The 144,179-nt window shown below is 37.8% G+C and overlaps 1 protein-coding gene across 3 annotated transcripts; it reads right to left on the bottom strand.

Annotated features, from left to right (window-relative positions):
* Positions 1-59,699: 59,699 nt before the first annotated feature.
* FUT8 (fucosyltransferase 8) lies at positions 59,700-128,506 on the bottom strand. Of its 3 annotated transcripts, XM_086462789.1 has the most exons (10): positions 128,304-128,506; positions 120,186-120,301; positions 119,871-120,033; positions 119,060-119,140; positions 111,553-111,691; positions 95,452-95,689; positions 75,261-75,507; positions 73,867-74,043; positions 66,646-66,796; positions 59,700-60,017 (listed from the first exon to the last, which is right to left on the bottom strand). In XM_086462789.1, the coding sequence occupies exons 1-10, from the start codon at positions 128,504-128,506 to the stop codon at positions 59,700-59,702; spliced, it is 1,833 nt and encodes a 610-aa protein (XP_086318915.1). The 3 variants fall into 3 exon arrangements, with proteins under 3 accessions (XP_086318915.1, XP_086318916.1, XP_086318917.1); XM_086462790.1 differs by lacking the exon at positions 119,060-119,140 and having other exon boundaries at positions 111,553-111,667; positions 119,871-120,036; XM_086462791.1 differs by lacking the exon at positions 119,060-119,140 and having other exon boundaries at positions 111,553-111,667.
* Between the last annotated feature and the right edge of the window lie 15,673 nt (positions 128,507-144,179).

The raw sequence follows: 144,179 nt of genomic DNA, 5'->3' as shown, positions 1-144,179 counted from the left end.
AGACTGAAGAGATGCAGAATAGCATGGGTTTAGAGTTGGGTATTGAATTTACAAGTTAGGGATGGGCAGATGAGAGGTTGAAGAGTTCCTGCAGACAGGATGAAAGGAATTGCAGTAAATACTGGTGATCTTCAGGTATGCTAATCTCTTTCACTCGCTAAGGGTAAAGTGTGGGGTGGCCACCCCAAATCATGTCTTTTAGGGATGGACACATATTTCAATATTCACAGTCATCAGCTGGATCTTCCTTGCTATTCAGCTTTGCTTTCTGTTCCTATTTGACACGCTATCTCTTTCCATTTTCTTTCAGTTTTCTTTTCTCTCTGTATGCAAAGGAAATTGAAGTATGGGAAACAGCAGTAACCGTTCTTCTTCACTGCTTCCCTGATAGTCCATGTGGGGAAGGAAAAAGTAGAAACCGGTTCTCTCTGTCACTCTTAATGTTGTGCCAGCCGTCACACATCTACAGAATTTCTGGTCTCTGTCTTTCTAAAAAGGGACTGGAGTCCTCACTGCATACACAGGCAGAAGATGTGGATAACGACCCCTGCCTCACAAGCCCTTGTGATCATCTCTGAAGTGATGGTTTCCAAATAAGCATGTGGATCACTACTGATTTTTAAAATGTTTAAAGTGCTGTGCAGAACACCCTCAAAAGTGCCTAAAAACTATTTTAAACCATGCTATCTTCTTTTCCTTTTGGCTATGACAGCCACATGCCAGCTTCTGCACTGATGCCTGGCACAGTGTTGAGAGCTTCTGCTGTCACCATGATAAAGCCATTGTGAATTCACTATTTGGTTTAGAATAGATCGCTCTTTAGAATAGATCGCTCTTTTTCCATTTTAGAAGAAAGAAGTCTGACAGCAATGTACAGTTGGTACTAATAAAGGCAGAATAATCATATAATCAACCCCATATATTAGGGTGTGACCTAAAAGCCATGATAAAGGTACTACCATCAGCATCATACTGTGTGCTAGAGGTGGGAGTGCTCCTTGGCACACAGAAAACAGGTTCCAAAGGTTGTATCTATATCACCCACTTACATATGGGCACTGTAAATCTCCCTACACACCCACCAGTGCAGCATGATCTGCTGATCCTCTCTTCTATTAGTGAAAAGATGCAACCCTTTCGTTTAACAGCCTTTGTACTGCTGTATGTTCCTAGGTCAAGGTGAATCAGTAATCGAGCCCTGCATTACTAAAAATGTTGTTTTGTTTGGGTCTTGTTGGTTTGTTTGTTTTAAAAATATGGTACTTTTAACAGGCAGCAACCACATGCACATCCTTAGTTGTCCCTGGATCACCCACACTGTAATCTCCACAGCTCTTATTTTAGAATAGAAGCATTTTCTCCATTCCTGTCTCCCAAATGAAACCCTTTCTTGTAACAGCATATGGCAAGATGCTGCCTGGGTACAGACTCTACCAATCATGAGAAATTTTAATGTCCAGAAGCATAACTAAGCATAGGCAGAGCTTCCAATAGTACCCTGAATATAAATATCAAACTTTCTCCTGCCTCAGACTTCCTTACACCTTCTGCTGAGAATTAATACAAGCCAGCTTCATGCCTTTCCAGAAACCCTAAAGCCTCTAGCACCATGTTTGGCTTTCAAAACCATTGTGCAGCTTCCTCAGTGCAACATGCTGTTAGTGCCACATGTTAGCTCCACACCAATCTCATTTTCTATCATGGCTAACTTAGCTCAGAGAGAATGGTTTCTGGCCTAAGAGAACATTCAAGCACCTATGGATCATAACAGCAGAAAGACAGAGAAAGAGGCTGGATCTCTGTTGACTGTACAGTTCTGCCCCAAATGTACTTTCACCTTCTCAAATAAAAAAGAAATAGTCTGAAATTGTATGGAGCCAGTAGTATATGCCTTCAAAGTATAGTCTTACTACTTCTAAAAAAAAAAAAATAAAAAAAATCATATAGTTATTATTCCAGGAACTGGCTAAATTCCATCACATTCTACTACAATAACCCTGTATTTTCATTTAAAGAGTTGTTTCTCCTTCATTTCCAATCTCCATTTTTGAAGCATCTGCAGTAAGACACAGGAGCAATGGATGCCCATCTTTAAGGATGGGGAGTGAAGTGAGTTTAGTGAAAAACTAAACCCCTGTGGGATGAATGTTACCACAGAATTGGAAGACACAAAGATATTTTTAACAACTTCTGTTTTGTAATTAGGGAGAAGGATTTTTTATTTTCCTTTACTTTATTTTCATCTTCCCCTGTAGCTTTTGTTCCTGGAACTGCATCATCACACAAGCCCAGCAGGACAAACTGTTCTTGTGAAAAAATGATTTATTCTCTCATCTCTGACAATCTAAAATGGAAGGATTAAGTGATGATCCTCTGATCTTCCTTTTCCCTTGTCTCCATGCATACACTTTGCTCTTGCTAGCTTGCTGACCAGTCTTCAAATATATTGCTTGAATGGCCCCATTCCATTAGGGAACTGACATCTCTCACTTTAGAATGTTATTAATATCAGTCCTTGAAAGCATTTAACCAATGACAATCTAACATTAGCTCACAATGGGATTTAAAGACATTATGGTTCATTAGTTTATGGTTTAATGCTGGCTTCTTCCAATCTGTTGTCCTTTCTCATTACAAATGGCAAAAAAACTTCCAAGCTATAAAGTCCACAATATCCTTCATAAAATGCTGCATAAGGGCTCCATTTATTTATTTATTGGTATGATTTAAACACACAAATCCTGTCCCTGTTTTGCAAGTCAGTTGTCAAAGAATAACTGCTGGACTTCTGGCAGATAGTATTTTTGCTTCACTTTTCCTCTTCTTATCATTTTTCTTCCTGCACAGGCAATTTACTTATCACATTTCCTCTCCCATAAAATCTCAGTAAAATATGAGAAACATAACACACATTTCAATCAAGCTGAACTGAATAAATGGAGTAATATTATTTAAACCTTTTGAGAGATATTCCTGAGAAGGAGGATAGTTACAAGTGATTTAAGAAATGCAGACAGAATGATGTCCAGTTCTGTCATAACCCTAGTTCTTTGCAAAATTAGATCAATGTAACTGAGTTTTAATTGTTCAAAGAAAACAGAAGGAATAAAAATACATCAAAATGTCTTGTTTGGAAATTGGAATAAAATATTTCATGTCTTCATTTCATGATCTGAACTTTACAGCGTGCTTCCTGGCAAGCAGGAAAGTGGCTGTGCTGAAAAGGTTCTGGGAGCCTTGATGGACACCACACTCAACAGTGTGCTCTGTCAGCAAAGCAAGCCAACATCACCCTGAGCTGCATTAGCAGCAGCACAGACAGCAGATCAAGGGATCACCTGCCTCTGCCATGCACATGTTAGACCACATTTACAGTGCTGCATCCATTTTTTGTTTGCCAGGAAAGATGAGGGAGTTCAGCGGAGGGTGACCAATATGACCAGGTTGCTTGTCCTGTGAGGAAAGGCTGAGGGAGCTGGGCTTGTTCAGCTGGAGAAGAGGTGGCTTCAGGGCACCTAGCAGCAGCCTGCCTGCAACCTTCCTGAGGCTACAGGAAAGACAGCCAGGCTCTTCACAGTGCTGCATGCTGGGACAACAATGGGCATAAGCTGGAACAAGAGCAGTTCAGATTGGATGTAAGGACTCCATGAGGGCAGCCAAGCAGCAGAGCAGGCTGCCCAGACAGGCTGTGCTACTTCCATCCTTTGAGGTTTTCATGACTCAGCGGAGCGTCCTGCTCCAAGCCCATAGCTGACCCTGACCTGAGAAGGAGGTGGAACTGGAGACCTCCCGTACTCCCTTCCAGTCTAAATCATCCTGTCACACTACAAACATAACTGACTTCTGTTCCCAAATCCTATTACATACATTTCTCTGATAAGACTCTGGGGAAGCCAGGCTTGGCACTAAGAATAAATTCCTCTGATAAATCAGTAAGATACTATGGTGTTCCAAGATCAGAAAAAGGATGGATCTACCCTTGACTACAAAGTGTCCTTTCCTCCCTTAATTTTTTCATTAAGTTCTGTGTATAATTGCCATATTAAAGCTTTGGGGATCAAAACTCTCTACTGTAATGGGTTTACGTGGCAAGGTTTTGGTAGCGGGGGGGTTACAGGGGTGGCTTCTGAGAAGCTGCTAGAAGTTTCTCCTATGTCAGATATAGCCAATGACAGCTGGCTTTAAGACAGACCCGCTGCTGGCCAAGACCAAGCCAATCAGCAACAGTGGTAGCACCTCTGTGATAACATATTTAAGAGAGGAAAAAAACTTATTGCACAGCAGTAATTGCAGTGAGAGAGAGGAGTGAGAATATGCGAGAGAAACATTCTGTGGACACCAAGGTCAGTGAAGAAGGAGGGGGAGGAGATGCTACAGGCACCGGAGCAGCGATTCCCCTGCGGCCTGTGGTGAAGACCATGGTGAGGCAGGCTGTCCCCCTGCAGCCCATGGGCGGTGGAGCAGATGACTGCCTACACCCCGTGGAGGACCCCACGCCAGAGTAGGTGGATACCTGAAGGAAGCTGTGACCCCGTGGGAAGCCTGCACCAGAGCAGGCTCCTGACAGGACCTGTGGCCCGTGGAGAGAAGCCCACGCTGGAGCAGGTTTGCTGCTAGTGACCCCGTGAGGGGGACTCACACTGGAGCAGTCGGTTCCTGAAGGACTGCACACCATGAAGGAGACCCACGTTGGAGCAGTTCATGAAGAATTGCAGCCTGTGGGAAGGACTCATGCTGGAGAAGTCATGGAGGACTTTCTCCCGTGAGAGGGACCCCACATTGGAGCAGGGGAAACGTGTGAGGAATCCTCCCCCTGAGGAGGAAGGAGTGGCAGAAAACAACAGTGTGATGAACTGACCACAACCCCCATTCCCTGTCCCCCTGCACCGCCCAGGGGGAGAAGGGAGAGAAATCGGGAACAAAGTTAAGCCTGGGAAACAAGGGAGGGGTGGGGGGGAAGGTGTTTTAAGATTTAGTTTCATTTCTCATTACTCCTCTCTCAGTTAATTGGTAATAAATTACATTTTCCCCACATTGAGTCTGTTTTGCCCGTGACGGTAAATGTTGAGTGATCTCCCTGTCCTTATCGCAACCCCACAAGCCTGTTATATTTTTTCTCTCCTCTGTCCAGCTGAGGAGGGGGAGAGTGATAGAGCGACTTTGGTGGGCACCTGGCATCCAGACAAGGTTGAACTGCCACATCTACTTTTCTCAATTTTGCTGTGTTTGAATTCTAAGGTTAGCATTCTTATATCATAAAAGGTAAAAAGGAACATCAGAGATTATTTTATGGCCTGACTTTAACCCCATACCAGCTAGGATATTAGTATGTTAATAAAAGCATTAGTGATGACAGCCATAGGCTCAGAGACAGAACACAATCCCTGAATTAAGATGCTTACTTAAACATAGCCAAGGGGTTTTTTACCTGGTATTAAAGTATAAACCAAAAATATTCAGTGTTACTTATAAATAAATTTTAAGCATATTTTGTATTTAAATAAGCCCCTAAACTGATGTAAATCACTTGCGCTGAAACTAAATAAAGATAACATTTTGATTGGGGGAATGAGTTTATTCAGCAAGATTTAGATGTGAAAAAAATTATGAATGGTGACATGGAACATTTATGTAACTCTGTACCATTCATACACTGTCAACTCTGCTCAAACCTTAAGTTTCTCCACAGGAGATCAATAACATGCATTGCTTAATGGAAATGCTTTTTTCTAATAAAAAAAAAGCAGAATATGTTTGTGGGCAACTTGAGACAATCTCTTTGGTCTGCCAGTACCTTAGCAAGAATGGACTCTAATACAGGTTTTATTACCTTTATTACTGTTTTCCTTGCTGTTTATTGTCTCCTGTTCTGATAGAAATACACAGGTGTAATGAATAATGTATAGCATTACACATTTACTCTTCCAGAAAATGCAAATCATAACTGTGTCTATATCAGTGATAAAATAGGTAAGCAGATACACTAAAAGAGATATATAGCAATGGCTTACAGAGCTTCACCAAAATTGCTAGCCATCCATCCTTCATAAGTGTTCTGTACTGCTCATCACAGACCACTAATGCTTTAAGAGCCACAGAGCTATTCAGATCCATCACTGTAGATGCTGTGACCAAGCCAATCTCCTTTAAAGTCAATGAACATAGCAAAGATGAGACTGTAAAGGGGATTATTTTTTCAGTAAAGGCCTGCCTGTACAGAAAAGCCTGAGGAGAGACTGCACCTAAGGTACTAAGTAACAGGCTATCTTCCCTTCTCCCTTAACAACTATAAAACATACGGATTTGTTTCTTTGTGGATGACTCTGAAGGCTGTTTTCTATGGAAAAGGAATGGTCATAGAAGAATAAGAAGGGAAAAAAAGAAGTCTAATGTGTTTTTTTTTAGAGAGAGAAGCATTTTTTTAACTTGAAACTAATTACTGATTAAACAGCAAATAGGAAAATGCTCCAGTAAATTAATCATTTTTAATCAGACTCAGGCTAGAGAAATATGGAATATTCAAGCTTAGTTGATGTTTATATTGAAAATAAAATGCAAGGTTTGTTACACGCCCAGAGTCAAAAAGGTTCATGACTGAAAAAACGTTGGTAATTGTAATATTAACAGGGCTTGTTCAATGAACATTCTATCAATTTGTCCCTGTAAAAGCCAATCCAGAGTACTGGAAAGAGGAAATTAAAGCTTACTTACTTATCTTCCTGACTCAGATCTGATCAGTTGGTACTGATTCAGCCAATCTAATTTTGTGCACATAAAACTTCAACAAAAAAGAAATACTAACTTTGTCATTTATTTTTAAAAGTGCCAAAGAATTAATATTTTGCATTTTTATAGTACCTCCTATTCAAGAAGTATTTAGTGTTGGCAAAACAAATATATTAAAACTTATCTTTTCTCCGTGGGTTAGCTATCATGCAAGGAGGAACACTAGAGAAAACTCATGGACTTGTTGAAGGTTATATTTAAGGTGTCTGTAGCAAAGTAAGGAACAGCACTCACACATTCTGATTCCCTACCCTATGCTTTTCCTACCAGGTTATCCTGACTGAAAATTTGTTATGTTTGCTTCTGTGCAATCTGGCAAACATGCAACACAGAAATTCTCTGCTTCACAGAAAGGAGAAATTCTCTGCTTCACCAAAAAATGGACCCTGGGATGTTCCAGTAGAAAAGCCAACATAGATTAGCCATCTGCCTCCATGTTCCCAACTGCTATAAGAGCGAGCAGCAAGGTCTACGACCTTTCTGCTGGCTTCCCACAATGAGAAGTTCAGATTGCCCCTGCTCTCAAATGCAGTGAATTACTGGCAACATATTCCCTAATGTCCCATACGTTATTTGAATGAATGATTAAAGGAGAAAAATGTAGTCACTCCTTCCTGATGTTATTTAAGTGACTGGACAAATGAAAGTAAAAAAAAAAAAAAAAATTCAGATGAGAAAGTAAATAGCGAATAAAGGGAGTATGAAGAGGATTTAGGAATTCAAGTTTCTTTTCATCTGGGATTCCTGCACTACCAACATTGACTTAAATGCTCTTAGATCCATTTTTGTTAACAAATCTACATGCAAGATGCAACAGAGCTAAAGATAGAAATTTTTTTCCAACCTTGGGATCATGCTAATACTGACTTGCTATCCACACAGTAGTCCATGATTTCTTCATTCCCCTGGGATGGAACATTCGGCTTGAAATGTCCAGTACCACTTTCAAGACTATAATACTTCTGAAGCCATTTTTATAAGAGGAAATGTAAACAGTTTGCCACCCAGGACAACCAGTACCACAGCAAAACGCAGAACTGCAGGGCCCGGTGCAGATGAAAATCTTGAAGAAAATACCTTAAGGAATACACAAAAGGAAGCTCATTTTAAAAGCGATGTTGATCTTTATGCTCCATTTATACATCTGGGAAAATACACAGTGTGATAGCAAAATATATTTATGATCATTAAAAGTCTTCCATAAAGTAAACTGCAGTAACTTCTTAAAAAGATACTGCATTCATGCAACAAATAAAGCAAGAAAATCTGCAAGCTCTTCTGCTTCACAGAAAATAAGTTCACACAAAACACACAAAGGAGGAAAAGAGACAGAAAATTTAAAAAAAAAAAAAAAAGATGGGGAAAGAAAAGGCATTAAAAGAAGAAAAAAGTGGAAGTCGAAAAGAACCTCAAAGAAGAGGAATAGTAACTTTTGGAATGAACCTTATCCACAGATAATTTATTTCAGAGCAAGCTGCTGTGAAGCAGCTTAGCGAGGACACTCAATGAACGGCTGGGAGCTACTCTGGTTTTAGGGAGCAGTGGGGGAATCGGAGCAAGGAAAATCATTCAAACTTTTTGATCCTCAAGGGCAGGCCTGAGTCAAGATTTTAATGACCTGTTGAGCCCCAAATAGAATATCTCAAAATTTTCTGCTAGAAAGTACTAGTCCATAAGAGCTCCCTAGACTTTTTAATTTAAAATTAAGCTACAGCAATTACCATTCCATTTCCCTCTTATGAGTTAGAATAACAATTACGAATCACCAGGTTGAATATGATTTAGTCAACCGGTATTATCAATGAGGATCACAGAATCACAGACTGTTAGGGGCTGGAAGGGACATCGAAAGACCATCTAGTCCAACCCCCCTGCCAGAGCAGGACCACCTAGAGTAGGTCACACAGGAACACGGCCAGGCGGGTTTTGAATGTCTCCAGAGAATAACCACATAGGAAACATAACACTACTTTCAAAAACCAGTTTATATGTATAAAAATCAATTAAAATATGAAAATATAAAAATAAAATTACAAAGATTAATTATTTAATATTTCTGGAACACTGGATGATTGTTTGCCCTTTTTTTGTGATTTAGAAAGAATCTAAATTTCAGACTGTCCCTCCTGATTGCTCACTTCTTTAATAATTATTTTTGTATAATTTCTAGGTATGAAATTCCCATCATTTGTTTGGTAATGAAATGTGATTTCATTACATGCACCATAGGGCTGCGTGAGATTTTCTAGACTATCAGCTCATGTGGCATCTTGTACAAAGGCAGATATGCAGTTTGCCTCTTTTTCTTACATGTTCTTAAACACAGAAAGAGGCTTTGCTTACTTTCTTGGATAGCTATAATAGATCTTCACACTCATATTAGTGAGAAACTTTGACACAAAGTTGTGGTCTGATAATCAATGGCAAAAATGAAAAAAAAAAATTAAGTATCCATGAAGTATGCTTTCTGAAATATTTGGGACTTAGTCCATTAATGCTGATTAGTGAATCCTCGCATACTGCTTATGAGAAAAATAGGGTCATAAAGAGGTTCAGTAACTTGCCTGTGCCTTCATGAACACTTATCTTCAAAGTGGGTCTGCCTGGCTCTGGGTCCCCAGGTGTATCAGCTGGGAAGCATCTCATCTCTTGTATCCTTTTAATCATTTAAATATAATTAACACTGAAAAACTTTATCAAAATCTGAATTTGTAAGGAAACAACAATGTCAGTGAAGAAAACTGAGTATCTTCAAGCTGATTGAAATGTGCTGTGTATATAGGTCATTGGTTGACCTGTAGAAGACAGTGACAGCAATTTAATATACATGATGGATACTCAATTTTAAAAACATAGTCTTTCTGGAATCCTTGATATAGCAAATGCATCGCACTGAGCTAGCTCTTGTCATAATTTCTGAAAGAAGCCAATGCAATGTTATTATCAAACATGCAAACGCGACTATCATCAAGGCTAGAAGACAAGGTAAGTTTCACCTCTGGTAGTGAATAGTTTCTGTACAACTTTGAGTTTATTTATTCATTCATTATCAGACATATTAGCTCTGATAAGCTAGGAATACACAGCTAAAGTCAGAGACACTTAATTCATATCTGTGGATAGTGTCCTAATTTATGTTGCTTACTTGACAGAAGTAGGCAATGAAAATAAAAGAATTCAAAATGACTACACATAAACCAGTTTTTTCACTCTTTTTCTACTTTCGTCATACAATAGTACATTATTAATAAAAATAGTAATGGTTAATACTAATCTCATTCTACATTAAGTGTTCTCAAAGCTTTTTACAGATATGACCATTTGTTAATTCATAAGCAGCAAACACCTTTAGTTGACCTGCTCGGTGGAATAAAGGGCAAACCCTGACCAGGTCATGACAATAGAGATGACTATGTGATAAGCTATGTAGGATACTAGAAATACTCATTTAATAGATGTGGGTGCTGTGGGGGTGCCTGCATCACTCACCCTTGGCAAATGGCCTGGATAAAAACACCTGTAAAAATATGAATGTAAATAGGGTATGTGTCTGGGTATGTATTGAAAACACAAAACCATCTGGAGGCCATTGGCCCAAAACTGGTCATGCTAAAGAAGATGAGGACCATCAAAGCTGGTCACATTAAAGAGGAAGACAAACATCAACCAGATCAAACAGTAACGGGAATTACAAAGAGACTTTTGAAACAAATGAGGAACCAGGCTGAAAAGAAGCATAAAAGGAGCAGGAAAATTTTCAGAAAACAAGACATACACTGGAAGGAAGAGAGCAGCAGTCCAACCTTGTCTGTCACTGCCAGAAGTGGCCCTGCTGGCATTGCAGGCCCTGCCTGTGCTTGCCAGAGCAGCCCCCAGATGCCATGGGGTGCCTGCACACAACTTGTGGGCTAGCGGTATGGGGTACAACAAGGAAGGACCCGAATGTGGGGTGTGCACACATGAACTCATGGGGTGTTTTCTGAACAGCGTGTGCATCAGCGGATTGCAGCAAGTGACCCAGGTCCACACAGAGGAGAGCAGCCACATCTCCAAGAGGAGGGGTGAGTAGGGAGGAAAACCCGCACGCCTCAAAGAGGGACATGTGCCTGCAACCCACACAGCCAACGTGCACTCAGCCATTCCGGTGGATGGGCAGGGAGCACTGGAACTTTTAGGATTAAAGAAGAGTATTTAGGCATTTGCAGATGTTCATTAACATTTTTTAAGTGTCTGAATATTGTATTGTATTGCTGATATAGCTTCTGAGTGTGTGGTTAAATAATTGCCTTTTTATTACATATCATTAATAAGTCAAGAAACCACTTCCATCTTACTTGGTTTAAACTACATGAAATGAGCAGTTCTTCCCTTTAACAAACACATATAGCATCATGCCACTGCAATACTGCATCCCTTCAAATCTCATTTTATGCTGAAGGCAGGAACAGCTTTTTCACTGAATTTTCTGTTCACTATAATGTTTCTAGTAATTTTTTTTACAATGTATGAAATAAAATGATGAAATAAGCATGTGGAACTTTATGACGTAATAACTTGATCAAAACGTAAATTAAAACAAAGGCTTGATGACAACATTTTGGCATAAGTGTAATTCTTATCTAAAAGCACTCATCAAAAGGGAATAAAACGTCAAAAGGATTTCATTCACCAGTGTGCATTTGGCTTGAAACACTTTGCATTTATTCAGTGAATAAAATCGCAGAACTTTGTTTGGCTACTGGTGGTTTTATGATACGGCTGAGGCAATCAAATTTAGTGTTACTGCTAAGAGGAACAGTGTCTCCTTCACTCTCAGTCATGTTCTCCTTTCCCCCCCACTTGCCAGCACTGATCATCTGATCCTCCGTTTGTAAAATAGATATATTCTGAAGAGGAAACCTGAACTCTTCGATTTGTTTCTAATGAGTTTAACTCCCCGAAGCAGCTCATTGTGGCATACTGAGAGACTCAATAATGAGACTGAATGTTCCTCAAGAGGCTTGTAGGAACTAAGCCAGTTCAACCTCCAATTCTTAATTGTCTCTATCTCTTAAAAGTTTGGGAAACTTACTCAGTCCATTCCTACCTCAAATGTAGCACCTGAAATAATACTTTTCTTGTTCCAACAGATCTGGGCAGACCGCAGAGACTTGCTAAGCGACGATTTTGTTGAGGCCGAGTTTCAGATTACACGTCACTGCAATTGTACATACAAAGACTTTAATGAATTGACATAAAATGTATTAAAATGCGTTAATATAATTTAAACAGTGAATTCAAACTTACAATAACTGGATTGAAACTTAGGAATATTTAAGGGAAAATATGTGACTTGTTTAAATTAATGTTGCTTCCAATGATAACTCTTAAATTAAATCTTTGTCCCTGAGTTTTCATTTTGTTGCTCATTCTTTCCATTTCAGAAGATGACAATCTTATTCCACAGATGCGACGTGCCCTCTCTCCTAGTTCCACATGATAGCCACACTCAAAGTCTCTATTCTTACCTGTAAGGTGCTCAGTGAACATGTCCAGGGCCAACAATCCACACACACCAGAAGAGCCCACTACCAACTGGAAATTTCACCTGTGCAGAAGTCAGAGGGTTTTTAGCTATCATCATAGGACTGTGCAACCCTGCACAAAGAATGGAGGACTTCTCACAGAATTATCATTTTCTGCTCAAACTGCCAGGCACAGATATGTAGCCTTCCTTCTCTCAGGAAAACATATTCTAGGATATACATTTAAAGAAACAGGGGAACAGGTCAGCTTTTCCCTACATGCCCTATGAGAATAGAAACAAATCACATGCATAACTTCCACCTCCCCCAGAAAGGATTAGAGAGAAGCATTTGTGCCTGACAGTCCTGTTACATGACTTAGTACAAAGGAATGTTAGCTTTGACTGTATTAACATCATGCCTAGAGCAAAACTGGTTACCATCCCTGTGAATTTTAGCTCTGGTCAAGTAAACATGCATGAGAACTGGCTGAAGGACAGAGCTCAGAGGGTTGTGATCAGGGATACTGAGTCCAGCTGGAGGCCTGTAACTAGAGGTGTTCCCCAGGGGTCAGTATTAGGGTCTGTCCTATTCAATATATTCATCAACGACCTAGAAGAAGGGACAGAGTGTATCCTCAGCAAATTTGCTGATGATACAAAGCTGGGATGAGTGGCAGGTACAGTGGAAGGCTCTGCTGCCATGCAGTGAGATCTGGACAGGCTGGAGAGCTGGGCGGAGAGGAACCAAATGAAGTTTAACAGGGGCAAGTGTAGGGTCCTGCCCCTGCGGAGGAATAACCCCATACACCAGTACAGGTTGGGGGTTGACCTGCTTGAGAGTAGCTCTGCAGAGAGGGACCTGGGAGTTTTGGTGTATAAGGGGATGACCATGATCCAGCAATGTGCCCTTGTGGCCAAGGCAGCCAACAGCATCCTGGGGTGCATTAAGAGTGTGGCCACCAGGTCAAGGGAGGTCATCCTCCCCCTCTACTCTTCCCTGATGAGGCCACACCTGGAGTGCTGTGTCCAGTTCTGGGCCACCCAATCCAAGAGTGACAGGGAGCTACTGGAGACTGTCCAGCAGAGGGCTACTGAGATGATTAGGGGGCTGAAGCATCTCTCATGCAGAAAGGCTGAGAGACCTGCAGCTCTTTAGCCTGGAGAAGAGAAGAGAGAGAGAGGACCTTATCAACACTTATAAATATCTAAAGGGCGGGTGTCAGGAGGATGGAGCCCGGCTCTTCTTGGTGATGTCCAATGACAGGACAAGAGGCAATGGGTGCAAGCTGGAGCACAGGAGGTTCCACGTAAACATAAGGAAAAACTTTTTCACTGTGAGGGTGACAGAGCACTGGAACAGGCTGCCCAGAGAGGTTGTGGAGTCTCCTTCTCTGGAGATATTCAAAACCCATCTTGATGTGTTCCTGTGTGGTCTGCTCTAGGCTAACCTGCTTTGGCAGGGATGTTGGACTAGATGATCTCCAAAGATCCCTTCCAACTCCTACCATTCTGTGATTCTGTGATTCTGTGAATGATTCACCATGCTTTTGGGAAGTCACTGTGCTGCAAAAAACTAAATCTAAACAGTTAACTGGGTGTGTAAGTCTCACACTAACTGGACATTTAGGACACAATTTCACCCTCATGAACAGTTTTCACTCATCTGATTAAAGGAGTATCTGGTTTTAGCTGCACCTAAGCTGCACTTTAGAAGTAGGTTTAGTCAGTTACTTGGTAACATAGAGGATTTTTCTCAGTTAAGGGACATACTCATAAAAAATCTAGTACATAACAAAGCCTGACTTAAGTTGTCTGTATGGAAGGCTATAGGATTAAATTCAAACTTTAATCAGAGGATATAAAAATATCTTGCAAGAGCAGCTGAGAATTATTATCCACTGCCAGTATTTGGAGAAGCTAAGGTGTAGAGTCTGTAATTTTTTCAGTGTCATGTTTCAAGTCAGTGGAAAAGCAGAGACTAAATGACAGTGTCCTGAAATTCAGGAGCTTTATATCAGCTATTGTATTATATTGCTTCACTGTGTGGTACACACCTTAGAGCAGAATAAGGAATATACAGTCACGTTGCTGTGCTCTAAAAGGTTACCACAAATCAGTTGAACCACACTGTGTGTTTTTACCCTTATTTTGTTCTCAATATGAGGAAATTTGATTCAGTTTAAGATTCCTTCATTGCTGGCTAAACTAAATCAAATTTGTTTTATGTTTGCCCTGGGCTAAGAGTGAACTCATAAACAACATTGCAAGTAAAGCACCAGCGGTAGCTTGGTAAATCATAAAAAATACTGCAAGTCAGGCACCATGCAGTAACTTAGTAAACCACAATAACTTGGTTACTAGGATAAACCCTTATTTTGATGAGATAAATCTCACTTTGCTCAAGACCCAAAAAACCTTACCTAACCACTGCCATTATTTATATTGACTGATTACTGACTTATCTATCAGTGATCACTATTTTGATCACTGATCTGTTGTCTTTCCAATGTATGTATAATATGCATATATAGTGTACATATTATATGTACATAATGTACATACAAATATAATGTGCAATGTACCCGTCACCACATCATTGGAATTGCAGTCACAGATTTTTTATGCCTCTGCATCGTGCAGCCTTACAGAATAAGGAGACATTCCTGCAGAGGGTTAATATCAAGGGGGACATACAACATAGAGATCTGAATCTTCAAAACATTTATGTAGCAGACAAGGCATAAAAGCAGATTTTAGCTCTTCCCCTCCTGCCTCCCTAATTCACTCAATTTCGCCTTCTGGAACCTATTTTACCCATTGCACTAAAGAACATCAAGAGCTATTTTCTAACTGGTCCATTTTCATCTGTAATAAAAAATGCCTGTTACCCATGGTGTCAGTTTGTAGAGGACTCTCCACAGGGAAGCAGTAGAAATCCTGGTTTCTGAGCTACAGACTGGACAAGGAACTTGTCCAGCACATATTACAGGCTAAAGAAGACAGATTGAATAGGATGTAGGCCTCTCTGTCCTCATATTTATGACAGGATGAATTGGATTTTTTCAGTTACATGATGCTTTCTGTGAGCAAACATAAACACAAACAGATGTCAAAAGAAAACACATTTCTGTTTTGTTCGTTCAATAACAGCAGATGGAGAATCGCCACAGAGCCTGAAAGGTAGGGCATTGTCCTAGGTTAAGATGTGCCCCAAAAAAGTATTCTATCACCTTCTTCAGGAGCTGTTGAGACCAGGTGGGGCGGTGCTCCCTGCCTCCCCCCTCTGGACTATCTTCTGTTAACGGGCACAACAATGCCTTATCGCCTGACCCATCGATAACTCGCTCCTGGACTATCTCCTGTTAACGGCCCATCAAGGAACTGCCTCACGACTCCCCATCCCATTGTGAAATGCTCCGCCCGGGGGGAAGGAGCCAAGCAGTCCATGCTAAATAAAAACTGAGATCTCGAACACCCTAGCAGCCTTCTTCCACCGGATTCCCAGAGGAGTTTTTTCCCCCACTGGAGTTCCAGAGGACAAGAGCTACCTACCTACCACTGGACCTTCCGAGGAAGACCAGACTCTTTTACAAGATCGCTGCTTCAACAGCACTACATCCATCGCTTCAGGAGGACTGCAGCCAGCATCTTATCGGACTGCTACTGCCACCCTAACAGGGTGTCAGGTTGTATTTCTGACTCTGTCAGTGTAAACCAGTGGGTTGTTTTTTTTTTCCCTGCCTTGTGATATATAGATATATATATAGATATATATATTAGTAAAGAACTGTTATTCCTATTCCCCATATCTTTGCCTGAAGGCCCGTTAATTTCAAAATTATAATAATTTGGAGGGAAGGGGTTTGCATTTTTCCATTTCAAGGGAGGCTCCTGCCTTCCTCAGCAGACACTTGTCTTTCAAACCAAGACAGGCATTCATTTAATAGCGGCTCATACTTTCTGATCGTGCTCATGCTTACTTCACACATCTCATCCAGTGTTTCTCTTACACGATTTTTTTGCTTGGAATCATAAAGAGTGAATATTTTAATGTGCTAACCTTCCAGAGACAAGCTGCAGACAGAATAGTTTCCTATCACTTTAATTAATGGATACCACACTGGCTGGAGTTCCCAACAGTCACAGTTTCTATTTATTGGGAAACCTTTAACTCTCAGTGAGGAGGATCATTATCTGATACTCTACAAGTGAAGTGTCTGATGAGAAGAGCATGATTAATCAGAAAGTATTCTGAACAGCTAGGTTCTTGGTGACAAGCCCATAATCAGAGGCAATAAGAGTGTGCACTAAAGCAATTTTGTGATTAACATATACGTGATTCTGGCCACTGCTGCATTCAAAGCAAAGTGTTCAGGACAAGTGGACAAAAAGTGAACAAAATTTCTTATCTCCATAATTTTTCAAATGAAACCTGAACTGAGCAGGAATAAAGCTGCAATCACCTTCTGCCTTCAGCCTATGAGAACAGTAGATGCGCAACCTAGTAAGTAATAAATTTCCTTTTCCTAATTCCAAACCTACTGACACTCCTTGTGCATTCACTCATAGCCTAGAATATGTCATAGTAAGATTTCCAAAGAAGTTTTATATTTAGGTGCAAGAAAAGCTGGGCTAGGCAAGGCAAACAGGCATTGATTAGCGTCAGTATGCCAAAAAGAGTCTGCAAAGATCTTCTTGCCAAATGACAAAAAAATTGCATCTTCTCACTGTGCTAACCTGATGATTTTTCTGTTACCTGTTTTCTTTGTTCATTTCCATCAATTAATTAAGATGGCAGTTTGTCTTGCTGTCTTCCAAGCAGCCTAACAGAGAATCATGGCGGAGTAGTGATTCTATTCATCTGTCAGGGACACCTGGAAGATCTCCAGAAGGGTATGCTCACATCCAAAGGCTTCTCTCATAAAGAGAAGAAAGCAAGTAAAGGACCAAACCCCAAAAGTTCTGACTTCTTTTGGATCATTAAACTCCTGTGTTCCACATTATCCCTAAAAAACTTGCTACAATAGTGCAGCAAGAGATGTAAAAATATGTGATCACTAAGCTTATAAAAATATCTGAAGGTATGGAGTTATCACAAAGTTAAGCTAGAGTATTAACTTTTACACTTTCACAGTAAATAAAATACACTTTAATCCTTTTTCACTGGTAATAAACTACCTTAGGATGTGAGAACATGAACACAAGTAGTTTGCTGTGAAGCAGTGTCCTGCAAGTAGTGTCCTGCAAGTTTGTATCGTAGCTAACACAACAGTAACTTTTTTGTGTGCCATATTTTAAGAAGGGGAACTGTGGATATATCTATTATAGGTGCTTTCACTCTTGAATTAGTAGGTCTATGCCTACAGGTATCTTGAAAATTTCCTGAGAAAGATTCTGCATTGCTGTAATCCTCCTATCGCTCTTCACACTGGCAGAGTGGATATGAAATACAGCAGCACTTCTCAGCCACTTTGTCTTCATTTTACAAATGTAAATGACTGCAAAGGTGCAGAGGAACAGAGAATCTGGCACTTTATAAATATTAATTAGCAAAGAATTACACTGCCCCTTTGTGGTGCTAAGCATTATCATTCCCACTTTATAAATGGTGCTGCAGTCACAGAACAAGGTTACTTCACCAGTTCACAACAGCACGAGACAATGACAGACCCAGGAAAAGGATACAGGCACCTCACAGCTACTTGTTAATCCTGTGAGCCCCACAGTTCCACTTTTTTTTCTTTGCCTTTCTTACCGTGTCTGTTCCCCAAAAAGCTAAAATGACATCACATTGCTGTCTCTTTACCTGGGGAAAATATGTGAAGATTCCCTGCAGCAAAAAGCTGTCAGTGTCACAGCACAACACAATCAACCAGGGATGGTTTCCCCTGGGACAAGAGACATGACAGCCAACAAGCAAAACTAGGAGCTCTAAGGGGTTTTTTGTTGACAAAAGGTTGGTTTAAAAATAAGTATTGTCATGTTACTTGTGGTATTTCCATTGATTCTCTGGCATTAAAAGGCTTAACAACACACCCTGCACAATCTAATGACCAAGATATATTATAAATTGTAGACAAATCTCAAAAGATTCAAAGGGTTGATGGTGCACCCAGAAACCTTGATATTTTGATGTATCTTGGATTTTTGCAACTGGCAATGCAAAGCAAGCTTTTCTGTGCTCTGGCCAGAAATACCAGGGGTGGGAAGGAAATAAATAAAAATAAAAGTAACTTCTTAGAAAAAAAGGTGCTCTCTCAGTATTTCACAATACCTGTCACATCAAGGCATTTATCTACAAAAAGGACACTGAAAACGAAAGGGTTAGAAACAAAACAAAATTACACAACTGTTCTTTAATCTCCTCCAAAGACCAAATCACATTCCTATTTTAGAGGCGGCTTGTGTCATTTTTTTCTTCGCTTGAGCAGACTGAAAATTAACCTACTAGAATTCCATCATCAGAAGTCTCTGTTAATTTGAAAAGCAGAAGTACAGGACATTGGCAGTTCCAGATTTTTTTCAGCACAGACACACTTCTGTATTACAAGATAGCTCATGTTATCTAATTTCATCCTGATGCAGAAACCTGAAAGTTCAGATGAAAGGACACCACAATTCACCAACAAGTATGGGAGCTAGACCAATACTTCTGGAATAAGCAAGAGGACGCTACTCTGAATGCAACTTATTACTGAAGAGAATTGTCTTCTGGTAACTTCTAAATGACCAAATTTCAATGATTTGGGGACCTCTCAAAATATCCAGTTGTCCATACCTAGTATGAACTGCTAGAGAAGCCAAGAACAGAACAAGTAGCAGAAACTTACCTTCTCATCTCTACAGGTGGTAACGATAGTATCAGCATGACTGTCTACAAGTACTTCCCCTATTACTGCAGCAAACAGAAAAGATAACTAGATCTAACACTACCCAGTAGCAAAGTAGTCAGGTGAAGAAAGAAAATAAAATATAAAGCAACAGTATTTTATAAGCAGCCAGCAGTTATCTAAAAGAAAACTCTTACAGGAGTTTACACAAAGGGACAAAGTGACAGATCTGAACATTCATTTGCATTACCTAAGCACTATAAGTCTAAAATTAAATATATTAAGACCAGACTGTTACTCTTGATATATGATTGCTTCAGCTGCACTTAGATTTGACTGATAAACCACACTCAGCATGAAGACAATCTGGAGCAAACTGAGGTGAAGGAAAACTGAGGTGGATTCAAAACAGGCTGAATGGCAGGGCCCAGAGGGTGATGATCAAAGTTGAGTTTGAGGCCAATAACTAGCAGTGCACCCCAGGGGTCAATACTGGGTCCAAAACTGTTTAACATCTTCATTAATGATCTGGATGATGGGGCAGAGTGTACCCTCAGCAAGTCTGCTGATGACACACAACTGGTGGACACCAAGTTGAATATGAGCCAGCAATGTGCCCCTGCAGCAAAGACAACTAATGGTATCTTGAGCTGCATTAGAAAAAGTACTGCCAGCAGGTCAAGACAAGACAGGTGATCCTTCCCTTCCACTCGGCACTGGTGTGGCCACACCTGGAGTACTGTGTGCAGTTCTGGGCTCCACAATACAAGAGAGACACGGACAGACTGGAGAGAGGAAGGGCCACAAAGATGATTAAGGAACTGGAGCATCTCTCCTATGAGGACATGCTGAGACATCTGGGGCTGTTTAGCTTAGAGAAGACAAGGCTCAGGGCACGTCTTATCAATCTATATAAATACCTCAGGGGAGGGTGCAATGGAGACAGAGCCAGGCTCTTTTCAATGGTGCCCAGTGACAGGAAAGCAGGCAATGGGCACAAACTGAAACACAGGAGGTTGTATCTGAACATCAGGAAACACTTTTTTACTGTGAGGGTGACTGAGCACGGGCACAGGTTACCCAGAGAGGTTGTGGAAGTCACCATCCTTGGAGACACTCAAAAGTCTTCTGGACTTGTTCCTGAGCAACTGATTCTAGGTGGCCCTGCTTGAGCAGGGGGGTGTGGATCACATGATCTCCAGAGGTCCCTTCCAACCTCAACCATTCTGTGATTCTGTGAAATATAAAAACATAAGTCTTACCATTACTATTACTGCCATCAGAAGTTCTTGGCAGCCATATGGCCATAAGATGATACAAATAGCATAAAAATGTAGCAAAGTGTGAAAAGCCACCAACTGACTCTTCAGGAACATCAAGTAAGAATATGCAACAGAGGCTTATTTTTTTTTTCCTCCTGTTTTTGAGAGGAATATGGTGCAACATAGAGATGTTTCAAGTACCAGTGACTTGTAACAGTCTCTCTGATGGTCCTCCACTTCCTGGCGATTGCTGAGACTTGGCAGACAAACAAGAACCCAACTTTTGCACAAGAAGAAACCCCAGCTGCTCTAACTTAAGTTAGGAACAGCCCTGCTTTCCAGCCACTCACAAAACTGGGACATACTGATCTTTAGTATTCTGTGCTGCATTCATTTTAAACAGAATTTCTGTTGGCACAAAAGGCATGATGCAGCTCTGTCTGATACCACTGAAAAATCTTTCTCTTGACCTCAGCTAGCAATGATCAGGTACTAAATTTCTGAAAGCAACGTCTGGAAGACAGTAAAAGTAGTCACATTTGGTGGACTCTTGGTTCTACAGTTATGCATGTTGTTTAAACTACTCAGTTTTATCTGTCTAAACAAATAAGAAGACTACACAGAATAATGTATTTCATCCCTGGCGTTATTTATCTGGGATTCCCAGACAAGTCATTAGAATAAACGTTTGGTTGTTTCATGACAACATTCAAAAGCTAAATGTCAGCTGAACTATTAAAATTTCTTCGTTTATCATTTAAGCAGTTTTAGAACATGATGGAAAACAGTGAATAATGCCCAACATTGCTTTTACTTGTAAAATTCCTGTAATGAGTCAGTAAACATTCATCTGAAAAGGAGTAGGGGACGCATTAAAACTTCAGCTAGGCAGTTCTTAAAATAAACAGAAACTGCAGTAGGAAAGATTAGGTTAATACTGAGGCTGCAACTCACAATAACACTCAAAGAAAAATACACTTCCATGTTTTTTGTCCCAGGCATCCAGCATTTGTTTCATTCAGGTGACTGAACACTGGATCTGCTATGTACCTTATTCAGCTCTCACCTCAAGCAACCTCTGTGATATATCTCCTGGGTCTCCATTTGCTTCTTGGACGTGACAGTATAAAAATACAGCAATGCTATTCTGTGAAAGATCTTTCATACAAAATGTATCTCAAAGCAGTGCTCAGACTTAAATTAAACACTCCGTTACAATACGGAAGAAAGAGGTTATGCTGCCAATTTAATCTGAAAAGCAGTAAGCAAAACTGTATGAGGGACCTGCATGTTTACTGTGTCTCGCTATCTGTATTAAAACTGCTCAGTTTACCAATGAAAGTGCACATTATTCCCTGATAACCCTAGTCCTGGCTAAATGCATCTGAAACCTAGCTTGAACAATGCACTGAACTATCTTTTCTTATACATGAAACACGCCTGCACTACCAAATGAAAAAACAGCAGTAATGGGCATCTAGTGTGGCTCTTTACACATCTACTAGCTAGGATCCTCTGTTAAAAAAAAAAAAAAAAAAAAGAAAAAAGAAAAAAAAAAGCTATTTTGATTAAAAATAAAGACCATGGTTTGATTCCTGTTAGCTGTCAGAGTGGTGCTGTACGGTGACAAGGCACAGACAGAAAAGCAAAGTAGCACACTTTATGGATCCTAGTTCCAGAGCAAATCAGTGTCAGTTCTCTACCCCACAGAGTCTAAAGAGGCAATAAATCGATCTCTGTCTATGCTCTCAAATGCAGGTAAAAAAGCCAGGGTATGCATTGGTACTTTGGCCATTCTCCTTTTACTAAGAACTTGTGGCCATATTCCATGGCACCTGAAAATTACTTCCCAGCTATCTTATCCCTAATACCAGCCATAACTCTATTAATGACTCTTACTTATCATCAGTTATTCATTATTAAAAGATTAACATCTACTTAATGACAACAATTATCTTTTATACTTTCATGTTTCCTCTAATACTTGAGGAGCCTTTTTTTTTAAATGTCTGCAAAATCTGCCCTGAAAATTTTTTCTTTTTTTGTTATAACACAGAAATCTTCACTTGAATTTAGCTACTAATTCTTACTCAGTCTACTACATCCCTTTCATCTCCTGAACTTCCCTCCCTTCAACACCCATGTTTTTTCTTATACTTAGAATGGCCCTTGTAATAGGGAACATGTTTCTGTTCTCAGTTTTTCCCCATCAGTAATATGATGGATGACAAACATCAAAAAGAAAATAAGAAACTGCAGATTTCACAGGAAGCAGATGATTCAAACTTCACTAAGATTTTTAATATAGAAAACTAGCAGCTGCTTAAAAAAAAATTAGTGAAACTTCTAAACTGAATGTAACACAATTTCATATCAGAGGGTTAAGTAACATCATTGCTACAAACACATTGCAACAACAAAACAGAATGTAGTTTGTTTAATCATACTGGTTTGTGCTGTGAGGTACAATTTTGTTAATTCCTCCCTGGAAAAAGTGGCAGGACTGTCCAGCATTTCATTCTGCAAGTTCCATGTTAATATCCATTTCAAGAATGTTTGGTCCTGGATCGAATCAAATGCTAACGATACTTTAGTGGAGACTGCATGTCTCTCCAAGCTGGTGACAGTCACTGACATTTTGACTTAAACAAGCTCAGTCTCAATTGCTCTGCATCTTTTATGGTTAGTGTTCCTGCACAGACAAGATGCAACATTAGAAAATAAAAATGGTTATGTTTTAAACCTCTGCAAGGAGAGTGCAAATGACCATATAGAGAAGACTTAGACATATTACATCAGAAAGCAGTATTATGCCCTGTGTTGTGGGAGATACTATGTGAGTGCCAGTGACTAATAATTTGAGGGCAACACTTTTCTGTGTAAACCCACATCAGCACATTCACAGAGCTGTAATATAGAGGAAGAGTTCGGGCTGTCACCTTTTCAAATGCTACAAACTCCCACTATTGGCTTCAGGATTGCACAGTCTGACAGCTTTTTCTCTATCACTAATGGGCACGAAGTCTCTAGGATAATTATTCATTTGATGCAGGCTCTTTCTCTCCCTTTTACTAAAGATATTAAAAAACAAACATTGGCTGCAGACCCACTTAATGGGAAAAAAAGAGAGTCCTTGCCTTCACCCAGAAGCAGAAATAAGCAGATGGTGACCTCAGTATTAATGGCTCATAGCAGGCAAAATTCCCCTTGGTACAGAGGGGTCTGTGACATTGCAAAGAGAACATGGCATTTCATAAAGCCAGCACTGAACACAACAGTGTCCTTCCCACTGTGCTTAGGGGAAATTCATCAGCCTAGGACAGTGGTCTAGATGTAACGTCTTTGTGTTTCCCAGTTCATGATCCCATTCTCTCTTTCTTGTTTCAATGTGTGAATGAGGGCACGTCTCCTTTTCTGCACAGAAATAACACACACTTAGAGCCCCAACAAATGCTTAGCAGTGAGACCATTCTAAGCCTGTGGCTGAACAGAACTACTTTACACCAGTATTTGACCCAAAAGCAAACTGAGAACTGTGGATTTGACACCACAGTCTAATACTATGTTCAAACGGAGAAATACAGCAAACAATAAGAATTAAATGCTACACAAACAATGCATCTAACCATAAACAATGCACTTCTGGAAATGTAGCATTGCTTCTCCACAAAAATGAATTTCATCAATTGTAATTGCTGTTAATAAAAGCAGTCACCTCTCAACAGAATATATATATTTAATATTGAATTAATAGTGACGGATCTCCTTACCTACTACTGACATGCCATGGAAAGGAAGAACAACGCTGTTCTCCTGCTTCTTCATTCTTAAGCTTTGAATCACACTTACTCAATATTCAAATATTATGAGCCTCTTCTCCTGCCTCCTCTAAATGTCATAGTACCACTGTTACGAACACAATACAAAAATGGTTATGTGTTTCTGAACTTCACTTATGGTGCTGGCATTGCACAAGTATTGTGACTCAGTGAGAGACCATAAAGGAAGGAAAGGAAATTTTATTTCAGTCAAAACTAACGTCACTCACTCACAGTCCTTCTCTCATGGATTTATCTCATTCATTCTTTCATATCCATATATTCATAAGCACTAAGTACTCTGGCTGTGATGGACAAAGACAGTAGTTGCCAAGTCCTCATAATACCTTCCAGGTCCTTCTTACAAGAGGGATTATGGTCTAATGTTTGGATGTGCCTTTTATACCCTTGGCTTAAGGCTTTTCAACCTTAAGAGTGACAATGACTGTGAAGCACTATCTCTTCACATTGTCCTACCTGTCTGAATCAACAGGCAACACCAATGACTTACTCAGTCTTTTGTCTCCTATTTCTGGGTGGTTTATAGCTCTATTTCTTTATCTTCCTGCCATATGCCATATGTTCTTTAGATGAGAAAAGCCCAGCAAGAATATACTTAGAGATGAGGCAGAGCCTCTTTTGAAAGGTCCTGTGAAGGGAGCTTTGCAGAGAACAACAAACATCAACTGGCTAATTACACATTGCTACAGCTCAGGATAGCACATGACTCGAAAGAAGTCAGGACTTGAAGGATCCTCCCGCTGCACTTTCTGATTTGTTAGTAATTAGAAATAGCAGCCTTTATGCTGATGCAGTCCCCAAGCACTAGCATCAGATACGCTGAGCACTTGTAGTTCTGAGACCACCTGCCAGCAAAAGAATATAAGTATCATCTGGTGAACACGGCAAGGGCACCTGCTGATAAGATGCACTTCTGCATAACAAGTAACTATACCACATTCCCTACAGCCCTAGATAATGTCATGATCTAAAAAACTATTATTAATTTTTCATGTAGATTGTCTCACTTGTGTGCGATTGTGCAAGTCTGTGAATGTTATGAGTGGGTGTGAGAAAACCCAGAGCTGAGCAGCAAGAACTGGAAAGAGCTGGGAAAAAAAATCCATCTGTCTTAAGTGACAATATAAGTACTTCTCTAGTCCCACATAGGGCTGAGAAATCTACCCACTAGACTCCATTTCCTCTCACAATCCATGCATCCTAGCAGATTTTGTGAAGCACAGGAAGAACCCTGCTGCCCACAATCGTTCAAAGTCAACTATATTGCTTAGGTCTCTTCCTACCTGCACCATAAAGAGAAGAACTGCATAGTTCAAACAAGTTGAATCATCAAATGCTTTACAGACTTAAGCACATAAGCAAAAGAGCAGCTAAGGAAAACACAGAGGCCAGAAAAGGAAAAAACATGTATTTTCTGTAAGAGTCATTGAAACCAGACATTGTGTCAGTGTAGAAGGAAGCACTAAGCAGAAGCTGCAGAACAAAGGTTTCACTTTCAGGAAGTTACTGTTAGTTCCATCATCAAGCCAAAACTTGCAGAAAGCCACACCAAAAATCAGCTGAGGGTGTCCTTTACAGACAGGAACTATAAAAATAATAAATGCCCAGAAATGACTGATTTGTAGGAAGTTAGTACTGGTTAGAGATTTGATCTGGATCTGCCTTAACCTTCTTCTATAGAAAGAAGACAAAAGACTTTTAAACTGAAGAAGGGGCAGGTTATATAAAAAACCCCCCACAACCCTGCTTTTAAAGTGTAAAAAGTTCAAAGTGACCACACTGGACAGAATGAAAATTAAACAGCTTCATAAACAGCTCTCCCCTCTGCTCATTGTGTTCTTGGAGACAGATCCTTGCCTGTAGGCATAGCTTTGGATAGCTCAGTGGCTTTCTGAACTGCATCGAACTTTGCCAGTCTCCTCTGATCCCAAGGAAGTTGACTCAGTTCTCTCTGGGTCCTGCTGACTGCTCCTCTGAGCAGTCTCTGTCCCTGTGGGCTGCAGCCTCTCAGGCTGCACTGGAACTCTCCTCCTGCCAGCCCTGGAACCTTCTCTCAAAACAGGCCGTGTAGCTCCCCAGAGCTGCGCCCATCCCCTGCTGTCCTTTCCAAGGGCTCTCCTTTTCCAGCTGCTTCTTGGAGGGACACAGCGTGCAACTGAGAACACAACACGCACACAAAACAAATACCATCTGTCACATTTGGGAATTTTAATTTGTGTATGCATTGACCTGAGACAAGCTCTGTAGGCAAGAACTGAACTACATGCAATCTCTCTGGCTAAGCTGAGAGGAACTTTAATAAATTTGCTTCTTCTAAGCCACTTCCTTCAGATCTCCTAGTAAATACAAGAAGAAAACAGTTTCTGCAGACCTAATATTCTACAATAGGGTGAATTATTTTTGAAGCAAGCAAGCCACATAGGCTTTGATGGAAGCACTTGGGGCCAGATCTCTCCATCCACCACCTCTTCACCTCTTCCATAGGTGAAGTTACACCACAATTATACTGCATATTCCACATTGATCACATGATGGAGAATATGCTATGTAACAGGCACCTAATGGTGCACTGAGAGTGTCCCTGCATCATGGCTTGACAACCAAGCAGTCTTCTCACATAGCCAAATCTGCACCCATCACCTAAAGTGCAGTTGTAGGATGGCTGTCATGCCACCCATCAGTTGTGTGATGGGGATGGGAAGAGTAGAGAGAGCAAGTTTACTGAGGAACAGAATGACAAGCAATACACTGCCAAAGCAAGTTCTTCTGCCTATAGCCCATTGACTTTTGTCTTCTGTGGGGCCCTTGAGAAGAAGACTGGCAGGAGCAAGCCAGATTAATTTTCTGGTATGACAGATTTGGTCTGCATGACGGAAGCTTCTCACCCTGCCCTATGGTGAGAATGAATGTGCTATAATTCAGTTTGAGTTCCCTACACTGTTATACAATCACAACTGTTCCCCATTAAGTGACGAATTCAATAGAGGTAGTAGAGTGAGGAAAAACCCCAGTGCACCAAACCACAGACAATCCTGAAAAGAAAGTAAAAAAATCCTCCAGATTCAGAAGTCAGACTCTTATAGCCCTGAGAGGAAACCTATTAGGAATTTCATGTGCCCAAGGAATGAAAGATGCCAACTTTTCTGGAGAGCTGGGATTAGGAAGCCAGTTATTTTTTGGAAGTTGTAGCTGGGTGTATCCCTAAATAGTTCTTAAATTAGAAGACTAAACATTTGGCAGTCTACTCCAGCCTGTGGGCAACGATGACCTCCTTGAGTTTAAATGCTTTCAAATTCAGGTTGACCAAAATCGATGATCATTGTAGGTCCCTTCCAACTGAAATATTCTAGTCTAGTCTAGTCTACTGTGGTCTACAAGTCTGCATGATTTTGAATCTGTTTCCAGCCAGAATCTCCTCCTTTTGTAGGGAGCCATACCCTGATTTCATACTGTAGTACTGAATTACAAAGCGATGGTAACTTCTATTATGTGTCTGATTTCTGGCCACTGAGATGTCTTTAGCAAACAATCCAGGTATTTTCACCTCAGTCAAACCTTTTTCAACAACTGTGCGCATCGGGATCTTCTTCCACTCTAAAAAAATGGTAGCAGTAGTAAAATAAAAAGTGGATGAGAAGAATCACGCAGGAAAACTCCACAGAGAGGATCACTCACACAAAAATGGAACCCCAGCAAGGTAATTGAAAAATGTCGGTGAAGTAATTGTTCCAGCAAATGATCTGCAAGTCTGGAGTATGAGGAAATTGCTGACAGTGTTGACTTCGTCCTTTAAAATGAAATGTAGAGGCAAAGGGGAACTGCGGCTGGAATCAAGAAGGGATCTTAGCCTTCGTTTCCTCCTAGAGTCTCTACTGAGAACTGTCTACCACATCATGCTGTTCCAATTACCATTTTTCTTGCAATATGATCACTTGTGTAGCAGGACACAGGTTATAACTCTCCTCAGATCATTCTGTATAGAATATTCAACAAGCCATCACATCTGTAATCAGAGGAAATCAGGACCAGATCTCTAACCTGTGGATTAGAGTTTTGTATTATGCTTTAATAAAGCCTTTCAAGACGTATTGAATACCTAAGTAATTTTTCACTGAAGGACATCTGTGTGACAGTCCCTAGATGTGGGCTAATTATTTTTCCTTGAGTATTTTTTAAAGACTATTTCTCTTGTTTGTCATTCTCAGTACTTTAAACTGCCATAAGATATGAGGAGTCTCATTAACTATGCAGCAGAGAGGTTTCATCAGCTCTCCCCAAATATTTCTATGTTAAAGTCTGATAATCACCACATAAATTAAACTGAGACCTGGATAGCTACTGCCATTCCTGTTACAGTAACAACCCTGTGAACACTAAGAAGTAGTAGACGGACATCAGCTGCCAGTTTGTCAAAACACTTCCAAGACCCGTTACCAGAAACGAAGCTTCTGCCTCAGATAAAGCTTTTACCATGAGACAGTCAGATGATGCTGAGACTGCCTACACCTTGCACCAGGACTGAAGACGGCTGATTTTGATAGCCTGACAAGCAGCACCAGAGGTATCTTTCTTTACTAATGATTGCGAGCAGTTAGCTTTATTCAGTAACTAGGAGAGATTGTGAAAGGACCCTCCCATCAACAACAGAATGAAGAAGAGCTGAGTAAATGCAAGAAAGGAACACAGTGCTTCTCTGGGAGGGAAAGTAACATTTTCATAGCCTTTTACCAGAGACACCTCTGAAATTTGAGAAATAAGCATCATTGAAACCTACAACACTTTTAGTCTATTTTTTTTCTTTGAAATTGAATATGATACAACCAACCACAGCAGCGGAAGCATTTTAGTGTTCTCTTCAAACCAGCATACCTTTATTATTTATTTAAGAGCTCAGAAAACTCGTGAGAGATATATCAGTTTTGAGAGATATGCTATGTGTCAATTTCGTAATTAATTGCAATTTTCTATAATAATCTTCCTGACTCTAGCTAAGTAGCTGTGAACATGGAGCCACAATACTCTACAGTAAACCAAGTGCCTCCTCTTTGAGATACACATAACTGCCACACACATCTGGTGACAGATCTGACAGCTATGTTGATATTGCAGCCAGAAGTGGTACAAGTGTCCCTGCAGCTAAGACTGCTTTTCTCTTGTTACCCTTTATATTGAACAGGAAGTCAAGGAAAGCCTAAGACTCTGTACTTCTGGCAATGAAAAATCACAGACTCATTCAGCAATTTCTTAAAACTCCAGCAAATTGTCAGTACAGAAATCAGGCAGGTGGCTTGGCTATCCAGTTCTCATTAATCTGCCCTCTGGCATGTGTCAGTGCTCTGAGAGAGTTTTGTATTATGCTTTAATAAAGCCTTTCAAGACGTATTGAAAACCAAAGTAATTTTTCACTGAAGGACATCTGTGTGACAGTCCCTAGATGTGGGCTAATTATTTTTTCCTTGAGTACTTTTTAAAGACTATCTGGCTTCAACAATGCAAGAGTAATATTTTGTCATCACTCAGACTCATGTTATTAGATTTGTTTGGTCTTTAGAAGATGGTAAACAACAAACACATACAACCCCATTTAGAAATTTAAATTAACCATCTCCTCTAAGTTATTATGCCTACGTTCATTCATTTACAAATTCCAAAGTATTATCGAATAAGAAACAGGGTTAAATTAGATAGAAAAAGATGCTAGCTCCCTCAACTGAAACTCCAAAGAACATATTCAGGGTAATGTTATTTTTTATTTCCACAGCTGCTTCTTTATAAACAGTTATATCAGTATCTCAAAACAGTAAAATATTGCTGAGAGGGAGGAGATGTGAAGGAGATGCACTCCATGTGGGTGCGTACACTATTTTTCGTCCAGCTTTGGACTTTCCCAAGTCTAATGTAACATCTATTTTTGTCCTCTTTCCATATCATTAACTGGGCCCTGTTAGAAGAACCCTAATGGTATTTTTTAGAACTGTTCCACTCCCTTGATCTTCCTTATTAGAACCATTGCCCTCTGTAGAATTATTGGTGTGATTCTAATTAGCTTGCAGGGCTTCCATTAGAGAATCTACAGTTGCCCCAGTTAAAAAAAACCTTGGATCTCACCACTTTAAAGATTAATAAAGCCTCAGTATTAATTCTCACTGTCTGCTCATTTCCAACATAAATTATATTTGATGTAGAGAAAGGAGAAGTGTGAAGTCACAAAAACTGTGCCAATTCAAATGTCTATGGTACACACAAATGAACTGCCAGTTAAGCAACTCTGATAAATTCCAGTGTTTCAGAAAGGTCATCTATTTTGTTTCTGCTAGTGCATGGGCAGTTTGCCCAGCTTATGTAGTAGAGGAAAAAAGTAGGTCATATTCTACAGTGTGAGAACCATCTGAAGAACGGAACAACCATTTAGCACATCTGCCAAGAAGAAACATCAGAAGGAAACATTTCCATGACCTATTTCATATACTTCTCTGCAATTGTATTTTCTTTAACAGGTGCACTGCAGGACAAAAATGTTCTGTCAGTTCACTGTAGATTAAAATCAATAAATCAAGTACACCGCAAATTCTCTTCTGCTTGCTTTGTACATTTTAGGGAACTATAGAGCTACATTTGAGTCTTTGTTGCCTCTCTCCTAGACATGTTTTGTCATTCTTCATAAATGAAACTGTGAACAAATTCTGTGCTTACTCAGCAGAAGCATGTCAGGCTAGACCAAGACTGTCAAGTTTATGGTGCAGAACTGTGTCCTTTTAACTTCACAAGAGCTAAATGAAACACTACAGACACCCCATCCTGATGGCCCTCCAGGACCTTGGGCAGAAGTGTCCTAGAGACTACAACAATGGATACTACTTCTGTCTTTCTTCTCCGTAATCTTTATAATGAAATCTTTGAAGAATGAATTTTTGGATTAACATCTTGTCTTGGTTTGAAAGACAGGTGTCTGTGGAGGAAGGCAGGAGCCTCCCTTGAAATGGAAAAATGCAAACCCCTTCCCTCCAAATTATTATAATTTTGAAATTAACGGGCCTTCAGGCAAAGATATGGGGAACAGGAATAACAGTTCTTTACTAATATATATATATATATAACACAAGGCAGGGAAAAAACAAAACAACCCACTGGTTTACACTGACAGAGTCAGAAATACAACCTGACACCCTGTTAGGGTGGCAGTAGCAGTCCGATAAGATGCTGGCTGCAGTCCTCCTGAAGCGATGGATGTAGTGCTGTGGAAGCAGCAATCAGGTAAAAGAGTCTGGTCTTCCTCGGAAGGTCCAGTGGTAGGTAGGTAGCTCTTGTCCTCTGGAACTCCAGTGGGGGGAAAAGCTCCTCTGGGAATCCAGTGGAAGAAGGCTGCTAGGGTGTTCAAAATCTCAGTTTTTATTTGGCATGGACTGCTTGGCTCCTTCCCCCCCCGCCCGCCCCCCCCCCCCCCCCCCCCCCCCCCCCCGGGCGGAGCATCTCACAATGGGATGGGGAGTCGTGAGGCAGTTCCTTGATGGGCCATTAACAGGAGATAGTCCAGGAGCGAGTTATCGGTGGGTCAGGCGATAAGGCATTGTTGTGCCCGTTAACAGGAGATAGTCCAGAGGGGGGAGGCAGAGAGCACCGCCCCACCTGGTCTCAACAGCTCCTGAAGAAGGTGATAGAATTTTTTTTTTTTTTTTTTTTTCCTTTTGGCACATTTTACGCTGTAACCCAGGACATATCTAGATTACTTTCTAGATTTTTCTTCTTTTTCCTCTACTAGAGCTTTAAGGCGGGGGGGAGAGAGGGAGGGGGAAATCAATGAATTTTTTTTTCTTTTGTTTTTAATATATGACCTAAACATTGAATCGGACGAATACTTCTCTGTCTTCCAGGCTCTTCCTTGTTAGCTTTTCTCCTTGGTACAGGGAATATTTATCCTATCTGAACTTTCTTGAAAAAAACATGGCCAAGTATTATCTTTTATGTACAACCTGACAGTAGGCCCTGAAAACTCCATAGAAAAAGAGTTCTGAAAAAATTTACACATTCCCCTGCTTTTAGATGACTTGAAAAATTCTCATCTACTTATCTTGTAATTGTTGATTTGACATAAAATGAAACTTTAGTTGTACATGTGACTTATAAATATTAATGTTCTCCTACTCTCATACCAAGAGCACTAAAAGCCCCAAAGAATAGCTCCATTCAGTATGACTCTGGTAACAGTAGCCAGATGTACTTGATCTCTGTCCTGTCAATTGATGTCCTACTGGACATATTTTATTATGCAGTTCTGTGAACCACACCGAGGGCTGAAATTTACAACAGAATTGGAATAAAGAGGTCTGAAGGGTTTATGGTGGATTTGGGAAGGGGGGGTGTCTTTCAACTTTAACTGTTTCCTTTAAACAATAAACTGCACATCTTGCCTTCTTAATGGGGTTGGCACAGACATTGTTTATAAATAAGGTGCTCTGCTGGACCTTTTTTACAAGGGAATGTGAAGATTGAAGGCTGCCTTGCCTGCAGTGACCCTGAGATGGTGGAGTTCAGGATACTGAGAGGAGTGTGCGTGGCAAAAAGTGTGCTCCTGGACTGCAGGAGAACAGATTTTGGCCTATCTGCTTAACAGAGCCCCATTCGATAAGGCCCTGGAGGGAAGGGTGTTCAAGAAAGCTGGTTGGTATTCAAGGATAAAGAAGCTCAAAAGCAGTCCGTCCCAAATGAGCAGGAAGCCAAGCAAAAATTTCATGAGGCCTGCATAGATGAACAAGGAGCTTCCGGCAAAACTCAGGACTAAAAAGAAGTATATACAAGGTGGAAACAGGGATGGGTAACTTGGCAGGAATATAGAGACACTGTCCCGAGCATGCAGAGGCAGTTAGGAAAGCCAAAGCCCACCTGACATTGAACCTGGTGAAGTCTTTTACAAGTGCGTAAGTAGCAAAAGGAAGACTAGGAATATACCCCTGCTGAATGGGGCATAAGCCCTGGTGACACAGGACATGGAAAAGACTGAGGCACTGAATGCCTTCTTTGTCTCAGTCTATACTAGTAAGACCAGCTTTCAGACCCAGAAACCAGAGGAAAAATCTGGAGCAAGGAATATTTACCCTTGGTGGAAGAGGATCAAGTTAGACAATAGTTAAGCAAACTGGTCATATGCAAGTTCATGGGCCCACATGGGATGCACTCAAAATTGCTGAAGGACCTGGCTGATGTCATTGTGACGCCACTCTCAATTATCTTCAAACAATCATGGTGACTGGGAGAGGTGCCCAAGGACTGGAGGAAAGCAAATGTCACTCCTATCTTCAAGAAGGGCAAGAAGGAGGACACAGAGAACTACAGGTCAGTCAGCCTCACCTTGATCCCAGGGAAGGTGACAGAACAACTAATCCTGGAAACCATTTCATAGAATCATAGAATCATTAGGTTGGAATAGACCACTGAGATCATCAAGTCCGACCATTAACCCAATACCACCATGCCCACTAAACCATGTTCAAAAGTGTCACATCTACAAGTTTTTTTGAACACCTCCAGAGACAGTGACTCCACCGCTTCCGTGGGCAGCCTGTTCCAATGTTTGACCACTCTTTCAGTAAAGAAATTTTTCCTAATGTCCAACCTAAACCTCCCCTGGCGCCACTTGAGGCCATTTCCTCTTGTCCTATTGCTTGTTACTTGGGAGAAGAGACCAACCCCACCTCACTACAACCTCCTTTCAGGTAGTTGTAGAGAGCGATAAGGTCACAAAGGACAAGAAGGTGATCAGGAATGGTCAGCATAGATTCACCATGTTTGACCAATCTGATGAGTTTCTATGATGAAATGACTGCTTTGATAAGCAATAAGCGAAAGCAGAGGACATTGTCTATCTACACTTCAGTAAGGCTTTTGACACTCTCTTGTAAGATCCTTATAAAGAAACTGATGAAGTATGGGCTGGATGAGCAGATAGGGAGGTAGACTGAAAACTGCCTGAATGGCCAGGCACAGAGCATTGTCATCAGTGTTACCAAGTCTAGTTGGAGGCCAGTAACTAGTGGTGCACCCCAGGGGTCAATACTGGGTCCAGACTGTTTAACATCTTCATTAATGATGTGGATGATGGGGCAGAGTGTACCGTCAGCAAGTCTGCTGATGACACACAACTGGGAGAAGTGGCTGGTAAGCCAGAGGGTTGTGCTGCTATTCAGAGGGACCTTGACAGGCTGGAGGAATTGGCTGACAGGAATCTCATGGAGTTCAACAAGGAGAAGTGCCAAGCCCTGCACCTGGGGAGGAACAACCTCAGGCACCAATACATGGTGGGAGCCACCCAGCTGGAAAAAAACTTTGCAGAAAACGACCTGAGCTTCCTGGTGGACAGACAGTTAACTATGAGCCAGTAATGTGCCCTTAAAACAAAGACTGACAGTATCCTGGGCTGCATTAAATCTAGTTTTCCATACTCTCCCACATTTTAAGATACATCTGTTTACCATTGCCTTAGTTATCACCTTATTCCTCAACATCACTTTCTCCAAGTAGAACAGTCCACTACTTTCATTTTTAAGAAGAGAGATATAATCATAAAAGAGACCAGTCAGAGGAAAAGAAAAGTAACCAGGTATTACCTAATCATTCCTTTGCTTCACATCAAGGTCCTTTCTATATGATCACATTGTGCAATCTCTAATTTTTCAAGCCATGTGACTCAGAAACCATTCACAATATGAACACTGGAAGGGGAAAGATTTACTAACAAAAACAGAATAGCAGTGACTTTTAAGACAATCAACTTGAAAAGGTCAGAAATCTTTTGGCACTACCACACTACTGTGGGTACTTACCAGAGCCCTTGTCTAAAATCCAGGCTGTTGGAAAGTAGCAAACACATTGCTACTTTCTGACTTTTCTTCAACTCACTCACCAAGTTTACTTCAGAAAAAATCTGAACAGTTTTGTAACAAGAACAGAGAAGATGCACCAGGTGTAGGTAGGTAATGATGTCTATATTACTGCTGTTCTTTCAACACTATATTACATTTTCACATTTATAGTGTCTCAGATGGAAGAGGATCAAGTCAGATACGGACAGAACAACCTGGCTCCTGTTTTACAGCTACTACAGATGCTTTACAGCCTCTAAAGACTAAAACCAAAGCTGTTGCAGTCTAAATAACCTAGATGAAAGTGACATTTGCTCAGAGGGCAGCTATTTACTATGTTATGGATATAAAAATCAGGGGGATTAAAAGACCAAAAGTTAATATCATAACGCCCAATCTCAAAAATGGCACATTAACAGGTATCTAAGAACAACTAAAATCAGAAGATTAAAAAAGCTTTCTTCTCATATCAGTCTGATGCATGAAGCATTCCCATTCTTAAGATTAGGGCTGGAAAAGGGACTGTTCACAAAGATGAAAAGTACTGCTGGGACTGACCTATATACACAGACTAAGAGAAGAACTGTATTTAATCAGCATTTTATTTCCCATGAAGGCATAAGATGCCTAATCTTATGTGTTATCTTTGACTATGAGATTCTTAGCAAAGAAAAGTAAATTATGTTTATTTTTACTTAGAGGTATTTACCTGGAAAGGTTTATCCTCATTTCACATCAGAAGCAACCTTGCAAGCATCTTTACACTTTAACTGGAATATGCAACAGAAAAATACCTATTATTATACCAAACAATACAATTGAAAGGACATCCAGAAGAAGAACTTAAGTGAAAATCTGGCTTCACTGAACATATTCCTGTTGATATTAATGAAGCCAGAATTTCATTGATACATCCGAAAACATAGTACCTGCATATGACAGAGCTCAGGATTATCTTGTTTGTTATATGAGAGAATATAGAAGGGAATAACATGAAATCTTGTGGACAGAATATGGGATTTTCAGATATAAATTAAAAATCCTGCAGAATTTAACCAGTCTATTTTCATTTAACATTTGTAGGTCTCTGATATCTTCAAGTACAAGAAATAAAGAAACACAGAGCATAATACTATTTACAAAGTGTATATATTTGTTGATTATATATGTATTGTGCATGATATTGTTATGATATATGCTAATTAATAAAATTGGATTAAATTTTAATCCAGTGAGGATGACCAAGGGGCAGAATATTAAGAGAATCATATTAAAAATGTTATTTCTTCAAAATCTGTGGATTATATTAGAATTGCTGGGATTTTTTTCTATTTATCTTTTATTCCTTCCAGAGAAAGTGAGTCTGGGCATTCTTACCATATCACTAGTACCCTGCTGTGACAATTACACTGACTTGATGGGTCTGAAGAGCCGAAAAAGAAATTACCCTAAACTGGGTTTAGTTTGAAATATGCAAGTCATTGCAGTACCAGCAGCAGTTTATAAAACTAACGTCAGGGAGGCTACCTAACATTTGTTTATTTTTAAACAACCTCACATATTCAATTATTATGTCTTCTAAGGCCAGTGCTCATGCCAAGCATTTTTGCATAGAAATATATACATGTAGATATGTACCTTTGATATAATGTAGAAAGTAAATATAATATATTTAAAATTAGCAGGGTTTTTTTTGTTTGAATCACAGAATCACAGAATGTTAGGGGTTGGAAAGGACCTCGAAAGATCATCTAGTCCAACCCCCCTGCCACAGCAGGACCACCTAGAGGAGGTCACACAGGAACGCGTCCAGGGGGTTTTGAATGTCTCCAGAGAAGGAGACGCCACAACCTCTCTGGGCAGCCTGTTCCAGTGCTCTGTCACCCTCACAGTGAAAAAATTTTTCCTTATGTTAATGTGGAACCTCCTGTGCTCCAGCTTGCACCCGTTGCCCCTTGTGCTGTCACTGGACATCACCGAGAAGAGCCTGGCTCCATCTGCCTGACACTCGCCCTTTACGTATTTATAAACATTAATGAGGTCACCCCTCAGTCTCCTCTTCTCCAAGCTCAAGAGACCAGCTCCCTCAGCCTTTCGTCAGAAGGGAGATGTTCCACCCCCTTCATCATCTTTGTGGCTCTGTGCTGGACTCTTTCAAGCAGTTCCCTGTCCTTCTTGAACTGAGGGGCCCAGAACTGGACATACTACTCCAGATGCGGTCTCACCAGAGCAGAGGAGAGGGGGAGGAGAACCTCTCTCCACCTACTGACCACATCCCTTCTAACACACCCCAGGATGCCATTGGCCTTCTTGGCCATGAGGGCACATTGCTGGCTCATAGTCATCCTGCTGCCCACCAGGACCCCCAGGTCCCTTTCCCCTATGCTACTCTCTAACAGCTCAGTCCCCAACCTACACTGGTACATGGGGTTGTTCTTTCCCAGATGCAAGACTCTACACTTGCCCTTGTTGTATTTCATTCAATTTCTCCCCGCCCAGCTCTCCAGCCTGGCTGGGTCCCACTGAATGGCAGCACAGCCTTCTGGTGTGTCAGCCACTCCTCCCGGTTTTGTGTCATCAGCAAACCTGCTGACAGTGCACTCTGTTCCCTCATCCAGGTCACTGATGAATATATTGAACAGCACTGGTCCCAGTACCGACCCCTGAGGGACTCCACTAGATACAGGCCTCCAGCTAGACTCTGTCCCATTGACCACAAATTGAGTTTGGTTTTTTACATGAACAGTACCAATAGGTTATTTTTCTGACAAGAACAGGCTTAGAAAACATAATGTGCTATCTAGAATCACGCACAGGCCGAGCCTATAGAAATTTTGCATCACATAAATACATGTTGGGCTACTGAGCTACTATATTCTATGTTTTTATTCCTCTCGAACTTCAAACCACAGCTTTATGCAGATGTGGTAACGCATATACTTGTGTTCTGACTTCAATTTATAGATCATCTTCACAGAGAATCTGCAAATGAACCTCAAGAATGTCATATATATCCTCCACTCTTCCAACTGAAAACTATACACACAGCTTTGCCCCATGACACACTAATATCCAAGTCCTAGGACTATTCCAGAACATGCAAGTCAGTGGTAACAAATGACATGATGGTCCTCACAGGCAGACAGTTAATCATCAACAGCTCTGTATTAATACCAGTGTACTGGTAAACAATAAAGAACAAAACTCTGAAACAACAGGCCCTTGCTATTGCTGAGGACAAAACAAATTCCATTATAAAATGTATGGCTAAAATCCCATTAAGGAGCTGTACAAATACTTGGGCCATTAGTGTGCCCTGCATTCTTTGCTTCTGTAGCCCCTCTCTTCTCCAGTTTCTTTCCTATTTAGCTTAGTGTTGCTTCAGTTACACCAGACCAAGCTGTAGAGACAGTATAGTAGATATAACTAAAATAAGCAGAGCTGCATATCAGCATATGCAAGTGTTAATTGCATGTTTGATTGACTAGCCATACATATTTCTTCCTTCACATTACTAACTGTTAGTAATGTGTCCAGGTAGTGTTTTCATTCCATTTACCTACTTGCAAATTTGACCTCTATCATGTCACAGAATCACATATCTTCTACATATTTCAGAATAAACATGAAAAACATACAGTCCCCAGAAAAGGAGAAAAGAGTGCTTCATAGGTACTTATGCAGTTTGTGGTTTTGTTTCTCACCAAAGTGCATTCCAAATTATGACCTAATCAGCATACATTTTTTATAATTTGCCATTATTTACAGTACGCATTATTAACCAAATAAGGAAAAAAAAAATTTGTCCTCTCAAACATTGCCCATTTTTAGGACTATACTTCCTCCAAAGCTCACGATAGAGACTGAAGGCTCAATAAGACAATGTTGTGATGTAGTTTCAGGTCATTCTTGGAAATGCTTTACCATTCACATTCTGAGCAGCACAACAGAAAGAAAAAAGAATGTATGCATCAATTATTCAACCTTCACAGCATCTGTCTTAAAATTTGCCTCAATTAGTGCAAACAGCGTATTACACCAAGCCTCTCCATATGTATGTTTTCTCTGCTCACAGTCCATCAGGCATTTCACAGGTATCTTTCATTACTAGTAGGTCAAATATGATCAAATAAGTAAATATGGGAATCATGAGTGTTTATCCACAGCTTTCCTTGCATTTTCTGTTTCATAAACACTAACACCAACAACTGAACTTGAAAATTAAAGTGCCAGACACGGTCATGCACTGGTCTCCCCAGTAACCACACCTACCTTCTGAGGAGTCTCCAGCCTTACCAGTCTTGGTCTCAGTCTTCTATGCTTTGTAGCTGTGGGTTATTAGAAATAAAATATATTTGAATATGCTCCTGCAAGTATTTCACTGAACACATTTAAAAATAAATAGCATAAAAGCATTGCCATATATATGACTGTGTTTAATTATTCTGTACATTTCTATAATTCTTAACTACCTGCACTTATTATTTATGTTCATTAAAAATTTAGGATCCTGATATTTATTTTATCTAATGTCCAATTACTTGCAAATGTCTATAATTACAACTTACCCTATTATGACACCCCTCTTTCTTTAAATGCTCACTAACTTCTATTTCTTTTATCTTAATGCTCAATATTTCCTTGCCTCCAACTTCTTCTATAAACCCAACAGGTTTCCCTTAGACAGTCTACTTCTTCCTACATTTTCACACCACTTTGTGAAAATATTCTGCACAGTTATAAAACTGAAAAAGTAGCAAGTTACGCAGAATGATATCCCTACCAGCTCAGGTCACCACATCCCAGACTCTTTTCCTTTTGGAAAGGAGTAAACCTTCGAACTGAACAGTGATTATTTTTCTTAGAAAAATATTACAGTTGTTATTTTCCTCATGCTGCCTCTTCCTTTAGAATCGGCATTTTAAACACAGAGTAATATTGCATTTACATTATTGCTCCTTCTTTACTTTATGTTAAATGTTGCACTGAAAATAAAACTTTACAGAAAAAGTTCCTCATCAAGCTTTACTCTTTTCCCTTATGTAAAAATCTCATGTATTAAATGATGCGAAACTCTTATATAACAATAACATGATCATGTAATTAACAACTGTCTTACAATACAGATTTAAAGGAAAAGAATAAAATTCACATGACCAACCACAAAGGTAGTATGAGAACATGACTTCAGAATCAAAACAACATTTGCTTTTGAACAAAAGTTTTCATACAGGAGTGGGAGATGGGATAGTATCTCCTGTGCTCTGTCTCATAGAACAGAAGTACATACTTTTTCTCCCCTCCTCTTTTATCCTTTAAGAAGCCTCAGGAAAAATGGATGTATTGTTGGGTCAGGTGATCAGTCATGAATCAATCACACTGCTTTCAGCATCACTCCTTTCTGCTGTGGGTGCTCCTGCAGGTCCTGAATGTTCCCAATACACATTGTTCCATCACAGCAGCAGCATGGACTTTATATTCAGGCATTTTTGGCAGCCTACAAAAATCTCTTTCAGAAATGCAAATGAAAGAAGGGAAATAGTAATTTGTAACATTCTATAATTCAATGAGAATTTCAAAAGATTTACAAAAGACCTGTCTCTAGCTGCAGGTCTTTGACCCTGACAAACTTCAAAAGTCTGTGAAAACACTAAGGTATTAAAGGAATTTGAGGAAAAAAACCCCAATGTATTATAAAAATCTTACATAATGGAAAATGTTAGGCAATCTCAAGCAAGGGTTCACTATCAGCTCTCATAATAATGATTCTGCATTTCTTATTTTGCTTCTTTCATAACTAAATTAGGAGTTCAGTGTTCATTTTACTTTCTGGCTCATGAGGTCTATTCTTCCTTAGCAGTTAAAAAAATTGAGAGTCCTTTAGAGGCCTTATTAGAACATGTAATTTTTCAATTCCAAGAATATGCTTACAGTACAGACAGAAAGAACTCGGGCTTTTTGATCTGACACTTAAACATGCATCTGGTGTAACAAATATGCCTTTGGTCATTATAACCACCCAACATAAGTCACGCTATTCTGAAACTGTTATTTTATACATATTGATGGGGTTTATTTGAGGTTTTGTTGAATGAGCTAAAAGCTTTTCAAAGCATTGATATATTTTTGTTGCATGCATACACAGCTTCCAAAACTCTGAAGGTAAGCTGCCAGGTGTTCTTACAACAGTAAAAAAAAATTTAAAAAGCCTATACTCAATGAGCTCTATGAACACACACAGATATCACACAAAGCCTCTTCTATTTCCCTTCAAAAACCTCACAAACACCATTATCACCATTTATTAATATGTTGTTACTTCAGTTATCCACTGAAAATATCATTCTGCATTTTCTACTTATACTTTCTGACAATTGCTCTGGCTTCTATTACAGGAAAAAACTAGTATATTTGAAGTTCTTCAAATCAAATCCCAAGTCGTATGTTTAAGGGAAAATGACTTAAACACTAAAACACATGCTAAAGAGCTCTCTATTTCTTTTGCATGATCAGTTTAAGTTTTAGCTGAAAGCAGACAGGGAGAAGGGAGTTAGTGCTGGAACATTTACTCTGACTAAAACAGCGAGATAAGTGCATGTGTTAATAACATTGAAGAAGCAAAATTTGTGAAGTGGAAGGAAAGAAGCAGTTCCACGAGTCTATGTAGAAGCTCTAGCTTTAGATAATGATTTAAGAGCTTAGGATTTCTGGCTCAGAGAGGCAAAAAAATACACTACAAGAAATGTCAGAACTGCTTACATCTCTTCTCTCAGTCACACTATGTTCAGTACACAAGGAAATTTAGGGCAATACTCCTGTGGTCAGGAGTATCAGTAAGCCTAAAAACCACTGCAGATCCACAGAATAAGCTGCATCATTCAGCTAAACTCAGAAGCAACCTAAAGTGGAACTATGTACAGATAATGTGTGATTAAGCTACACAAATTATCAAACCAATCTGGCTAAATACAATTTTTTTTTGGTTGCCTGATGTCTTTTCATGACCATGGATAGAGACTCTTAATTTTTACTACCTGACTATCTTTCAGGACTATACTGGGGTCTGTATTATGCAAGTCTTCATCAGTAACAATTTCTTCTAGGCTGGCTGGCATCAAAAAGAGAATTGACAGCAAGGTAAATCTCCTAAGTGACCTTTTCTGAAACACAAGGGCTTACAAGAAGCTGCTATGCTTACACAGCAGGAACAAGCCACCACTAACACTGGTCTCAACAACTGTCCTATGATGATTCAGCAACTTTTCCAGGCTGTTTTTGACAATCTTCCAGTTTGTTAAGATCTTTCTTATACCCGCACAGACAGGCCTCAATGTGTGTCTACTGGTTAGGGAAGATATTCTTTTTGCTTTAAAAAATCTGTGCTAATCTTTTTCCTTTATACTCAAAACACTAAGTAGGCTGTTTTCCTTAAGCTTAACTTACAGTTTTATCTGCAGTTTTATTTATGAAGAGTCACTATATAGAAAAACAGTCCTTTCCTCTAATTCCCAGTGTATAAAAAGCTTCATGTACCAGTCTCAATGATTAAAGTAATATCATAATGTTTTTTACTATTATCAGTTTTGCAGAGCCAATCCAATTTTAAGAGAAAAATCCTACTCTATATTGACCTATAAACATCATTGGAACATTTAAAAATCCTTTTCAAATTATGCTACTTGAAGTGTCATTAACATCAACTGAGTTAGCACATAGATGTAAAGCAAGTTTTTAAGAAATATGGTGTTGCACAGGATAATTCAGGGTGGCATTTTGGCTACCAGATTCTTTTTACTGAAACTAATTCATCAGACAGAAGCAACTTTAATTCTTACCTCCAAAATGTTTCTTATTTATTCACAAATTGACCCAACTTAACATGGACACGTTGGAAAATGAACTTTGAATTCTGTATTGATATTTCAAAATATAAGATGATAAAGGCCACGGTATTTAGATTAGTAGACAGAATCAGAGTAGCTGAAGTTAGAAGAGACCTCTCAAGGTCATCTAGTCCAATCCCTTTGCTCAAAGCAGTGTCAGCTTGAGCAGGTTGCTCACAAACATGTCCAGACAGGCTATTACTATCTCCAAGGATGAAGACTCCACAGCCTCTCTGAGAAACCTGTTCCAGTTTGACCACTCTCACAGTAAACAAGCTGCTTCTTATGTTCAAACGCAATTTCCTGTGTTTCAATTTCTGTCCATTGCCTCTCATCCTATCACTGGGCACCACTGAGTGAAGCCTCCTTTTCTCTGCCCCATCACCTATTTATGCACATTGATAAGATCCCTGCTGAGTCTTCTCCAGGATGAACAATCCCAGCTCATTCACCATTGCAGATTTTTCAATCCCGTAATGATCTTTGTGGCCCTTACCTGGACTTGCTCCAAGTCCATATTTTTCTTGCATTAGTGAGCCCAGAACTGAGCACAGCACTCCACATGTGCCCTCACCAGTGCTGAGTAGAGGGGAATAATCACCTTTCTTGACCTGCAGGGATTGCTTTTCCTAATGCAGCTCAGGATGCTGTTGACGTTTGTTGCTGCATGACTGACTCCTATTCAGCTTGTTGTCCACCAGGAACCCCTAGTCCCTTTCTGCCAAGCTCTTTTCCAGCTAGTTGGTCCCCAGCCCTGCTCTGGTGCATGGGGTTGTTCCTCCCCAGGTGCAGGGCTTGGCACTGCCCTTTGTTGAACTCTGTGAGATTCCTGTCAGCCCATTTCTCCAGTCTGTTGAGGTACCTTTGAATTGCTGCACAATTACCCAGTGTGTCAGCTCCTCCTCTCAATTTTGTATCACTTGCAAACTTGAGGGTGCGCTCTGCCCCCATCATCCAAGTCATCAATGACGATGCTAAACAGTATTAGTCCTAGCATCAGCCCTTGGGTACACCACCAGGGACTGGCCTCCAGCTGGACTTCGTGCTGCTGGTGAAAAACCTTTGAGACCAGCAGTTCAGCTAATTTTTAGTCCACCCCACTGTGCACTTCTCTAGTCATAACTTACTTCCTAAGTTTGTCTAGAGGATGGAATTTGGAGACTATGTCAAAAGCTTGACTAAGATCAAGATAAACAACACTCATAGCTCTCCTCTCATCTATTGAGCTAGTCAACCTTTCACAGAAGGCTGTCAAGTTGGTCGAGCATGACATTCCTTTCATAAATGCACGCCAACTACTCCAAATCACCTTCTGTCTTTAATATGTTTAGAAATGGTTTCCCTCATTATTTGCTCCATGGCTTCCCAGGGACTGACATAAGGCTGACCAGTTTGTAGCTCCCAAGATCCTCTTTCTTGAAGATAAGAATGACATTTGCTTTCTTCTAATCCTTAGGAACCTCCTCCAAACATAATGACCATTCAAAAACAATTAAGAGTGACCTTGCAATGACATCAGCCAACTCCATCAGCACTTGCTGAGTCAGGTCCACTCACGGACTCATGTACACTCAGTTTGTTTAAATCTTCCCTAACCTAACTCTCTTCCACCAAGAGTACGTCTTCCTTGTCCCAAACAGGAGCCGGTGAGAGAGACCAGTCTTGGAGAACATATTTCCATTTTAAATTCAAGAAGGTATGACTTTGTTGATCCTGCCAAAGATGACTGAAGATACCAGTACTCACAGTGCTGTCGGAATTAACCTTGATAGGGACTTTGCTAATCCTGTCTTGTTTATGCCAGATTCATCTGAACGATGAATACCATGATCAGAAACTGAAGCACAGTCTCAGTGACCCTTCTGGAATATGTTCATTGCAATACCATTTGAGTGGATGAGAACACAGAAGGAAAATTGATTAACACTTTTGTTTCTTCTGGACTGAGGAGATTATGATCAGGAATTCAACCCCCAGTGTTTAATAGTGCAGAAAGCATTATCATGCTCAAATTACGTTACCTCAGTGGGCTCCCCACTTACAATATGGAAAGGAATATAAGAAGAATCTTGTCCTTGTTAGGAGAGTAATTTAGCAGTACGTTGCAGGAAAGTTGTATGGCTTAGATAAAAATTAAGTAAGTATTTAAAAACTTGAGAAAAATAAAGAGCATGTCAGAAGTCAGATCCTTTCTGTATTGGCAAAGTGGAAAATAGCCTTTGCCAAAAAAAAAAAAAAAGGAAGAAAAAAAAGAAAAAAAAAAAAGATTACTTCTATAGGTTTTTATGTTCTGCAGCAGAAACAGTTTTCATTTTCTCAGAACAATCATAACTAACATTATTCAGCTAGCGAGTGTCCAAGCAATTAGAATCAGGGATAATGGAGCAAGCTGAAAAGTTTTATGTTACAAGGAATCCACCATCAAGGTACAACAGGTCAAAAACAACAGGTAGTAAACAAAAAGAAAACATACTATTCTATCACCCTTTATCCTTGTAAGAGTCACAGATGAATGAAGTACAAACATGGAGAAAGTTTCTACTCAATCCAAAATAAAACATCCATTAAAAACCCTTAACTCCTCCCTTAGAATTCATTTTCTAGAGAGACAGTTGTCACAAGTAAACAGACTTGAGAAACTTGCTGGTTTTCAGAGAGAATGGTGACTTAGGATCTCTTCACAGGACACAATGCTGCTTGCCAAGTTCATGTGCTAAGATGTTATTTTTCTTTCCAGGACAAAAAAGCAAACAGAAATCTCCTCTATGGTTATGATCTGTTAATTAACCTATCATTTCTAGAATATAATAGCTTGGCAACAGCAAAGGCTAAAATTGTGAACTGACTTCAATAAGGTTCCCCATTCCAGATGATAAGTATCTTTAATTAGCATTTAAGCACTATTATGTAGCCATATTTGGATGGTTCAAAGAGGTCTCATTAGGCTAGAAAGCCGTTGGGAGTTTAAAAAGAAAAAGTGTCTTACACTAATCTTAGTCTTCAAGACATATTCTCAAAAGAACAACTAGCATGCTCTTGAATGCAAAGTCAGCTTAACAATAATTTTTTTTCAAGAGCACCTACAATTAGGACTTCAGTGTTAGGTAGGTACATTTAATCTAGGGTTAAATTGAATGAAAGTTTAATTAGGCTATGATGAGTTCCACTTTAGTATGGTTAAATTGCTGCCATTACCCTCACTGGTGTATTAAAACTATCTGACCTATGCCTGACTATATTTCACTGGAGCACAGGCAGCAGTCCATTGAAATATGGACATACATGATGATCTGGACTTTTCCTACAGCTTTACCATCTTCTAGCGCTTATGGACTAAGGCACAACTAAAGCAAAACTCAATTAATTTATAACTACCCAGCAATAATGATTATGTTTTCTTTTCCTCTGAACATCTGTCACTAAATGTTTTCATCTTCACTGAACATTAGTCAAACACCTGCTTCTCTGAGCTGTGATGCTGTGGGGAATCATTCTCCAATAGGGATTTAATATGTGCTGAAATGGGAATAAGTATCTGTGCCTTTAACAAGGAAAAATGTAATAACACAAAAAAAACAGCTAACACCTCTTGGAAGGTGAAATGTAAGCATAAGTTCTCTTTCAAACTAAACGAGATGAGCCACTTCAAGACATTTCAAAATAAGGATCGAGAACCAAGGGCAAGGTTTTTTTCTCTGAAAGAAAGTGCACTGCCATTAATCTTCAGGTTCCAGAATTCTTCCTCCACTTTTTTTTTTGTTTGACACGTTTCATTTTCTATAAAATAGGGTACAAATACATCAGAGTAGTTTAAACACTTTCTGCTTTTTCTTGGCCATTGATTGAGATACGCAATTCAGCCTAGATTTCCTATTCTCATTTCTAATATATACGCTACCTCGTTTTTACAAGAAATTGTCAATTATTTCAATTGAAAATAGATTAAATGTACATGACTAAACCCAGAAAATGTTACTATTTTGTTTAATAAAAAACTTGCAAAACTATTGATATCAATAAATGGTGACACACTATGAACTCAAACATGGGTTTCTTGTGTTACACACTGGCAGGTTGGAAGCTGAGAACTAGTCCTGCCACTGCTCTAATCTAAACGATGTCAGGGCAAAGGCAGAGATCACTACCTGATGACATTTTTATTAGTAACACTTAGGTCAATTAGTATTAGCCTCTGTTCAGAATATATATGCTCAAATTAGGCTCATTTCCCAGCTGTTACAGCCTTATCAGTGTCAATTTCTAGAGACCAACGTGGTCCCTGCAAATAAAGAAAGAGAGAACCACAGTATCCATAAATGATAATACACTTGAATAAATGATACTGGAAAAGCGTTGAATCAATCTGAATATGAGAGAGACTGGAATAAATTCAGTAAAGAAATGAACAAGCTGCAGTACATTGTTAATACCCTACCTACAGGAACAGCTCAGCATACATAGAGGTTATACATACTTTACGACACAAATCACAATTTACTTTAGATGTTTATTCACTAAAAATTAACAGCTTGCTTCAGCCATATTTACTCTCAGTCACAAGAGTGCTATGCACACTGTCTTTGTGCTTAAAGGTAGGGATGGTTAACTGCCTGACCCCTCTGTCTCCCTTCTGTTCCTTCAAGAGACTGTAATTCTAGGATCATGTACACACAGGCTACAGATCCAACGATATGGAAAACAAATACCTGGGATTTCTTCTCTAACCACAAGAATATATGGATCTGCACTGGATGTGAGGGCTTTATTGTACAACAAAGCAAACTGCTAGCTGAGTTGAATTCAGTACATCTCCCCAAACTTGGCTTAAGATTAAACTAACTTTTACCTCCAAGCAGTTAAATTCTCAAAGAGATAACTGTTGAGTCTCACTACATGCATTGTTGAATCCTGCCAAGCCAGAGAATGAATTCTGTAACTTCCCTCAGTGAAATGACTACACTGCAATAATAGCTACAGCTAGTATCTAGCTGATGCTGTTGTAGACTAGATTCTGCAGTAGTGCTAGAATCGCTTCAATTATGCTAAGTAACAACTGAAGTTAAACTTTATATCTTATCCAAAATCTTGAGGCCTGCAGCTCAGGTCTCCTTAGGACCTCATGACAGTGTTATTTCTAATTTAATGAAGAAGGAAAACTAATATTGCTTTCAAGAAAATAATTGAGCAGGCTCCAAGTTCTGGCAAGATCAAAATATAAAGCTATGGGGATCTTGGAACCAAAAGGATCAGGGCTAAATGGTAACAAACATCCATCACTTACATTGCCATCTGCATACATAGAGTGGCCACCATTGTTTGTGAATACCTGGACAATAAGGGAACAAATCCTAAAATGCATGACTTAAGGTTTCTCATAAACCAACTCAGTCTGCTCTAACAACATCCTCTCAAAATAAAAAGCCTAAAAATAAACCAGAATGATATATAGACACATTCTAGGATATGGGCAAATAATCCTAGTTCAGTGATGGACAAAAAAAGAAAAATGTCACTATGAATTCAGGAACTATATATTTGGGGAAAAGCATTGCTAGGTATTCCATATCTTAACTACCACTGTGAGGGAAAGGACAGAGGATGGGTCTGCTCTTCTTGCCCTAAACCCTCAAAAACAGCAGCCATAAGAGCTATTACAGTCCAAGAGTGAAGTGGCTGATAACTAAAACATCCGTAACATCATATACTGAAGAGCAGAATAAATACATAAGACAACTATTGAGAGAAGAGCAGATGCACAACTCTCAATATTAAACCCTTAATAACTGAAAAATACATACCCTTATGGTAGTTACGTTTTCCAGATGTATTGCTGCTGTGTGTATTCCACTGGGACTGGGCATGCATTCTCCTAAGGTCAGAAAATTGACACCCTTCAGTTTGTAAGTACACTTCAGCCATCTATGCACAGGGTAAAGGAAACATGCTACTCTTATTTCTTTTCCATTACAGACTTCATGAGGTATAAAGAAATCTGAAGCAAAGGGGAAAGCTGAAAAAAGTGGAATACATATGGGAACAGCACGTTACAAAGGTACATCTGTTAGACACAAGGAATTAACTTTTCTCTTCTTCTGTTTGTTCCTATTCAGTTGTCATTTTCTCCCAAAGAATAAATGAATAAGGTAAATCAGTCCTTCTTCAGTGCTGATGGAAGGAATGACTAGCTAGAAAACACACCCAGAGCAATACTTGTTCCAAATGCTTTGCAAAAGGTCTATAGAGAAGTCTGTGCTATTTTCTTCTACTTGCCAATGAGCAAAGCTGGTAAAAATTTTTCAACATGCTGGGATTACCCTGAGCATTAGTGTCTTTGACCACTAACAGTATTGCACTCCACTGCATATCTAGTTCAAAAATTTCTGGTACAAACTAGAGAACTTGTCAGTCTCTCAAAGGGACAAATTTTGAACAGTTTAATTCAAAACCAAGTAAAGATCTGGGCCATTATGCCACCTGAGCTGTGTATATTTATACTCTCATAAGCAAGAGTATTGTAAGGAATGCATCATCAGCACATCTGACTTTAGAATCAAAAAGGTATCCTCAGGAAAACACAGATTCCAACCATCTTGGAAAAAATGCTTCTTTCCTTTCATTGCAGGTACATAGCTAAATGATACCACCACTGAAAATAAGGATCGCTCATCTAAGGAATTTCCACTTGTGACTCCTGGAAAAAAGTTTTCTGCCGTTGCAAGCATGCTAGAAATACTTCAGTATTGACATGGCAATCTGATGGTGCATGCATGCATCAATTCCAGAGCACTAATAATAACATATACAGAAGGAAAATGCATGTGGAAATCTGGAAAACTGTTTTACTTATGTAGCACACTGTTGTGAAATTGTTGTATACAAATACAATCTTGATAAATGTTAGGAATTCTGAAAAAGCATAAGATCAGAGTAACATAAAATGAACAGATCCTCAAACAGTAATAATGAGAAAACAGGGGTACAGTGTACTGTTCTGATGCACACTTTGAAAACTAAATCTTTCCTAGAGAGAAAGTTTGAAGACTCCAGAGCAGAGACTTTTCTCTGAACTCAATATGGGCATCTTTATCTAATAACTTACTCTTTTCTTCATTTAAGTGATTTGAGGAGTTTCCCCCAAGCAATTTGTTTGGCTGCTGGGTGGGACTCAACTATCCTTTGAATCTGTCTGCAACAGTAAAATGTAGTTTACATTCTTTATTACTCAGTCACTGAGTGTGCGCTGTGATAAACAAGTGACAGATGTCAAACCAAAACAATATGGAAACCTGTTGTTACGCATAGCTACTGCTCTTTAATAAAAACATCCCAGTTAAAACGGACAGTGATTTCACAAGCCAGACTGCTGTGCAGTAAACAGTGACACACTTTGCCCATCCTGTAACTGAAATTAAAATGATTAATTAACATGACATATCAATGTATTGCCTTATGCATAGACAGCTGCTCCTACTCTTTCCAGATGGATATACTCAAAATTCTCTCATTCATGTTATATACCACCCACTAGTGGTTATTCAAAAATCTCAAGATGCAAAAATACTAAAAGCTGTAACAGAAGATCAGGGCAATTTTGTATTAAGATTAAAATATGTCTTGAGATAAAGTTTCATATAGTTGTTCTGACAGGCAGTCTGTACATTGAAGAGCCTGTCCAGTCCAGCAAATACTAATTAATGCTGATTCCTCACAGAGAAGCAGCAATTTAGATGAGCTAGTTAAACCAATGGGGAAAACCAGGGGGAAATAAAATCATAATCCTGTCTATTTCTTACCCTGGCATTCAAAGTAATCTTTCATGCAGTTCTACCTTTAGGAATTTAATGGGATTTCTATTTTTTATTATGTTTGTACTAGGCCTAAATGATCTACTGCTTTTGAAAAAGCTTTAATCCTTCTAGTAACCATTTTGTCTATTATTTATTGTTTTAGGATTAAGAAGTATGAACAATAACAAAATAAATTTTTTGCTTCTGAGAACTTAAAATTCAAAAACATGATATATAGGAGATGATAAAATTTGATGAAAAAGCAGATGAGTTGATAATTTAATTGCATTTAATTTTCTGTTTTCATTTTTTGTACATATGCAGGTTTTTCAGAGATCTGAATGAACAGAGTAGAAGACCATCCTATGTACAAGACAGAGACAGGGAGGAAATCAATTGGAAACAAGGAAATTAAGTTGGCACCACTGGAAGAGAAGTTGCTGGAGAAGATCTTGCATAAATGAAGAGAATAATTAATCAATGGACATTTCTGTGCCTTGTACTAGCAGCATGCTTAGAAAACTCATTTACAACTGCCTTTCAAGCACAGAGTTGTGCTTGCCCTGTACCCCTGCAATGGCAAGATAAATTCTAAACCAAAGTAAAGCTGGATAAAACAGCCTTCAGCAAAAGAGCAGTAATGTTGGTAGGAAAAAGTGTATCACATAAAATTAGCCCAAACCAGTTTTTGTGGACACAATACATCTACTGTCAGGGGGATCACCACTCTTTCTCGGACAGCAATAAGAGCCAGAAATACTTGCTGAGGCTTAAAACTTATTTTTAGCACCAAATTGTTGGCTAGAGCAAACTGTAGGAAGCTGCTTGCTGCAGAAAAGTTAAAATCTACCTTGTGGTTTTGTAGGTCAGCAAGGCAAATTACAGGTATCTCAGAAATAAAACATCAGACTCAAATAATCAAAAAATGGTATTATTTTCTTTTTTTCAGTGATTGTGTATGGCTTTACCAAAAGGAAATGCTTTAAGGGAAACTCTGAAGAGAGACTAACATAACTGAACACTGCACTGAGAATATTCGGACCATTTTACTCCAGAGGGAGTACAGCAGAGCACTTGCATTAACAGGATGCATCTCATTAGAAAGGAACAGCATGTTCTGGAACCAATATCCATCCAGCATGCAGTCATGACGACATAACGTATGTTTGTTAAATGAATCCTGAAGGGGCAGCCCAAGAAGAGAAAAACAAGACCTCCAGTCAATCACATCAGCAGATAACACAAAGACTGGAACACCTTCACATCAAGGCAACCATTACCTTGGTCACACCCTCCTCTTCTAGAGGTTTCTTCATGCTCTTCAACAGATTTTATCCCTTCCTATTAGATACATAACTATCTATGGTGTATGCATCTGTCTCTTCATAGCATAATCCTCCAATATATTATTTTGAGAATGAAAAAGGGCATGAGTAAGCTCTAGACAGTTTAAGAAAATGTGACAAAAGCCTATTATTCCAATGGTTCTTTCACTTACTCTCCTACATCCAATTTTAAAAGCACATAAATGAAGGATATACATTCATGTTTACTTCCAAAATTCTCATTGACTAAAATATACCAACCCAATCAGCAGTGGCACAGATATGAACCTGTTTCAATTCACATTGAAATAGATTTAGCATACACGTGGTCAGTTACTATGTCCCAAGAAAAGGAAGAGAGAAAACACAGTACACAAGGTAATTTTGTAAATCACTGTGCTGTTCCAGAATCAAACATATAAACATACTATCATCTGCATGTAGAAAGGAACTAGAAATACTTCCTGAATCCAACTTCTGATATCTGGGCTTAGGTTTGTTTTTTTCAGTAATTTCATTTCATACACACATGATGGCAAATAAGCAATATATATAACTAAACAAAATATGAATGCAACAAATAAAAGCAAAGACTACCAAAATCATATTGAATTTAGCATTATAGATCAAATGTTTAACCCATTTTATGACTACAATTACTGTACTGTCTAGGGATCCTACTGAATGACAAGAATCGCACTGTGACAAGAGTGGTGGAAACAAAAAAAAAAAGGAGTCTTGGATCATAAATCTTATAATCGAAACATTGGACAAAATAAGCTAATATGAATTAGTGTAATAAAGAGTAGTCATAACACATCAGCAGCCCTAGAGAAATACATTTTGAGCAAGCAGATACATCCTAACTATCATTTTTTAGTATTTAGAAAACATTTTTCCTGTTGTATATAAACAAAAGAAAACGTAAGCAAACAAATCCATCAATCATATATCTATGATGTGAAAAGGTTCATTAGTGCTGGCTTCTGTAATCTCTAGTGATGCAAAGGTTAAAAAAATGGTCAAGACAGCCAAACAAGATTTGTCTATCTTTGCTGAATAACTGTGGATTAATCATAAACAAAAATAATTTTAAGAAACACTAGTGTGCAAGGAACTCCATCCGAGGCAAGAAGAAACACTACCAGTGTAATCCCATAAATCTGAAATTATTCTTTGTGTATAATAATTTTATTCTCAAGTAAAACCAAGTAAAATTCTATAGATGTTACAAAGTGACCACAGATTCAAAATTATAAACTCATCACAGTTCATTCAGCAGCAATAAGCTGAAGTTGTGAAGGAGACTCCCACCAACTAGTCAATTGCTTTCCAGCGTCTCAGCTGGACATAACGGAACCCAATTCCTTCTCATTCAGAAAGAAGGAAGTAGTATGTCCTGGGTTTTGGTCTCTCTCTTCCATTCTTCCAGGTTGCTACTGTTCAGAAAGATATCAGCAAACACACTTGGCTTCTTTAAGAGACACATCTTTTGTAGACAGCTGAACTGGACAACAATCCCTACGTTCAGTGTCTCTCACAGCTGAGATGTAATATTCTTGTGGCTGTACTTACAGTGTACTTAAGTGTAATTGAGAATTGTGCAGCTGTATTATACCAAAAACATTGCCAAAGAGGGCAGGAACACTAAAAAGAAGCTAAAATAAAGGTTTCTAAGACTGAAGAGAAGAAAATGACCTGTTTCTTATAGTCCTGTAAAAAGACTGCATTCAGACTGTGTCCCTGTTGCTTGCATATTAAGCTGCAGGCATTATAAGTGCTAGTCAAAAATGCTCAGGGAATGCTATGAGAATACATCTTTCATTTGGTCAAGAAACCTGCCATGGTCTAAGTTGTAAATCTTATCAGATAAGGAACATCTATGCCTTGTAAGCCTCCTAAGCACTTACTAGGCACATCTGATTATGGTGTTTTCTCCTTGACTATACCAGTTAGAAAAAACAAGAAAATGCATTTTGGAAAAAAACAACCTGCAAGAAATATAATTTCAGATGTTATTATGAAAAATTAAATACAGACACTTGCTGTCCCTTGGATTCCTGGTCAAGTAATGACCACTAGCCACTAGACAAGGCAATCGAAACACACTAAGCAGAAAGGTTTGAAGAAGGTTCAAACAGCCATGGCAGATCAGACTCAGATCCAAGTTGGCAGTGGGGCTAATGGAAGAGAATAAAAATGCCATAGTTTTCAAGAAACATTAATCTAGATGATTCTATTAAAATGGTGCAACTGGAGGATGTCTTTAAGACAATTAGAGGAAATGGGGTGAGGTCCGATATACTTCTCAAAGAAAGTGTACAATAGTTGGGACTTTGTCTCACCACGCTCAAGAAAACCCCTCATAAATATACTAAAATAAAACCTTGAGTCTGTATAAAGCTGAAAAATCATGTAAAATTGAAAGTAAAACCAGTACATATGTGTCAGCAGTTAACGTGTACAGTATAGTCCCGTGGAGACAGCTCCCTCCCTCACCAGCATCTCCTTAGAAGTCAGCCTAAGAGCGTGAAGTTAATTTTGAGCAATGGTAAGGACATTTTTGACGCAAACAATTGGGATGCCTTTGCATTAATCCAAACTTGCTTGAATTGCAGTGGCAACAGGATTCTGTTGACTGTAAGTAAGCTGAGTCAAAGGAAACAAGCATACGAAATAGAGGAAGGTTCCACTGAATGGGAAACATCATCAGCATTGTTAGGTATTTGTACATGGTACCAAAAGGGGTAAAGACCAGCAAACACATCAATGGAAGGGACTCTCAGATACCTGTAGTAATGCCAGAAGACGTCTGCCTTATGTGCTTTGATTCTGAAATAACCTTGCACCCAGTGAATGCAACCAGTGACACAGGCAAACAGTGACACAGACTAGCAACTTTTTTTGAAGGCTTGGAAATTTTATACTATCCTCTTATTTGAATCATGCAGTGCCACATTTCATGCTTTTTAGAAATGAACAGGATACTACGAAGTCTAACCTACCCTGTTTGCAGTTGGTATTTATGCATAACTAACTTTGCTTCAGTCTTGCTCCCGATAAGCTTGCAGGTACATAACAGAGAACCTTGACAAAAGCCTGTAGACTACAATTAGAATTCTAGTGGTGCCTTAGGAAATGGAATTTTTGTGCATTTTAAACGCAATTTTAATTCAACACAATAAGAATACCAAACAAAGTTTGTGCACTTTGACAGCCTGCTTCCAAGCCACCCCAATATGAATAAAACTGCAATACAGAAACAATCAATGATCAGGACGTGACCAGCATAACGTTTATACATGTCTTGGCCTGGTATTGGGCAAAATGAAATGAGGGGTTGCAAATTTTACACATTTCTGGCAAAAAGCAGAACGATTTTGCTGGCAGAGGTCCTTAACTCAGCATTGAAAGGTTTATTTGTGGCTTTATAAACTGATATAGCAACTTAATTTTAAAGTAAAATGTTGCGTCTTCTTATTAGACTCTCTCCTTCTCACCTCTCAAACTAAACAAATTATTTTTACCTGGATTCTTCAGACATTTGAGAGATTACATTACAAAGAGGCTTATGACCTGGAAAAACAGAAGTTCAATTCACTGTTTTGAAAAAGTTCCAAATGGGGAACTACTAAATAGGGGCTAATCTCCCTCCTCTTATCAAGAACTTGTAATGAAAATTTTCTGTTTTATAGTCTATTATGTTTCTAGCTCAGAAGACCCTCACTTTACAATTACATACCAAAGAAATATAAAACTCATTAAGGAGGAAATTTTCACATTGTGACTATCTCTCCACAAGAAAGGTATTGCCAGTTCTCTTTTCTGAAAAACTGGTAAAGGAGAGAAATCTTTCTGGTAATTGCGTTTACTTAAAAGTCAGTGGTAGAAGGGGCAGACAAAAGGCTTCTCTGAAGGTAAATATTTAAAAAGTTTGAAATAAAACATCATCCTTCGTGAACAAATCCATAATACTTGGCAGTTCACAGGGACAGGATGTTGGTAGAGCAGACTTGGGAATCCCATGCATCTGACACTAGGCTGGACGGAAAACCAAGGACAGAACTCAGGTTAGTGTAATTGTGGTGGCAGAAGCAAATTGCTGATGATGACCTCAGACTCCAGGTGCACCAGTATCACAGAAGACTAGTTAACTGTGAACTGTACTACTCAGAATAAATTTCTCAGCCCAGCTGGTAAGAAGGAAATAGAATATTCAGTTTCCAGAAACTACATTTACCTGTCAAATAAGTTATTATAGAGAACATAACAATGATAAGGTAAAATAGCGAAGAAGGAAATGTCCTTTTTTATGAACACAACACGTGCACGCGCACACACATACACAACTGCTTCTTAAAGAGGACAAATTTAATTAAACATTAGCTTGTTAAAGAGAGTATGAGGGCTGTCTTTGTTTTATGGATGTCAGACATGGTTTGGTATGAGGCAAAAATTACACGACTGGATTGTTGCAGAGCTACAAGGTGAACAGAAGAAAGAAGATGAATACTTGGCTGCTTGCAAGAATTGTGGCTACCATCTTAACAAGTTCACAACTTTCAAAAGATTCAGCTTTTTTTCGGGTATTTACGACAAAATCTTTATTTCCTGTTGTTTCACTTTTCTGTGAGCTACAATAAAAATCTGGGGATCTCATTTTCATTTACCCATGGATCCTTCCACACTACCTGGACTCCACCATAACTGAGAATAAAGTCTCTCATATTAATTTTGGTTAATATAAAACAAATTCAGTTTTAATGTCCCAAGATCTCAGGATTCCAAGACGTTACTAACTGGTGGTCTTAAAGGAAATAAATCTTTAGAAACAGATGCATCTAGCAAGCAGCCTAATGCTAGGTTTCTTCCTCTGAGAGGAAGTACTGCATTATAAGCACTAGAGGATCATACGGCCCAGGGGAATAAGGGCATCTACATTAGTACATTTCTTAATTATTAACAATAATTTTATAATTTCATACCATTTCATGATCGTTTTCTCAAAGATGATGAGCTAATTATTCATTAGATACTTAGAATATGTAAGGACACACATGTACCTTGCCAATACTTCGTCAGATACAGTCTGTTGAGGAATTGCCACATTATATACGTATGTCTTCTATAACATCAGTGTTTTCAGTTCTCTCATTACTACATCAGAAGATCTGCTCTTGCATTTGTGCTCATCTTAGATGTTCTGTTATTTACCTTCTTCACTGAAATTTTCAATTGAGTTACCTGACTATGGAGGAATTTTCATATGTTAATTCATTTATAAATACTACTGCTGCATCACACTCTAAGAAATGAGCTGGAAATGATGAGCTCTGAAATTGTAAGTAAATAGCTTCAAAAATGAAAGCTTTTCAAAATCTATAAATATCAAATAGATAATATAGTATTTGTGGAGAAATAATTAAAGTAGTTTTCCCAAGATAAAATGCATTGATCTAATTGCTGTGGAAGAAATGTTTGTGGGTTTGGATTTTTTTTTCAAACTGAAAAGGAAAGCAGCAATAGCCTTGTGTGTACCATTCAAATTTAAGTAAAAGAGAGTTATAATTTAGCCTACATTAGCCTACATAGCTGAAACAGCATGAGTTTGGCTATTTATCAGAATCACTTAGACAGTAAACTAACATCGAACAGCTTCCTTAGTAGTTCAACATACAGAAACATGAGTTAACTCTAGCCATCTTTAGTCACAGAAATACATGATCTTTAGCATTTCCCGGTCATTCTTACTCATTTGCTGTTATCCTTCAATCCATCTTTAAATCCCATTTGGTATCTATGCTCATTTTTACTAATATGTCTATTTAGTATCACTAACAGGCAATTTACCTTTTTTTTCCACAGCAGTTTTCAACTTTGATATTGTTATTCTTTTTCAAGTCACAAAATAGTTTTTCAATTGAGGAGCACATAACTGGAAGAGATCTACAGGATCAGTCCTGCAAGTGGTATCAGAGAGAACTACTTTGTTAATTCCTTTATACCAATCAAATTCCATCTTACTCACCACTATTTCAATGGGAACAGTGTTGCTGAACCAGAGATTTCCTTTTACTTTTCAGCCTAAAATTTATTCATGTTCAAGTGCATCCATTCATTATGTCGACACTGTCCTTGGTCTATTCATAAATATAATTAAATATCCTTTTAACTTATGCTTTGTTAACATCAACTAGCCATGCTTTTTTAATCTTTACTCACGTGGCATTTTCTCAGTGTCTGAATAGTAAACGTCTTCTGCACTTCCAGTATTCCAGACTGGATTGCACTAGACTTGTATAATGCTATCAATATTCTTTCTATTTGGAAATAATCTCTTAATATGTGTACATTTTAAAAATACATATTTATATACATACAATCCCCAAATCTACAAATTTGTTTGTAAAATTATTTTGTAAATTATCTCTTTTCTTAATAGAGAGCAGACCAGCAACAGATTTCAAAATACTAAGAATTACTAACCATTTTATGTCATGCATAAAAACGCTTCCTTTCTTGGAACCTACTGTTTTTTGGGTAAATAGATTTTTTTTAGAGCACTCTAGATTGACGGGTTCTATAAGTGGGATAACCTGAAGTATTTTACTTAAAAGTAACTACATTCAATGCCAGAATGATAAATGGCCATCTATAATAACCTAAAAAACTATTTTCTGAAGAGAAACACAGAAGGTAGAAGAAGAGTGCTAGAGAGTAAATGTAAGAAATTGAGACACTGAAGTCATCCTACTGAAACCCACTGTCCCCAGAACTGAGCAACACTGTGCCACTAAGCCGCTGCTATACTGCAAAATGAGCGTTTAAAAACTCAATGAAACTCCAGCTAATTTTTCCTTTGAGGGCTTTGTGGTTTGTTTGGGGTTTCCTTCTTTTTCAATCAAAGGCAATGTCCAGAAACATTATCAGTACTAAATAATCTGTTCACAGCATTGTTTCACAAAAGTTCCTAACAGACAGTGACTATTTTGTTGTTGGATGTATCCTTTATTTTATTAATGTCGAGAAGTAATCAATGGTATGCTAAAAATAAACTTGTAAAGAAATCTAATCTGAAATCTGAATCTGTTTGAAGCAGGTTCAGTGGTCATGGTAACACCAGTTGAAGATTGACTCTTGCCCACTGTGAAATGGGCATGGCTCTTCTAAAAAGGTCACAAATTTTTCAAATATAGGCACCATGTTTTAAATTTTGCACATACAAAATATGTTCATGTCACTCAAATTACACAATGTGGCAGTGTTATAAGTCTGAACATTATTGTCAATTAATGGCAGAGAAAAGAGCCCAAAGCTCAAGTAAGACTAATGACTGGGACAAATCCTGAAAAGAGACAAAAAGTATAAAACAACAGTTTTCCTGTTATATGTGGGTTTGTGTGTGCATGTGTGAGAGTGCATATAACAAAAACCGTTTAAGAGTAAGTTCAGATAACAGCTCATCCATTTGTTCTCAGCTTCTTATCCAGTTTCATTGCTAAAGGCTTTGATTTTAACTGCATGTTAAAATGCAAATTCATATCCCATATAAACCATTAGTTAGTGTGTTGATTGGTTCAAACCAATCAAAACTGAGAATTACTGCTGAACGTCTTCCTTTTAATTTACTTGTCAGCCTCTGGGTATGTAGGATACTTGACTGTCTCAATTTTCTCCTTAACTTTGTAGGATGGGTACAGGCCTGTTCTTCCTAATTTCCTATTGATGCCTTTTGAATAGCCATCCCAGTGGTTTCCAGCTACTCCAATTATATCTCCAGGTTCCATAGGAATTTCATCAGCAGTTCGTGGATGATGAGCATAAATAGCAATCTGGTTGTGGGCATTCTGTCCCCCAAAGTAGTAGATATCATCCAAAGAATGGAAATATGCTGAAGCATCTGGATGCAATGTCTGCATAATTTCATAGGCAACTCGACAAACCTCAGAAATAAAAACAGAAGAGAAGTCATAAATATTGTGCGTGCCTGCAATACACCACAGAAGTCAGCAACCAATGTGTAACAATTAAATTTCACAAAAGGATCAAGTTTTGGAATGTCCAGGTCAAAAATAAAACAAAAACAAACAAAAAAACCCCACAAAACCAAAAAACCTGCACTTTATTAACAAGAAGCATACGATTTTCAGCGTTTTAGGTAGTACTCTGGTGATCAGATTTGGTAAATATATAAATGAATAGAACAGTCTACTTTTCGGTAAAAACTGAAAACATCTATATGAACACTAGCCATCCTGCTTTTCAAAATGAATAGTATGTAGCCAATCAAATGTAAAAACAAATTCATTCTCCTTTTCTACTACTAATAAAAACTGTATTTTACTTCCCTTTGAACCTTTAGAACTTACATTTTCAAAATTTATTATTCAATAATGAGGCTTTACATTTACTTTTCTAAAGGAAGCTCCAATTTTCACAATCAAGCAGTTCTAGAAGTCCAAGGCTTTAAAACGCTGTTAGTAATAGATAGAATTACAACTGTGATAAAATTATGACTGTTGGCAACTTGGAAGACAACTAAATCAAACTGAATTCTAGCAAGACAATAATTACATTGGTAAGGAGAAAGATGCATTTTGAAGTTTTATTGTACCACATGTTACGAAGGGAATTTTCTTCAGACTGAAAACAGGTCTCCACATGAGAATCATGTTGTATCTCCCAGAGTTGCCAGGAACACGTGGCTGCCACTATATTAAACAAAGCTCTTTCCAACAATGGACTAGAAAGCTCTTCTTTGTCAGGTGTCTGATTTGGCCACTGTGACCTTTCTGACTTCGACATTTCTCTAGTCTTCTCTCACTTTGTGTGAGCTTGATAAACTAACTACAGAAGACTTCTTCAATATGAAGAAGCATTTGAGCTTTTTCATTATTTTCAGTCTAGGTAAATATGGTAAAGCTTGATTTTATTTCTCTTTTCTCCCTCTGAAGACATGGTGAATAGAACTTTGATCAGTCAAACTAGACATATTTGTACTTTTCTAGCTTCTTTGAGAGAGGCATTTGCTTTAAAAATGTAATAGATTTCGTTTCATCCCTCTCCATCTCATCTTTGAAACAACTTTTCAGAAGTAGCTTTCAGAAGATCAGGCTGGAGTTCATTGTTTCGAAGTAGTTGTTATACCCCATAACACAGAAACAAATGTGATGACCAATACACTGGTAAGAGGTCATTTATTTTATAGCTCCTGTGACTGTTCTTGATGTTTTGTTCTCCGCATGTGTGTGCAGCCCAGGAGGAGGATACACACACATCCACACTCATTTCAGTAGAAATCTTTTTCAGTGACTGTGTCCTGCATACCTGACATAAAACATACATCACCTTCTCTCAGCGATTGTTTCCTTCGTAGCGCTAAACCTGGGTAACTAAACTGTAAGTTGTGGAGGGCAGTAGGCAAAGAATTCACATGCAGAATTATAGTTAAAGCCAGCCTCCCATTTTTTATTCATAGATCCACTTGTTTTGCAGTCTGTATACTTACATGTACAATGCAAAATACAAAGACTAGTAAGATCTGGAAGGAAATGAGATTGTGAAGAAAAATACATCAGGCAGAGGGAGCTATGATTTCATCTAAATGAAGACTGAAGAGACAAATAAGCTCTTTGTTTTAACATGCAATTTTAATTCTGCTACTGTGTTATGATTTGTGTAACTACCTACCACGTGGCTTTTCTACACATCTCAATTAATGCAATGTTGCTGAAATACAAAGCCAAGGTAGATTGTTTCCCTTGACTCCACATCACTTAATGGGCTTAATTTCTTTAACAACAGTTAATTAATGAAATATCAGTAATCATTTAGTTGTGGTAGCATAAATAAGAATTAACATAGGGGACTTCCTAAAGTGCCTGATTCTATTCACACATAGGTAATTTTTTTCTTAATACCTCTGTAATGAAGTTTTGACTCTTTTTGGCAAGGAAAACAAAGTGGAAGAAACTCAGCATCAATTGATTAAGGTGAAAGTCCAAAACCACACTGGACATAAATAAGACCACATTCTTATACGTAATTTCTCTTCAGACAGATTGGACTTCTCTTCAGATTCTCTTCAGATTGAACAAAAGATGGTCATTAGCAGCCTGCTTTTGTTTATTTCATTGATGAAAGGACAAGGATAGTAGTTCACATCTTAGAGATCAGAGGATCAAATTTCAAACCCAAAAAAGAGAAATCTTTCTGACCAGTGGGAAAACTTGCAACAAACCTTAGAAAAGCCTAATATATGAAAATACTGCAGAGCTCCACATTGTTGTATGACCAGCAAAACTGGTGCTAAATGATTTTTGAGGAGTTTGAACTATTAAAGCACAAGAAATTGCCAAGAATGAGTTAACTAAACGGTTGGACCAAATTCATAGTCCCAGCTAATGAGAGTAACAGTGGAATACAGGATTTCCAAGACTTCAGTAGAACTTTCTGCAACTCTGCAAAATTAAATACATCATCCAGCAAAAATATCTACTGTTAAATACAGGGAGATGCAGAATGAGATTGAAGCTCAAAGATACCATTTACCTCTAAAAGTACCCTCAAAGAGGGTTCTACCAGACGACCTCCAGAGGTCCCCATCAACCTCTCTCACACTCTCTACATCAATGTATTTTAACATATATTCTCTTGAAATGACTTCAACACCTACAATTCAATTACAATATATTCTCTCCAAGTCTACATTTAAACATGTTTCTTTTATGTTTATACCCAGTGTTTTATTTAAGGTAAACATTTACCACTTTTAACACAGCTATTCGAATATAGTAATAGCAGAAAATGTTACAGATTTCTTAAGTTTTTACCAAAGACCACATAATTCTTCCTTGAGAATATGAAGTGTCTCTACACCAACGCATGTGTGGCATTTAAGATACACAGCTCCAGCTCTTAGCTGATGATCATCTCTTTCACTGTGATACACATTCAGTGGACATACTTCAGCTGAATCAAACTTTATTACAGAAGTGGATGGCTCCTCACAAGCTTTTCTTAGTAAATAAACTTTGGAGTTTATTCATGTCTTGGTCTGAAGTTGCCTGTATTAATAATCTTCTAATGATGCTATAAAATGTCGTTTTCTTCACAGAGCTTGGTTAGCAGTGAAAAAAATTTATCCATAAGCATGATTGAGGGGTAAGGGGCTTTTCTATACTTTTTCTGGTTTTGCTGTCTTCTTGCCATGATAATGTTATCAAGAATTCATAGAAACATAGAATCATAGAATCATTTTGGTTGGAAAAGACCTCTAAGATCATGAGGTCCAATCATTATCCTAACACCATGTCCCTAAGAACCACATCTATAAGTCTTTTGAACACCTCCAGGGATGGTGACTCCACCACCTCCCTGGGCAGCCTGTTCCAACACCTAACCACTCTTTCAGTAAAGAAATTTTTCCTAATATCCAATCTAAATCTCCCCTGGTGCAGCTTGAGGCCATTACCTCTTGTCCTGTCATTAGTTACTCGGGAGAAGAGACCAACACCGGCCTCACTACAACTTCCTTTTAGGTAATTGTAAAGAGCAATAAGGTCTCCTCTCAGCCTCCTCTTCACTAGGCTAAACAATCCCAGTTCACTCAGCCGCTCCTCATAAGACCTGTTCTCCAGATCCCTCACCAGCTTTGTTGCCCTTCTCTGGACCCACTCCAGGACCTCAATGTCTTTCCTATACTGTGGTGCCCAAAACTGGACACAACACTCAAGGTGTGGTCTCACCAGTGCCGAGTACAGGGGCACAATCACTTCTCTACTCTTGCTGGTCACACTATGTCTGATACAGGCTAGGATGCTGTTGCCCTTCTTGGCCACCTGGGCACACTGCTGGGTCATGTTCAGCCGGCTGTCAACAAGTACCCCCAGGTCCTTTTCAGCCAGGCAGCTTTCCAGCCACACTTCCCCAAGCCTGTAGCTCTGCATGGGGGTTGTTGTGACCGAAGTGCAGGACCCAGCACTTGGACTTCTTAAACTTCATACAATTGACCTCAGCCCATCGATCCAGCCTGTCCAGATCCCTCTGCAGAGCCTCTCTACCCTCAAGCAGATCAACACTCCCACTTAATCTCGTGTCATCTGCAAACTTGCTGAGGGTGCATTTGATCATCCCATCCAGGTTGTTGATAAAGATGTTAAACAAGGCCATCCTCAACCCTAAGCCCTGGGGAACACCACTTGTGACTGGTCGTCAACTGTATTTAACTCCATTTACCACCACTCTCTGGGCTTGGCCATCCAGCTTATTTCTGACCCAGCAAAGAGCACACCTGTCTAAGCCATGAGCCGCCAGCTTGTCCAAGAGGATGCTGTGGGAAACTGTGTCAAATGCCTTACTGAAGTCCAGGTAGACAACATGCACAGCTATTAACTCATCCACTAGGTGGGTCATTTGATCACAGAAGGAGATCAGGCTGGTCAAACAGGACCTGCCTTTCATGAACCCATGCTGGCTGGGCCTGATTCCCTGGATGTCCTGCACTTGCCATGTGAGTGCACCCAAGATGAACTGCTCCATAACCTTGCCCAGTACCGAGGTCAGGCTGACAGGCCTGTAGTTCCCCGGATCCTCCTTCCAGCCCTTCTTGTAGATGGGTGTCACATTGCCAAGACTCCAGTCTTCCATGACCTCTCCCGTTAACCAGGATTGCTGATAAATGGTGGAGAGTGGCTTGGCAAGTTCCTCCACCAGCTCCCTCAGCACTCTCAGGTGGATTTCATCTGGCACCACAAACTTGTGAGTGTCCAATTGGCACAGCAGGTCATTAACTACTACTTCCTGGATTATCCTTCTAGTCTCTATCCTTGTCCTCCAGCGCAGGGGGCTGATTACCTTGAGGGTAACTAGTTTGACTACTAAAGACTGAGGCAAAGAAGGCATTCAGCACCTCAACCTTTTCCTCATCCTCAGTGACAATGTTCCCCCTCACATCCAATAAAGGATGGAGATTCTCCCTGGCTATTTTTTTATTGTTAATGTATTTGTAAAAACACTTATTATCTCTTGCAACAGTGGCCAGACTGAGTTCTAACTGGGCTTTTGCCTTCCTAATGTTCATTCTACATGACCTAACTAAATCCCTGTACTCTTCTTAAGTAGCCTGACCCTTCTTCCAAAGGAGGTAGACTCTCCTCTTTCTCCTAAGTCCCAGCAAAAGCTCCCTGTTCAGCCAGGCTGGTCATTTCCCCCACCAGTTCATCTTACGGCACATGGGGACGGCCTGCTCCTGTGCTTTTAAGACTTCCTTCTTGAAAAATGTCCAGCTTTCCTGGACCCCTTTGCCCTTTAGGACAGACTCCGAAGGGACTTTCTCAACCAGTGACCTGAACAGGTCAAAGCCTGCCCTTCGGAAGTCCATGGGAGTGGTTTTGCTGCCCTTCCTCCTTCCTTTGCCAAAAATTGAAAATTCTATCATTTCATTGTCGCTAAGCCTAAGGCACCAATTCTGACTGTCAAGGTCAAGATATCACTGTATTGATCATATATTAGTATTTATATTATGCTTGTTAACTATCTAATTGTCATTACAGTGCAGAAGACAATTTACATTTGAGGCTGTGGAAAACATTTATTTTTGAAGTGAATTCTAATTTTCAGTTTTGTGTCCACTTCCACGTAACAGCACAATCATGTGTGATCATAATCCATGGCCATCCATAGTTGAATGAACCAGGAGTGTCACCTAAGAGCATAGATAACAATAGTAGTTAAAAAACATTCACTCCGTGTAATTTCAACCACGTTTTGCCATACTTGAATTAGGTGGGTCAGTGTATCAGTCACAAAATACTGCTTTCTGATATTTTTTTAATCTTAAAGCAGTTTTTTGAAACAGCTTTTTCCAATTATATATTAAATTAATATACAATATGACATAATAAAGAAGAAAATGCCAACAATGACAATTATACAATTCTGTTTTCTAATGGACTTTAACTTGCTTCACCAGATGATTCAAGAAAGGAAGCTTGTAGCATATAATTATCTGCAAAAGAAGTCTCTACATACTATAGTGGTCAGAATTCACATGTATTGCGCTGCCGCTGGATTGCTAGCAATGTAATAGACTGAAGAGTAATTAAATGTCTGCTTTCTTCATTCTCTTCCATTCCCACAATCACCTAAGGCAACAGCAGACATGTTCGAACCATAGTAGAGTGCAACGATACGTAGAAATGGATGGACACAAGTTATATATTAACTTTATGCAAAATTAAGAGGTGTTAAACATATTTAAAATTATTTCAAATGCCTTAACTAAGCTGCATAGAAATGAATGGATACAAGTTATACATTAACTTTACGCAAAACAAGGAACTTTTAAACATGCTTTCTTGCTTATTTCAAATGTCTTAATTAAGCCAGCCGCTTCAAAAGGGAAGTAATCAACCAGTGCTTACAGTTCAATAAATGTACACATAGCATACTGAGCCTTTAATTCTTCCCTGAAATTTTCATCAGAGTGCACTGATGATAACAGGAGCATGAAGAAAACTAAGACTTAGAACTGGTACGTATAGTCTATACTGTATTTGTATTGCAGTTTACCTGGGATGAAAATGTACAGACCAGGAAGTCTGCCTGAGACAAAAAGTGAATATCCAGAATAACACCTCTTAGGGAGTTTTCAGTGTATCGGTTGTGAAGTCCTGCTGACCAGGATATGGAGTTATCACTGATAAATTCGTAATTTGGATACCTGTGAAAATACAATAATACACTGTTAACAGGAAAGTCCTATTCTATTTTTTTAATTTTTTTTTTTTTTTTTTTTAAGGAGCATCATCTTTGCTGCAAGGTAAGGTTGTTAATTTGTTTTAAGTGAGTCTGTGCTTTACACAGAATGAATTACAATTTTGTTGGACACTCTAGAACATCACTGCTGCCTCCAAGCATGCCCTCTCTTTATCCAGAAAAAAAGGAAATTAAGTAAAAGATGCTGTAAGTCTGTCTGAGATCTGACATTGTAAAAGAAGTGAAAAAATATCAGGAAGCATGTGCCACATTCTGCTACTTCTACTGATTTTACTGATTTTAGATGAAATATACTCAGATCACTTCACTTTCTCTACTCCTAAATAGAGTATGTGATCTTGTCTTTACTACACACTACATTTTGTTTATTACCATACTCTCTATTAGGTACTGATTATAACACTGTGCAACAAAGTCAGTCACCTGTAAAAGGCAGGTATTAAATAAATAAATCTAAACTAACAAAAAAAAGTCTTTCATAGTTATTAAGGCTGTGTGGAGAACAAATTTTGAAATTTACTGGTCAAAAGGAAATAAAAGAAATGTAAAATTTCATGTCAATACACTTTTCTTGAAATATCATAAAATAGTAGTAATTTAAGTCAGCATATTTTTATTTGAACTATAAAAACTTAGTTTATATTATTTTAAAAATAAGATTAAAAGTTTTTAACATGTAACAATGATTTTGAAATAAAAAAATTATTTTTAAAAATGTTGAAAAATAATACTCTTTCTCAAAACATTTGTACCTCTTTACTGGGGAACTGAAATCTGAAGAAAACTGTGAAAAGTAGCATAAATTAATTAAATTTTCAGTCAGCCTCCTACAAAAAGAAGTTTTATATGAAAAATTCCATGTAGTTGTAACTAAGCTGATAATTACACTGCTGTTACACAATAATTATACTTCAGTCATGAAGTGCAACTCATGTGACTAACCTGCCAACTACAAAATTGCAACTACAGGGCTCATTATGAAATAATTTACATAAAATCTATTTTTCAAATTTACAATTTCACAGCAATTATAAAGCAACATAGTACATAAGATAGTAAGGCAGCTAATATTACATTTGTAAGAATTAATCATTCTTACACTGTTTAATGAGAATACAGAGCAGGCCATAACGCTCCAGCAACAACCACTTAGACCTAGAACTTGCTGCTTCAAAGCCTGCCAGGCCTGTGCTGACCAGTGCTCACAGTCAGGTTTACACTCAGGCAGTCTTGGGAAGTGATGGAGTCAGCATGCATTCGCGTACAAGAAAGCAGCAAGTGCATACACTCTGGCCACATGGTAGAGAGGATTATGACAACCTCTTGTAAGAACATGCCTAATTTATTCCATTTAAATGTTAAAACTATGAAAAACTGTTTTCAAAAGTGAAATATGCAAATAGAGCAGGCTTCTCCATCTAACATTCACTAGCCATGACTACTAAATCAGGAAGTTTATCTCAACAGCGAATCAAAAAGCCATATACAAAACTTCCACATTTGAGGAAGAATTTTAATTTATCTTCATAGTGATTTCCATAGAATTTTATGTTCCCAAGAGGAACACTTGCTCTAACAAAAAATAATATATGTACGGTGAATTTCCCAGAGACAGCATGACAACTTTAAAGGGTGTATCTGATCAGGAATGTCAGGGGAAGTTCACGTTACATTAAAAACAAGACAAAACAAAACAAACCAACCAAGGGAATGGAAAAAAAAAAAAAGAAGGGAGAGAAGATGGGAACATTATTCATTTGGCATATCTGATATGATCTCTTCTGAGAAATTACAGAAGTATATGGATCAAGCTATAGTCTCTTCAACATGAACTCTACCACAATGATAATCTTCTTTCTCATCTTCTCATGTCTAACATTTTTCGTCAATATTTAACCAGCTCTCAAAATTCCACAGATGACAACACAATATGTACGATACATTCTATTTATGTTTCCATTGTGTGAATCATATTAGTATTTTTTTAAACAAATAAAAAGCACAGACCAAATGGAAATATGTCACTGTGAAAACTACCTGAGGAATAGAGATGAGCATCAGTCTTATTTCAGTGACACAACTCAGAGGGGAGCAACATAAAGATGTCATTTCTAGGGACAGTGAATATAGTAAAGATATTTGCACACCCCTTTGCAAGTTCTTCGCATCAGCAATACTGCTAAAATTAATTACTTCCTTCAGACTTCAAAGATCAGAACCTACAGGTTGAGTAGAGACTAAAGAATCTTTCTTGAAGAATCTGATTTCTTACTAGCAAAAGATCAGTTTAATAACAAATGAAGCACACCAAAAATGTGTCATATTGGATCTGGTTAAAAAAACAAACCAAACCAGAATTATTTACACATCTTCTTACACATGCATTTAAAATTTTCTCCTTCCTCCCTTTATTCTGGAAACAGTTCTTGAGATGCTTTCAAATCTGGTCTTCAGTTACACTTTGTAAAGCTGATCTAAGTTCACCTAACCAACAGTTTCAGAACTCGTTTCCTCAAACCAGTGATTCAAGCTAAGTATTTATCTACTCAGATGGTTAAGTTTTAAAAAAAGCACTTTTATGCTGTGTTCCCCCAACAATGCTTGGAAAAGGATGTTTCTTTTAAATACCCTAAAATGTGAGTATAATAGCAGCCATACTCAGCATAAGCAAAGAATCATCTAGTTGACCATCCTGTCTCCAGCGCAGGCTGAAAGCAGAGCATAAAGTATAGTAAAAGGCCAAGCCTAGACTCCTCTCGAGCTTAGCCATATGTGGTCCACTGACTTCCTGCATCAGGTGAGGTTTAATTCTCCTTCCCACTCACTATAGTGCTTTAAATTCTATTTAAAGCTATTCTCATCTCAACTACAAAGAATAAAGGAAATTAAACTTCTAAAGCTCTATAGTTAGCTCTTGTTTCCTTCTATTCCCTTTTCCCTCTGTATTTATATTATGATTAATGTAATACTTGCATTGTAAGCTTTTGGGGAATTTTTTTTTCTTTTTAAGCAGAACTCAGGCACGATCCTATTACTAGGATTCCTGAATGTGTGGTAAATGAGTAATAAATAATAAGATGTCATACTCTTACTGACAGAATCACCTAAACACAGTATTTTGTAGGATCCCTCCTAGCATTCCAAAGAAATTACCCACACATTCTCTTCTCTGTTACAGGAAAGGACCAGACTGTGAAGATAAAACCAAGGAATGGAAACTGGCATGATACTCTTTTCTTTGTATCAGACTACATATATCTAGTATATCTCCTCCACACATCTAAAAATATTATCTAATTCTTCTAAAGCTACCTAATAGATTCTTGAAACCTATATAGAAGTCGGGAAAGATTCTTCCCCCCGTAGGAAAAGGGGAAAAGAAGGAGTCAGAGGAAGGTGGGGAAGAGATAGTTTAAAATTGTTCCTTCCTGCAGCTACTAGCCTCAGATAAGGATACAAACCAAGCACAGTTATGAGACTATTTCAAGCTGGTTTCAGAAGCTGATCAACTAGCTGTGTAACCATAGCTTATCACTACCCTGTGCGGCAGGTGCAAACCAAGGTGAGTCCCAGGCTCCTGCTCTCAATTCACTAGAACAGGGGAAGTGTCCAGAACAGGCAATGCGAGTTTTCTTCCCTCTGAAAGAAGAGTGTGAGCATGTGTGTAAACAGAAGGAGTATGAAATAATCTGTTTGTTCAGGTCTTGCTCTAAAAAGAATTGGAAAATGTATGAGCTGTTCATCAGACTCAGGAACTTCGAAGCACTACTGAACTCTATATATCATGACTTGGGGATGGAGAGGACTGCAACAGCTAAACCGCAGGCAGTACACGGGGAAAAAAGACATTAACTTGCTATTGTAGAAGTAAACAAACAGTGAAATAGGGTGGGAAAAAAACTTTCATAAGTGCTGAAAAAAACACTCATGAGGGAGCCAAATTACTGCAAAAAAATGAAAAAGCAAAATACAGATGACTTTAGAGGTAAAAATCCTGAAAGGAAGAATTTAATTTGTTGAATTTAGTGCTCATATACATGAGAAAGAGACCTAAATAGATTCACATATAAACCAGAAATTTATTAAATATGGTTTCTAAAGAATTATGTGCATATTCAGCTGCATTATTTTGAATACTCTACCTTAAGAGAAAAGATGCTGTAAATAATATTACAGAGTAGAAATACGTATACTAGAAATTCAAAAGTTCATATTTGAAAACTATTAAATCAGCCAAAGAACAAGCAATTTACACCATCCCTAACATATCACTTATTCAAGACAAATACCATGACCTCTGCTTACCAGAAGTTGTCAAGTGCTTTAATCCCATAATCACTACAGCTTTTGAAGTCTCAACCATGCTCCTCTCTAATCATGTTGTTCTATATCATCCTAATTCTGAAAATATATCACTTTATGTCTTTTGGAAAACAAAAACACTCTACAAACTGATAGCACTGGACTCCAATATCTTTACTACTGTACTTGCAGTCGGTAGGCATCTGACTGCAAAGGAAGTTTCTGAAACTTAAGTCAAAATATTTGTTTTCATGACTATGAACAGTTTGAAATACTTCTTTTAATAGAAACAATGTGCCTATTCATGTGAATATTGGCTAGATTTTTATTATTTAAATGCCAATGTTGTTTGACAGCCAAGCACCCTCATGTAAAGAGAGCTATAATACCTAATACTTAGTAATATTACCGCACCCAGTAACGAATGCAACATAAGCTACTGCAGCACAACGTGACACCTGTTTCTAGCAAAGCTTGGTAGTTCAATGTGAATAGAACTTCCTTGTCAGAAGTCTAAACTGATTTGTAGTTTTCTTCACAAGGAAAGGAAGAAAAGGTTCTTTATTCCCAAAACCTGCCCTTAACTTGCCTTCAGGTGCCCTTAAATGCTGAAACATCAAACTGCATTCTGCCTTCTATGAAATCACAGGAAGCGTCACATACCTTCTACTCAATTGCGAGCAACAATAGGGTGCAAGCAACAATAGGGTGCAAGCAACTTTGGAAATTATGTGTCAGTGTAAACTATGACCTGAAAACTCAGCAGCAACACATAAAAATTCTTCACTACTTAATAGATTCTATGCCTTTTAGTAAGAAAACATACAAAATGAATGCTGTACTAATGAGCTGTCTCTTATCATATTTCAGTAAAAATGTGATTTGGAATGGACCTTGAAGTGCCACAGAACCTGCAATGCTTAATAAAATTCAGTATTGTTTTACCAAACAAGTCACAATTCTATTACTAGTTTTTGTTGCTATTGAAAACTTGGGACAGTATGTTTACATAGGCAGTGCACCTCATTATTATTCACAAAGCTAAAGTATACAGTGCTAAGGACTGAAAGTTGAATGCAAATAAAGAAAAAAATGCATATCTAAGATTGTTCCAGCAATATTGAATCCTGTTATGTTATGAACAGTAATTAAAGTTATTTAGAACAATATAATGAATTAAATACTATAACCTCAATTTTGTATTACCTGTCTTTTCATTGTTCAGATTTGTACTTTAAATGCTATGTTACCATAACTGTTCCTGCTACTGTTCTTGTTTCTACATATACAAAAAAGGGAAGGCTTAGATTGCCATCATCTGGAGTTGTGTATGTTCGTTTAGTTTTTTCAAACTCCATAATTTTAATCAGCAGCCCTTTATAGATAGGAAAGAAAAATAGAAATAGCACAATTGAAATACACAGGTTTGCAATGCTGTAGAAAATTCCTCTACTACAAACTAACATTTTCTGCTTACCTTGTATATGCCAAAGAAAATGTGTAATCCAGTATGATATCTCACATATTTTTCCAAGAATATCTTCCAAGAATAAAAAAGTTCACAAATTTGGCACTTTTGAGTTACCTTGATTTTTAAAAGTATTAATTTCCTTGCTTACATGTAAAAATACATATTCTTCTGCTCAAGAGAGATAAAATTTTGGAAACAGAGGTAGGTGCTATTCAGTAGACAGATAAACAACCAGTACTCAAAAGGAAAACATACTAACTTGTATATGGTAACAATTATGCTTAAATTCAATGCATCTGAAATACTTAGCCAAGTTTCCAGAGTCATGGCAATAAGCACTTGTGAAATTGTTTATACACCATAAACACCATAACCCAAGAAAGATACAGTTGAATACGGAACATTAGTCTCCCATGTGTATCTGCTTTCTTTTACTAAACAGGTTTTACCATCTCAGTGACACCTGGCAAATCATGCAAATTAACAATGAGGTTTTACAGGAAAATACAAGCCATGTTAGGAGTAAATGAATGCATACTGTGCACTTCCAGGTGTGAACACAGTTACATTTTCTATGACAGGCTGGGATATCCTATAGCTAGAGTTAGGTTGTTACATCCACGTTCTGGACAGCTAGAAGAAGACAAAGACCAAAACAAGGGACAGAGCCAACATTACAGATCAAGAAACGCACATATATTTAAGGACAAACTTTAAAATTATTCAACATGTAGGGTGAAAGTTTTCTAAGTTCTCAATACAGAAATCTCTCTGAAACAGTCATCAGAAGCTTTTCAACCAACTTATAAAAATTCTTCTGGCAACTATTCACAGAAAGTTATTGTTTGGACAGGTGAAGCTTCTTAATACATTAACTAGTTTTTACAATATTTCTGAATAATTTCTTTTTAATATATATGTTCTGTAAGAAGTTTGGTGTATTTATTATTTATATTTTTACTTCCCTTTTACAGCATTGGTTTGTTTTTAAATAGACACAAGTATCTGCTCCACTCTTCTAGATTTTTAACTAAGCTTTGAAAAGCATACTTGGGAAAAAATCATCCAAAGAAAAAGAATGTCTGAAGAAAAATCAAAAACATTGGAAGGTGAAATGCAATCTTAACTACATAAATTATAACACACAAAAAAAAAGATACTAAGATTTACGCGCACAATAGTCAGAAAATGTAAAGCTAACCAGAAGGAACAAACGGTAAGATAAACATAATTCCTCTTACTTGGATTTTGCCTCTTGCAACAATGAAGGGTCATCTGTAGCCAAATACACTCTTTTTTTATCAACATGCATTCTGCGAGCAAGAAGTTCAAACCGCTCTTCAACATGTACCATATATTCTTCAATAGGATGAAATGCTGCCTCTGTTCCTACTTTGTCTGTCCTTCGGACGTGAACACTGGAAAAAGGCAGGAACTAGGAATTTAATCTATAAACACAACACATACTTTAAGCAACTGAAATTTACTTTTCATGCCTGTGCTTCTAGAAAATATATTAAATCGAATCCCTACATAAACCAAGGAAGGATTAAAACTCATTGATGTCCATCAAGACACACTTTCTGTTCTTGAAAGCAACATAATAACCTTGCAAGGAAGGCAAAGGGTAACTGAAAGAAAAGAATGAAGGAGATTTAATCATAGAATACAAAGTATTCCTTTTGTACAGAAGGTTAAGTTATCCAGTGTAGTTAAGATAATGCTTGATTAATACAGTTCAGAACCAAAATAGGAACATTCGCATTATGGATATATTGGGAAACCAGCTACAATGCATGGTTTGAAAGAAGATAGTTCAAAATGCATCTTCCCCATCTGCATGAAACCTAACAAGTCTTCAGATCCGCCAGTGGTGGCCTACAACTCAATGATCAAAAGCCAACTAACTTTTGGACAGACCTACTGTGAACTCCTACAAAAACAAAGATTAAGGATTAAAAGAAAATTCTGACAAACGAAGCAATATTTGCAGACTCTAGTACAGCAGCAGCAAAATTTTTCACGTTACACAACAGTAAAATCTTTCTTCACAAGCTGCTCTTTATTGCCTACAGGCGCTTTCCTTCCTTCTCCGCATATCTCCCCATACAGACCTTTCCAATTCATAGCTACTGCTAAGAAACAACAATAGTGAAAACAGCAGCAGGAAAGGGCAAGGCACTTAACATGTTCAGGTGCAGCCAACAATAAAAATAGTTGTGGATTGTGGCATGTAAAACATAGGCTTAGCCTTTTTTCCTCAAATGTAAAGGCTAATGGCACTTGAAAAGAAGACCCAGACAGAAAAGTGTCTGGAATACAAGCTCTAAGGCAATTACATGAATGAAATTCTGTATTATGTTACTAGATATGGAAGGACATATTTAAAAAAAACCTTCTATTGAGCTGCCTTTTATGTATCTGTCCAACTATAGGTAGGCAAGTATGCTGAAGTACTTGTAATCAACTTGTATTATGCACAGTTAAAACTTAATAGCTTCATGTAGACAACACCCTCTCCCCCACAAAATGCTTGAGACTCCTGTATAACCGTCATAAAACAATGTCATGAACAAGAATCACTATATCCGCATATTAAAGCACAGACAGTTAAAAAAGAAAACTAAATACCCACCCGATCACCGGATGTTTGAAACCAAGTTTCCTTGTGGCTTCCTCTATTTCTTTCTCTAGCCAAGGCTGTGGACGAATCAAGTATTTCACAAACTGCGAGACCCACCACACTGCAGGATCCCCATGGACACGAATTAGCCTATCAGCCAGGTCTTCAGGGACAGCCAAGGGTAAATATGGTGGCCGTGGGTGTAAGCTGTCAACAATGGGAAGTTCCACCACCTGAACATCCTTATCATTAGCCTCTCCTGTTTTAAAATACATACTAGGATGAGCCAAGTAGTTTACTTTATTAATAAGCTTTACCATTGGCAAATAACATTTCAAACACATCAGCTAAACTGTGTCTTCAACTTCAGAAAGACTACCTAACCCTTGCTGGTTATACTTAATGCAAAATAGCATTAAAAAAAAATTAATAAAAATCACAGTTTTAGACTAGGCCTATGTACAAACTGTATCTAACAATCCACTCCAGCAGAACAAAGTTGAAGGTCCTTGAATTCTTAGCAGCTGGTAGTTAATAAAATATAACAAGTGTTCCTGTTTATATAATCATACCTTTTTATATACACCTACACCTTTGTGCAAAGGCTTACTTGGACAGATTTCTTACCCAAAATGCTTAAAATCCAGTTATTTGTTTAAGAAATAAACAAAGAAATATTTTAAGGCACAAGAAATTCTTAAAAAAACAACTATACAGCCCTGCTGTTCTTTTGACTACATTTTATTGATAATACAAAGCTATTTTCGTATACTGAAATAAATTATTATACTTGACACTGTAATACAAAGCATTACATTTTTGAAACATTAAACATTTCAAGGAAGATTTCTAGTGTGCCTATTTCCTCCAAAATAACATGTTAATTGTCTGCAGTGTGTTCATTGGCAAAGATGGTTAGTTCTCTGTTTAGAGTTCACCAGCCAGGAAAAAAAATTCTTTTAAATATAAGCAAATCAAACTCATATAACTGCTGATGGCCAAGTAAACACAATGGCTGAAAAAAATCAATTCAGTGCAAGGATAACGAGTCTTATTTTAAGAACCATTAAAAATCCCTAAGGTTAGAATATTTTTGCATGCACTAAAAATCGTTTCAGTATATTTGTGACGAAGTGCTAGAAATATGACAACTGCATGATTAACTCATACATTGCCAGAATGCTCCATTAACACCAGTGAGCCTAGGAAAACTAGTAAAAATTCAGCAGTAACTCTGAGATATGGTTATTGAAACAGGGAAAGTTTGTTATGATGAGGTATATTTTCAATTAATTTTTAATAGACTTGGAAAATCTGTCTTCATAGATGTATCTATATGTTAATATTTCATCACTGCACTGTATAACATCACTGTAAAGAGATCGTTTAGAAGAATTTCCTATAGAATATGTACTGCAGGTATGGATGATACTTTTAATTCAAGAAGACAATTCGTATTTTTACCATCCATTATACAACACTTACAGTATAAGATTTAGCAAAGTTTATCAATTTAGTAAAAATATGCAGCATTTAAGTTTTCTTATAATAAGATGGATAATATTTTATCAGTCGCTCTTCAGAAATCTGCAATAAAGAAATGCAGCCTGAAGCCAGAGAGTGCTAGATCTGGTGCAGATGTGGTCAGATGTCTAGGCAAGAAACATTTAGCTTGGGAATAGTATGAAAGAATGCTCCATCCTTTTTACCCCTTTACCACCTCAAAGTCGGGGGGAAGGAATAGAGTGGCAAAAGAAGCAACAGCAATCTTAGCCAAGAGAAGAAAGAAAAGACTCCAATCTTAAGCTACACAAGGAAATTCAATGCTAAGGTGCATATAAAATGTGAATTTTTACTAACTATGATATCACTGACAAGTTTTTAAACTTCATCCTATCACTGAAAAAATATGTTATTGTGTAAAGAAAGCCATTTGGGAAGTCTTGCTATTGATAAAGCTGATTGAGCAATCTGACTCACTATTTGGCATTCTGACCCTGAAAGACACCCAATACATTGTTCCAGACTACTCAAAGGATAAGAGTGCACTTCTAAAATATTTCCACAAGCTGTCTTAAGGTTTTGAAGAAAACAAGAGTGGCCAGCAATAACTAGGAAAGCTCTCAGCATAGAGCAAACTAGATTAAAATGTACCAAAATCACAAGAATACCAAAGAAGATCATGGGGAAAACCCCACTGGATTTCAGTTTTCACCTATATGTGGTATGTTGTTTGAATATTACTGAAGTTGCAAGTCTTGCTGCAAATCAAAATCAGAAACAAACCAAATGTATTTCATTAAGGCAAAACAAACAATTTGGTTGTGGAAAAAAACACAATACCCTAGGTCGAGTGTTAATGAGTGCACTTTGAGACACAGAAAACTACTTTTTGAGAAGGAACTGAAAATATCATATGGTTATTTCACAGAGGAGATGAAGAGTTCCTTACTCTGTAAAACCACACAATATGAGACCCAATAAGGGAACTATTACTGAAAGTATGTGTAACAAATGGAAAGTCATAAAATGAAATATTCACAAATATAAAACAAAGAATGTGTTGTTATTATTACAATTAGAAATTTTGAAATGGTTATAGAAGCCCCTCATGCTTCAGGACTTTTGCCAGTTACTAACCGTTAACAAAATAATTCTGAAACACACTGTGTAGTGTTGAGAGAATCATAGAATCACAGAATGGTTTGGGTTGGAAAGGACCTTAAAGATCATCTCGTCCAACCCCCCTGCCATGGGCAGGGACACCTCCCACCAGACCAGGTTGCTCTAAGCCGCATCCAGCCTGGCCTTGAACATTGCCAGGGAGGGGGCAGCCACAGCTTCTCTGGGCAACCTGTTCCAGGGTCTCACCACCCTCACAGTGAAGAACTACTTCCTAATATCGAATCTAAATCTCCCCTCTTTCAGTTTGAAACCATTACCCCTCATTCTATTACTACACTCCCTGATCAAGAGTCCCATTCCACCTTTCCTGTAGGCTCCCTTTAAGCACTGGCAGGCCACTAGAAGGTCTCCCTGGAGCCTTCTCATCTCCAGGAGGAACCAGCCCTACTCTCTCAGCCTGTCCTCACAGGGGAGGTGCTCCTGCCTCTAATTATCTTCATGGCCCTCCTCCGGACCCACTCGAGCAGCTCCATGTATTCCTTGTGCTGGGGGCCCCAGAGCTGGACACAGTACTGCGGGTGGGGTCTCAGGAGAGCAAAGCAGAGGAAGAGAATCACCTCCCTTGGTCGGCTGGCCACGCTTCTTTTGACGCAGCCCAGGATGCAATTGGCTTTCTGGATTGTGAGGGCATACTGCTGGCTCACATTCAGTTTTCCATCCACCAGCACCCCCAAGTCCTTCTCCGCAGGCCTGCTCTTGATCCACTCATCGCCCAGCCTGTATCTGTGCTTGGGATTGCCCCTACCCAGGTGCAGGACCTTGCACTTGGCCTTGTTGAACTCCATGAGGTTGGCATTGGCCCACCTCTCAGGCCTGTCCAGGTCCCTCTGGATGGCCTCCCTTCCCTCCAGTGTGTCAGCCACACCACACAGCTTGGTGTCATCGGCAAACTTGCTGAGGGTGCACTCAATCCCACTGCCCATATCGTCAACAAAGATGTCAAATAATACCAGTCCCAATACCAACTCTTGAGGAACACCACTTGTCACTGGTCTCCACACAGACATTGAGCTGTTGACTGCGACTCTTTGAGTGCAATATAATGCACATAGTTGTTTTTAAAATAAAATTAAAAATTCAAATGATCAATATGGTCATCGCTATTTTCAACAATGTTCTATTTTGTTAATGGTTTACGCAAAATTAGAAGTAGGCAAGGTGCATAAATCTACTTAATACAAACATACAAACTTCTGCTAAAGCACAGCCATTTGACATCACTGATTAGAACATCTGTGCAATCAAGCACACAGATGTGTGAACAATTCTAGGAAACTTTGACAACTTTCTAGTTTTTATTACCTTTATTATCACTCTGAACAATGAAGAAAAATCTTCCTATTAGTCTTCACTCACTTTAAAAAAAGTGTGAGATAGCAGATGCAGTAAAAGGAAAACTTACAGCAACTACTTGGTTTTGTCCTGGACAAAACCAGTGAAGAATAACTCTTTAGTAACCTGAAGGAGTAAACAACCCTGCAACAGCCATATAGGCAAGTGACAGCTTTCTTATCCTACCAATCCTTCGGGGGTTTTTTTGGTGTTCATTCAAAGATTCCTAATAGGTAACAACCTTGCCCAATTTTCAACACGCATAGTTTAAAAAATTTTCATGGTATTTTGTATAGCAGGATATTGGTTTAGTTTACTCAGAAGTAAGCTGCAATCAAAACCAATGATACAATAGATAACCAAAACTCAGTCAGATTGATAGGCAAGCATATACATTACAAAAACATTAAGTCACATTCTTGATTAATATGAATTGTAGCTGTTCAAATGAACACATTTTAAAATATTTCAATTCTTCCACTTCCCAGATGTATTTTGTTAAATAAAAGATAAGCCATAAAAGGTAATAGTCTATACTAATCCTTGTATCTGTTTCTCATGTTTGTAGTTCAAATCACGGTATCATCATGTCAATCAGGTCCAATTTCTGTGTAGGTCCAACTTTGACATTTGATCACAGAATCATAGAATTGTTTAGGTTAGAAGATACCTCTAGAGTTTTTATAGGTCATTTACATTTCAGCAGTACTTTAAGCTACTTCTTCCAATGTGATTTATTTTGCTTTTATAGTTGCCAAAATTTACCTCTACAATTCTATCTATGGCTTATTCAACTTTCATACCATTCCAGGTGCTATTTCTCAGTTTGGACTAATCTAAATAATTGTCCTCCAAAGTTCTGCAGCTTAATCCATTTTTCCTTCATGGAGTAATCAAAAGATCAAGTGGTTTTGTAACACTCAAAGTACTGCAAGACTGATAATACTCACTCTTCTACCGTAACAGCATATTCTGGAAGAAAATCACAGACTGTAAAGAAATTGATTTCTATTTAGATGACCCATGTCAGTTGCAGCATCTAGTTCTTATTTATCACCATTTTTTGGATATGTTCATCACTAATAAACCAGTAACACAGTTCAAATTTCCAGAAGTCCCACTGACTACTTTCTAAATTCTGAAATGAGCCGTGTGTGTTATAAAAAGCATAACTTTGCTTCCCTGCAGTATCCCAATGTGCCTTAATCACTTACTTTATAGCTCACAGGACGTACATATTTTTCATGATTTGGCATAATCTTACTGCCTGTCTACTTTTCAAATTTAATCTTTGCCCTCCTAATTTAAAGCCCATTTAGAAATTTTTGCTATTTATATCTTTCATATCAATGTCTTCGAAGCCTGAAAAACGTTGGTTTGGCTCAAAATGACCTTTGGAATTTTGTCATTTTACCTTACCTTACTCCTGGCCACCTGAACGTTGGCTCAGACCAGCATTTAGAGGGGCATTTTCGTTGGGCGTTCATTACTCTGCACAGCAAAACATCAGCCTTATTTCAAGTAACCATGAACACTATCACTTAATGTTAACTGAAAACTTGTTTGAGCACTTTATCCATTCTCATATTATTTCAAAATTTGTCATCTAATTTCGAGGTATTCTTTTAAGAAGTTTTCTTAAATCTACGCCAAGGAACACTGTATTAAGGACATTCCTCTTGTGTAAATGAGAACTTCAATTCGATTTCAGTTTGTGTTGCTGGAAACACAACTGAATAGACTGAAATAAAAATGGAATAGCTTCACTGCTTTACTGTTTCTATAATACAGACTTATTTAAGCTGATACCAACTTGCAAAGACTAATCACAGCTCTACTTAATTAAGCTCTACAACCTGAAAAACTTAGGGCCAATTTGAAACCTCACCCCACCAGACTGAACAATCTAAATTCAGTCACAGCAGATATGTCAGAGTGCTAGGAACGCTGTTAGATTAGCCTAGGATATGGTGAAAGGAACGGTGCCAAATTCTCACAAGGCTCCTCATTGTCTTGCTGGCTATTATTAGGTATTGCAAAGATAGCAAGTTCATGGTTCATGAGCTTTTAATGCTTTTCTCAGCAAAGCAGACAAAATAAAAAATGGGCATTATGCAAAGTTATGGCGTGTTATGCTATTTATGAATTGTCAACTAGTTCAGAAGAAAGAGAAAGTATGCTTTTATCTGTTCTGTGCTGCAGACTACATCTCCTACAATTTATCTTTTGGGCATTTCCAAACACTGTAGAGTCACCTAGTAAGGTCTTTATGCCATAGTTAAATTATAATCTTATATTATTATGTAATAATAATTGGAATCTTTTAAAGTAGTCAATGTAAAATATAACTTGTATGTCTAAGCTTTTTTCTTTAAGATTTTGCTTTGTACATTTTTACACAAAATTTTTGAACTTGGTTTCTGATTACTTTCTCACTAGTGTTCCGCCTACTAATTTTTTTAATCATCCTTTATGTAATCAAACCTTTTAAGGCAGGCAGGTATGGAATAAATTTGGTGCAATTCAGTTTTAAAGAAACTGAAAATACAGTCCTTTTTTTTCTCTTCAGGTTTTATATGCCATATGGGTAGTGTTGTCCCATTTGTCATCCCAAGAGGCTGATTCTTGATAGCTTCATGAGGGACTAAACCAAAATGTTTTCAAACGTGTCAACATGTCTTCTACTACTTTTCTCAACCCAGTACTCACAAAGGCTTTTTTGTGCATCCTTTCCTCTCCTCTCTTGCACAGCTCTTGCAACTACCCTCACATATCCCCATGTCTCTTACCGCTCTGTGCTCTTTGCCTGTTGGAAAGTAACACCTGTCCTCAGTCACTGCTGCTGCCTTGCTGGTAGCCTGAATACTGACGTCAGCGGCTGTATGCACATACTCCATACTTTGAGGACTTTTGAGAGACATCAACAAGACCTATTTCTTTTAGTCAAATATGGCCAAAATTCATCCAATATTCTTGTACTAAGTTAGGATAAAACTTGTAAACTTATACTAAGTTAGGATAAAAAAAGGAGTAGATAGAAAGGTACAGGATGATGCTCTCACAAGAAATTTGACTAAAAAAATTCCCTGTCAAAGATACTGTTTTATCAGCTCCCTCCCCCAAAAAATAAAACTTTGGTGGTAGTCTTATTTCTCCTCCAGCAAAACTCCTAATTTCCAGAGCTCCTGAACTACAAATATGTGTTTGTAACACAAGTTCCACTGACTTTCAATAGTATTTATTTTCCCATGTTATTCTTGTTCTTTGAAAATCCTACCCATAATCAAAACCACAATGTAAAGATAAACAGTGCTCTTACTGTCCTAATACGCAATAAGATTTCATTGACTATTCTCCCTCTTGGACCTAATGAAAGCATGAACTGAGTGTATCAATTTCTGCATCTGAAATAGCTATGTCTCTAATGAAACTGAAGCAGTAGCATCTACTGATGACTTTAGGGCCTCTGTTCCCTTTTTTGTAAGCTCAGGTGAGACGACCTATATTCCTGTTTCACTTCTCATCACTTATTAGAAGCTTTTTATGGCAATTGTCACAGCACTTGAGAATGAGAGAACATTAAAAAGTAAAGATTTTTCCCTTCCTCAATTGTTTAGATACCCAGCGTGCCAGCTGGAAAGTTTACAGATGAAGTGTGTGATTACACAAATAGATTACCTACACTGACTTCATATAACAGTCAGTGAAGCTATTTTCAGCAGACTAGCAAACTAAGCTTGAAGCTCAGAAAGCCAACCATATTCTCACTGCACATGAACTGAGTCACCCAGTTCCTTTAGTATTATGATTTAAATAGACATTAAATAAATTCTCTAATACCGAAGCTGAAATATTGAAAAGCAAATGTCAATCATGAACTAAGTTCAAGCACAAGTTTTTGGGCAGACATGTTATTACAGTGTACTTACCACTGGATGTGCTTCCACACTTCCTAAATACATTGTCAGATCTCAATCACTGAATGCATAGTTCAGCATTGTTCTTCCCCATTACATGGTCTTTACCAACACAAAACAAATAAAATCTGCTTGTTTATTCAACAGTAATTTACTACTGCCAAGAGCCTTCTGTAACTCTTTACAAAGAATTTTCACTTTCAGTAGACAAAATACTATCATCAGAAATATTGCCATCTCACATTCTATCTCTTTGCCAGATGATATGTGAATATGTTTAAGTGTAAAGTTTGCATCAGTCTCTGCTGGTGACTTACTCCTCTAATGAATATTAATAATTAATTTCTACCCTTTCCCTCTGAAGATTCTTTTAACAAAATTTTATAAATATCAGGAGCTTCTCTTCTATCTCATGGTAGTTTACATCTGGGGAAGCCTTCTGAAGTGCTTTTTTGAAGCACAAGATAGTAAATGAACTCCATCTCCATACCTACATATTTTTTGCCTCTTTCAAATAAATCTACCAAATTGATAAGATACTATTTCTTTCTATAAAACTCTCATTACTCTTATCCACTGTAACATATTTTTCTATGTATTCCCTAAATTGATTCTTCATTATTATTTCTGTTAATTTGTCCAATACAGAATCTGTGATCTGCTGGAACCCTTTCTGAAAACTGGTATTCCTTCAGCCACCTTCCATTGTTCTGTAGGACAACAATTACAAACAAACAGCAATTGTAACAAAATGTTTTGTTGTAAAATGCTTTCAGTGACACTTATTTGAGAAAGAGCATCCAAAGTGTCCGCTATGAAGAAAGACTGAAGCAATGGGAACCTCACTAAGCTCTTCTATAATGAGTGTGGATATGAATGATTTGTATAGTTTCCATTACAGTCTCATCTTCTTTTAGTGCTTCTTTCATGCCTTGATCATCTATTTGCCCTCCAGATTTTCTGGCAGGCCTCCTTACTCTGATGTGTTTGAAAAAGGACTTATCAGGTTTCCTGCCTTTAGCAAACTTCTCCTCAAAATCTTTTTTATCCTTCCTTACCATGTTTTCATATGTAATTTGCTAGAAAATATATTTTTTCCCATTTTTTTCATTTCTACAAGATTTGTTTGGGATTTTGTGGGGGTTTGGGTTTTCTTTGTTTTGTTTTGTTTTTTAAATGCCTTTTAATAACATCAAGCAACTTCATCATATTTGCATGTTTTAAAAAAAGGGGGTTTTGACAGGTGCTATGAGTTTGGTCCATGGTTTATGCAATCTCAATGCTGCTTGCAAGCATTTAGTTCCTTTTTATAAGCTATCTGACTCCCCTATTTTAAAAGAAACATTTTAGTGGATTGTTTGGATTCATTTCGGAGCATATCGAGCTCTGCCTAGGGCTGAATGACGAGTGAGTTGAGAGCTTATGGGTAAGAATTAGGTGGAAGGCTAATATGGGAGATGTTATGGTGGGCATTTACTATAGGTCCCCTGATCAGGATGAGGAGGTAGATGAAGCCTTCTACAGACAGCTGTGAGCAGCCTCACAATCACAGGCCCTGGTCCTCGTGGGGGACTTCAACCACCCTGATATTTGCTGGAAAAGTGACACACCCAAGCACCCACAGTCCAAGACCTTCCTACAGAGCACTGACTTTTTGACATAGGTGGTGGAGGAACCAATGAGGAGAGGGGTGCTGCTGGACCTTGTACTAACAAACAAAGAAGGACTGGTTGGAGATGTGAAGGTTGGGGATACCCTTGGCCGTAGTGACCATGAGATGGTGGAGTTCAGGATCCTGCATGGAAGCAGCAGGGCAATAAGTAGGATCACAACCCTGGACTTCAAGAGAGATAAATTTAGCAGCTTCAGAGACCTACTTGGAGGAATCCCACGGGCTGGGATTCTAGAAGGCAGAGGGACCCAAGAGAGCTGGTTGCTATTCAAGCAGCACTTCCTCCAAGCTCAAGATTGGTTCATTCTTATGAGGAAGAAGTTGAGGAACAGAGGCAGAAGGGCTGCTTGGATGAGCAAGGAGCTTCTGGAAAAACTCAAAGGGAGAAGGAGGCTTACAACTTGTGGAAAAGGGACTGGCCACTTGGGAGCAACACAGGAATATTGTCAGAGTATGCAGGGATGCAACGAGGAAGGCTAAGGCCCATTTGGAATTAAGCCTGGCTAGGGATGTCAAAGACAACAAGAAGGGCTTCTTCAAATACATCAGTGGCAAAAGGAAGACCAGGGAAAATGTGGGCTCCTTGCTGAACAAGGCAGGTGCCCTGGTGACTGAGGATACGGAGAAGGCAGAGTTACTGAATGCCTTCTTTGCCTCAGTCTTTACTGCTAAGGCTAGTCCTCAGGAATCCCAGACCTTGGAGGTAAGAGAGGAAGTCTGAAGGAAGGAAGACTGCCCCTTGGTCGAGGAGGATTGGGTTAGGGATCTCCTAGCTGGACTGGACACTCAAAAATCCATGGGCCCCGATGAGATACACCCGTGAGTGCTGAAGGAGCTGGCAGATGTTATTGCAAAGCCACTCTCCATCATCTTGGACAGGTCATGGAAGACAGGAGAGGTGCCTGAGGACTGGAGGAAAGCCAATGTCACTCCAGTCTTCAAAAAGTGCAAAAAGGAGGATGCTGATAACTACAGACCGGTCAGTCTCTCCTCCATCCCTTGAAAGGTGTTGGAACAGCTCGTTCTGGCTGTTATCTCTAAACAGGTGGAGAAATAGAAGATTATCAGGAGTAGTCAGTATGGATTCACTAAGGAGAAATCATGCCTGATGTGACAGCCTTCTATGATGGTATGACCAGCTGGGTAGGCGAGGGGGAGAGCAGTGGATGTTGTCTACCTCAACTTTAACAAAGCTTTTGACACTGTCTCATAGGTAAGCTTAGGAAGTGGGGGACGGACAAGTGGACAGTGAGGTGGGTTGAGAACTGACTGAAGGACAGAGCTCAGAGAGTTGTGATCAGTGGTGCTGAGTCTAGTTGGAGCCTGTAACTACAGGTGTTCCCCAGAGGTCAGTACTGGGTCCAGCCTTGTTCAACATATTCATCAACAACGTAGATGAAGGGACAGAGTGTGCACCCTCAGCAAGCTTGCTGATGATACTAAACCGGAGGAGTGGCTGACAGGCCAGGAGGCTGTGCTGCCATTCAGGGAGACCTGGACAGGGTGAAGAGCTGGGCAGAGAGGAACCAAATGAGGTTCAATAAGGGTAAGTGTAGGGTCCTGCACCTGAGGAGGAATAACACCATGCACCAGTAGGAGAGCAGCTGTGCAGAGAAGGACCTGGGAGTCCTGGTAGACAAGAAGTTGAACATGAGCCAGCAATGTGCCCTTGTGGCCAAGAAGGCAAATGGTATCCTAGGGGGCATTAAGAAGAGTGTGGCCGGCAGTTCGAGAGAGGTCATCCTGCCCCTCTACTCTGCCCTGGTGAGGCCACTCAGTACTGTGTCCAGTTCTGAGCCCCCCAACCCAAGAGAGACAGGGAATTAATGGAGAGGGTCCAACAGAGGGCTATTAAGATGATTAGGGGACTGGAGCATCTCTCCTACAAGGAAAGGCCGAAAGACCTGGGGCTCTTTAGCCTGGAGAAGACGGAGAGGGGACACTTCCAAATATCTAAAGGGCAGGTGTCAAGAGGATGGGGCAGGCTCTTTTCAGTGGTGCCCAGTGACAGGACAAGAGGCAACAGGCACAAACTGGAACACAGTAAGCTCTTCCTGAACATGAGGAAAAACTTCTTTCCATTAAGGGTGGCAGAGCACTGGAACAGGCTGCCCAGGGAGGTTGTGGAGTCTCCTTCCCCAGAGATATTCAAAACCCACCTGGATGCAGTCCTGTGTGACCTGCTGTAAGTGAACGTGCTTTAGCAGGGGGGTTGGACTAGATGATTCCAGAGGTCCCTTCCAACCCCTACCATTCTGTGATTCTGTGATTTTATTCACTGTTATTTATTTCTTATTTTAAGCAGATATGGCTATACCTCTGCTGCATGAAACCATCTGTTCTTCTCACAAAAATTACTGTGAGTACTGAAACATCACATAAGTTTCTGGTATGCTGTTCTGGCTATACAGAATAACACAGAATATGATTAAAAGAATAAAAGATCTTTTTTTTGCATATATGCATACAAGTTAATGAGAATCAGTTCATAGCAGGAAATAACTACAATCTTCTCTACCCATGGCTGAAAACAAGATTATGAATCATCTTTCAAATTACTTGTAAAGCTAAAGCAAAGCATGCTATTCAGTTTCTCTGAGATCCAGAAAGTATCAAGTTATATTTTATAAAGGATGTAAGTTTCATAAAAAATACTTGACTTGCAATGATAAGAAAATACTGTATGCCTAATTCTTAACTTAAGAGGTGGTAAAACTTGAAGACATATAGTATGTTTATCTGGTCTGCTAGTGATAACATTAGCATAAATATGCCAATTAAAAAAAAAAAAAAAAGGCAACTTCTTTTACTTATGTCTCATGACTTACAATTCCTACCGGGAAATAATGTAATTGCTTTTGGAATATACTTAAATCTTTGCCTCATTAACCCCTGTGTGATTTTGAACTCACCTCTATCAGTTTCACTTTTATTTCTGAATTTTATATACTCAGAATATTTTTTACGCAAAGAGTTCTAATCAGAAGTGGATTGCAAATGTTCCAAAGCACCTTAACTTTAGAGTCAATTTTTAACCATTAGAAAAGACCTTTTTCCAGAGTTTATAATCATGTCTAACTCTTGATGGAAGATTTACAATGACCTCAAAGACATTATCTATAGTAAACTAGGCTCAATAACAAACCATTCTCTCTCCCTCTCCACCCCATCTCTCTCTATATGTAAATGTTTTCCTTCACTGTAAGATCAGCTAGTTTAATGAATTTTACTTTCATTTACCTCTAAGACTTTGCTTCTTTTATTCCAATCCACTCACAGTTTTGTTCATAAAGTTAAGCATTGATCTGATATTTGAAAATGTAAAACTATTTCCATGTGCTCAAAGACAACATCTAACTCTTTAGTTATATCTTGTGCTTCTTTTCACGGATTGACTCACCTTGCTCAAAAAAGTAAAATACACATTTTTAAAAATTAATCAACTTATTTTTCCTTTTGTTTTTCCACTGTTCCAATCTCTTGAGCAACAGCAGGTAAAGGACAGTTTAAAATAAGTGACCCGACTTGTGCTCATCCAAGGCCTAGCCACTCAGCTACTGTGGCTCTAATCAGCTTTCCTCACCCTAGCCTGGTTACTGTCTCCCAGACTGCAGCTTCAACTGGGTCATCACAATCATAGTAACCTTCTATGCCACATATGCAAAATATTAAAAGATTGAAAGGGAGATAATCCTTGGTTTTCAAGTACACATATAATCTCGATGAAATAAAGACTTACTGATGGAGAATCTACCATACCCTCTGTATAAATTATTACAGTCGTCAGCCAACCTTTCTGTAAAAAACAGACCTTATTTCCAAACTGAACTGTGCAGCCCCATGCTTTTGTCTAAAAGCAGAGATTTTTCCTATACAGAAATGCCTATAAAATGTGGCAGAACAAGCTTTTTAAACTTGCTTCATTTTTAAATTGAGTTATGTTCTTCAATCTCTTACTATAAAGCATGTTTTTCTGGCCTTGAATCAGTGTAGTTCTTTGAGAGAATCTTTTCATATTTATCAATATCCATTCTGAAGGCCAAATTACAAAACTAGACAGCGTGCTGCAGCCTGTCCATTGCTCTGCAAGGCAAAAATAACTTATTGCTACCATTCACTAACCCTCCACTTAGACATAAAAAAGACATAAATAAATACTTTGCTCTCTTGGGCTACTGCACTGCTCTGAAAACTCAGACCTACCTCATTAGAATTCTAAGGTCCTTTTAAGAGTTACCACTTTTTAACTATTTTTTCATGTTTACATACACAAATGTCTTCATATAGATCATCTTACAAAGCACCTTCACAACAAAAAATCTACACAATATCAGTAGCTTGATTTCAAGAACTTGCTGTTCTGCCCTGTTCTCTCAAATCACCATTTCCCAGTATGCTTCACACTAACGGAACCTTGCCCGAATTAAAATGTAAATAATGAAATTGTATAAAAAAGATATTAAGAATTAGAAATAGAAGTGAATCAATTTTTTTCTTCAAGATTTCATAAAAAGAGTGAGATATGGGAGCAAAGCATAATTCACACAATTGCAAGTTATGCCAGTATGCAAGTTAAAATATTTTTTAGGCTAATACTAAATATTAATCTGATTTACATAAAAGAAAAACTACTGTCAAGGAAGATCTAGCTCATGCAGTGAAACTTATTTTATCTATTGCAATCAATTCTGCAGAACTTTTTATGCTTTGATTTTGCAATTTTCATTTAAGTCCTTTTGGTTACTGTTACCTGATTTGCTTCAATAAATTAAATACTAATTTTGTGTACCCACAGTATCCTCTTTCTTGAATTATACATATAAACATATTAGTTAATTCATATTTCAATATTATAGTTCAATGAATACTTAAAAGCTGGCACGACCACTGAATGAAAAGCTCTGCCACATTTTCCCCTCTGGGTACCCCTGCTTTAAAAAAATTAATTGGTCAAACCATGGCAGCAAAGTCAATATTCAAAGGTAGCTGCAGGAAACTTTGTTTCAGGCTCTTATTACTAGGAAGTCATACACGCTTTTTAAACACTTCCTACCTAAATTATTCGTCAATAGTTTGGCCATAGATATCAAGCAAAAATGAACTACTAGTAAGTTACAATCACAGGCAAGGTATCATTTTAAAATCAAAGAGAATATGCATACAAACATCTCTTATTATTTTTTTTCTCTAGAATGAAAGTATGAAAGTGAACAAAACAAAGGAAAAGGAAAAATTCTGTCACAATTTAAAATAACTGCTGTGTTTGCAAAAAATTGCTATAGAATTCTCAACATTTTAACATATTTAAGCTAGACAAACTGAACTTGACTTGTCGGAATACGATGTCAAACACAAAGAACAATTCCTGCCAGAGATGACAAGGGATGAGATGACCCCTAATTCTCCGCACACATAAGAACATGCCTTACTAATCTTTTGCTATCAGACTAATGTCAGATTGCTTATTAAAATTCACTCTACTTCCCTAATTCCAAAAACATGTTAATTTCTTCTGAAACATACAAGCTTAGCTTTTGTGCCTAGTTAGGAGAGGACTGGACCAATAACATTTAAAATATATATATTCTCAGCTCATATAAGGCTTTTAATCCTTTGTAGAAGAGATTAATATCTAAATCGTTTTGCTGAAGACAGACTTCAGAAACCTCAAAACTTTATGTTGCTAATACTACAATAAAAGTGTCAAGCAGTGGCAATTTAATTAAAAAGAAGAAAGATAAATGTACAGATTGAAACAATTTTGTCATGAAGCACAATTTACTAAATTATTATTTATGCAGGTCTGCAAATTACATGAAAGTAATTCTTTAAGATGATATGCTTTTCTGATTTATTGGCCTATTTCTGTAATTTACAGTGATATCTTGTTATAAGTATTCACTTGTCTGAATATTTTTGATACATAATTAAAAAACAACTTTTATTAAAAACCCATATACACAGCATAGTAAGTACACTACATAGGAGAAATATTTTATGAGAAATGGAAATTTATAAATGTCAATGCATTTTTATACATTTATTTTGAAAATCTAGAAAATCCCATGTTGATTTCAGAAGTTGTAGAGGAAAAAAATTTAAAGGTGTGGTTTTGCAGAGAAACTTTTTAATTACGGTTAACAATTTCAGACTTATTTGTCCTCGTAAAGGTACAGGGAATAAAAAAAAAAATAAACAAAAATCAATAATCAAAACACATATAAATTTAGAAAGACATAAAACCTAGAAATCTTCAGCAAGAGAGAATATCTTTCAAATTTACTGGCAACTAAGTATCCAGTGAAGATTTCTACTGAAGCCACATTGAAGCTAGTAAAAGAGATCAATTGTCAGTGTCATTCTTCCTCAGTGATCATGTCACTGCAGAAGATTAGAAATTAACACTGTTTACAGCGTGTGTGACTAGCCAGCAGGCTAACCAGAGCCAGATTGTCTTTCACAATGTCTTGTCTCTCTAGAACACAAAAACTCAAACTAGCGGCATTAATCAACTTAAAAAAAATCTGATCACATCAAGATATCTCATGCGTTCAGCCTGCAAACTATTCATCCTGATCTATAAACTAATTTTTTTTTAAAAAAAAAAGAGCTAAAAGGAGACATTATTTCTACTTTCAGCATCAAGAGCCCATATTGCAGGAAATCATGATCTATTTTAACAGATTTTTATGTAAATATATAGTCTTTTAAAGCCATGTGTGCATAAGTGCTCCAGAACACTGGTTTACAGCTTATTATGCTAAATGCAAGGCTCACAAAACTGCCTGCCACTAAATCCTGGGGTCACGCAGAGCAGTCTGCACAGAACCATGCCCAGATGGCAGTTTCAGTTGCTAACTTTGCCAAATATAAATAAAAATTCAGCTGAAGTTTTCGATGTCAGTTTTCCATTTCTACTTATTTTTAGAAAATATTCAACCATTTCTAAGAATCAATTTCCGGAAAAAAAATCGTATTCACAAAAATGGATAGTTTTCAAATCAAAGTTTTGTAGGATCTTCAAGCTTTGAAGCACAGATGTTATTTCAATATTTCACTGTGTAAATACACATGTATGTTTACACACCAATCTGTAAACTGAATTTTATAAATCTGAAAAAGTTAACTTGAGATCTCTAAGACTTTAATAGTTAAATTCTTTAAGATTCCACATGCACTGGGTATGCAGTGACTTATCAAGAAAACTGAAGATCTTTATATATTCTGTCACCACATGTGTGAGGATTCTCATGTGTAACCAAAATAGGAGGAACCGACCCTTTTTAGGAATTTCTCTTTGACAATCCTTACTTGCCTGCTGTTCTTGTACTTTCACCTTCTGCTAAAGCAACTGGTTCTGGACAGTGACAGTTCATTAGGATAAAAGACCAGGTTATCATTAGTCATACTTAACGTTGAACTCAGTTACTAAGTTGATCCAACTCACACAGTTTATAGGTCAGGAGGCTACCTATTCCAAACTTCTGCTCAAAGCAGGCTCAGCCACGAGATCAGAACGGGGTCCTCAGGGCTTCAGCCAGACAGGTCTGGAAAGCCTCCACAGATGGAGGCTACACCCACTCTCTAGGAAACTTGTTTGGCTATATTAATGATTAAAAGGGTCTGCTTTTAATCAGGATTGTTCTTGGTGTGGTATCTAAAATAAGGACTTGGAAGTGTTCTTGAAAGTCCACAGAAGACAAAAGACTAGCTTACTGAACTAGAGATGTGTGCTTGCTTTGGAAAGGCAAGTAGTGCTTCTGCATTTTATCCTAACCTACAGTTCTCTATAACATTTTACTCTGCCCTGCCTTCCTCTGAATTCAGCAAGGTTATTGTGCTTGAACCACCTAAGAAGCTACATACAGGTAATGGGAGGAATATTTTGAAGTAGAAAAATATTTGTAAAAACTTTTCCACAGACAACAGTGGAAACTATGAGATCTGGTTGACTCTTATGCATACACAATGTGTTGGATCAAGGAAATTTCTGTGAAGTTTAATTCTTGTTAGGACTGGACTCAAATAGGACCTGGGCTGAATTGTCCACTGCATAGGCAATTCTCCTTCCTCTACATATCCTCCAGGGAACACCTCCTCACTAAACTGCTAATCAGGCAGATAAAGATCTTCAAGTACTACTGAATCCAACACGAATAAGAAACATCACTGATTCTCTGGAAAATAGAACACAAATGAAACAAACAAAACAACACACCGCTCTCAAAAAACCAACAAACTCTAGCATACAACAGAACTTCCAAGAATTTTCAGTAGGAAGTAAAATAACTATAAAGCAATCATTCCAAGTAGTACAACTGTTGAAGATACAGACAATTCCATTATATGTAACTAGAAATCCTTGAAAGCCATCAGTTCTGTCTATAACAGGCTTGAGGACTTAAATAATTTAAGAAACTATGAGAGGCATAATCACTATGGAATGACAACTGAAACCTGAGACACTTGTAAGAACAGACAATTTTTCTCTGTCTGGAAGTAGCTATGGGACTGGCCACATGTCCAACCATTTCAAAGACAGAAAGACAGACGAAGTGAAGGAATGAACACGTACATTTTTCTTTTCCTCTCAGCATTGATATTAATTTCCAAGCCCAGTGACTAGTTCAGAGTTCTCCTGAAACACAGTGTAACCCCATACCTATCAAAAACAAAGGGAGGAGAATATTTCTTGTGACTACAGGGTACAGTGTACAGTCTCTGATGACTTGGGGGATTTAGCCATTCTTCTCTGCATCTAACTTTACACACCATCCAAAATCTCTGTATCAAGGGTAGCCAACAGCAGAGGAAGAATGAAAATGGTGGCAGAGAAAGCAGTTTCTGTCAACCCAGAACTGAAATGTTCTGCTTGCTATCCAGACAATGTGGATATTGTCTCTATGGCACTGCGATAGTATTGCTCTGCAAAAGTCATGCTGTAGCTTCTGTAGTTCTAATGAGAAAACTGCTCTAAAATAACATCTCAGCAGTGTACTGTCTCACTGATGACTGTAGTCTACACAATCATCTATCGAAAATCCCTATCCTAAAAGAACTGAAAATATTTTAAATGTCCCAATGAAATCCAACTCACAACTGTTGCTGCCAAATACATTCTTCACAACATACTGGAAAGAAATTACTGAGTCTGTAGGCACAACTAACAAAAATAATAAAAAGTACCAGTCCTTCTGTCTGTCCTCAAGCAGAGAATTACTGAGTCAAAAGCCTTTTCTGGGATAAGATTAATGTGCCACATGCTAACAATCAAAATTTGCATCAGTGCTTATAAATAAAACAGCTATAGCCTAAAAAGTGGCACAATACCTCCTTACTGTTTCCCACTCTAAATTGGTTTTGTCCATAGCTTAGCCCATTCTCTACCCATTGTTAGCTTATCTACTCATCCAGTAATTATGTGGACTATAATTGTCCATAATACAAAATATTATTAAAATTAACATTTCATCTCTCTCTAACCCAATTGTTTAATTACATTTTTTCCAAGAATCTCCCTTTATCAATTAAGACATACCACTAAATTTATCTAGTCTCGGGTAAGCACAGCAAGTTGTATTCTTTTTGCTCAACTGTGTCTTCCCTGCATTTATTACAGCATTTATAAACTCCCAGTGTAATACCAGTTACAGATTTAGAAAAAATAACTATGCCTAACAAAAGAGTAAAGAGTAAAAAAAAAAAATACATCTGTGTTTTAAAAAGCTGACAATTTTTCACATAAAAATTATCTGAGAAGAAATTTAATTTAAAAAAATTCTTCCTAGTATTGATCATAAATTGAGCGCAAAATTAGCATATTGCCAGCCATCTCCGGTTGTGCTGTATATCTACTCAATTTTGACAAATACCTGAAAAATGTTTTAAATATACAGAAAAAAATCTATGAAACCATGCAGATGTTAAAAACTCTTCAGGACACTGACTGTGAGAATTCCATTAAAATGAATGCTCTTTACTCTGAGACAAAGCTATCTGATCCTCCAAACATGAATGCCCATCTAGTTATTCTAGGAAAATTGTTCAGCCTAGTATAAGAATGGATCAACATACTGATCTACAAATAAAAAGGTATTTAACATTGCCACTGTTTTTACAAGCTGAATTTCGACTCAGTTCATTTACATTAAAAATTATTTCAATTATTTCATTATTTTGTTGGTGTGTGAATGACTATTGCATACCACTTTCTTTGTATTTCTTTTGCTTTATATTTGAAACATGCTTTATCATTTTAGAGTTTACCAGCAACAGCCTCTATTTAATACCCTCTTCCCACAAAAATTGGACTTGTATCTGGCACATAACACAGTGGCAGACTGCTGAAGGATTATAATTTAAATCTGAAAGACAAAAATTTTTTATTAAAAAATCTCTGCTAAAGCAGAGATATCTTAATAAGGATAATATTTTTTTCAATACGATGCAAAAATAAGACTTAAAAGACGCTTACGTATACAATTGCAGCCACAGTTATTACGCTCCATATAATATTAAAGAAAGAGGTTCAAAACAGTTCTGCATGAATGAAGCTGCAAAAAAAAAAGACGAAATTATTTGAGTTCTCAAGCCTTACCTGACCAGTGTCCAGTGGTGGTGCCTGATCTGTCAGTACACGTCTCGCTTACAGGCCTAAAGACAGTCTCCCAGCCACCTGTAGCATAGCGCCAATTCTGAGACTCTAAAATGAGTGTTCGTTGAGTGCCGTAAGCGATCATGAAGCAGTAGACCACATGATGAAGCTGACAACCATAGCCACAGCCTTTGTTGATATTACACACAAGTTTCTTAGCTTTGCTGCAGTCCTTGGGGTTCTGTAAGTATGGATGAAAAAGCGAAGCTGAAGAGAAGATACACACAAAGGCATACTTTTTTCTGAAAAGCCAACAAATGCCATAAATTACACAAGCCACCCTGCTATAATACATCTCCTATTAAAATGGATGAGTAAGCTTCAGCTCCATCAAAATTTTATGTGAATTCTTCACTGTGAACATGAACACTTATTAAACATACTTCACTATCCTAATGTAAAATAGAATACCTTTAAGATTTTAAATTACTCTCTCATTTGCAAACCTGTCAGAATAAGCTAATATTTGGACTCAGAGTTCACATTTCATCAACATGATTCTTGGTGTTGGAATGCTTTTTCTTTTGGCATTTTTTCCAAGTTTGTTAGTCCTCTTTCAATGAGTATGCACATCATCCAACAAGAGAAAATTTCCACCTATCTACAGGATACAGAATAAAACAAATGCTTATTATTAATGGACTGCTTCCCAGACTAACTGACCACATACCAAATACAGCATACAAAACACATACCTGAGCAGACTGATAAAACACATTTCAACCATGCACTCACAGTAAAATAATATACTACATTTCCACAATCCAAGAAACAACAACAAAGAAGGCAAAAGTCTATGTGATGTGAATGCTATGTTTAAAAGTACAAACTAATAAATATTTTTAGGTATGTGGACAACACAACATAATCTGCAGAATTTTTTCCTTCTATGAAACATAGTACTTTGCTGTATACATTCACAGTTGCCTGTCTCTGGACATACTTCTGCATTCCAAAAAGGTTTTTTATAAAACCTGTAGGATGAAAACTTAGTTTTCAGTTAAGCTGCAAGAATATTGATATTTGAGCATCAATGTAAATTCTGTTCCCCTCACATCTAAACAACTTTAAATAAAATCCTCTGTAAATTTGCAACAAATCAGGTCTTTCCAAAAACCAATAATCACTATCTGGAGAACTGAGATTTCTCCATTAAGTAATCTTAAACACAATCTGAATATTCTGAGTCCTAAAATACTTAATAAAACTTTTAATTTGTGCATTCAGTTGTGCGAAGCAGGGGAAAATAGTTCAGATCTGGAAACATAGGGGCAAAAAACCCAACAACCCCACAACCTGTGTTACTTCAGCATTTTTTCATTTTAAGGAAAAAATATCTGATTCAAAGCCTAGCCTGCTATAAAAAAATCAATAAATTAAATAAAATTTCCATTCCTAATTTTTCCTTCTCAGACCAGTACTCTTGCTATCACAAATCTAATGGATAACTGGAGACTAAATCTAACCAGTACCTTTGAGACTATAACAAATCTACTTCCCACAGTTTTTTATGAGAGGGGTTTTTAGTATTGTGTGCAAGTCCATGAAGAAAGAATTCCATGAAAAAATCTCCTCCCTAAATCTACAGTCATATTTACAGCACACAATGAAATGCAATGATAGCAGCTGCAAGAAGAATCATTTTCTGCTGTTAACTGTTACTGTGTAGAAAAGACTTGAGCTCAAAAAACAAAGACAATAGTGTATATTGTTATATTGCTCTTTTTAACTAAAATATTAGGCTAATAAAGAAATATAAGAAGCTTTTTTCTGTCATTTAGGAATTGTCAGAAGCAGACAAAAGTGTTCAGTTACAGAAGCTGAAAATTTGTATTTTGTGTTTATCTGGTTTACTTCTATTTTTGAAATACGTGTTTAGATGTTTTAACTGCTAGTCAGTAATACTAATTCATACTTTATACAGACTATCTCAGAAGAGTTTTAATACCACTGTCTAACATACTATAACTAGATTGGAAAAAGAACTATTTTGGCAGAAAATACACCATTAGCAAAAAGTATTTATCAAAAAGTAGGACATACAAGTCTGTTACAAGATATCAACTGGCTTAGATAGAATTTATCTATTTTTAAAATGCATTAATGATTTTGCAATATACTTTTGTTGAGACATTTTAAAAAATCCTGATTTTAAGCAAAGCACGCAAAAAGGAACGATACATCAGAGATGTCAACTGGGCTATAAAGCATTCTATTAAGACTGTCTTCCCTTTTTTTTTCCACATAGCAAAAATTCTTATTGAAACTGACTTTTTCATAGCTATTTTGAAAGCGATAATCTCTGATGATTTTTTAAAAATACTTATAGATAATGTTTTCTACACTTTCTATTACCTTCAAATGCCTGTGTCCTCTTGGAAGTGAAAGCATTTAATTCATGACAAAGTTGAAGTTCTATAAACTTTGACAAGGTGTGCCCTTCTAACCTTCTTGCATGCAAATGCAAGTTTCATGTTACAGCTTATTAAACAATATTATGGAAATCAAGTAGGAATCACATAAAGAAACAGAATTTGACACCATGACGGCTTACCAATGTTAACATAAACGTTGGAATTAAATCTAGCCAAGGATGGCAACAACAACAAGAAGGGCTTCTTCAAATACATTAGTAGTGAAAGAAAGACCAGGGAAATGGTGGGCCCACTGCTGAACGAGGCAGGTACCCTGGTGACAGAGGATATGGAGAAGGTGGAGTTGCTGAATGCCTTCTCTGCCTCAGCCTTTACTACTAAAGCTGGCCCTCAGGAATCCCTGACCCTGGTAGTAGGGAAAGAAGTCAGAAGAAAGGAAGACTACCCCTGGTCAAGGAGGACTGGGTTAGGGATCTTTTAGGTAAACCAGACACCCACAAATCCATGGGCCCTGATGGGATGCACCCACGAGTGTTGAAGGAGCTGGCGGATGCCATTGCAAAGCCACGCTCCGTCATCTTTGAAAGGCTGTGGAGGACAGGAGAGGTGCCTGAGGACTGGAGGATAGCCAGTGTAACTCCAGTCTTCAAGAAGGGCAAGAAGGAGGGCCTGCAAAACTACCGGCCAGTCAGCCTCACCTCCATTCCCGGGAAGGTGATGGAACAGCTCATTCTGCCTGTTACCTCCAAGCACATGGAGGAAAAGAGATCGGGAGTAGTCAGCATGGATTCACTAAAGGGAAATTATGCTTGACCAATCTGATAGCCTTCTATGATGGTATGACTGCTGGGTGGACGAGGGGAGGGCAGTGGATGTGGTCTACTTTGGCCTTACTAAGGCTTTTGACGCTGTCTCTCATTGCATCCTCATAGGGAAGCTTAGGAAGAGTGGGTTAGACGAGTGGACAGTGAGGTGGGTTGAGAACTGGCTGAAGGACACAGCTCACAGGGTTGTGATCAGGGGTGCTGAGTCCAACTGGAGGCCTGTAACTAGAGGTGTTCCCCAGGGGTCAGTATTAGGGTCTGTCCTATTCAACATATTCATCAACGACCTAGATGAAGGGACAGAGTGTATCCTCAGCAAATTTGCTGACAATACGAAGCTGGGACGAGTGGCAGGTACAGTGGAAGGCTCTGCTGCCATGCAGTGAGATCTGGACAGGCTGGAGAGCTGGGCGGAGAGAAACCAAATGAAGTTTAACAGGGGCAAGTGTAGGGTCCTGCCCCTGCGGAGGAATAACACCATACACCAGTACAGGTTGGGGGTTGACCTGCTTGAGAGTAGCTCTGCAGAGAGGGACCTGGGAGTTTTGGTGGATAACGGGATGATCATGAGCCAGCAATGTGCCCTTGTGGCCAAGGCAGCCAATGGCATCCTGGGGTGCATTAAGAAGAGTGTGGCCAGCAGGTCAAGGGAGGTCATCCTGCCCCTCTGCTCTGCCCTGGTGAGGCCATAACTGGAGTACTGTGTACCCCCAGTTCAAGAGAGACAGGGAGCTACTGGAGACAGTCCAGTAGAGGGCTACTAAGATGATTAGGGGGCTGGAGCATGTCACCTATGAAGAAAGGCTGACAGACCTGCGGCTCTTTAGCCTGGAGAAGAGAAGACAGAGAGGGGACCTTATCAACACTTACAAATATCTAAAGGGCGGGTGTCAAGATGACAGGGCCAGACTCTTTTCAGTGGTGCCCAGAGACAGGACAAGGGGCAACGGGAACAAGCTGGAACACAGGAAGTTCTGCTTGAACATGAGGAGGAACTTCTTTACTCTGAGGGTGGCAGAGCTCTGGAACAGGCTGCCCAGGGAGGTTTTGGAGTCTCTTTCCCAGTAGATACTCAAAACCCACCTGGATGCATTCCTGTGTGACCTGCTCTAGGCTAACCTGCTTTGGTGGGGAGTTGGACTAGATGATCTCCAGAGGTTCCTTCCAACTCCTACTATTCTGTGATTCTGTAATGCACTTACTCGGGTCTTTGCGTTACTTGGAAGACTTAACTAGAAAGTATCCATATTGATACTATTTTGTGACTTAAATAGAAAGCTAGTTAAGCTAATTTCTTTGTGACTGTGGTTTTTTTCAAATTACTACACTCAAATTTTAATACAAGACATCACCTGAGCTCAAATTATTTATTGAGATCTTAAAAAATTGCAAGTAGATATACTTAGATAGATTGCAGTTTCAACAGGGATTTTCTGAAAAAATATGGAATTAATAACCATTAAGAATGAAGAAAATTTAGAATCACACTGCATGCATCAGAATAGCTTGTGTGCTTGTGTGTTCATAAGCCAAAACTGCCAACCAAAGCAACCCATCACGGGATTGACTTGATACAGGGTAACAGCAGTCAACGTCAAATTCAGTGAAGACTGACAGATTTTTCCTCCTGGCATAAAGTCACAGAAAAGGATCATAAATCTCTGATTTAAATGAGTAGTGCACTCTGTTCTCATCCCTATCTACACTGCTCATCACACTCCTACATCCAATTCAGTTGTCTGCATAATCAGGAGAGGGATGGAAGGGACCTACACGATTGTCAAGCCTTGTAATGCAACAGCCATATAACTGCATCAAAAAACAAACAAACAACAAAAACCCCCACACAATAACTCAAACAAACAAAAATCCTCTGACCAAGCACACAAAACATACTTCAATACGTAGAAGATTAGATTATCAACGGATGCCAGAGTTTACAGCTTTTATTTTTCTCAGAATTACTTCTATGAGCACTGCAACTGAAAATAGTAATGAATTTTCAGAACTGTAAAATGGTTAAAAGTATGTAATTCTGTAGAAGAGAATGTTACATGTCACCTAAAATAAAAGTGCATTTTTATAACTGGCAAAATGGATTTGATGGTCTTTCATGACCAGTAACATGGGCATACACTGTTGCTCTCAGAAAATTCAGGGTTTCTGCTAAATGGATACAGTTAAACTGTATATATATATATATCTATATATCTATATATCTCAAATAAAGGCAATATGCCATTACTTCCTACTTGTAAGCACTGGTAGATTCCAGCTCCTTCTTCCCTTAAGAAGTTTTACAGTCCTTTGGGCTGAAAATGACCTCTCCCACTTAGGCTAAAAGGAAAGTAGTACATCCAGGTTTTCTCTGCAAGAAATGTATCTCCCCAAGTCTTCTGTAGTACGTGACAAACTTTGTAATGAGGTACGCAGGCCATATGAGTGTGGCAGAGTTACTGAAGTCTGGCTGACATCTCCTTTACTAATGGAGCTGGGAAATCACCTATTACATTGCAGGCCTACAAAACTGCACTAGTAATGAGAGATATAGTAGCATTTAGTCTTGGATTTAATTAACATCCATTGGATTGCCTGTTTGAAGGAACATCTTGAATGGCTTCTTTTGAATAACTGACTTGGGTAGCTACTTTATCTCCAAAAGACTTATTAAAAATTGTTCTCCTGCATCCATTTAAACACTATTTTAACTGAGACATGCCAAACAGGAAACATTAGCCTTTAAATAAAATTATTTAAAAGTTATTTTTTAGTACCTATGGTTCACCAAAGGAATGCTGCCACTATAAAACTTTACAAGACTAACGAGACTGAAGCAGATTCCGTGCTATTATGACTGACTGCCCCAAGTATGTAAGCCTTGTTAAATTCAACCTTAAACTTAATTACGCAAAAGCAGCACAGTACAAGTCTTGTATTGAAGCATGTCTTCTTCAGAAGAGACTAGAGCATCATTCCCTACTTGAGTTCTCCAGGGTACTCAAGATTTTGTAGATTTCTATGTATCACAGTTCTCGCAGCAGACTGCAACCTTCATCTAGTCTTTACTCTCAGAGATATCACGTTCATGTATTTGATCATCCACATTACTTTCCTCTTCAAATTTTCTAGCTTTATTATAGCCTTTCTGACATTAAGGGACTAGAACTGCACAGTCTATCCTTGAGCAGATACACTGTTTAAATTCTGTTGAGCACTGAAATTATATTTTCACAGAATTGTTTGTGGTAATTCCAAGACCTTGTTACTCAATGGTATTAGTATATGTGTTGCATGTGTTAAAGACTGTCTTCCCCCATGTACATAACTCAAAATTCAGTGCAGATGACTGCAATCTACAATTTTAAAATCCAGTCAAAGACAACATGACTGGATATGAGCTAATAGTGTAATTGTAATAATTCTGCAACTGTTAGTCTCAAGTTGTTTAGCACAAAGTTTGCAGAATTCTGATGGTATTAAAGCCAGATATTTTAAATAAATTGTTTAAAATGCAACAGTTTTTTGGTCTTAATGTTCTATCTCTAATTAAAACAAAAACAACAACAAAAAGAGACTGAAATCCTAGGAAGTATTAAAATAAAACAGTATTGTCTTGTAAAAAACCTGAAAACCTGGAAAAAGTTTTGAAGTGAAATTATAGCTACAGTGGGAAATACCCATTATTAAGTGGGTATTTATTTTTCCCCTAAACAAACAGCAATATTTTAAATGGAACCATCAGCAAGAATGGTGAGGACAGACCATATCTCTGTTCGCACAATTCTACATATTAAACAAAAGAATCAGTATGTATAATGCTCTCTAGCACATTATTTGTACCATGAGTTCATTTTTGTTTCTTATTCCTATTGGGTGACTGAGTGTTCTTGAGTAAAACAGAAACACACGTCACTAACTCCATAAGTCACTGAAAGATCACAAAACACCACAGTACTTTCTTTATGTAATGTGTGGCTCCAAAATCACAGTCTGTGGTATTTTTACATTCAGGTTACTAGCATGCAACAATAGCAACAGATAATTTGAAACATATAAACACAGGCAAAATCTATAGTAGTAAATCAAACATGCCTGAGACTTATTCTGGCTGGCACAGAAAAGACTGCATCCATGTGATTAAACCTTCCACATCTCTTAAAACAAGGTAGACACACACAGCAGATCTATCAAAAGTGTCTTGTGCTATGTCACAAACACAGCCAAAAAATCGTTTGGGAGAAAGCTACCTGATGTGAGTCAAAAGCACGCCAGGAACTGTTCTAACAACTTAGCAGTATAGCATATTATGCCCCATTCCTGGGAACATTCCCTATCATTGTGTGACTACAGCGAAATCAGTCTTAGGACTATTTCCAGGTCCCCATCTTCCACTTCTCTCAGTGCTCAAAGCACCTTCTCCTTCAGGGCTCTTGGTTAGCGCATTCACAGAGTCAGCAGGATCAGCTGGGAAAGACATCAGCAGTGCTGCTTCAATGCCTCACCACTTTCTACTATTTTCAAGCGTGCACTTAGCCATCAAAACACACGACAAATCAGCAAAAGCAAACTCTGCTGCTTAAGATACATTTTACTATAAAAGAAATGACTGTGTCATTTGTAAATTTTAAAAAGTTTAGAGAAATGTACCCTCATCCAACGAATCAAGATGGATCAGAGTGAAGTGGGCAAGCAGCCTGCTACAAATTACAAAGTAACCTCATAAACACAGCACGATGCTCATTAACAAAAGTGTTCTTTTTCATATTTTCAATAAATATTTTACTTCTTAATGCTACACAGTCTGCTGGAGGAGACAGTCCCAAGCCAAATTTTGTGGAAAATCCCATTTTTTGAGAGAATGATGTCAAGGAAAGGTGTTCCTCATCCTAGTTATCACAAATGTGATTCACACCACCTTCTATTCCCCTTTCTTTGTGATGCCACTTCCAATGGTTCCTTTTCATACCAGCTCCCCCCAATATGCTGGGAAAAAAAAAAAAAAAACAAAAAAAACCAACCCACAAACCCAGAAGTTTCTTCCAGCTGCTGGAAGAAAATTTTCTTCCTTCCCTAGTCTGAAATATTACATACTTGATTTGAGAGACAGGCAGCCTTATCTGCCTCTAACGTTTCTTCTTCTAGCTTGCACCTACCCTCTTACAATACACAAGCTTCAGCTTGGGTAAAGCATCCCAGCATGCAGCTGGACTAACCACACGATGCTCCTCCATCTGCTATATAGAAATTCTAGAGAAAACCTCTTATCAGCAGTGATCAGACTTTATTAAGGGGTTATTATCCTAACACCACACTTGCAGATACTGAATTTACTGAGTAACTTAATGACGACCCAAGACATGTCCCAAATCATTTTTACATTTTCACGTGTGACAGGAACTATTCAGTCCCTTTGTAAACCTCCACAAAAAGTCAGAAAAAATTGGCTTGCTATCTGCTATTTTCTCTTTAATTTTTTGTTCCACTTTTAAATCTATTTTGCCCAAAAGATTAACTTTTTAAATGTTTAGATTCATTCATATGCCTAAGTTTTGTTTTCTAGTGTTACAGGGAAGGAATCAAATCACTCTTCCAGTGCAGCACAATTCATTCAGTAATGCTGCAAAAGTGGGAAAAGAACTGCAAAATATAGATGACCTTACAGTATCAAGCAGTAAAGGTAGTTCAATACACCACAAAAGAATCTGTTCACAAATAAGCATGAATAAGATCCAGAGATGTGCAACAACAACAAAATAATCCATTGATCACTGACTGGGCAAAATGTCAGATTGCAAATATAATCACATCTGCATTTCAATCCACCAAAGAATTTCAACAGGTAATTCAGAACTATTATAAGCAGTAAAATAGAAAGAAAAAGTAATAAATGCACATTAAACCACAAACATTCCTGAGAATCCACCAAAAGTGTAACTAAATCTATCAATGAGTAGATTTTGGGTTGCATGGGACATGGAAGATTGGCCACCATCCCCCAAGCAGCGAACAGAGATACTGGGGCTTTATAAGAAATTTTCAGTTCAAGCCACACTTCCAAACCTGAGTAGGCCTGTTACGACAAAACGTGTTTTCAAGACGTGGTTTGGCAATTGGCAGGGTTTTGGGGCAGGTTTGGTTTGGGGGAGGGGGCTACTGAGGTGACTCATGTTAAGAGGCTTCGAGAAGCTCCCCCAGCTCCAACTTAGGACCCGCCTCTGGCCAAGGCCAGACCAATGGCGCCTCTGCGAGTAACTAAGAGTGAAAGAAGCCGTTTCTTGCTGCTTTCGTTTGACTGTCTGTGTTGGTGAGCGGGTGAGAGAAGAGGGGTGGGAGAGAGACAGCCCTGCGGACACCCCGGTCAGTGAGGAAGGAGAGGGGGCGCTGTGCCGGTGCAGAGGTTCCCCTGCGGCCCGCGGTGGGCTGGCGGCTGAGCCCCTGCAGCCCCTGGAGCCCAGCGGCGGCCCAGAGGTCGCCCTGCAGCCGGCGGAGGACCCCGGGCCGGAGGGGCAGGGACCGGGCCCGGAGCAGCCGCGACTCTGGCCGCGCTGAAGCCGCCGGTCGGTGGGAGGGCGGCAGCCCCGGGAGGGACCCGCGCTGGGGGGTTCTGGGGAGCTGCGGCCCCGTGGGAAGGACTCGCGTTGGGGCAGTCGGTGGAGGGCTGTCTGCCGTGAGAGGGACCCCGCGGTGGGGCAGGGGAGGGCTGCGAGGGCCCCTCTCCCTGCGGGGGAAGGAGCAGCGGAGACACCTTGTGCCGGACGGACTGTGACCCCCATTGCTGCCCCCTGCGCTGCTGGCGGGGGAAGAGTTGGCGGAGCTGAGCTGGCAAGACCGGAGGGGTGGGGGGAAGGTGTGTTGTATTTCCTACCTGGTTGTAGCTGTCATTGTCCTTGATAGTGGTGGTTGTTTGCATTAAATTTATGTTGTTATCCCCAGGTTGAATCTGTCTTTTGCCGTGACCATAATTCGTGAGCGAGCCCTCCCTGTCCTTTGTCTCTACCCTGCAGCCTTTTTGGTGGCATTTTCTCCTCCCCATCCCTCAGGGAACAGGGTAGGGGTGAGAGAGCGGCTGTGTGGTGCCAGCTGGGTAGGCTCAAACCGCGACAAGTTTCATTTTTTATCAACTGTTTAAATAACATCATTTCCCAAGACAATTCAAGTAATTCTCGAAGTACCAAAACTAATCAAACAAGTTTCCTTTGCATTTTTAACTAATGGATCCTTCCAGTTGGATTCTTTGCTGCCTAAAGAAGGGTAAGTGCAAACTTCAGGCTTCTCCAGTTGATGCCCTAAGAATTTGTAGACTCTACGTTCCCCACTTATTTCCACAGAAAAACATGCATTAAGAAAATGTTAAACTGATGATGCTGTAGAAAAAAATGGAACAAGGTAACAATAACTGTCTGCTAGATGCTACATTTTTAGGCCTTACTAATCTGTCCGTAAACCTGAATCTGAGAATCTTTTAATTGTTCTGTTCAATGACCTCCCCTTTGGTATGGGACTGTCATGAACGCCTTTCAATGCTGTTGACCACTAGTGGCGCTGATTCATTTCTGATTAAATGAGTGAGTGTATGTAAGTCAAATGACTGAAGTCTAACCAAATTAATAATGGACAGAGTTGTCAAATTTAAGACAACTGAAGACATAGCCAAAGTGTGTCAATATTATGAATTCATAACCATAAATCTTGACTGGAGCTATACTACCTAAGTAAGCAAGTAGCACTTGTGGCCAGGAACACATCTCAATTAAGCTTAAGGATATGGCTTTTTTCAACGGTTTGCCTTGCTAGTATTTAATCTTGCCTTTATAATTTCAAGACAAAACTAATAAAGCATGCTATTCATAGAATCAAAAGAGTTTGGGTTGCAAAGGACCTTTAAAGGTCATCTAGTCCAACCCTACTCCTAGGTCTACTTCTTAAATCTATTCAAAAGCTAGAACTAGCATTCACAACATTTTCCTCCTGGAGTAAGTGAATTATCAGGATTCTATGTATCTGGAGTAAAATCCAGGCAGCTTTCAAATGAACCTAAGGATGCTGAGTCTACCACAGGAAAATGAAGCGCTACAAGGCCCGCCCATTAAAGAAATCTGCTCTTCTCCCAGAACAGTGCCCATATACAGACACATAGCTGAAGTCCTTCAGCTAGTGTCCTATAAAAAAAAAAAAGCAAATGCTGATGGAAAAATTTCTATGAGATTTTTTCCACTCTGGAATTTACTTTTGCCTTTGTTTCAAATTTGTTTGAATTTATCAACACCAACATCACACAACAACTGCCACAACAAACTACAATTTGTTTCTTGTGAGTGAAGTCAAATAACTGGGAAAAGATATATGTTAGATTTGAATTATTGAAGGATTCAAGTTTACACTTTTGAAGACTTACAGTTGTGAAGGTTATATCCCTTCACACATATGCAGAGTGCCCAGAGCCTTTTTCGTTGTTGTTGTCATTTTAGCATGATTACTTTTATTAAAAATATATATCATTAATTTTAATAGGAGGGAAAGAGAGAGGATTTAAAATACTTTAAGACAGGAAAATTTAAGTGACACAACACATTGAATCACCAAAAATACTGGGAAATCCAGAAACCTCAGAATAAAGTCTTATAAGCAACTTTCTTTTCTTTGCATACATACACAATCCCAACTAAGTAGTATAAATATGGCAAACTATAACTCTTATAATTGATGATGATGTTGAGTTCTTCGTAACCTTTCTCACCTGCTTATATTTATAACCTTCAAAGTTGAACAAACTGTTTTGATTTTTATAAAAATAGGAAGCAAAAATATTCTGCTATTGGGAGACCGCATTCTGAATCACAAACTTCCCAAAATAACAGAACAAAAACAAGCACAAAAGGAAAGTGGAAGAAAACAAATGTTTCCTTCATAATCATTTATTCACTCTACCAATTCCAGAATATACAGTACTACAAGAGCCCTTGTCTGACTTCTCTTGCACATTCTCCTCAATTGTTCGATAACTAACATCTCTGAAAAGAAGGTCTTTTGCTTAAATGAAAGCTCGTAGCTTTTTAAGTGTTGCTTTAACTACAGGGAACTAGCTAAATGTAGACTCATTAAATCACATTTATGGTAATGCCATTCAAATGAAGTAGCAGTCATCACTTCACAATCATTCAGCTAAATGATTTCCCAGGGAGATGTCCCAAAATAATGCAGCTGTCAATGTTCACCAGAAAGAAAACTATACAGTACTTTTATTCTTCACAAAAAGAAAAAAAATTACAAATATGTTCCACATTGTTCTTATTGGCATGGAATTGGGAGTTATATTATGAATAGAGGTGTATACGTGTAATTTCAGACCATGGACTGCTTTACATTGCATACACAGAGTCAGCCCTGTACTCTTCAAAATCCTGAAACCCACACTAGAAAATAAGTCAACTTGACCTCTAAATGTGTAGTCACAGACATATTCCAATTTTGGATGATTACTTGCAACAATCATTCAAGACAGGAGATATTTTAATCTTTACAAGGGCTCCAAAAGCTTATGTCTGGCTTACAGGCATGTAGGCAAGAGACTGGATCCTCAGTTTTTTCCAGACAGAAGAATAAAAAACAAAAAGAGATGGTAATAGTTGTACACGTGAATGACCCATCTCAAAGACTGTAACTACTCATAAGAAATAGTATTTTCTGTCTTTGAAGAGCTGGTTAGGATTCCATCCCAACTTTGGGTAATGTTACACACATTGAGAATTACCATGCCTCGGAGTTTGAATGATGGTAATAGTACACACCTGGAGGTAAATGGTCATTCATAAACATATGTAGGCACTAAACCATCCTATCCACATACAGTGTAATTTTTCTGGTTTGGTTTTTTTTTGTTTTTGTTTTTGGTTTTTTTTTTCTGTCTTTTAGCTAACTACCTTCAAAGAGAAAAAGTAGTCATGGAGTAAGGACCAAAGTGTTGTCAAAGATCAAAACCAGATTATAAAAAGGAGCGAGAAATGGCAAATACACAGAGAAATGGCCTTGGGTTATCTTAGCGGGACTAGTACTTTCATGCATAAAACATAGAAGAATTGGTAAAAGGCAAAGCCATTAAATTAAGTGTCTAAGAAATTTTAAATTAGTCAAGTCTAGAGAAGATAGTCATGAATTCCAGAAGAAACTAACCAAAGTAAGCATGACTTATGACAAGTGAAATTTTGTATTGATAACTAAATTTAAAGTAAACATAGTGGAAGAAAAAATACTCAAGTTTCAAAATTCAGTTGAATTGGGCATCATTTTCCACAGCTCCACAGTGACGTGAACTCAAGCGAGACCTATTATTAGCTAAGTAATACCTTAGACTGCATAAAAAGCAAGATAAGAAAAAAAACGTATTTTGGTGCTATTCTATAAATCAATAGTCTATTGTAATTTGTCAGCTAGTGGAGGCTCACTTCTAATAGCCCGGTGAAGAATTAGTGTTAAGGGGAGACATCATGAAGAAAAAATTAAAGATATTATAAATCCTCACACATGAAGAATGATTGAAAATTTTAGGTATGTTTAGCCTGAAAAGAGATTAATAAAAAGTAACACAATAAGCATATGAAAGAAAGAAAAGTTAAGTGAGAGAAGGCACATCACGTATTTCTATTTCACTAGGACAACAAAAACTGAGCATCCAAATACCCAAATAATTTTTACTGTGTTGCTGCATATTTGCTAAACCAAAGAATTTAGTGCTAATTTTGATGATCTACAGAGATACAATGCTAAAAATATCAATATTTATCAAAGCTAGAATTACATGTTTTTTGGAAAATACATATGACTGTTCTTCAACTTAAACCTCGAAGATAATTACTAAGGAAACACATGTCCCTTCTGTATCATTTCTAAATCCTTCCATGTGAAACAGTCATATGGATTTTGATGTGCAGCAGTAATACATTTTTAAGTTTCTAATGTCTATTATCTACCAGTGATGACTTATTAAAAACAAAAACTATGTAATTTCCTGTGTAATACAGAAAATACTAGAACTTTTTTTTTTAAGAAAAAAAAAAGAAGTACTAATTTTCTTATGTGTTTCTCAGTGTTGCAGGATAAACCCACAATTATTAATTCCATATTTTAAATACATAAATACAAAATTTTATTACTGATTCCTTTTTAATGCATTTATAAAGAAAACAGAAACAAAAATGGCCTGTATGATTGGAACTGAGCCAAGTATGTCAACCTAATTTTAAATTCTGAACCCAATGCCACAACTTTCTGTAAATCACCTCGTCATCCTCATCATCAGGTTTCCTTCTCAAGATAATGAGAATGAAGATAGTTACCTTTCTTGAAAGTGCCTGCAGATATAATACACTTTCTGAAAGGTTTTAACTAGATGTGCTACAAATACGAAATTTTAGGATTCTATATGTGTGGTGACTTGGCACTGGTTTCATTCTTAGTATTGTTTCTAGATTTTTTAAAAAATGAGAATATGTTACCTCAATTGAGAGGAAAGCCTTTATTATAGACTATATGCATCTAAATAAATTTTAGGAGGAGATAATGGGGCTCCCAGCTCTTTGCTCAAATTTATTTCAAATTCGTTAGAAAACAATGTAAGCATTTATTTAATGCTTCAGTTTTGAGCTTCTGTTCTCCTAAAGTCCTTTTACTTTTGTTATTCATTGTACATACTTGGAGGTCTTGGTCTTGAACTAAGGCCCTTAACACCGTAAAACATACAACAGGAAGACAATCACTCTCCAGAAACAGCTATATGCTTAGATAAGACAACAAATGGATACAGTGACAGAAAAAGGTAGAGAAAGGCCATATTTATCAGCATGAAAAGTAGTTACAGTACACCATTACCAAACAGGGACATCAAAAATAAAGAATGAGGAACAGTTCTCAAGGAGTTGAAGAAAGACAATAAAGTGATGTCTCCTGCATAAATTACAGAATAATTTCCACAGAAAGGTGTCTTTTTTTATTTAACAAGCAACAAATACATAGCTTGGTCACAGAAGAGAAGGTTCCAATAGTTGAACTGTGAAATTGAAATAATGAAAATCCAAAAACCAAATTCAGCTATTTACATAGAGAAAAGATCAGACATAAGGGGTGACCATACAAAACAGAGCAGTGAGGCACAGACATGCAAGGAAAAACAAACTGAGTACAAATAAAACAGACTACATCAAATGCCTTTGTGATCCCTATATAAACAGCTGCATGCATTCACACATGAATAAAAGCCCCAAAACCTTCAGATCAAGTTTTGTTCAAATTTTATAGACACACACAGCACGTATATTAAAAAAGCTTTATGCACTCACAAATATGAGCATCCATGAGAAGTCACATACATCTGTTGAAACAGTCTAGGACTGGAAAACATACTAGACAAGCACTTCAATTTTGCATACTCATTTTTAAAAATGGGCTGCTTGTTCAGAGGTCATATGAGGACTTTCATATTTTTAACACTGTGCAAACATATGGATGCATTCTAATACTCTAAAGAATCAAAACCAGAAACCAAAGAGTCCAACCAAGTACAGCCCAGTGAAAACCACAGATCCAAAAACAACCACAAAAAAAACCCACCACCACCAAAGCAACCAACAACAAAACCCAAAAACCCAAATATTTGCTTGAAATACTATAATTCCATGTGCATATAAAGTAATGTTTGAAAGAAACGTTTTCATTTCTTTTGTATTTAATTCATTCATATACTAACATTCACTTTAAACTGTCATGTAATTATTCTATTACAAGGGTATAGCCAAGTGCTATACATTGGTGAAAAAGAAGTTTACCTTAATTTAAAAGCTCTACCTTCTTACCTGTAGATAAGTTATTCTCCTCTGTACCAAATCTGTTAGATCTTTGGCCTCTTTTTCTCGCCAGTCTCCTGCTCCATCTGTTTGACTGAGGTAGTACAAGTCGGTCATTATTGACCTGTAAACAACAACAGACAACAATCTTAAAAAAATGGGAAACAATCTTAACATTACTAAATTGGAAGATTAGATTAAATCAAAGGCAAATTAAACAGATATTTTAATTATAGTCTCAAAACCAGTTTCTTCATACCACCTCCTACCCCACAATCCAAACAGCAGCCAAGAAAGACTGTGTCCTCCATTTGACTTATCTTCCACACCCACAAGTAACTATAGTATCAAACAGGAGATGGGTTAGAAAAACTCTTAGGCCTGCTACAAGCATTTGTTTCTGGTATGTGCTAAAGGAAACTAAAAAGAAAGTATAGTTCCATGCTAGATACATTATCCAGTGGCCCCAGATGAAAGTGCAACAGTGATTCCTACAGTACCTTCTATTATAATGCATTGTTACTTTGCCTCCTACAATCATCTTACTATGCTCATATAGAATATAACACTACAAATGCCTTTAGCGCAGGTACAACAGTAATCCTATTTTTATTAGTGAAAGCTAACTATAGGATTTTATTTCAAGGTTTAGTAAACAGATTTTCTATGGCATGTGGAGCTCCTTCTAACTCTGGAAGAAGATAAGCGCTGTGTCTGCTTAGAATGACTGCATGCTATTAATACTCAAATGGAAAAAAAAACTTAAAAATTAAAAACTCAAAGCAGACTCATGGCTGTATTACAAGTCTAGACTACAAAACATGAATTTTGAGGAACTATCAAATATTAAATTGAGGTTATCTAATACACTAGAGATCTTTACTTAGGGTTATCACATTTTGGTGGCCAAGTAAGAGGATAAAGAACTCCTTGTCATGAGAAGAAAAATGGTGTATGACATGTCTTTGCTGAGATCAGCCAGGAATTTTGTGAAAAACAGCCCAAACAGTACCACCCAGGAAAAGATTTTTTATCTCTGTGGCTTTTAGGGGGAAATACAAAACTAGAGGCAAACTATTCTAAATAATTCTCAAAACATTAATGGCTATTCTAAAAGTAACAGGTAGCCCAACTCAGAACCAATAATTTCAGAGTTGGCTTTATAGAGTGAGAATATTTAAAATTCCTAAACATTTCTCCATAACAATGATAAAGTTTTAAGCTAGAACCACTTTTCTTAATTCTTTCATCTAAATTTCAAATTTTGCAATTTATTGCCTGAAATTCTTGATAAGCCACAAGTTTGATCACTATGAAGAGATGCAACAGAACAAGGGCAGAGAAATTTGGGAGGCGACACAAAAGAGTATGAGGGGAAGACAAACACACTTCCTAACAAACTTTGAAGTGGTCTTGTCAGTGAAGTAATACCAGACTCCGTTGTTAGCAGAATTTGTTAGTTCAGGAACCACAAAACTAGTTAGCTAAGGCTATCCCTTGTAAATAAGCTTAGCAAGTCAAAGAGGAGCAGATGACGTATCTCTATTAGGTAACTATTTCCAATGACATGATATTTAAGCGGTAAATATTGAGATAAAATCAATTTGTGACACTGCTATCTTTATCAGGAGAGTTATCAGACAACCTTCTCTCACTAACAACTGGATTTACACATCTGTATCTTTCCATTCTCACACACTCGTTCTGGTTTTCATACCCATACTTCTACACAGGGTAACAGTGACACTGACTTACTCTGTCATCCAGCTTGGTAAGGAGGGCTTTAAACTGAATGTGTCCAGAGGTGGAGTCGAGGGTGGCAATGCCCATGCCATTGCATTCTACAGGGGAATAGACCAGGCCATGTGGAGCAGCAACAAGTGTCCCTTAGTTACCTCTCCTGAAGAAAACCAGTAGGCCAACTACCTCAGGGGCATGTGTAGCTATAGTAGATCCTCCTCCATCCCTCCAGGAAAACCTGTGTGCTCAATTGCCTCCCTAAAATGCCTATACACCAATGCACATAGCATGGGGAACAAACAGGAAGAGCTAGAGATCTGTGTGCTGTTGCAGAACGACGATCTCACAGCAATAACAGACACATGGTGGGATAGCTGACATGACTGGAATACTGTCATGGATGGCTCTGTGCTCTTTAGGAAAGAGAGGCCAACCAGGTGAGGCGGGGGAGTTGCCCTCTATGTGAAAAAGGATCTGGAATGTATCGAGCTTTGCCTAGGGGAGGAGGAGGAACAGGTTAAGAGATTATGAGTGAGACCTAAGGGGCAAGCTAATACGAGTGACATTATTGCGGGGCTTTACTACAGGCCACCTGACCAGGAGGAGGAAGTCAATGAGGCCTTCTACAGCCAGGTGAAAGTAGACTCACAATCACAGGCCCTGGTTCTTATGGGGGAGTTCAACCACCCTGATATTTGCTGGAAAAGTAACACAGCCAAGCACCCACAGTTCAAGAGGTTCCTACAGAGCATTGACACAGGTGGTGGAGGAACCAATGAGGAGAGGGGTGCTGCTGGACCTTGTACTGACAAACAAAGAAGGACTGGTTGGAGATGTGAAGGTTGGGGATACCCTTGGCTGTAGTGACCATGAGATGGTGGAGTTCGGGGTCCTGCGTGGAAGAAGCAGGGCAATAAGTAGGATTGCAAACCTGGACTTCAAGAGAGTCAACTTCAGCCTTCTCAAAAACCTACTTGGAGGAATCCCATGGGCTGGGATTCTAGAAGGCAGAGGGGCCCGAGAGAGCTGGTTGCTATTCAAGCAGCACTTCCTCCAAGCTCAAGATTGGTTCATTCTTATGAGGAAGAAGTCGAGCAACAGAGACAGAAGGGCTGCTTGGATGAGCAAGGAGCTTCTGGAAAAACTCAAAGGGAAGAAAGAAATTTACAACAGGTGAGAAAAGCGACTAGTCACTTGAGAGGACTATAGAAACACTGCCAGAGAATGCAGGGATGCAACGAGGAAAGCTAAGGCCCACTTGGAATTAAATCTAGCCAAGGATGGCAACAACAACAAGAAGGGCTTCTTCAAATATGTTGGTAGTGAAAGAAAGACCAGGGAAATGGTGGGCCCACTGCTGAACGAGGCAGGTACCCTGGTGACAGAGGATATGGAGAAGGTGGAGTTGCTGAATGCCTTCTCTGCCTCAGCCTTTACTACTAAAGCTGGCCCTCAGGAATCCCTGACCCTGGTAGTAGGGAAAGAAGTCAGAAGAAAGGAAGACTACCCCTGGTCAAGGAGGACTGGGTTAGGGATCTTTTAGGTAAACCAGACACCCACAAATCCATGGGCCCTGATGGGATGCACCCACGAGTGTTGAAGGAGCTGGCGGATGCCATTGCAAAGCCACGCTCCGTCATCTTTGAAAGGCTGTGGAGGACAGGAGAGGTGCCTGAGGACTGGAGGATAGCCAATGCAACAACATTTGGATGTTCATAAAGAAAAACTATACATTACAGGTATAAGCATTTAATAAAAATAATAATCCTCTACTATCATTAGAAGTAGCTCCACAACCACAGCCACATTTTAAAGGATTTTCAAATGCTCTCTTTCACTGGCCTAAGAAAACTCTTTCCTGTACTCTTTCCTGTACTCGTGATGTAAGCAATCAGTATACTCCCCTTTTACTTTACAGAAATATATTTCTTTTAAATATTGGCATAAAGTAACTGAAAATACAAAGCCTACCAATAAATAAAACATTTTTTCTCTCAGCAGCTAAATAATTTTTCCTATTCCTAAGGAAAAAAAGTGTTGTCCAAATTTTATTTTTTATATTATTGGCCACGGTGACCATGACAAAGCATGACAAAGCAAAGGTAGCAGGCAAGCTTAAATAATCAGCCTTACAGATGAAATATAATTATTTTCCATCATTTTTGAGGTAAAAGGAATGATGACAGAGTCCTTACACAGTCTCAGTGACTCAACACTTTAGGGAAAGGCAGCTTTGCTCAGTACAAACCATAAAGAATGTATAATAATTTGTGGGAAATTCTATTGATTCATGCAAGAGTTTTCAGACAGTATCCACAATCTTTTTTTTTTTTTTTTTTTTAGAAAAAATTTACTCTTTTAAAACTCTGAAGTAAATCAGGAACTGAAAAATTCACAGATGTTATCACACAGAAATTATTATAGGGCAGTGCAATTTTAATGAGTCACAGAGACCTTCTTTCTTTGATTGCTACCTGCTGGGAAACGTGCATTTTTTAGGTTTACATCTGCATGGTGCTTTTGCGTGTGACAGACCATCATGATAGCTTATTAATGCAGATTTAGAAGACACACAGACTAATACCAAAGACCAGAGTCAGGCTCCATGTGGAGAGCTAAAAAGTAGATGGACCAGTGATCCATGAGTCCAAGATAGCTAAGTGCAGAAAAAAGATGAGCCTGCATAGGATCATTAGAGGCTGTTGTGGGTGATAAAATGGAAGAAAGAATTTCAGACAGTTGCCTTGCAGATATTTAGTAAGTCAAACTTGGTCACTCGTTGTGTTACTAACCAACAATATCAGTTTGCTGTTGTTATTTTTGTTTCATATCATGAATTAAATCTTGGAGCTGCTCTTAGAAGAAATTTGCTCCTGGAAAGCAGAATGGAACAAAGAATCTGGCTATGTATTTCATTTGCTTTTGATTGCCACAAATAAAGGGAGGAAGGCAGCCATTTTTAATACATTTTTAAAGATCAGTCTAGAGATTTATTCCAGCCGTATGACAAAATTACATTTAAACATCCTAGAAACTTTACATCAACGAATAAAAACTCAAAGAAAAAACTGTGATACATTCCATAAATTTCAAAGGAAATAAGGTGAAAATAGTGTGCCCAAACACTGTGCATCCAACCTCGGCCAGCTACCACAAAAGCTGCTGACAGCTGCTCCCCCAGGGGAGAAGGAATGCAACTAACTCCATGACAGCCACTGTGCAAGAATAGGACCAACCATGGCAACTAGAGGATCAACCTATTCTTTTTGGTTATCTCTATACCAAACAGTCTTCCCACTGTTAAGATGAAGTTACTCTCAACAACCCACTTCCCTATGGCAACTACAGGGATACAATTCCAAATTCCCTAATTCAGGAAACTCTGCCTTGGGCTGCATTGTTTCTTAAACAGGATAGTGAAATACTGGACAAACACATCTGCCAAGACCAGCACTCTCCAGGAGAAAATCTACGCAACCCTTAGGACACAGCCAAGAAATCGTGATTGAAGCATCCAACATGAGAAGCACTATCATTTTTGTAGCAGATCATTTGCATAGCAGCACCAAGGCAAACAAAGAACTCTTAATACTACTTATCCAGAGTCACAGACACTGTCTGTAAGTTTATAATCCATTAAAAAGCAAGTCTTCTCTATGACACAACAGAGTTTCCTCACAAACAAAAAAAAATAGATACTAGCCACTTTCCTTACCTAGCTATTTCATCATTTGATCACTACCCACCCCTTTCTCTGCTTTCCCACATAAGGAGGGCAGTTCAAACTGCTTTAAGTACTAACAATTAATACTAATATTTCTAATCCAAATATTAGATTATAATATATATTAAAATATCTACTATACTTGTTTAGGAATATATACAAAAAAATAAGTAATACGAGCTTCACATGCAGTATTCCACTTATCTAAGATACATAGGCAACAATTTTTTAAGACATCACTGTCAATAAAAGGGCATTTGGCAACTTGTTAAATCCCTTAAACACATGTACTTAAAGGAAAAGAAAAACAAAACCAAAAACAAACCAAAAAAAAACCCCAAAAGCTGTGATTCTCAGAGTGAATAAGAGCATCTAATCTCCTCATTCTAAACTTATGTTATGGTCCTTTCAGAACAAGAGACCAGATGGACTGTATGGAAGAAAAAAGAGCATGCTCCTTCTCTGCGGAGCTGCTTGGCATCCCAGTGGAAAAGACCGCCACGAGACAGCAGTGCATCACAGGCCACAGGCCAGGCACACAAGAAGCCGGGCATTCTCCTGCAACTCACGCACCCAGACTGAAAGATTAAAGGGAAGGAAGCAAACAGCCTGACCTCAAAGGTGAAAGAACAAACTTCCTCAGGACTAGAGGCAACCAAGAGGAGCATTCTGCAACACAAGATAATTTTATTGCCTGAAGCCAATGTTGTAAATACACCAAGAACACAGGCTGAATACTGTAGAAACATTTTTGTATCTGTTTTCTCTTATGCAATTCCTTTGAATTTCTATATTGTAAAAAAATTGTCTGTGTTTTATCTGGCTGTTTGGTTTCAGCTTAAACTAATTTAGTCTTCTTTGGGTACCTTGCCACACTGGAAGGTCTACAAAGATCTACTACTAAGACTCAATAGGCTCCAGGGCATTGTGCCTTTGATAACCACTGTGGCTGTCTAAAGAACACTTCTATTCAACAAGAAAATTCTTAACTAAAGGAAAAAAAAAAAAAAAAAAAAGAGCAGCTATGATTCCTTGTATCATATGCAAACTTCTTCCAGTACCACGGTGGGTTCAGACTTCCACAGTGGGATTCATCTCAAATTCCAGAGGTCTGCAAGGCAGACTTTTATTATTCAATGCAAAGGAGTATGCATTTCTAGTATGGGTTTCACCTCATCCTGAAGTACTGAAAGATGTGAAGATAAGGCTGCCAGAAATACAGAAACTTCCAAGTTGGGCTTAATGAATTAATAGTCATTGGTGTAGGAAGGAATGGAGTAACTCATCCTAGGAGGCGAGGACATAAAAACTTTCTAGCATCAAACACATAATATGATTCAAGGTTCCACCATGGCAACTGCCTGATGTGATCCTGGCTATATAAACAGAGTAGTAATGTGTACACAAGTGATTTTGTTCCCATGACGGACATCAGTAAGTCTGGCATTAGACTATTTCCCCCAGTTTTGGCACAGATATTTTAAAACGTACATCAAGAATCAATGACCTGAAGTCCAAGAAACCCAAACGGAAATAACTTCTCTGGAGGACAAATATTTCTTAGTGGAGGTAACTATTGAAACAAACTATCCAGGAAAGTGGCAGCTTCTCTGTCAGTTGACTGTGTAACTGAAGATCTCGTCTTTTGGAAAATTCTGCTTTAGCCAAGCACTACTTTTATTTCAGTCAACATACATAATTGCACTCAGCAAAGAAATAATTGGATGAAATGTAATGGGTTATTTTATATAGATGATAACTCTTGATTATTGAATAGTCCCTTCTCACTTTAAACTCCATCAACCCAAGACAAACTGGCGTTTGGAATTGTGGAATATTAAATTACAAAATTTAATGGACTATATTATTTGCCCACATTAATAATCAAATTAATATTATTTTAATATATGTTTTAAATAGTGTTTAAATTATTTCCAAATAATTCAAAATTCTTACTTTCTTTTCCTTTTACTACAGTATTCTTTTCAAAAGCTCATGCTTTATTACTGATTTTCATACATGCAGATCTCAGCCTTTTTGGAAAAGAGATACCTGTTTAAGGTGATATAGTTAGTTAATTCAACTATTTTCTTATGATTGTTTACTAATGAGACACAAATTGCCACTGCAATCCTGTTGGGAAGAGAGTTATAAACGCAATAGACAGATTTCACTGACTTTTTAATACTTCCTGGATTAATTTTTTTCAGAGAAAACTCATACAGAATGTTTTAATATAATACAACAGGTACATCAACAATGGAGAGGCCGGAAGATTAACAACTGAAAATGTAATTCCAACACATCTATGAACAACATGACAGTGTAATTAAAGACAATTTCTATCTGAAATATTCTGTTAAGTTCTAACTACAAAAAGAAGTGACTTTTCAGAATGACTATTAATCCTGAAATTAAGGTACTACCCAATTTTAAACTAATTCAAATTATGTAATATCCCAATGATCAATGTAACTTATATTCTTCTGTTTATGAAAGGCACAATCAGATACCTTAAATAAATATTTTTAAGGTTTTTTAATGGTTTTGTTATACATACAGATACGCACATATGCGCATATATACACAGATGCAACTGAAAAGCAATAACTGACACCCAGGACACAGGTCTTCTGATTAAAATATGAAAATATATCAAGTCAAAGGGTCATACTCTAAGCTGCAGTGACATAGGCTGGATACATAATTTATGTCCCATGAAATACAAGCAATATCAAACATAATATTTTAGCCCACATGCCAAGAATTTATCCTAAGAGATTTTTAAGCAGTGTATCAGTAGTTTAGTCACATCAATCCATAATCCTTACAACACAAATGCAAAATCAGCTGATACAAGTACCTTTCCTGATGACCCAAATCAGACAGAAATTCATCAATGTGTCTTTGCAGTTCACTTCCTTCTAGATTTTTCAACTTCTTCAGTTCACTCTGGAGGAAAAACCAAAGTTCCTTAGCTCCATTTTCAACCCTCCTCCTCAATATTTCATGGTCTTTTCCAAGGCCTCCTATTTAAAAAAAAAAAAAAAAACAACAAAGAACACAAACCATAAAAGCATCAGCCCTTTCCACTGAATTATTTGCTAAGAAACCAATACATTTGTGATATGGAATACCAAAACTTGTTTTAGAAGTAAAAGAAAACTTATCTACCAACCATCTCCTGTCCGCTTCTTATAGTTTTCTATCTGTTCTTTGGCCTTTAAAAGTTGCTCCTCTAAAGCATGTACCTTTCCTGCAGCTGGTCCCTGATCAATAGGACCATCTGGTATCCTAGGATATAGGAAAAAAAAATATATGATTTATAAAGATAATTGTTATTTGATAAATTATTTGCATTAACAATTCAGCTCTCCTCTCATTTTTGTTCCATACTGTTTGCTGATAAGCCTTCTTGGCACTTTCTCAAAATCAGAAGAAATTAAACATATCAACATAAATAAAGATTTAAAAATGTCAATCCCATAGGAGAAAAACAGTGCATAACACACCTGCAGCACGCAGATTCATACTGGTGTTAAATTGTGCTGTTTGCAAGACTTCCACTCACTGACAAGACTAGGGTCTACTTGTGAAAACAGTATTTGCAGCAGCTTAACTCAGACCAGTTGTTGGACTGCCTGGCACACAAGCAAAGCCTAATAGAGGGATGTGCCTTCACAAGACTCAAGTTCACTCAACTTGCCTTGGCTTACTGCAGTAAAAACGTTTACTATGCTAAGGTTATTAGATAAAAGGAGCTAAAATGGGGGGGCGGGAGGGGGGCATTCTCCTAAGCTAGTTGTTTGGACTTTCAAAAACTACAGCATTTTAGGATAAAACTAAAATAACTTATTCTTTTTGCAGTTTTGTCTCTACATCTATTACCTCATCAGACTTGGAATTGCTGTCTTCCTCACTTTCATCCAGTCTCAAAATTAAGGAAAAGGTTCTTCTCTGCAACCAGCACAGCTTGCTTGTTACTGCGCTCTACAAGTACATCAACTGAGTTGGAGATAAGGCAACATTTGAGGGAAAAGTGTTTGAATTAAAATCCTTATCTATGCTCATGGCATCATCTATGTAGATAACTTCTAGTGCAGAATATCCTAGGAATAACGCATACTTATGAATAAAAATTCCTGCTGAAAAACACATACATTAAGTTTTCATACCAAAGTAAGTCCTGACAACTGACTTGTTCCTTAAAATTTCAGAAATGAGTTTAAAGTAAGTTTATCTAAACTATGATGATTCTAATCAAAAATAAAAGAACATGTCAGTAAGCACCTAGCACAGAATATCCTTCACTTACTGCTACGACAATGTTGTAATTAAGTTATAAATGCAAAATAAACAAAATTACAATCCACTTACATGGGTAGCCATGATAATACAGCAAATAATGGGTTTGTTTGAAATATTTTTCTCAATACTTACAAGGTGTGATTTTTGCATGCTGTTTTCTACCATTTTATAGTACATATAAATTATCTTTTCTATAATTAACTCATATGAAATAACGATATTACTATATAAACATCAAAAATATTATGTTGTAGAGATAACCCGTTTCTGCGTTGTCTCTCGTTTAGTAATCCAGCTACACTTAAAGACAGAAAAAAAGACTTCTGTGTACATCATCCTTATCACTGAGGCCACTTTCTCATCACCTTCATGTAACACAGAGGGGCAATGGCAAAGTAGCAATCTCTAATCTGAATCTCTGAAGGCAAAAAGAACCACTCAAGAATTAATTGTAGTGACATTCAATTTAGCTGGAAGAACTGCTATACTGTGTAAAATAATTGTAAAAATGCATTATAAAAACCATTCTAACCTTTTCCTATTTCCAAGGTACTTAAAAGGTTACACTACTTTATCAGCAAAAGGAAAAATGTCAGATTTCACAAGTTTACACTCAAATATTTTCTCATTCTTTCTTTTATACCTTTCTGAGTTCTTTGTATGAAGCTAGAACTACCAAAGCCACATTATGGTCAACTTTTTTCTTCTTCTTTCACTTCCCCCTCCCCAAGAAGGAAATTATGTTTAATGATTAATGACCACTAATACAAACAAGCAAACAAACCAAAGACTATACGTTGTTCTAAAAGAAAACCTCCTCAGTAAATAAAACTGAAAGAAAACACTCAATGTTACATGCAAATAAAGAGCAAGAAGCATCCCTTATCAACTGAAATCAGCACAGCCCTGTTTAGTGCTGATTTATATCCACTGACGATGTTCCCCTTCCCTTAATTTAGAATTGCACAAAACCCAGTAAAAAGAGCAGAAACACAAAACATATAGTTCAGTGATTTTCCTCCCTCACATGTTGGCCTGTACAATACCCTCAGCTTCAAACTTGAGACACTTTAAATACATGTGAGAGAAAACAGTACTCTAAAATAATATTTACATTTTTATCGACCCAAAGCTATTCGTGTATCCTAGTCCCTTTCAATGCTTACTACAGGCTTACTGGGCCCAACAACTGCACAGAGTACCTGACAGAAGGGCTTTAATAGATTTGCTTATGGTTAATTGATCCTGAATTTGGATTCCATACCAGCCTCAGCACCAACTACATTAAAGCAACTGTAGTGCTCTTTTAAAACAAAAATCCTACCTCTTCTTTCTGAAGCTACACTCAGAACTATGAGAAAAATGTGTAGAAATACTGATGTTTGATTTTATTTTTTTGATTACTTTTTGCCCTTTTCCACTCCTGCTCTACTTTACAACACAACATCCTGCTAAGATTAAGAAACAGGTTATCATATTTACTAAAAAAATTGGAGGTTCTACAAAATGTACTATTTAATAGACTCTGGGAAGTAAATATACACGGAATGTGATGCATTAGTAATATGAATACAATACAAATACATTTAACAAGATCCACTATTACCCTGAAGAGAACTCTGAAATTAGTGGCTTCTATAGTGCCAGGCTTATCTTCCAGGAGAGGATACCACTAATAAACCATTAAAGATAAAAATTTGACCATCACCCAGCAAGACACAAAGAAGCACATGAATACTATGAACCATTCATGTACTACAAAAACAGAACTCTAGGACACAGATGAAGGCATACACACAACCTTTCCTGTTTCCATTTAAGAAAATCAGACATTACAAAAGTAGTAATTTTAAGCTCTCCTCCTCCTAAAAGCCTTATATCATCCAGATGCAACAGTGACAGCCCGTAGCAATCACATGTTAATCCTACTACTAAGTAAAATTTACATTGCAGGTGAACAATCAAACAACATTATGTAATACTTTGATTTGATTACAAAATTTGTAGTAAAGATTTCTCTTTTTGCTGTGAGACCTATGACATCTGTAGTAAGTAAAATAACCACCTATAAAAAACTAAATTTTATTACTCTTTTGCACTAATGGGATCTAGACTGCTACTGAAATCAACCCAGATTTGCTCACACAATATTGTTTATAAACATGTAAGGACTCTGGTAACTCTACAAATCTCATTATACCACAGTATTCATGAACATAAATTCTAAAACTCAGGCAATACAAAACATCTTTAATTCCACTTATCTTCTGCATCACTAATATACATCTCTGCCTCTTTTACAGCACAAGAGTAAGGTTTTTACAAAGCATCATATTGGCAAAAGAAAAACTACAGCAACTTCTCACCTAAAGCTTTTTAAATGCACTGTAAAAACTAAGTGGTGCCTGAAGTCATTTCAAGTCATCAGAAGTGCACCACAAAAGTGTACTCAGTTCCTAGAGGAATACTTTTATTTCAGGCAATTTTCAAAAAGATGTGACTGTTCCAACTTGCACTACTGCAAAAGAAGATATTGAAAAAAAATTATTTGAAAATAATCTCAACAAAAAACCTTACAAAACTACAAACTACTCTTAACCAATATGGGTAATAAATCACAAATATTCAAAAAAAAAATCAGAAGAACACGACGTAGTTTGTGAAATCAAACATACAAATATTGGGGGCGGGGGGAGGGGGGAACCACCAAAAACAAACAAACAAAAAGACAATAAACAGACAGACTTCTTGCTGCCCTAAAACCTTAATTCTACTCATCATGCATCTTCTGGGAAAAGAAGCAACCAGGGAAAAAATTACAAGATCAAATACAATTTAAGTATCATACAGCAATAAAAGGGCTAAGCAAGATTTTATAAAGCTTTGTCACAGATAGGACATTTCTCAACTTCTGAATTGTTGATTTTGCATGCACATAAGGTGTGTTTCATAAGGCATGTTTTTGGTTTTCCTGTTGTTTTTGTCTTTGGGGATGAGCTGCTACATAAATTGGCTGTAAAAGAGCATTCAAATCTCAGAGCAGAAAGATCACTTCTTGTCATACACCAGCATTCATGGATGACTGGAGGATACGAAGCACAGCCCAGCACCTATTTGCAACCATCCCAGAGGACTGACTCTTCTATCAGGCAAGAAGGAAGCCAGAGAAATCACAAGAACCCATTAAAATAGGAAATGCTAGGTAATTGAAATGTATTGTCCTGAAATGTATTTTACCATATAACTACGGTCCCAATGTAATTAAAGATGAAATACCAGTTTTCTCTAACTTCAAAATGGAAATTGTTACAAGAACCTCTACTTTTATTAAACTACTGAATTCTTGTAACATACCTGCTTTCTGTCCCTTCCTCCCTGCCCTAACTAACTGTTATTAATGGCACAGCTAGATACTACGGTAATTTTCTACCATTCACAAAGCTTTTTTTCCCACTATGATAAATTTTGTTAACTTGGAGCTTCTCACCATCCAGAAGTTTTCTCTAATTATGTCAAAATACTTTAACTAGTGTAGTTAATGAGAGGCCTGTTTATTGTCACAATTTTCCAGATAGGCACTCTTGTCTTGTTTAAACTCCTCTCAAAGTAACCTTAAGTTAGTTATTATTGAAATATGCTTAAATTTGTGCACTAGCTTAACCCTGTTGTGTGCCATAACATACTTTGTACCTTCACCGCAAAAAGCGCACTTCTTTTCTGTTGGAATAAAAAAAACCACTCCGGTTGTCTGGATACAAAATCTTAGTGGATAAGGGCAGCAAAAATACCTCAGTGTAAACTGTATTGCCGAGTTGGATTTTATTACCTTTACAAGCTATCCTGATGTAAAGACTGCCATCTTAACCACAGCCAGTATCAGTACCAGAGTTTTCAGTACAAAACCAAAATTTCTAGCAATTAAATCATATTCAAATAATAGTTCCAGCCTTTCTGCCTTCGATCAATACAGCCTAAAGCAAATTACGTCTTCACTTTAAGATGTTAACTGGAGCAAAAGTAATCTCTTCTGTCTAATTCTAATTCAATTTCTAAAGTTAAGCAGTGTTTTGTTTCTTTAATATATGTTCATAGCAGCAGTGACCTCTTCCAGGACACAGACACTGAATCCATGGACTGTTGGCTAATGCCTCATTTTAAATAGCCATATTGCTATAAAACTGTAAATAGGACGATTTTAAAGCTAGCAGTTATTTTTAACACTACTTGTTCTATTCGGCAAACAAAGAAATTCTATATACTTAAATTCTGTATCACATTTATGATTTAATATTTTAATGACACAGGTTGACCAGGACTTTTCTCAAACTTATTTGTGAAGTTTCTATAAAACCAGTACCATGGATTTCGCTCAATAAAAATAATGAAAAGGCTCTGCATTGTGACACACCACCTCCCTCCAAGTCTACTACTTGACCGAACTCAGATCACTTCCAGCAAAAAACTCTGCCAGAGTATCTTCCAGTCCCAAGCCAGTTCATTTCTGGCCAGCACTGACTACTGAACCTGGAGATGTGTTTCTGTTCAAATTGGCATTTAAAGTCATTTTAGGCTTTCTCATGCAAGGGTTTCAGATTCTGCTCTGGTTACATACAACCATTTTGAAGAAAGGTCTCAAATATTTTTCAGCAAAATGCACAAAAAAGAAGCTGTACGGAGTCCAGTTAAGACAGTTTCAGATCACCTAATCTAATTCTAGAAACTTGCAGCAATTAACTGAAGCATCGAGAAGGAATGTTGGAACGTTATTTCTAACATGTTTGGATTAGAACTAAACTAATGTTCTTATTTCTATAAATCATGGAAAATCATCAACAGTATAACCTATTATTTAAAACTTAGCCACTGAAAATGTAATATTTATCTGAATATATATAGGTTAGGGAAACAGAGAAAGGTGTTTAGAAAAAATCATCACTGCATAAAATGTACCTTAGCCTGTATGTATGCATCTCCTGCCTCTACTACCTCCTTCTTGAGAGGAAGAGAATACTCTGTCATCAGTAATATCAAGAACATTTACTCTTCCAGTCACTGGTTATATTACAATCACATTACCATCTATTCAAGTCAGCCAAACATGGGGGGCTGAAAACATGGAGGGCAGTAATCTTTACATTCAAGGCCAAATATTTCCTCCTCTGAGGCAAGAAACCCTAAGGTTGACTATTATTGTCTAATACTAAAGGATTTTAAAGATACTGTATTTATTAAAATAAGTATCTTTCTTAAGTTTCTTCATAGCAGCATACTCTATATCACACCATTTTGTCAACAAAAATATATTAAACTTTTTTACCAATGCAGCTGTTACCTATTAATCTATGTTATATATTAATATATTGAGCTCAGAAAATGACAGCCCACTCGGCCACTCATGGTCTTATTATTCAAGGTGAAGATTACCTATGCTTAGTGCAGAGGGCGCTTGAGTCAGCAGCATTTCTCCACCTCTGTGCAGCACCACATGAATGCCGAGGTACTTTGTCAGGGCTGACACGTTCAAAACTAAACTTTGTTTTTCTAAGCCAAGAAGCTTCCTCAACATGCAGCCATACCTACAGTGCATGCCAGAAAGGAGGAACGGAGTGCAGAGAAAAGAAATTTTTGTAAGGCAGGGAAGTCTACTCAGCCTACCAGGTCAAATAGCCCTGGCTCTACATGAAAGAGAGAGAATGCACCAGAAAAAACATCAGAACAGGGCTAAGGGGATAGGTATTCATTTCACTGTGACAGAGTCCATGTGTTTGATTTCATTCACATGAAGGGGAGAAACAAACTGACTTAAAGGTAAGATAACAAGAAAAGGACTAGAACCATAAAACACCCAAGTAAGGAAAACAAAGATTCGTGCAATTCCGTAATTTTTCCTATGATTTATGAAGCAAAATAGCAAGGTAGAAGATCCAAAATGGCATCTGCTCCTAAAGGGTATTAAAAGGCAGGTCCAAAATCAGTTTCTCCTTGCCAAGCAAGAACCACCCAAGAGACATGCTGAAGACTCAGCTGCCAGTGCCCCTTGCTCTCCATGACCAGACCACTGCTACACATAGTGCAGTCCTGGTGCTTGTGGGTATGTAGATGTGAAAGAGACAGCAAGTGAATCCAGCTCACTTAAGAGATTTTAAAAATAAACATCATCCTCCCATTCTACAAATTCTTGTATTGAGCTTTGCTGTTCTCTAGCTTCCTACAACATAGGAAGCCTCTGCACTTGTGCCCACGATCCATCAGGACTTTTAGGTTGCGTTGGTGATGTCCACATACCGAGGTCCAATCTGGCTCTAGCACACATCCTGCCTAAGAAGCTCTCCCTTGCAAGTTATTAGGAAAGGGGATACCAGAAGTCTATGTTAAAAGCCATCCATCTCAAAAGGCAAAAGAAAACACTTTAAATTGTAATTGTACCCATCTATAATGTAACAAATAATTTTAAAAAGAGAGATGAACCTACTATTTTACAAGTATTGCTACAAGTTTAGCAGCAAAGCAAAGAAAAAAACTTAGTCAAAAGAATTCATATAATGCATCAGTCAGCTGCAGCTCATCTTCAGAAAGTCCATGTTTATCTCCAACAAGCTGCATGAATGTTTTCAGCACTTTTAAAAGAAGCTCTTCCAGTTACTGCATCAGAAGTGTAGAAAAGTCACTAGCTGTTCTATTTGGTTTGAACATAATTGCACTTGTTTGAGTTGGCATTGAGGAGTTAATCACATACAGAACTCTGTTATTGTGACAGTAACATTTGGACACCATTAAATAATAGCTGTTAAATAATGACTATATTAGACCAAAACTAAATGTACATCATTTGTTTAAAGGTTTTGCAATATATTTTCAGTTAGTTATAGCACTAATTAAAACACTTATCTACACTTTTAAATGTTAAATGATTTTACAAAAGAACCCACAAAATTTATTTCATATTTCAATTGTTTTCTGAAAAGTTTTAGTTACTTTTAGATCCTACCTGAGAGATTCTGCCATCCGCCTTAAGTCTTCATTTTGCTGCTTTAAACGTTCAAGTTTAGCAAGTATCTTGGATAATTCACGACTAGAGTGATCTGGATGCTCACTGTCTCGTACCAGGTGTCCACCGATATAAAAAAGTAAAGTTCCCCAAGCAAAGAGGATGAGCATAATCCAACGCCAGGAACCAGTCCATGGCCGCATTTTCAGAAGTCCAATTCACTACAGAATGCTTCTGCTCACAAAATAACAAACATTTTAAGTCCTTTGCCTGTACAAAAGTGGACAACTTCAGTTCCTCTGCTTCACTGCATTGTGCTGGAGAAAAATTATTCTCAGTGTTTATCTTACGGCAACTCCTTAGAGAAGATCCTGCTGGGGATGTACATAGAAAGTATTAATATTGCATCATTCTTCGTCCATATTCTGAGAAAAGAAAAAAAATCTGAAATTATAATTCTGATATATAAAAATATATTGGATTGCAATTGAGATAATGTATTGCCATTAACATTCAGGAATGATGACAGACAATGTTACTACTTTCTGTCAAGAAGAAAAAGAAAAAAGCTTTTAATTTTCCCAAAAAAATATTCTGAGTTCAAGAATGAACTACATAGACAATATGAAATTAATTCTGCATTTGAAATGGCCAGATGAAATGCTACTTTTCATAAGAGAAATATTTACCAATTTGTGTGTCATTTCACACATTAAAAGAGTTCAAAAATAATTCTGTGATAAATTTAAGTTGCCTTCACTACCAACAGTTCAATTATAAATTCATCTTCATTTCTTCACTTTTATGAACTCTCTTCTCCATTTTTATCACAACTGCCACCGTGTAGCAGAAGAGTTACAGCCATTCTAACAGTATATTCTACTATTTGCAAGTAGATTGGCTTAGTAGCAGCTGCAATACCAACTAAGCAACTTGCAAGCACTGCAAAGAGTCTAAGCAATAATTTCTAAACAAACAATCCATTGTATATCTTACTCTTGAATTTATAGTGGCCTCTGAAACGTCTATCTAAAATAAACCCCAAAATTTTATTTCTTGCTTAAAATTGCAAGATGACACAACTTTTCTGTTTACCTTTACACTGTACTTGCTGAAACAGCTAAGAACACTGAACACTGAAGAGGTACAAGAGGGGGATTTCAAGTAGAACCTATGTGGCACTGCTATATTCACACATTGGAAAATCAGGCATGACTAAAAACCTCATTTTTGGAAACATTTTTCTTTAAAACTATCAAAGCCATTTTAACAGATGTTATTATTAAAACTATAAAAATGCAAAAAAATGCTCTGAAGGTAATACCTTCTCTCATCTAAAAACACTACACCTTTTTAAAAAATGCAAAATCAACTCAACTCTTTTTCTACTTGGCAAAACATCATTCAATGAGTGTAAGAACCTCCTCATTATATCTAGAATAGATTTTAAGATTTAACTGATCAGCATGTCCAAAATCTTAAGTACTTCTCACTTCTTTTCCTCCTTCTCTGCAATGTAGCATTTCTACCTTTTGCAAAAGGCATATATATGCCATTTATACTCAATTTCCAAAATAACCTGTATTTCCAATTCTCAAATCTGTAAATCCACCATATTTCCTCTGAGATGCTATCCACATCCACCTTCTCCTAAATTATTTTTCTCTGTTTAATCCATCTTTCATCTTAACTTCTTTTTCATTTAATTTAGTTTTTTTATTCTGTTCTGACTCACTTCAAGTTTAGAGAAAAGGCTTCCCAACCAGTCATGGAAATATGCCTGTAGCATGCACTTCCAGACACAGAAATTCTAACATAGTATTTAAAATGCTGAAAAATTTCTCTAATTATCTTGCAGAAGGGGTTTTGTTTGTATATTTTTGAAAGAGGCACAAAAATTCCACTTAAGTCTAGTAAGATAAACTATTTGAAAATTGAATATTACTAATGAAATGGAAAGCATTTTTAGTACCTTTCCGGCTTTTCTATCTAATGTATCTGTGACAAGGTAAGTTATAAGTAGATCAGTTTTCTTTGAAAGTAATGTCAGAATCCCACACTAGGAGCACATCATCTTCTACAGATCTCTAAGATAGCTTTATACAGCTTTTGCTTTAGCGTGGCAAAAGCGTGGGACTGCCTTCAGGAAGATGGTGGTTTCTTCAACAATCTTTACAGATCCCAGCACAAGTAAAAAGAACCCACATTATATGAAACAAAACCAGCCATGCCCAACCCACAGAGGACTGCTGCTATAAGCAAAGCAAGCCTAGTTACATGCAGATATGATTAATAAAAAACCCCAATGGACTGATGTTTAAGGTTTAAGAGGGAAATGGTATTATTATGCCTATACTATCAATCACCCAGGAAATGGTTAACTGTGGCTGCAACACCCTAAGTGAAGTCTGTGAAGGCAGAAGAAAGAAAAAATAATAGGAGACTTCAAATACTCCTCTATTGATTGGGTAAATATTATGCTGGGAATTGTGATGAGAATAAACAGATGCTACAGACGTCATAAAATTACTGCTTAAGAGAAAAACTACTATGAAAAACTCTTGACTTAATCATAAGCAGTTTGCTGAACTTAGATCAAACAAGTTTCTGCTGCAGGACCACTGTATAAAAGTCTGCCTAATATACTCGGATATGATCTCCTTCTAGGAGCGACAAAGTAAAAAACATCACTACAGCTGTGATTAATTCCAAGAAGAGGAACTATTTTAAAAAGAGAAGTGGACCTGCCACCTGAAAAGATACCATGGTCTTAATTAAAACAGCAGCTAAAGGTGACTGAAAATTAGCAAAGAAAGAATGATTAGATAGATAAGACTGTAAAATCTGGTACATTAAAGACATAAAAATTAATACTAAAGCTTTTATCCAAAGCAGATAGCTTATTAGAGACTACACAGTCAACAAATGATGACAGTATATAAGAATTGTTTAGAGTACTTTGGAAAATACTGACTTTCTTTTTTTCAATCTTTTTTCATAAGACAGGAGCTTAAGTAAACTCAGAAATCAGGTACCTTCTTTGTAAGAGGAAGCATTTGTCTGTCTCAAACAACAGTGTTAGTACAACAGGCTATCAAACAAATCCACGAAATTAATACAAGTTTGTCAGAAACAGATGGTATTCTTCCAACAGTTCTGAAGTTAAAGAATGCAATAGTTTAAATATTAACAGTAGTATGTAACCTCTCACTTATAATCAATAACCTTGTAGCAAAGAAATGGAAAATGAGGAAACTAAATTCTTTCTAAGGGCTACAGCAAGGACCCCTGCAACTACAGGCCAGAAAACAAATTATATTCGTGTCGGGCAAACTGGCAGAAATAATATTAAGATGAAACAAAACTGAAGACATCAGGATGAATGTAAGTAAAGTAAAAGTACCAACATGGCTTTTGGAAAGAGAAATTGTGCCTAATTAACTTATTAAAGTTCTTTTGAAGATGTAAACAAACAGGCAGGCAAGAGAGAATCAGTTCTAATTGTCACACAGTTGATCTAGTCAATGCAGATTTCCAAATGGCATTTCACAAGGTCCTCAAAATGTTTCAAAGAACCTAAGCTGCATGGTAGAAGAAAGTTCATCATGTGAGTCATCATCCCATTAAAACAGAAGAAACTTACTGGCAAGTAAGACTAGGCAATCGGTTTAAGTGGAAAGAATGATCAGGGACCTCACTGGGACCCATGGTGGAGTTTATACAGTTTAATTTACTCATAAGTGATTTGGAAAACAAGGTGAAAAGTGAGGTAACAAAGTCTGCACACATAGTGCAAAAGCTGAGAGCAATGAACTGAAGGACATCAAGACACTGTCTAATGAAGACATGAAATGAAAGACGAAAAATCAGTTTATATCAGTGTGTCGACTTGTGTACAGATGACCTTTGAATCATTACCCATCAGGAACAGACTTTAGCTGTGACAGATAATTCTATTAAAATATCAGCTCAGCACTGGGCAAAAAGCAATCATGTCCTCACAGGTGTAAAAGAAGAAAAAAAAAAAAAAAAACAACCCACAACAACAAAAAAAACCACAAACACAAACCCAAGAATCCCAAAAATAAACCACAACAGAAATCATTACCATTATGTCATTACATAAAAACACTGTGTCAGGACTTTGATTACTTCATATCATTCTGATTTAATTAACTCAAAAATATGGTAGAAACAGAAATTATACAAAAAATTAGCAGAGGGAGGTGCAGAGAGACACAGAGAGAGAGAATGGCCTTCAGTAACTATGAGTGGCTAAACAGATTAGTAGAAAGGACAACTCAGGAATTAACATGGCAAATCTATAAAAATCATTAATGGTATAGGAAAGTAAATGGGGTATATTTTTTGTTATTTCTAGTACAAGAGGCCAACGAGTAAAACATGGTTTGAATTTATTCAAAAGAAGGTATTTCTCAAAATGCACAATTCCAGCATGAAACATTTTGATCAAACACTGCAGGTGTTAAAAGTTTACATTTCAACAGCCATTAGACCATTTCAAGGAAGACTAAAATTCATGAAAGGCTACTCACAAAGATACCACCCAATACTCTCAGAATCCCAAGGCACATGTTGAAAACTGGAGAATACCTGTATAAGCCTGTTTGGAGATACATCAGCCTAGATAAGCCTTTGATCTGATACTGTGTGAATACTTTTACAACAATATTTAAAATGTTAAACAAACAAATATTTTAAATGTTATTAAAGGTTTTGTGTTATCAAACACAAAGGGACCGCATTTTAAAAGGACTGACTATCCTACATTTACTTTATAAAAATAAACTTTAGAACTCATTCTGAATAAAAAAGTAACTTCTTGAGTGTTTAGTTTAAAAGGATAAATAGAAACTCAGACAATAGTAATATGAGACAAGGTTTTTGAGGAAGAAAATGGAATGCTAGCTTTGTCAAGTACTTTTCTGTGCTTCTGAGGATAAGATCGGTCAAGTACTTCTGGCGCTCAAGAGCTTATAAAATTTTCAAGTGTATATGGGGCAAAAAAAACCCTAATACCATTTTTATTTATATCACCGCACATCTCGAACAATTAATGGTGTACAGTAATTATTTTCAAGTACATTGTTCTTGTAGCACCTTCACTTTCTTTATCAGTAAACCAGTTTTTACTTTCTGAAAATAAATAAAATTATGTTTAAATTAATTAATGGATTTAATATTTTAAGGAACATATAGTCCTGAAACTACTCTTAAACATTTTATATAATATGCAAAAGATAGCATGTTTTATCTGATTCTTATGAATCTCTGATGATGTCATTGTTCTTTCTACAAGTTAGGTCACCGTACAGTTAAATATAAAATCAAGATGCCAAACTATCTGAACAAATAGGAAGAACATTCTGAACTAACATTAAACAGCCTGTATCTCAAATGTGGTGTATCTAATTATACATGAGTTCTAACCACACTTAACTCTTGGCTTTGTAATGTGCTTTTTACATTTTTTCTTCCATTTCATACTGCTCTGGGAATGAAAAATGCTGAAGTCCTTCAGTATAGCAAAGTCCATACAAGACCTTTAAATAAATTAAACTATAATAAATCAAAGACTAACAGAAATAAAAGAACAAATAGGGAAACAAAAAGGAAGAATTGTCGTATTTTTAAACTGTTCAATTTCTACAGCCTGTACCAGGTGTCTGAAAGACCTCCAGATGCAGACATATACCCCTGATATCTGCCTGACAGAAAGTCAAGATCTAATGTCAATATTTATCCTTCTTAAATTTTGTATAGCTATTTATGAGGTTTTGTACTGTAAACTAAGCTCAGGCCTGCCAAGACTGGAAGTAAGAGCCTGAAGTCAGGGAAAACTCAGCAGCAGCCCACAAACCCAGTAATTCAAACCTGAGATGAATCACAACATACATGGTCATTGACATTGTCCGATACTGAACATCAAAATAAAAGCTCACCAAACTTAAAAGGTGTGGGACAGCAGTACCAATAAATACATTTTAAGAATTAGGAAACAGGAAAATATCTAAATAGCAATGATTAGTGTTATTATTAAATTATGTTATTATATAGCGAAGATCCTTTATCAGAGAACACTATGTTACATTTCTTTTACCAGAGGAAGCCATGTATTTTAATTTACAAGTTACCCCCCCAAGATTTACCATCATTTCTTGTCTTACATTTGATTGCATTTACCCATACCCTTGCATTTTCCAGTGCATAAGCATGTCAAAACATAGTATACTGAAATCAGTTAATTAGCATTTTCTTCCCTGCAATTTTAATTAGTTCTTGACTCCCTTCTAGGGGATCCCAAGAATGGTTGACTACATTCTTGTAACATCACCTTCTAACATAACGTAAGATCTCTCTTTTACCTCTTTGAAAGGGCTTACCCTGGGTGTTTGGGGTGAAAAAGAATGTATTCCTCTATTGTCTCCAACAGCTCTTGGAATTATCTCTGCAACAATCCTTAAAGCTAATTTTCTTTTTACATTTCATCACTACACCCCATTAAGAGAGTTTTGATCTGATCTCTCAGGGAAATCATCTCCCATTCATAAGAACACAGCTCCCATCCACAGAAACCCCCGTCACAGCATTGAGGTGCCAGGTGTGGACGGAAAGAGAAAGCTCAGGAGAACCAGCAGGGTGGCAGAAAAAACTTTAATGCCAGCATCAGCGTGGGGCTGGAGATGCCACAGTGAAACCAGTAACCTTCAGGAATTCTTGAATGTAGGCTTGTAAAGACACAGCTTGTAGCTGTTGTGAAATAAAGCCACTTGGACTTACAGAAACGGTGGAAATTCTTCCACATATGAATGCAAATGGTCTCCTGGTTCCACAGGAGACTGAAGATAAAGAGACTACAGATAGCTATGAAATCTCAAAATAATGAGAAACAAATAGGCATTGTTAGTAATTAACATCAAGGCTTTTTGTATTTAAATGTAGGAGTTTTCTGTCACTCCTTATAAATTGATTTGTTATTTCAAATTCCTGTTTCAGCTCCCAAAGAAAATAAACCCACTATCAGGAAAAAGTTATGTAGAATAAGAACAAAGTAATGTTAAAAGCAAACGCTAAGTTGAAAGCAAAGTATCACCTACAGTAAGCTATTTTTCAGGTTTAACTTAATCCTGTAGCTCTATTATAAAAAGTCAATACAAAACATGCAGTATTGTTTAATGAAGCAAAAAAGTTCTGATAAGTACTTGCTATTATAAGTCATCAGGAATACACAATCTTGGATGCATCAGTTAAATGGAAAATAATATTGCAAGGAAGGAACTCAAATTAAAATTTATTTACTGCTAAATGTATAGCACAGAAAACGCAGGTAGTGTCACAAATTTATTTAGACTCCATTAAAGAGAAGACAGAATATTTACTTTCCAATTCCAGTTCTTATGCAACACTGATGTGATGGCACCGCCTCCTGACAGAGGACTAGAGCGTAAAGAAATAATCCTTTTAGGTTATTAAAATAAAGCTAAAGATCAAAGGACAAAAATAACAATTAAATGACTCTGTAGTCTTTGATACAAATAAGCAAACATTGCAAATATTATTCATGGTGTATGCAATGCATTCTTTACAAAGGCTTATATATTATTTGATTAATGAAACACCATCTTCATAATCTGAACTAGGTCACATGAGCAAGATTTCTTCAATCAAATCCTATGTCCTAGTATTTCAGGTAGCCATGGCACAGAAACCTTTGTTCCACCTAAAAAAAAATAAATTATTTCTTTTCCCCATTATTGAAGGCTGTTTCAAAACTCACTCTTCCAATGCTTAAATTTCCAAACTAAATTTCTATTTTGCTAATTTATACTTCTGTTTTCTTGCACGAGTATAAACTCAGTTTACAGAGCTCAGCTACTGCCCTATTCTGTACACAGTGGTGTAACCACAGAAAGCAGCCATATCCCTTCTCAGACTTATATGCTAGTTTGAGCCTTATATGCTAGCCTACACGCACTTCACTGCAAGAGCCTTATAAATTCTCCACATCCTGTACCATCTCCCATTCCAGTTAAGTCTTTTCAGAACATCAGGAATCAGAATTGTATACATAACACACAAGATGTTGCCAGTGTCTTGTACGAAACAAATACTTGCTTTTCTCTCTTGGACATGCTTTCTGTGATATATCCTAGGACTGGATTTGTCTTTTTCATGGCCACATTATCTGGCAGTTAGCAACCATTTTGCAAGGACATAATATTTGCAAATCTTTTTGCATGTTGTGGAAAAATAATGGAAGGTTGACGAGTAGGATTGTAAAGATGCTCAAGTGACTTGCAGCTGGGGTGTTGAAAAACACATATATCCCACTAATTGTTGTTTAGTTCTGTGTGTTTGACAAGTGGAACATCTGTGTTCAGATAGGCTTGTGATGTTAGGAGGCACCTTATCGAACATGCTTGAGATTCCTGCCCTGCTGTGGGAAAGATCAAAGCACAGTGGAAAAATATGACTGCTAAATCCCTGATGTAATAGGCAAAAAGCAGCGAGTTGGTTAGTTTTTTGCTCACTAGCAGGACCGAGCTCCACAGTGCCTGTGTCCCCACCTAAGCCCAGGTGCCTCTGCCCGGATGCCGCTGTGGGGATGCCCCAGATCAAGAGATAACGAGAATAAATTTACTCTTTGCATTTCATCTGTGGTTTTGTGGTTGTTCCTGCGTCCTGCTTGTGCCAGCTCACACATGTATATGTCTCTTCAAATTAATAAGCTCCCATCTCATATACAGAAATTCTTGGTCTGAAACCCTGGAATCCCTAAATAAACTTTGTGTTATTATACTTTATCCCATTCTACCACTCCAGTATCCTAAGTAAAAAATTATTCTTGCACATTTTTCTGACCCCCATCATAACACTCCCCTACTTTATGACCTAAATTTCATTACAATCTATTAACTTTTCGTGGCATTGTCACCACTCAAAACACCCAAGATGAATAACAGATGAAATCCACTGCACCAATGGTGTCTCTCCTCTTCCTTGCAGCATGAGTCACTGTCACTTCATCCCTTTAGTTACTTCCTTTTCCAATGAATGGTTCTACTTCTCATCCACATTTTCTCTAACCCAAAACATAATTTGCTATGGGCCAAGAAAATGATGAAAGGAAGTCCAGATACAGTTTCTCCCAAACTATGTTTCATTAGAAAATTTACTCTCCCTCATTGAAACTGTTAATAAGTAAACCCAGAATAATCCAGACCAAACAATCTTTGGCAAACCTGTGCTGCATTTATCACATTTTCCATCTAGCTCTACTTACTTAATTGTTATTTCTTTCAAAATTTGTCTGCATGCTTTGCACAATACTGTGATAAAAGCCAGAGCTCGTAATTATTTCTAATCCTAGCATTCATCTATACTAATCCCAAAAGACTTTATTCAATTTAGTTCCAAACTTTTTGGAATTTGACTGGGAACAATTCAGAAAGCGTTTCATTCCTCCGTAACTTTTTTATTACCTTTATTATTATTAATTACCTTTATATATAAAAATTATATATATTATCTTCTTCAACCAGAGAACAGAAAGCATTCACAGAACATGCATTAATGTTTGCATTCTAAAAGTATCAAAACCAAAGTTCCTGTAGTTTTCTATTCAAGTTCACTGTTGCAGCTATATAATTTTATTTTTCTATCCATGAAAACCAACCATTCCCTGCTTTTTCTGGAACAAGGACATAAATTTTGTAGTATTACATGCATATACTTAAGCATTGTATAAATTTAATTCTTTTTTCTTCTTAACTTCTATTCACATGTATCTCAGGACATAAGTAAACATAATCATGAGGCTTCCTTACTATTTACTCCTACATCCACACCTTCTTCTTTACTACTGTTTCTGTAAAAGCCTAATTTTATATCTGTATGGATTGCTGTGAGTAATTTGGGTGAGCTTCCCTTCATATACTCCCTTATAATTTTAGATAAATAAATATCCCTCATCTGATACAATCAGCAGATTATTCTCAAATTAAACATTTTCTTAATGGCATTCACCACCCTTTTCAATTTCACTGCAAGTGGAGATTTATTCAATACTGAACCCTTCAAATACTATAATTTTAGATCTTCACCAAAGAAAACTCCCTGGCAGGAAGAGATTGTACTGACGGACTACCTTAACTATGTGAAAGGCACAGGCCCACCCCTTTCATTTGGTTAGAAAAGAAAATCATAACCAACAAGAACAAACTCAGGAGAAAGATTCAATGTGATTTATCCTTCCTGAAATTTGGTTAGAGAGATTCTGTCACTGAGCGTGGCAGCTTCATGACTTTTCAGACTTACAGAGCTTACAAAGAAGGTAAATTACCAGGAGTAGAGGAATTAAAGCTAAAATCTAAAAGCAAGATTATCAACTTGAGAAGAGTTGTCTTAGGATTCATAGAAGCATTAGCAGAATACTATTATAACACAGAGAAGAAATTCGAAGCAGAGGAAAACTGAACCTTAAAGGATCCTGGTATTACTTCTGATTTTCAAGTGTTACTCCAAAATGCTCAGCTGGCCAACACAGAGACTTTTTTCAATTTAACTGCATAAAATTTTATAGCTGAAAACAACTTTGCAGAATTTTGAAATGAAAACACCTTCAGAAAGGAAGGCAGAGGAGGAAACAGACAAATATTCAGCATGTCCAGTAAGCGATCTTGTTGTGCCAAACTTTTTCTTTTAGGAAGTCAATACTTACAATTTGTTTACATCTTCAAACAGAGGTAGTTGCTCTGTATAACTCACTTTATCCTACAATCGTAGGTAGGGATTACTGATGCAACCAAAATAAAGTCAACAAGAAAAGATGAACACAGGTAAATTATAAACTGAGAGCTGACTGACAGCTCCAGAGTTGTTGTATTTGCAAGCCAAGTAGTAGCAATAAATTCCCTAAAATGACTGATGATCGGTGAACATGACAGAAGTCATGTGAAGAAGTTTGTGACAGGACAAGGAGCAATGAGTTTAAACTAAATGAGGGTAGACTCAGACTAGATATAAGGAAGAATTTTTTTACAATGAGGGTGGTAAAACACTAGCACAGGCTGCCCAGAGAGGTGGTAGATCCCTGGAAACATTCAAGGTCAAGGTTGGACGGGACTCTGAGCAACCTGGTCTAGCAAAAAGCATCCCTGCTTATTGCAGAGGGGTTGGACTAGATGACCTTTAAAGGTCCCTTCCAGCCCAAACTAATCTATGATTCTAAGTCGCCAAACTGAGGTTGCTACTGCTTTTTGAAGTTCTTAAGAAGGTGTATAGCAGTCAAACTGAAGCTGAGAGAACAGCAACTTCCCATCTTCCTTACAAGTCTAAGTTCAATCAGAATCCTGTAGGAAAGTAACTAAGGGTTGTATGCACTTCTTTTCTTTCTTATAAGCCTGTATTTTTCCCTTCGCTACTGATACCTGTCCATGCTTCTCTCATTTACACTTGAGATAAACCAATCAAAATATATTCCTGGTTTTATATGATATCTTTATAACCTCAACTCTTTGAATTCCTCTGTAGGGTCCCTATGAGGTTCTAGCTCCCCATGCCACAAGCAAGATTATTTTGTGATATTTAAGGCTCTTATTATCTAAGAACAAATTCTTTAAGAATTTACTAACATTGACAGGGACATATTCTTTAATATTTCTCCAGTCCTGCACTGACCACAAGTACTCTTTCTCCTACAAAAATCGATGAGATTTTCTTGAGCTGAACCAAACTGACTACCTCTTTCTACTTACTTAATCCCTTTCAAAGTTCTGTCATAGCAACTAGAAATTAATGTTTCAAGGACCATGACTAAGTATTACTGTGGACAAAGGGAAGGAAGTCAATGTAGTTTTTCTGGATTTTAGTAAGGCTTTTGATACTGCCCTTCACCATATCCTTTTGGACAATTTGTCCAGCTGTAGGATGAGCAGGTTCACAGTGTGCTGGGCAAAGAACTGGCTAAAGGGCAGGACTTGAAGGATAGTAGTGAATGGGGCTACATCTGGCTGGTGACTGGTCACCAGTGCTGTTCCTCAGGGCTCAATTCTAGGGTCAGTTCTGTTCAGTATATTTATCAACAATCTAGGTGCAGTGGTTGATGCACCATTAGCAAATTTGATGATGATGCCAAACTGGGAGTTGCTGTTGACTCTCTCAAGGGACAAGAGGCTTTGCAGAGGGATCTAGGGATTGGAGCATTGGGCAATGAATGGGATGAAATTTAACAAGTCAAAATACCAGATTCTGCACCTGGGATGGAGTAACACTGGGCAAAACTATAAATTGGGAGAGGAGTGGCTGGAAAGCAGCCATGCAGAAAGGAATTTGGGGGTGCTGGGTGGCAGCAGGCTCAACAGGACTCAGCAGTCTGCCCTGGCAGCCAAAAGGACAAACCCCATCCTAAGGTGCATCAAACACAGGAGAACCAGCCAGTCAAGAGAGGGGTTTATCCCACTGTATTCAGCGTTGGTGCAGTCTCACCGTGAGTACTGTGTGCCATGCTCGGCTCTACAATTTAAGAAGGATGTGAAGGTCCCTGAATGTGTCCAGAGGGTAATAAAGCTGGTGAAAAGGCTGGAAGGAATGTCCTCTGAGGACTGGCTAAGGACTTGGAGAAAAGGAGGCCAAGTGGTGACCTCTTTGCTCTCTACAGCTTCCTGAGGAGGAGACATGGAGCGGGAAGTGCTGATCTCTTCTCCCTGAGATCCAGTGATAGGACGCATGGGAACGATTCAAAGCTGCAGCAGGGAAAGTTTAGACTGGACATTAGGAAGTATTTCTTTACCGAGAGGGTGGTCAAACCCTGAAACAGGCTTCCTAGAGTGGTGGCTGACACCCCAAGCCTATCAGTTTTTAACAGTCATTTGGACAATGCCCTTAATACCACGCTTTGGCTTTTGGTCAGACCTGAAGTCATCAGACTAGATGATCATTGTAGGTCCCTTACAACCAAAATATTCCATTCTATTCAATGGGAACAAACTAAAACACAAATTCCATTTAAGCCTAAGAATACATACTTTAATGTGCAGGTGGTCAAACACTGGAACAGGCTGGGCAGGTTAGTGACGTCTCCATCCCTGCAGACTGGAGGGGAGGCCTGAGCAACCTGCTCCAACTGACCCTACTTTGAGCAGCAGGGATGAACTAGAAGATCTCCAGAGATACTTTCCAAAGCCAACTAGTCTGTGATTCCGTGAAATAACTGAATTCCTCAGGAATTTAATTTAATCAGCATTTTTAACAGTTTTCGGTGTGGAAAAAAAATAATTTTGAAAATGCTTAACATGCAAATATACAACGTATATTATCTTTCACACAAATAGCAGTAAATTTTAAAATATCATAACTTCATAACACATGTGAAGAACAACTTACCCTCTCCATCACAGCAGGAAATAAACACAACTGCATTCATGGGCTAGGAGGTTAATAAGTAATTCCTAGTTCACTAGTCCAGCAGTCAGTGAAATCAATAACTGTTCGAAAGAAAAAAGAAGGTCCCTTTAGTTTCACATTCAAACAAAAGTGTTTCTATAAGCACGTTCTATCAGAACATCTTCCTTTTGATTTGCCCTTGTATCATAACATTGAGAAAGAACTCTAATTCTTCATCATAATATACCACATTTTCTACTTTTTATTTAGCTAATTATGGATTTTCCACTAAGATAAATTACTTAATCAGAATATTTTTTATCTACCATCTTTCATTATACCTAGATTAGATACAATACAATCTAGCAATCAAAGAATTAAATCAAAAAATATTTAAGGCTCTGTATTGATTTAGTAACTTGTACAAGCCAGTCTCATCAGGCCCCAGTTTCCTTTGTTAATATTTGCCAACCCCAAAATGATATTTGAAGTTAAATTTGTTAATATTTACAGTTACTATCAAATTTGCAGTTGAAAGATGTTATAAGATTTGAATGCAAGATACAAATCTGCATAATCAATTAAATTCAGTCATTTAGCAGTTTTGTCAAATAAGTGTTTCCCCATCGCTAAGCATTACTCCCTGTTCAACATACCACCCAAAACTTTGAAATTGGAAAAAAAAAAATCAAGGATGGAATATTTATTTTTAACTCTAATTTTTATAAAATTAATAGAAAAGTATTCACGCATATTCTTTTATGTACATTATGGTTTATAAAAAGTATAAGCATGTTAAAGAAACCTTGCAAATAAAATTAATCTTGTTTTAATCAAAATACTAAAAGTCACTAGAATAATCAATGCAACTGGTTAAATCACAAATCAGGAGATACGGAGAAAACAAAATACAAATAAACTGAATAGCCCCTAAAAGAACTCACAAAATTTCAAGAAAATCCCTGCTATCTTGCAAAAAACTTAAGCTCTCTTCATAACTCCTTATCCTAAAAACGTAATTCAACTCTCATAACAAAATTCTTCTTTGTTCATTATAGTATTCATTAGACACAACGTACATATTGTTCCAAGCCCTTCCTTTTGTGAATTCTAGTAATACCTTTAGATGTATATAGCTTCATACTTTTTAGAAGTGCCTTCCCTTCTTTTTGACAGACAGTATTAGGGGGGCAGGAAGCATTATGCTTGCTTGTTCACGGTCATTTTAATGCTTCTTTAAGATGACTGGGTCAGGTAGGGCCTCCCAGAGAAAGAGAGACTAACCTCCTCCCTGACCTTACACGCTACAGAAAAAACTTCCAGCAGCTCAAGAGGCACTGTGCAGTTCACACCTTAAAGTCACTGAATTAACTGTAACCAAGTGGAACTTAAAAAGTTGTTAAAAAAGAAAAAATTACTTTTCTTCTGTCTTCACTGAGTTTGCAATACTTAAAACGTTAATTATTCTAATTGTTATTCTAATATAACTTGGCACTTTTTTAATTTAAAAAAATTTGGTCTCCTTTGAGGAGCTAATTATAAGGAGAAAGCCTAGACAGAACCACATCAAAATTTTGGCCTACTCAGGGTCCCATTCCCCTGTAGTTATTAAATTCATTTTTATTTATTAAAAAAAAAAAAAAGGCAATGGAAAACAAAGTTACTACCAATCCTACTTCAACTATACAGCTTCTGGTGTCAGAGATCAAAACAAAACACAACAACAACAAAAAAAGAATTTAAGTAATTTTAATATCCCAGACCAAACATTCTCAAAGTGATGAGAGATCTGTACCCACAGCACTTGGGGGTTTAAGCTGAAGGTATACACAGAACACTGACCTTGAAACAGTTTAACAGGAGTTAAGAACTAATCAGAAGTAAGAACTTTTTTAAACTAGATAAAAGACTTACATCCACAACAAAAACAAATGCTGTTTTAAAATATTAGCACTCCTTTGTTTTAGATACAGTAATAAATACAAGTGCTCACAATTTTTGTAATACATTACATTTGAAAGCTTGAAAAAAGATATGGTAATTTCTTAACTTTTTTTTTTTTTTTTTTTTTTTACAATTGATGCAATTTTAAACAAAAGAGGGAACTGTACCTTGAAAGGAAAAGAGCAGCTTACTTGTCAAATATATGCAAATTCTCTGTCAAACACTTAGACAAAAAGGTACTGGTGATTTTTCTTTTAGAAAGATAAAAGAGTCAATTGCAGAAATAATGCACTCCTCCACGGAAATTATATATATGGACTCATTTTAATAAGCAATGGATAAAGCAGTCTTCAGTTTTGCAGTTCCTTTTAACTATTAAGATAATATATTAACCAGAGATGCAGCAAACTAAGATGTTACTTTTTCTCTTATCTGAGCTAGCTAAATGTCTTTGTAAGATAATTTTTATCTTAGCAAATGAACAAGACAACTACATAACAGCAAAAGTTTATCTTTACTTGTTTACTT

The sequence above is a fragment of the Leptosomus discolor genome, chromosome 3, assembly GCF_034619465.1.
Source record: "Leptosomus discolor isolate bLepDis1 chromosome 3, bLepDis1.hap2, whole genome shotgun sequence".
NCBI lineage: Eukaryota > Metazoa > Chordata > Aves > Leptosomiformes > Leptosomidae > Leptosomus > Leptosomus discolor.
Note: the sequence above shows the minus strand (reverse complement) of the source record. Positions and strands in the feature narration are given on the sequence as shown.

Bases quoted from the DNA above. Each gene is read 5' to 3' on its own strand.
- FUT8 (XM_086462789.1), bottom strand. From the start codon at position 128,506: ATGCGGCCATGGACTGGTTCCTGGCGTTGGATTATGCTCATCCTCTTT. The intron at 119,141-119,870 runs GTACTTGTATCA...TCTTCCCAACAG, and splicing joins GATTTGGGTCATCAGGAAAG to GATTGCAGTGGCAATTTGTG. The intron at 66,797-73,866 runs GTAAGAGGAATT...GTATTTTCACAG, and splicing joins TTGCAAGAGGCAAAATCCAA to GTATCCAAATTACGAATTTA.